This window comes from Mobula hypostoma, chromosome 2 (assembly GCF_963921235.1).
Source record: "Mobula hypostoma chromosome 2, sMobHyp1.1, whole genome shotgun sequence".
Classification (NCBI taxonomy): domain Eukaryota; kingdom Metazoa; phylum Chordata; class Chondrichthyes; order Myliobatiformes; family Myliobatidae; genus Mobula; species Mobula hypostoma.
In genome coordinates, this window is record NC_086098.1 from 175,225,509 (window position 1) to 175,369,687 (window position 144,179).

At 45.3% G+C, this 144,179-nt stretch overlaps 1 protein-coding gene across 4 annotated transcripts; it reads left to right on the top strand.

The window, feature by feature from the left end:
* Positions 1-4,198: 4,198 nt before the first annotated feature.
* On the top strand, positions 4,199-103,527 carry LOC134342689 (PHD finger protein 20-like). 4 transcript variants are annotated; one of them, XM_063041112.1, is made up of 21 exons: positions 4,200-4,456; positions 28,956-29,057; positions 33,879-34,050; positions 42,686-42,770; positions 47,597-47,685; positions 50,504-50,840; positions 50,933-51,070; positions 53,212-53,361; positions 57,263-57,457; positions 58,549-58,608; positions 60,985-61,266; positions 64,186-64,398; positions 69,805-69,897; positions 74,118-74,288; positions 77,478-77,662; positions 80,397-80,496; positions 82,538-82,733; positions 86,128-86,545; positions 87,054-87,074; positions 92,567-92,747; positions 98,507-102,323. In XM_063041112.1, the coding sequence occupies exons 2-21, from the start codon at positions 28,975-28,977 to the stop codon at positions 98,647-98,649; spliced, it is 3,312 nt and encodes a 1,103-aa protein (XP_062897182.1). In that variant the 5' UTR covers positions 4,200-4,456; positions 28,956-28,974; the 3' UTR covers positions 98,650-102,323. The 4 variants fall into 4 exon arrangements, with proteins under 4 accessions (XP_062897185.1, XP_062897182.1, XP_062897184.1 ...); XM_063041114.1 differs by lacking the exon at positions 69,805-69,897 and having other exon boundaries at positions 98,507-102,324; XM_063041113.1 differs by lacking the exon at positions 58,549-58,608.
* The last annotated feature ends 40,652 nt before the right edge of the window (positions 103,528-144,179 follow it).

A 144,179-nucleotide genomic window follows, 5' to 3' on the forward strand; every position in this document is an offset into this window, starting at 1 on the left:
GGTGCGCACGTATCACGTGAGGTAGCGTGATGATGTATATAATATATGCATTTATGCGTTATGAATTATTTAAATAATTACACAACGTTTCAGGAACAGTTTCTTCCCCTTGGCCATCAGATTTCTGAACGATCCACGAACATTAACTCACTATTCCTTTTTTGCGCTATTTATTCATCGTTAGTAAATTTATAGTATTTTTATGCCTTGTACTGTACTGCTGTCACAAAAGAACGCATTTCACGACGTATGACAGTGTTAGTAAACCTGATTGATCCTGGTTTAATCGCCAGGATCCCGGTTCCTGCATTCCCTAATCAATTGATAAAAAGTGGTCGATTTCCCGACCAATCCTGCATGTCTCATGGGAAATACGGAGGTTGGAACAGTTGGAGAAACGCGTAGTTGGAGGGAGCATGGTCCATACTCCACACACGGCGGTCCGGATTGAAGTCGGTTCTTTGGCAATGTACTGAATGCAGAATTCGGTCGTCTTTAGTTTATTCAGTGCTAAGGTCCAATATTTGGGGGAGAAGAGTGGGAAATTGCAGAGCTGAACCCAGAGAAACGCACGTAAATGCTGGAGGAACTTGACAGCTCAGGCAGATCGATCGAGAGGAATAAACAGCCGCCCGCTCGGGGCCGCTCTCTGGAACCTCACTGCACGCATCAATTTACTACTGGCATAACAGATCCACGGCAGCGACAGAACTTTTACGTAGAGGGACCTTCCTTCTTTTAATAACTTTAAACAAAAGTCCGTCGTGAAAATAGCCAGAAAAACTCGGAACAACTGGGTAGCGAGACAAAAGCACCTCCCACAGGATCTGGTCAACACACGTGGACAAAAGTCCAAAGACCACAAGATATAGGAGCAAAATTAGGCCATTTGGCCCATCGAATCTACTCTGCCATTTCATCATGGCTGATCCAATTTTCCTCTCAGCCCCAATCTCCTGCCTTCTCCCGTAATCCTTCATGCCCTGACCAGTCAAGAATCTATCAACCTCTGCCTTAAATATATATAAAGATTTGGCCTCCACAGCTGCCTGTGGCAAAGAATTCCATAGATTCACCACTCTCAGACTAAAGAAACTCCTCTTCATTTCTGTTCTAAAAGAACGCACCTCTATTCTGAGGCTGTGGCCTCTCGTCTTTGACTCCCCCATCATAGGAAACATCCTCTCTACACCTACTCTGTCAAGGCCTTTCACCATTTGACAGGTTTCAATAAGGTCACCCCTCATTCTTCTCAATTCCAGTGACTACGGGCCCAGAGTCATTAAACGCTCTTCATGACAAGCCATTCAATCCTGGATCATTTTTGTGAACCTCATTTGAACCCTCTCCAGTTTCAGTACACCCTTTCTAAGATAAGGGCTCAGACCTGCTGACAATACTCCAAGTGAGGCTTCACCAGTGCTTTATATTATTTCAACATTACATCCTTGCTTTTATATTTAAGTCCTCTTGAAATGAACGCTAACATTGCATTTGCGTCCCTCACCACAGACTCAACCTGCAAATAAACCTTTAGGGAATCCTGCACAAAGACTCCCAAATTCCTTTGTACCTCAGTTTTTTGTATTTTCTCTCCGTTTATAAAATAATCAACCCTTTCGTTTCTTCTACCAAAGTGCCAGATCATACACTTCCTGACATTGTATTCCATCTGCCATTTCTTTACCCATTCTCTTAATCTAAATCCTGTAGCCTCTCTACTCCCTCAAAATACTTACCCCTCCACCTATCTTCATATCGCCTGCAAAGTTTGCAACAAACAATCAATTCCATCATCCAAATCATTGACATATAACAGAAAAAGAATCTGTTCTAACACAGACCCCTGTGGAACATCACTGGTCACTATATGCCAAACAAAAGAGGCTCCCTTTATTTCCACTCATTGCCTCCCGCCAATCAGCCACTGCATTATCTTTTATGTAATACCACAAGCTCATAACCTGTTAAACAGCCTCTTGCGTGGCACCTTGTTAAAGGCTTTCTGAAGATCCAAATGCACAATATCAACCGATTCTCCTTTGTCTATCCTGCTTGTTATTTCTTCAAAGAATTCCAACAGGTATGTCAGGCAAGATTTTCCATTATTAGGCTTAGGTTAAATCAGGGGTTGCTGGGCGGCTCGAAGGGCCGGAAGGGACTATTCTGCGCTGTATCTCAATAAATAATAATAAAACAAAATAGATTTACTTTGACGTTAAAATCTCTCCCTTCATCTTGTTTTTTTTTACGCTGATACAATACATATGCTGTTATTTCCCTCTGGTCTCTTGCGAAAGTACTGGCACCCTGGTTGGAAAATTCGCTGTTACCTTGGGATTTGAACACGTGTCTGGGTCAGCAGGCCACGCCATTATATCGCACAACAGGTTACAAAATGACTTCGTAACATAACCTCGTGGTTAGTGGCGCCTTATTATACATAACAACACATACTAAATGCGGCAGGATCTCAGCATGTCAGGCAACATCTGTGGAAGATATACAGAGTCAACTTTTTGGGGTCGAGACCCTTCATTAATACTGGAAAGGAAGGGGGAAGAGCCAGAATAAGGAGGTGGAGGACAAGCTGGCAGGTGATGGGGAAGATGGGTTGGAGGGGTAATGAAGTAAGAAGCTGGGAGGACTGACGAGGAAGTAATCTGATAGAAAAGGATGGTGGACCATGGAAAAAAGGGGAAGTACGAGCGGTGCCAGATAGAGGTGATCCTGGTTTCTGCCCCTTTCCTTTCCTGTCCATTCCATAGATACTGCCTGATTTGCTGAGTTCCTCCAGTATTTCATGTGCTGTTGCTCTGGATTTCCAGCATCTGCAAAATCTCGTTTATAAATTTATTACACACAGAATTTGACAACGTTGCAAAAATATGTCTGTCACTATTGGTTTTAAGAGATCTCGGGACAATATCGCATAAGGCGTATTCAAATATCATGTTTATTTCAATCATCCAAATCGGCATTTTGCGTGCACGTGTTCAGCCTTGAACGTAGCCAATAAAACGCCTGCATTTATATGGCGCTTTTACACATCACAGTTGAAGCAATTTCCTGATGAAGGGTCTCCGGCTGAAACGTCGACGGTTTACTCCCTTCCGTAGATGTTGCCTGGCGCGTTAAACTCCCAGGACCTTCTGTAGAGCAGGGAATCCCAATCTGGGGTCCACGGACCCCTTGCTTAATGCTGTTGGTCCATGGCATACCAAAGGTTAGGAACCCTGCTTTACATTAATCCAAGTTCCTGCTGCCTCTCGATGTCGAAGGACTAAACCCCGTGCAAAAGCCTTTTGAACACTTGAAGTTTGTATGGGCCAGAGAGGCTACGTGACAGTCAAAGCTGCTAACACTATAAATTATATCGAACCGATGGGTGTATAGACTAAACAGCTTGCAACTTCTCTTTGTATTTCGTGTGTTTATAATACATTTCATAAACCTTTATTGTTGAAATAAAAAAAACAGTAAATAGTAAATAACTTTTCCTCAACCGCCTCTCCTGTTCCCACTTTGAAAGTACGACTAAAGTTTTTCAGGAGAACGCAACTACACGAATCAATAGTAAGTAATAAAGGGAATGAAACCCAGGCGGGACCATAAAGATGTGCAGCTATTATCACTATTCGTATGGAATAATATCTTCTACTCAGCCCTTCTCTCCCTTCCTTTCCAGTCGATACACGAGGTCTACATTTCCTTGTACCGACGTTCCATCCGCTGCGCGCATGCGCCCGGGAGTCAGGCGGGGGAGGGTTAGCAGACGCTGAAAGGGAGGAAGGGCACCGCTGGCCGGTGTAAATAACACTGGAAAGAGCGCGGAGTCCAAGGCGGCGGTTAGAGCGCCGATGGAGGTCAATCAGTCGGGGCGCGGAGTACGCCGGCAGTAGACGATTCACTGTTCGTTTCGCCCATTGTATCCACGTACCCTCCCTGCCCCGGGAACCCCGGCCGGCCGGCTGGCTGGCTCGCCGCTCCCCTCCCGCCTCCCTCCTCCGGCGCCGGGTCCGGCCTCTCCGACCCCGCCAGGCGTAGAGGGGGAGAAAAAAACCGGGGCGGTGGAAAAAAACGCGGCGCACTCCAACTTGCTTCTGATTGACGGCGGAATGCCAGCCAATGAGAGACGAATCCCGGGCCAGCGCGCCAATCAGGAAATGCGGTAGGCGGTCCCGCGGCAGCTCGGCCCCGCCCCTAGTGTGGATGCGGCGCGCAGCCGAATCCCACCCGGATTGTGTGTTTATTGCCTTTTCTCTTTTAAAAATCCCCCCTCTGCCGCTGATTTGCATATTTTGGGAAGTTTCCACTCTCACCCTCCCGAGAAAGGGAAGCAGGAAAGACAGCAGGATCTGTATTCCCCCCCCCCACCGCCGTGGAGTTTGTACATGAGGGAGGCGAGAGGGAAAAAGAAGAGTCGTCACAGCGAAGGCGGCATGGACGGAGCGAGGTACACCGAGCGGCGGCGGCCCCGGCGGCGGGGGTGGGGGGCAGGGTGCCGCGGGGAGAGAGCGAGCGAGCGAGGAACGGCTGCTGCGTGGGTGATCGGCCCGTCGCCGCTGCCGATCGCCCCGGGAGCGGGTCCGCCGGTGCCCGCGGGCTCGCTGCCCGTTTATTGGTTTATGAACGCGGCCGCTGGACGCACCGGCACTGTCACCGGTCGGGGGTACGGCTTCCCCTCCCCCCGTCCCCACCCACGGGCATGTCCCCTCCCCGCCACCACCGCTCATCTTCACCCCCTCCACCCTTCATCCCTGTCCCCGCCTGCTCACCCTCACCCGACCCCTTCCCCCACTGCTCACTAGTTTCACCCCAAACCGCTCTCCACCGCCACCTCCCCCTCCCCTCAACAGCTTTCTCCCCCCACACCACTCTACTGTCGCCAACACTCCACTACCCGCCCCACCACCCCATTACCCTCCCCCACCCCCACCCCCCACTCCACTACCCGCCCCACCCCCACTCCACTACCCCCACCCCTTTCCACTATCCGCCCCTCACCACCCCATTACCCCCCACCCCCCACTCCACTACCCCACCCCCTTTCCACTACCTGCCCCTCACCACCCCATTACCCTCCCCACCCCCACTCCACTACCCCACCCCCTTTCCACTACCCGCCCCCCACCACCCCATTACCCTCCCCACCCCCCACTCCACTACCCCCACCCCCACTCCCTTTCCACTACCAGCCCTCCACCCCCCCATTCTGCCCTCACCCCCACTCCACTATCCCCTACCCCCCACTCCCACTTCCCATTCCACTACCCCCACTCCCACCCCCACTCCCCTACCCCCCACTCCCTACTCCACTACCCCCACCCCCCACCCCACTACCCCTACCCCCACTCTGCACTCTATTACCCTCCACCCCCACTCCCTACTCCACTACCCCCACCCCCACCCCACTACCCCTACCCCCACTCCCCACTCTACTACCCTCCACCCCCACTCCCACTCCACTACCCCCCCACTGCACTACCCCCACCCCCCCACTCCACTACCCCCCCAACACCACTCCACTACCTCCTCCCCTCCTCATCACCCCCTCAGCACCCTCACTCACCTCCCCCACCATACCCACTCCCTTACCCCACACATCCCTTCCCTCTTGCCTCCTCCTTCTCCCCCTCCCATTGTCATCCCCTCACTCTAATCCTCTCACTCCCCTCACTCATTCTCATACCTTCACTCCAAACCCCTTCCCTCTTCACCCCTCCTGTGGGGCAGTATGGGACTTTCCTTCCATTGTTTCCCTCTCCCAACACCCTACCTCTGGGGGCTTTACGCCCTCGCAGGACTTCACTACTAATTGCTTCAAACCTCTCTCCCCACCCAACCCCTCCATGCCTCTCTCCGCTGGGTAGAGAATTCGAGAGGTTCCAACTGGCTGTGTCCCCAGGTTCAATGTGAGCCCATCATCCTTCCTCTGGTCTGTTTCAATAAAAATCCAACATTCCTGTCCACTGTTTGCAGCACCTGCCCAGTGCATGGAGAGCTGGCTTGCTAGAGCTGGCTTGCTGCTCTCTTTCCTCTCCCTCACCCTTGGATTTCACTCCCCCTCCACTGGGGCCGCCCCATCTTTTGGAGTTTATCCCACTCCTTTGAACCCTCCTTCATCCACTGCACCGAAACAATCCTCTCTCCTTTGGGCAACACACATAAAAGTTGCTGGTGAACACAGCAGGCCAGGCAGCATCTCTCGGAAGAGGTACAGCCAACGTTTCGGGTCGAGACCCTTCGTCAGACTAACTGAAAGAGCTAGTAAGAGATTTGAGAGGAGGAGGGGGAGATCCAAAATGATAGAAGACAGGAGGGGGAGGGATGGAGCCAAGAGCTGGACAGGTGATTGGCAAAGGGAATATGAGAGGATCATGGGACAGGAGGCCGAGGGAGAAAGAAAAGGGGGAGGGGGTAACCCAGAGGATGGGCAAGGGGTATAGTGAGAAGGACAGAGGGAGAAAAAGGAGAGAGAAAAGGAAAGTGTGTGTGTGTGTATATATGTGTGTATATTATATATATATATAAAAATAAATAACGGATAGGGTATGGGGGGAGGTGGGGCATAATGCTCTCATATCCCTTTTGCCAATTAACTGTCCAGCTCTTGGCTCCATCCCTCCCTCTCCTGTCTTCTCCTATCATTTCGGATCTCCCCCTCCCCCTCCCACTTTCAAATCTCTTACTAGCCTTTCCTTCAGTTAGTCCTGCCGAAGGGTCTCGGCCCGAAATGTCGACTGTACCTCTTCCTATAGATGCTGCCTGGCCTGCTGCGTTCACCAGCAACTTTTATGTGTGTTGCTTGAAATTCCAGCATCTGCAGATTTCCTTGTGTTTGCTCTCTCCTTTGGGGGTCCTTTTTCTGCCTTTCCTTGAAGATTTACTATAGTAGCCCCCTCCACCCCATCCAATCGCTGCCAGTGTCTTCTCTGGGCTTCTTCCTCACCCTTCTGTAATTCTCTCCTCTCCCCCACCTTTACTCCATCCCTGTCAGTTAACATCACTCTTCCCTCTGCTGGGGGTTCAACACCGCCCACTTGGGGCTGTTCCAACCCCTTAGGACGTGACTCCCTCAATGCAAGGGGTTGCTCCTTGCCCTTGGGATCGGCTGACCCCCACCTCTTGGGCTTTTCGCTCCCCTCTGCAATGGTTGCCCACTCTCCCTGGTTAAGATGGTTTAATTCCATCATGGCTACACCCAGATTTCTCCAGCCCTGGGGAGTTATCCAGTCTCCATTCTCTCACTCGGTCAGTCCTTTTCCTCCCTGCACGTCCTCCCCCTCCCCCCTCGGGATTAAATCTACCCCTCTTCCTCCCATCTCAGATGGGCTTCAGCTTCCTCCACTCACCCCCAGCTGACTTTAATCCTGCCCACATCACCCCTCCCCCATCCCACACCCCTCTACTTATTGATTTCCCTCCAGACCTCCAATTCACTCCCTTTGGACTCGTCTAGCAATTCACCCATCCATCCTGTACCAGCCCCCCCCCCCCGCTTCTTTCTGCCTGGTATTCAGACACTCACTGTATTTCCCTAATTGCTAGGGTTGTAAACTACCAACACAAACCCTCACTTCTTGGTTTTCAGCCCGAGGTTCAGAGGATCTGTTGATGTTCTCTGCGATTAAAGAAAGAATCCATTTTGCTCACGTGCCAGTGCTGGCTCTCTGGACAATTTCTCCAATGAGTCCCTCTGGCCCCGTAGACAAATGTTTTGTCTTCCTTTTCCCCTAATCTTCAGGGATGGGAAAAACATGATCAATGCCAGGGGAAGAGTGATTAGATTAATCAGCCATTGGTTTAAATAGTTCAGCACATTGTGGACTGAAAGGCTGGGGCTGGACTGTTTTGTGTTTACACATTTCTCTGTCGAGCGTTATGAATCAACCTATTAACCACTCTGACCTCCGTGCTAAGTATCTCTCTTGAGTTTTGAATGAAGTGTTTCATTTTTATCTTCTGTAAAAACCCATGCCTTCCAGCTGTAGGTGTTGCCCAGATTACATACACCCTATTTGTGGACACAGTATAACTGGGGGCCGAGTCTCACTCGGCCTTTGACTTGGGTCTCTCACTGGAGTCACTGAGGCCTGCTCTTCCCACATCTGCTCACACTCCCAGTCACAGCTGTTTCTGTGATCCTCACTCACAGTCTCTCATTTCCAAATACAGACAGTACAGGTTGTGGTGGGTGGCTGGGGTGGAGGTAAGTCTCTACCAAAGAAGGGGCTCCTTCCCTCTGCCAGCCTGCAGGTCACCCTTGGGTAAGGTGTAGCACCTGCTTAGCCTCCTGATCAGGGTCATGGGAGCAGGTGGTGGATGGTCGTATGAGCAGTTGGTGCATATCACAAGTCCTGGTTATGTGACCACTGACACCAGACAGACAGTCTCTGAAGAGTATGGATAATGGCTGGGGTCACCCGTCTTTAAATGACACTGCCCAGGAAAGGGCAATGGCAAACCACTTCTGCAGAAAAACTTGCCAAGAGCAATCAAAGACCATGATTGCCTATATCATACGATACAGCACATAATGAACAAACAGGTGACGGACAGTTCTGAGGAATAGAACCCTGGTAGTAACCCAGAGATTGACTTTGCTTATCCTGCAGGTGGAAGCAGTTTCTGTTTGTTTATTCCATCAGTATGGTTGAAATCTCCTTCCAACCTTCACTCTTCGGGATTAGCCTGGTTTTCTAGTCTCACCGTTACAGGAGCCCAGCATCCTGGTTGGATATCTGCCCCCTCGGAGGCCTGAATGTCCTTTCTTTACCATGGAAATTCCAAACTATTGCTCACTCTGGTGAAGGGGCTTGTCATGTCCATTACGGGACACCCCAATTATCTTTGGTCCCCACTGGACGCTCAGCTCTCATCTGTGGCTCCAAGGAGCCATTTGCATGTGAGAGTGGCTACACCCTGGTACACCGCTTCGACAGGCGGTCTGAACCAGGTGAGGGTAGCTGGCGGTGAGATAGGGATGTGTCTGTCCTAGCATGCTAAGTCAGGTTTGGTGGACTGGGCGGATGAGATCAACAGTGAGATCCAGCAGCCAGGAAGGTGGTTCTGCAACATTCTGTGGAGAACGAAGGGCATGACAAGGTACAGGAGACATCATGGTCATCCACTGCAACCAAGGAAGACCCCAGTCTGTGATGACTATTCGCACCCTGGACTCGGACTTCCGAGGTCAAGAGAGTGGAACTGCTCCCTGTGCAACGGCTTTTCCACTTTAAAAACGCTCCCGCACAGGCTTCCTGCTATCACCAGACAACCAACCATTGCTCACTTCGTTCGTAGTTTTTTCTGTAGAGGTAAATGCAGAAGTTTATGAACATTCAGTGGCCAGTTTATTAGGTGCAGGAGTAGAACCGGTGTGGTCATCTGCTGCTGTAACCCATCCACTTCAGGGTTTGACATGCTGTGCATTCAGAGATGCTCTTAGCACACCACTGTTGTAACACATGGTTATTTGAGTTATTGTCACCTTCCTGTCAGCTTGAGCCAGTCTGGCCATTTTCCTCTGACTTCTCTCATTTATAAGGCGTTTTTGCCCCTCACTGGATTTTTTTTTGTTTTTCACACCATTCTCTGTAAACTTTAGAGACTGTTATGCGTGAAAATCCCAGGAAATTAGCAGTTTCTGAGATACTCATACCACCCCATCAGGCACCAACAATTCTTCCATGGTCAAAGTCACTTTGATCACATTTCCTCCCCCATTCTAATGTTTGATCTGAACCGCTTGACCATGTCACATGCTTTTATGCATTGAGTTGCTGCCACATGATTGGCTGATTCAGTATTTGTAAAGTGGCCACTGAGTGTGATTATCAAAAGTTAAACATGTATGGGCAGAGATTTGGAAGGTTAATGAGGCAAAAAATAGGAAACTGGGGTAAATAGCTTTAGCAAAGCATCAGAGCATCCCCACTGGACTGATTGATAAAACATAGAACACTACAGCACATACTAACTGATATGTCTTTGGACTGTGGGAGGAAACCTGAGCACCCAGAGGAAACCCAGGTAGTCACGGGGAGAACGTACAAACTACAGGCAGTGGTGGGAATTGAACTTGGGTCACCTGCACTGTAAAATGTTGTGCTAACCAGTATAATACCATGCTGTATTGTGCTGAGCTTATAACCTACTCTTAACACCACCCTTCCCTCCTAAATAAACCTCCATTTTCTAGTATCCATATAACTATCTAAGAGTTCTTTAAAATGTCCCTAATGTATGCGCCTGTGCCACCTCCCCTGGCAGGGCATTGCATGCCCCCACCACTCTGTAATGATAAACATACCTCCTTAAAACTATGCTCATGTTAACCATTTCCACCCTGGGGAAAAAAGTCTGTCAGTGAAATACTTTTGTTTTGCATGCCGTCCATACAGATCATTTCACGGCATGAGTGTATTGAGACAGTACAAAGGGAAAAGACATAACAATGCAGAATGGAATGTTACACTTACAGAGAAAGTTCAGTGCAGACAGGCTGCAAGGTGCAAGGCCATGTGAGGTGGGTTATGAGGACAAATGTCCATCATCTTATCATACAGGAGGGCGATTTGATTCACTCTCAGTGCTTTTTCACTCTCCTGGTACGTATGGTAATGATGAACCTGTTTCATCATCGTCGTCGTCATTATATGCCGTGTCGTAAGCGATCAGGATCTTTGGCCATGATTGTACTTGGCAAATTTTTCTACAGAAGTGGTTGCCATTGCCTCCTTCTGGGCAGTGTCTTTACAATACAGGTGACCCCAGCCATTATCAATACTCTTCAGAGATTGCTTGGCGTCAGTGGTCACGTTAACAGGACTTGTGATACGCACTGGCTGCTCGTACGACCATCCACCATCTGCTCCCATGGCTTCATGTGATCCTGATCAGGGGGTTAAGTAGGTGCTACCCCTTGCCCAAGGGTGATCTGCAGGCTAGCGGAGGGAAGGAGTGCCTTACACCTCCTTTGGTAGAGACGTACAGTATCGCCACCCCACTACCCATATCAGCAGCAGTTTGCTATTTTATTTATTGACTTTTTTGCTCTGTGTGACTTGGCCCTTTGTCTCCTATGTGTCAGTTTGCTCTCAGTCCATGTCCGGCTTTCATTGCTGAAATACACTTGCATTCCCAGAGGAACAAACAGGCTCTGCTGGAGGTGCTCAGTGGGTGTAGCTGCATTTGTGAGGGGGCATGGGGGGGTGAGGAATCATCAATGTCTCAGGTCAAAGCCCTCCGGACAACGCAGGGTTTCCACCCCCAGAACCCTGAAGTTTCTTCCCCACTGCCCTCCACTCTCCCCATGCTGCCTGACTTGCTGAGTTCACACAGCAGCTTAACACATGCAAAATCCTGGAGGAACTCAACAGGTCAAGCAGCATCTATGAACGGAAAAGAACAGTTGATGTTTCAGGCTGAAACCCTTCATTAGGGCTTAGGCCAATGTAAATTGGCAAGTTTACAGAGCATTTTGCAAGTGTGTTAAGTGTTATATAACTGATTGTCAGCCTCTTTGAGTCATGAGAGGGGTCGATCATAAGATATGGGAGCAAAATTAGGTCATTTGGCTGATCTAGTCTGCTCCAGCATTTCATCATGGCTGATCCAATTCCTTCTCAGCTCCAGCCCGTATCGCTTCATGCCCTGACCAGCTATCATCCTATGCCTTAAATACACATAACGATTGAAGTTCCACAGCTGCCTGTGGCAAAGGATTCCACAGATTCACCACCCTCTGATTAAAGAAATTCCTTCTCATCTCCATTCTAAAAGGAGACCCATCTATTCTGAGACTGTGTCCTCTGGTGTTGGGTTCTCCCACCACAGAGAACATCCTCTTCACATTCACTCTGTCAAGGCCCTTCACCATTCGATAGGTTTCAGTGACGTCACCCCTCATTCTTCTGAATTCAGGACCAGAGCCATCAAACACTGTTCAGGTGACAAGCTGTATAATCCTGGAAAAAATTTCGTGAACCTCCTTTGAACCCTCTCAAGTATCAGCATGTCCTTTCTAAGATAGGTGGCCCAAAACTGCTCTCAATGCTCCAAGTGAGGCCTTACCAGGGCTTTATGAAGTTTCAACATTACATCCTTGTTTTTATATCCTAGTCCTCTTGAAATGAATGTTAACATTGCATTTGCCTTCCTCACCACAGACTCAACCTGTAAATTAATCCTTAGGGAATCCTGCACAAGGACTCCCAAGTCCCTTTGATTAGATTAGATTAGATTAGATTCAACTTTATTGTCATTGTGCCGAGTACAGATACAAAGCCAATGAAATGCAGTTAGCATCTGACCAGAAATGCAAAGAATAGTGTTATTTTCAAAATAACTGCGAATTGTTACATAACCGGCAACAATGAATATTAATCGAGACAGGTTTTATAAAAACAACTGAACATTTATTAAACACGTATAAACGATAAGGGGAAAAAAAACAGGCAAACTTTAACCGGAGGTTACAGGTACGCAATTGTTCATCGACTCGTCTCTGGTTCTTAAAGCGTTAAATGCGGAAACAGTTCTTAAAGCGATACAGTTATATACAGTTCTTAAAGCAATAACTTAAAGTCCAACAGTTTTACACATTCAATTGGGAGAGTCTTCTCTGGAGAACGATTTCTTCACTGACGCACTTTTACTGCCAGTTCTGTCCACAGGATTCCCGATGCCGAAAATAAACAGTTTAAATCAACTGACCTTAAATTCCTTTTAGAGAGAGCCTTTGCATGAACTCATTGCTCTATTGCAAGAGTTATCTCAATGCAGCTTCTCTTCAACCAAGACTCAATAAGGTCGATCCTTTATTAAACTGCCAATCGATGCCGACTCGATCCTTCACTTCGACGAATTCTTCACTCTCCCTTCAAAACTGTCGGAATTGAGTAAATTGGCACTTCCAGCCACATATTCCCAGTTCAAGTAATATGGAATCTTTCAACAGAACGTACAACCGTTTTAAAAATGAAACTGCGTCACAAAAACAAACACACAACAGAAACGAAGATACAACATATTCTACCTGGAAATCTACAAACTCAAAAATCCCCCTGCGTCACCTGAGTTGACCCTTATATAGTCACGGGGCACATGTCATCGTGACCTCAACGGCGGGAAAATCACATCAGGTGACCTCCAAAAGACCATTACATCATTCTCACAAAAAAAACAGATCTCCTTGAGCATGTAACAGAATAAAAAGTAAGTGCTACAGCACACAAATATAAAAGTACTGAGACAGTACAATATGGCAATACTACTTAGCGCTGTGATGAGAGGTTCAGCAGGGTCATAGCCTCAGGGAAGAAGCTCTTCCTGTGCCTGCTGGTGTGGGAGCGGAGGCTCCTGTAGCGTCTACCGGATGGGAGGAGAGTAAAAAGTCCATGGTTAGGATGAGATGCATCCTTGATAATGCTTTTCGCCCTGCCCAGGCAGCGTTTGTGGTAGGTATTCTCAATGGTGGGCAATTGGGTGCTGATAATCGGCTGGGCAGTTTTCACCACATGCTGGAGTGCTTTGTGGTCCAATACGGGACAATTGCCATACCACACTGAGATGCAGTGGGTGAGTATACTCTCAGTGGTACAGCGATAACAGTCCGTCAGTATCCTGGGACAGAGGTGAGCTTTCTTGATGCTCCGCAGGAAATAAAGGCGCTGTTATACCTTTTTGATCAGGATGGAAGAGTTCAGGGACCAGGTGAGATCCTCGGAAATGTGGATACCAAGGAATTTGAAGTTTGATACACGCTCCACTACAGCTCTGTTGATGTAGATGGGGACATGAGTGTGGCTCCTAGCATGCCTGAAGTCCACAATGATCTCCTTGGTCTTCTGGGTGTTAAGGGCCAGATTGTTGTTGGCACACCACACGGCCAGGTGCTGGACCTCGTCCCTGTAGGCTGTCTCGTCATCCCCTCTGATCAGACCAACCACTGTGCTGTTGTCTGCGAACTTGATTATGGAGTTAGAACCATGTACAGGAACGCAGTCATAGGTGAAAAGGGAGTACAGAAGAGGGCTCAGCACAGCTTTGAGGCACGCTGGTGTTTAGGGTGAGAGTGGAGGAGGAGAGGTTGTCTAACTTAACTGATTGGGGTCTGTTAGTCGGAAAGTCCAAGGTCCAATTGCAGAGGGATGAGCTGATACCAAGCTGGTGAAGTTTGGCGATCGGCTTGGAGGGGATCACAGTATTGAATGCCGAACTAAAGTTAATGAACAGCTTTCTGACGTAAGAGTTGGGGCTGTCCAGGTGGGTCAGGGCAGAGTGAAGTGCCGTGGAGATGGTGTCCTCTGTTGACCTGTTGGTGTGAAAGGCAAATTGATGCGTCTTAGTTTTTTATATTTTCTCTCCATTTAGAAAATAGTCAACCCTTTTATTTTTTCTACCAAAGTGCATGACCATACACTTCACAACATTGCCACTTCTTTGTCCATTCTCCTAATCTGTCTAAGTCATTCCGTAGCCTCTACTTTCCCAAAGCTACCTGCCCCTCTCCCTGTCCTCATACTGTCTGCAAACTTTGTAACAAAGCCATCAATTCCATCGTATAATGTAAAAAGAATCAGTCCCAACACAGACCCCTGTGGAACACCACTAGTCACTGGCAGCCAGCAACAAAAGGCTCTCTTTATTCCCACTGTTTGCCTCTTGCCAGTCAGCCTCTGCTTTATCCACGCTAGAATCCTTCCTGTAATCCCGTGGACTCATAGTTTCGAAAGCAGCCTCAAGTGTGGCACTTTGTCAAAGGCCTTCTGAAAATCGAAGTACACAACATCAACCAATTCTCCTTTGTCTATCCTGTTTGTTATTTCTTCAAAGAATTCCAACAGATTTGTCAGGCAAGATTTTCCCTTAAGGAAACCATGCTGACTATGACCTATTTTATCATGCACCTCCAAGTACCCTGAAACCACATCCTTAACGATCGACTCCAACATCTTGCCAACCATTCAGGATAGACTAATTGGCCTATAATTTCCTTTCTTGTGCCTCTCTCCCTTCTTGAAGAGTGGTGCAATTTTCCAGTTTTTCAATTTTTAATGTTTCTTGAAAGATCATTACTAATGCCGCCACAATCTCTTTGGCCACCTCTTTAAGAACTGTGGGGTGTACACCATCTTGTCCAGATGATATCTACCTTCAGACCTTTCAGATTCCCAAGAATCTTCTCCCAAGTAATGGTAACTTCACACACTTCATGCCCCCTGACACCTGGAGCTTCCACAATAATGCTGGTGTCTTCCACAGTGAAGACTGATGCAAAATACTTATTCAATTTGTCCGCCATTGTCTTGTCCCCCATTACTACATCTCCAGCATCGTTTTCTGGTGATCTGATATTCACTCATGTCACTCTTTTTTATGTATCTAAAGACACTTCTGGTTTCCTCTTTACTATTACTGGCTAGCTTATTTTCGTTTTCTATCTTTACCACCTTGATGACTTTTTTAGTTGTTTTCTGTTGGTATTTAAAGGTTTTCCAATCCTCAAATTTCTGACTAAATTTTGCTCTATTATATGCCTTTTCTTTGGCTTTTATATTGGCTTTGACTTCTCTTGTTAGCTGTGGTTCTGTCATCTTTCCTTTGGAATACTTCTTCCTCTTTGGGATGTATATATCCCGTGCTTTTTGAATTGCTTCCAGAAATTCCAGCCATTGCTGCTCTGCCATCATTCCTGCCAGTGTTCTTTCTCAATCATTTCTGGCTAGCTCCTCTCTCATGCCTCTGAAATTCCCTTTACTGTAATACCGATACAACTAACTTTATCTTTTCCTTCTCAAATTTCAGGCTGACTTCGATCATACTATCATTCATCCCTAAAGACTCCTTTACCTTAAGCTCTGTAATTAATTCTGGTTCATTGCACAGCATCCAATCCAGAATAGTTGATCCCCTAGTGGGCTCAACCATGAGTTGCTCTAAAAAATCATCTTGTAGGCATTCTAGAAATTTTCCCTCTTGGAATATAGCACTAACCTGATTTTTTGCAATCTACTTGCATATTGAAATTCCTCATGACTATTGTAATATTGCCCTTTTGGCATGCATTTCCTATCTCCCATTGTAACTTGTAGGCTACATTCTTATGACTGTTTGGGAGGGGTCTCCCATCAGGGTCTTTTTACCCTTACAGTTCATTGGTTCTATCCACAACAATTCAGTGCCTTCTGACCCTATCTCATCTCTTTCTAACGATGTAATTTCATTTTTTATCAACAGAGCCACGTCAACCCTGCTGCCTTCCTGCCTGTCCTTTCGATACAGTGTGTATCCTTGGTCGTTAAGCTTCCAGCTTTAATCTTCTTTCAGCCATGATACAGTGAGGCCAGTCTGTAACTGTGCTACAAGGTCATCTACCTTATGCCATATACTGCACACACACAAATATAACAACTTTAGTCCTGTATTTACACTCTTCAATTTTGTCCGCCTTTTATGTTGCAACTCATCCTTTTGACTGCAATTTTGGCCAATCATCAGCCTCTCCTTACTAGGAGTCTCATTATACATTGCCTCTGTTTGTAAACCAACTATCTCATCTTCTGCACTATCACTCTAATTCCCATCTCTGTGCCAAATTAGTTTCAACGCATCTAGCCAACCTGCCCGCAAGGATATTGGACCCCTCGGATTAGGTATAACCTGTCCCTTTTGTACAGATCATATCAATCCCAGAAGAGATCCCAATGATCCATAGATTTGAACCCCTGCCCCCTGCGCCAGTTCCTCAGCCATCCATTCATCTGCCAAATCATTCTTTTCTTATCCTCACTGGCAGGTGGCACAAGCAGTAATCCAGATATTACTACCCTGGAGGTCCTGTTTCTCAGCTTTCTACCTGGCTCCCTAAAATATCTCCTCAGGACCTCCTCACTTTGTCTCCCTGTGTCATTGGTTCCAATATGTCCCAAGACTTCTGGTTGCTTGCCGCCGCCCTTGAGAATAGACACATAGAACCATAGGAAACCTACAGCACAATCCAGGCCCTTCGGCCCACAGAGCTGTGCCGAACATGTCCCTACCGTAGAAATTACTAAGCTTACCCATAGCCTTTTATTTTACTAAGCTCCATGTACCTATCCAAAAGTCTCTTAAAAGACCCTATCGTATCCACCTCCACCGCCGTTGCCGGCAGCCCATTCCACGCACTCACCACTCTCTGCGTAAAAATACTTATCCTGATGTTTCCTCTGTACCTACTCCCAAGCACCTTAAACCTGTGCCTTCTTGTGGCAGCCATTTCAGCCCTGGGAAAAAGTCTCTGACTGTCCACACGATCAATGCCTCTCATCATCTTTTACACCTCTATCAGGTCACCTCTCATCCTCCATCACTTAAAGGAGAAAAAGGCCGAGTTCACTCAACCTGTTTTCATAAGGTGTGCTCCCCAATCCAGGCAACATCCTTGTAAATCTCCTCTGCACCCTTTCTATGGTTTCCACATCAATGCCAGAATGCCACGGACCCGCCCAAGACTTCACTGATCCTGGCACCAGGGAAGTAACAATGCATGTGGGTGTGTCTGTTGCGCCCACAGAACCTCATCTCTGTTCCTCTGAGTAAATCTCCTCTTCACCTCTCTGCCCTTCTGAGCCACAGCAGCAGACTCCGTGCCAGAGACCTGGTCGCTGTGGCTCCCCCCGGTACGTTGTCTCTTGTCTCCCTCAATAGTATCTGTAAGGTTGTATACTTAAGGGGAATGGCCATAGGTGTTCCTTGCAATGGCTGTGCATTTCCCCTCCTCCTGCCAGTCACCCATTTACCTGTCTTCTGCAACCCAGGGGTAACTACCTCCCTGCAGCTCTGGTCTATTACCCCCTCATTCTCCCATATGAGTTGAAGGTCGTCAAGCTGCAGCTCCAGTTCCTTATTACGTTCTCTCCGGAGCTGCAACTGGATATCTCCGAGACTTCCCACATCCCGCACAGAGTACCAAACACTGCCCCTGGAGCCATTCTCACTAAACTACTACACCCTAGCAGATGAGGAATGAAGAAATAAGGACAGAAAGAGAGTAACTTACAAGCTGCTTTACCTCACCCAAGCCACTCTAAAGACTGGCACGCTCACAAGATGGCCGCTCCACTTGCACTTGAACTATTCTTATTGGCCCTTTCTGATGAATCCCTCTTGCTGATTGGTTGCGGCTCAACTCATAGAAACTTACGTGAAACTCTGCCTTTAAAATCTCGATCACCTTCTTGAATAAAAAGTACCTCTTCTTACGCACCATGATTGTATCGATAGAGTAACTGTAAGGAGACCTTTTCCACTGAGGTTGGGTGGGACTACAACCAGAGGTCATGGGTTAAGGGTGAAAGGTGAAAAATTTAAGGGGAACATGAAGGAAGACTTCTCCACTCAGAGAGTCGTGAGACTGTGGAACAAGCTGCCAGCACAAGTGATGCTTACAAGCGTATTTTTAATGCTTAAGAGTAGTTCAGAAAGGTACATGGATGGTAGGGGTATGGAGGGCTATGGTTCAGGTGCAAGTCGATGTGACTAGGCAGTTTAAATGGTTTGGTATGGACTAGATGGGCCGAAGGACCTGTTTCTGTGCTGTACTTTTCTATGACTCTTTGAGTCCTGATGAAGGGTCTCGGCCCAAAATTACTGTTTATTCCAGTCTGTACAGAACAGCCTGACCTGCTGAGTTCCTCCAGTATCGTGAGTGTTTCTCAACCCAAAACATCAGCTGTTTATTCCAGCCCATTCAGAGCCACTGGACCTGCTGAGTTTCTCCCGCATTACATGTGTGTTTCTCGGCCCAAAACAAAAGCCGTTTATTCCTCTCCATGCAGAGCAGCCTGACCTGCTGAGTTTCTCCAGCATTTAGTGTGTGTTCCTGTCTTTTAAGAATGCTTGTAGTTCCCTCTTTGGTTGTGGTGTTGGGTCTGATGCGTCTGTGATTGTCAGAGTATTTTCTTACCTAGTCAATTCTGAGATGCGGAAATGCATTTACTGGAACTTGATACAGATCGGGTCACTTGCAGTTGATTCTGTTTGCCCTTGCTTGCTTTGGGCACTGTAATGTGTGATCAGACCTGAGTCTCCGTTCTTTAAGACATTGGTCAGAAGGCTGCAGCTCTGGATATGGTCATTATCATTTACCTGCTTACTGATTGTTTATTGAAGGTTTAAGATAGAGGATGTCCCTCCAGTAGTGAGTTTGTTTTCTTTTTTACTGGGTCTCATTTGTAGTAAATTCTGCAGGTGCTGGAACTGCAAAACAACACACACACAAAATGTTTATTCTATTCCCCACTCTGGCCCCTTAATCACTTCTCACCTGCCTATCATCCCCCCCCCGCCCTCGGGTTCCCTCCTCTTTCCTTTTCTCCTATGGTCCACTCAACCTGTCCTATTAGATTCCTTCCTTTTACCTTTCCCAATCACCAGGCTTCACCTATCACCTTCTAATTAGTCCTCCTTCCCCTTCCCACCCCCCCACCGCCTTTTTGTTCTGGTATCTTGCCCCCTTCCTTTCCAGTTCTGATGAACAGTCTCGTCCCGAAGCGTCGACTATTTATTCATTTCCATAGACGCTGCCTGATCTGCTGAGTTACTCCGGCATTTTGTATCTGGTTTATAGGATGCTGTGATTGATTTTATAAGATTCCTGACATCTACTGTCAGCTTACTATAAGGTAGCGGTTACTAGGCACTTTCTGATTCAGTCGGGCAAAGAAAGCCTTGGCTGGTTAGTGGCTGTGCTCAATTAGATTTCTTTGGTGATTTTGGTGACTAAGTCAAGATCTGGTTAAGGTCTAACTTTTTCACTCTTCTGACAGTATAATTTATTCTGCGGCATGTTAACAGAGTGGATAGCACAACACTTTACAAAATTCAAAGTAAACTTATTATCAAAGTACATAAATGTCACCATGTAAAACCCTGAGATTCATTTTCTTCAGGGCATTCACATGGAACATGGAACATAGAAGTCTTCAGCACAATACAAGCTCTTTGGCCCACAATGTTGTACTGGCTATGTAACCTATTCTAGAAACGGCCCAGAATTACCCTACCGCGTAGCCCTCTTTTTATCAGAGCTCCACGCGTCCACCACCGTCACTGGCCTTGCATTCCATGTACCCACACTCTCTTTGTGAAAAACTTACTCCTGACACCTCCCCCCCCCCACCTGTACCTGCCTTCGAGCACCTTAAAACTATGCCCCCTCATGTTAGCCATTTCAGCTCTGGGGAAAAAGCCTCTGGCTATCCACAGTAGAACAAAAAACAATAGAATCAATGAAAAGCTACACCCAAGGATTGGCAACCAATATGGAAAAGAAGACTTTTTGTGTCAATAGAAAAAAAGACTATTAATAAATAATACTGAACATGAGTTGTAGAATCTTTGAAAGTGAGTCCATAGGTTGTGGAATCAGTTCAGTGTTGAGGTGAGTGAAGTTATCCACTCAGGTTCAGGAGTGTCACTGATCGGGGTTCAATTTCCGCTGCTGGTTAAGGAGTTTTTGTTTTCTCCCCGTGACCACGTGGGTTTCCTCTGGGTGCTCTGGTTTCCTCCCATATTCAAATGACATACGGTTAGGGTTAGTAAGTTGTCGGCGTTCTACTGGTGCTGGGAGCGTGGTGACACTAGCCGGCTGTCCCCATCACGTCCAGGGACCGTGGTCATTGAAACAAATGATGCATTTCACTGGATGCTCAGTGGCCACTTTATTGGGTACACTCGCATACCTCATTAATGCAAATATCTAATCAGGTAGTCGTGTGGCAGCGACTCAATGCATAAAAGCATGCAGTCACAGTGAAGAGATGCAGTTGTTGTTAAGACCAAACATCAAAATGGGGAAGAAATGTGATCTAAGTGACTTTGACCATGGAATGATTGTTGGTGCCAGATGGGGTGGTTTGAGTATCTCGGAAACTGCTAATTGCTTGGGGCTTTCATTTACAACAGTCTCTATAACCATATAACCATATAACAATTACAGCATGGAAACAGGCCATCTCAGCCCTTCTAGTCCGTGCCAAACTCTTACTCTCACCTAGTCCCACTGACCTGCACTCAGCCCATAACCCTCCATTCCTTTCCTGTCCATATATCTATCCAATTTAACTTTAAACGACAACATCGAACCTGCCTCAACCACTTCTGCTGGAAGCTCGTTCCACACAGCTACCACTCTCTGAGTAAAGAAGTTCCCCCTCATGTTACCCCTAAACTTTTGCCCTTTAACTCTCAACTCATGTCCTCTTGTTTGAATCTCCCTCACTCTCAATGGAAAAAGCCTATCCACGTCAACTCTATCTATCCCCCTCATAATTTTAAATACCTCTATCAAGTCCCCCCTCAACCTTCTACGCTCCAGAGAATAAAGACCCAACTTGTTCAACCTTTCTCTGTAACTTAGGTGATGAAACCCAGGTAACATTCTAGTAAATCTTCTCTACTCTCTGCAATTTATTGACATCTTTCCTATAACTCGGTGACCAGAACTCTAGAGCAAGGGTTCCTAACGTGGGATCCACGCACCGCTTGGTTAATAGTACTGGTCTGTGGCGTGAAGGAAGTTGGCAGCCCCTGATCCAGTGTTTACAGAGGACGGACAAAGAACAGAAAGCAGCTAGTGAACAGCAGATCTGTGGGTAAAAAGTGCCTTGTTAATGAGAGAGGTCAGAGAGAATGGCCAGACCAGTTCAAGTTGACAGAAAGGCAACAGTAACTCAAGTAACCACACGTTACAACAGTGGTGGGCAGAAGAGCATTTCTGAATGCATAGCACGTTGAAGCTTGAAGTGGATGGGTTTGAACGTACGTTCGAATGCTGTTCACAGACTTCAGTTCAGCATTTAACACAACCATTCCTCAGCACTTAATTGGAAAGCTGAAACTGCTGGGCCTGAACACCTCCCTCTGCAACTGGATCCTAGACTTCCTGACTGGGAGATCTCAGTCAGTCTGGATCGGGGGCAGCATCTCCAACACCATCACGCTGAGCACGGGGGCCCCCCCAGGGCTGTGTGCTCAGTCCACTGCTGTTCACTCTGCTGACCCACGACTGCTATAACACACAGCTCGAACCACATCATCAAGTTCGCCGATGACACGACCGTGGTGGGTCTCATCAGCAAGAACGATGAGTCAGCATACAGAGAGGAGGTGCAGCGGCTGACGGACTGGTGCAGAGCCAACAACCTGTCTCTGAATGTGAACAAAAGAGATAGTTGTTGATTTCAGGAGAGCACGGAGGTACCACTCTCCGCTGAACATTGACGGCTCCTCTGTTAGATCGTTAAGAGCACCAAATTTCTTGGTGTTCACCTGGTGGAGAATCTCACCTGGTCCCTCAACACCAGCTCCATAGCAAAGAAAGCCCAGCAGCGTCTCTACTTTCTGCGAAGGCTGAGAAAAGTCCATCTCCCACCCCCCCATCCTCACCATGTTCTACAGAGGTTGTATTGAGAGCATCCTGAGCAGCAGCATCACTGCCTGGTTCAAAATTGCACCATCTCAGATTGCAAGACCTTGCAGTGGATAGTGAGGTCAGCTGAGAAGATCATTGGGGTCTCTGTTCCCGCCATTACAGACATTTACACTACACGCTGCACCTGTAAAGCCAACAGCATTGTGAAGGACCCCACGCACCCTTCATACAAACTCTTTTCCCTCCTGCCATTTGGCAAAAGGTACCGAAGCATTTGGGCTCTCACGACTAGACTGTGCAACAGTTTCTTCCCTCAGGCCATCAGACTCCTCAATACCCAGAGACCAGACTGACATCTACATCATTTATTATTATATTGTAATTTGTCCTCTACTGTGCCTATTATCTTGTTTATTATTTATTGTACTGCCCTGAACTGTTTTGTGCACTTTATGTAGTCCTGTGTAGGTCTGTAGTCTAGTGTAGTTTTTGTGTTGTCTCACTTAGTCCAGTGTAGTTTTGTGTTGTTTCATGTAGCACCATGGTCCTGGAGGAATGTTGTTTCATTTTTACTGTGTACTGTACCAGCAGTTTATGGTCGAAATGACAATAAAAAGCGACGTGACTTGACTTGACTTACGGCAGCAGACCACGAATGTACACTCGGTGGCCACTTTATTAGGTACAGGAGGTATCTAATGAAGTGGGCACTGGGTATATGTTCCAATGTGACAAAGAGCTCAAGTTGGTCTCTCTTATTTAACGTGTTGTTGGAGGAAATGCACGGTGAGTTCTTGCCCCTCGTGCTGGTGGATGGAGAGTGAAGCATGGCGGCATTGGTGTGTAGGTGCTGTTGAGTATTGGACCTCCGTCACAGGGGAAAAGGAGACTTTTAACTTCAGTGCAGCTGGCACCAGTGAACAACCCACGTGAGGATCTGCAGCTCCAATCTCACGCTGTTTATTGTTGGCTACAGCTGCAATGAAAAACTTGCTTGGAGCAGCATTATAGGCACAGACTCAAACCGCAGCACGCAGGGCATAAGTTATACACAAGTCATACGAAACAGTGAAGGGAAAAGACTGTTAAACAAGGCCCCAGTGCAAAAAAAGCCAGAATCAGAGACATCTCTATGGTAGTCTAAGTGGTGGTCCATTACTGAGACGTTACTGGAATTATGCAGGTCAGTTGAATTTTATCTGCTATCCATGATCAGTCCTGTGGGTATCACCTTTCTCTGCCTTGACCCATTTACTGTTGGGTGACACAGCACGGTAACATAGCAGTTAGGAATCTGCGCAGGCGATGAAAAACTAGGGTTCAATTCGAGCTGCTGTCTGTATGGACTCTGCACGCTCTCCCCGTGACCGCATGAGTTTGCTCCGGGTGCTCCGGTTTCCTCCCACATTTCCGAGACGTACGAGTTAGGGTCAGTAAGTTGTGGGCGCGCTGTGTTTGCCGTCAGGAGCCTGGCGACACTTGCAGGCTGCCCCCAGCGCAGCTTCTAGCCAAGTCAGTTTTCGACGCAAACATCACTTTCCACTGTATGTTTCGATGTACGTGTGACAAAGCAAATCTAATCTTTATCATTGTCATTGCTTGTCTCTGTGAATTTCAAACTGTGCTGCCTTCATGCCAACATCTCATCTGTCCATTGTCCATTATCCTTGTGCCCACGGACCGGCACTGACTGAGTTATGCATTGCCTGGATCTCCCACCTCCCCACAGTCAGAGCCACATGCAGACAGCACCTGGGGTTGGTCCGTGGAGCTGAGAGGCAGCAGCCCTACCTACTGAGCTGCCCAATCTCGTGAATCTTCACTGCACTCCCTGTATTGTAATCGTGCCTTTCCTTGGTTAGAGAGACCAGATACCTCCCTATCTGCATATCCTGGTGAGTTTCCTTCTTGGGGTATGTAGTCCAAGATGGTGCACAGTGCTGTGGTCTTGCCAGTAATTGCTCAGGTCACACCAGATTTACAACACTGCTCTATTTTGTCCTGCCCTCTGTACTACGCTCACAATCGACTCGATCTTCCCCACTGTGAGGCCGATATAACAGAGAGACATGGATGAAAGAAAAGTGGAGGGTTATGTTCTATGCAGGAGGGGACATAGGTTCACATGAGTGCTGGGAGACAGAATTGGATTTGAGGTACAGACTCGGTGGGTTTAAAGGCCTAATCCGTTGGCGTATGACATTTTGAAAGACGGGTATGTGGATAGGAAAGGTTTAAACAGATCCTGGCCGAACGCGGGCAAAACCAGGACTGACTAGTTGTGGCGGATATTTTGGTCAGTATGGACGAGTTGGGCAGAAGGGCCTGTCTCCGTGCTGTTTAACTCTTTTAGGATTTGCAGAAATTTCTGACAAGTGTCACACACGCTTCACAAGATTCAAGTTTACTCGTGTTTACATCTCAGTATACAGTGGAAAATGTGTTGTTTGCATTAACAACCAGCATACCCAAGGGCGTGCTGGGGTTGGGGTGGGGAAGGGGTGGGATAGCCTGCAGTGTCGTCAGACATTCTGCTGTATTTATCGTTCGTATTCCTCAATCTGTCACGGTTGTACGCCCTGAGACCAAGATAGGTATGATGGTGATCTTCCCCACCAGCTCCCTCAAACAGTATAAATCACAATTGGACCTCACTTGAGTGATGTTGATTGAGACTTGAATGTCGACTCAGTACACTCCCCCTGCACCGTAGAGTGTTGGAATTATTTTAAATACGCTCGGGAGTGCTGTTTCCTTCTCATCGGCATTTCCAACTGCAGCCGTCCCTCAGTTTCTCCTGCTCCAGGATTTGAACACTCAACCTTCTGACTAAGGATCAGGGGCACACGCTGACACCAGCATGTCTGTCTGTCACTCAGTGTACTTGCAGGTGAATCCTCCCGGCTTTAACCGTGAGGTGTTGCAGAGGTTTCAGTGGTGAGTTGTGTGGAAGAGAAGCTGCAAGGTGTCAGACCGTAGCACCCTACAGAGGAGAGTAGAATCCCCTGGGAGGACCACCAGCGTCTCCCTCTGCCCCCCCCCCATCTATGACAGTTACTGGGAGCGTTGTAGCCAAAGGGCTCAAGGCACCGTTGAGGATCCCTACCACCCATCCCACAAACTCTGACCCACTACTGTCCAGGAAGGAGGTACAGGAGCATCAGAACTAGGACTGCCAGACTGGTAACAGCTTTCTCCCTCAGGGTGTGAGACTAATGAATACCCTGCCACCACTGAGCTCTCATCACTAGTACAGCAGACAGTTTAGTGTTTACCTGTTCCATGCACAGGTACACTATTTGAATTCTAATTTATTAACTAGTATCTGGTAATATTTTTGTTTATGTGCTGTGTATGATATATACATAGAACAGTACAGCACAGAAACAGGCCCTTCGGCCCACAGTGTTGTGCCATTCCAGCTAAAAAGCCCCTGAGAACTACCTACTTACAAAATATCCATGTTCCCCCATCTTCCTCACGTTCCTGTGCCTATCTAAATATCTCTGAAAAGCTTCTGATGTACTTGCCTCTACCAGCATACCAGGCAGCGCATTCAAAGCATCTACCATTCTCTGAGTGAAAAAACTTACCCCTCACATCCCCTTTGAACCTTCACACTCTCACCTTTCGATGCATGTCCTCTGGTATTAGACATTTCAACCCTGGGTAACAGGGACTGCCTGTCCACTCTTATCTATGCCTCTCATAATCTTATAAATCTCTACCAGATCTCCCCTCGGCTTCCAGTGCTTCAGAAAAAACAACCCAAGTTTGTTTAACCTTGCATGCCCTCTAAACCAGGCAGCTTCCTGGTCAACCTCTTCTTCACTCTTTCCAAATCCTCGACATCCTTCTTGTAGTGGGGTGACCAGAACTGTATGTAATACTCCAAATGACTACAGTCTTGAACTCTGAGCTCATCGAGTCACAATGCTATTCTTGGATAAAACAAGCTTCCTGTTTTACAGAACAGTGAAACTGATAATTTGACATGCTCGGGCTTTTACAGATCGTACTGTTCAGCTTGTTGAATGGTATTCCGATGAATAACACCAGCATTTTTAATTCAGTGCAGGTGGTGGTTAGTTGTATAAGCCGCTGGTCACATCACAGGTTCTGGTTATGTGATCACTGACAACATGCAGACAATCTCTGAAGAGTATTGATAATGGCTGAGGTCTTGTAATGACACTGCTCAGAAGAAGGCAATGGCAAACCACTTCTGTAGGAAAAAAAAATTGCTAAGAACAATCATGGTCAAGACCATGTCATAGCGATGAGTGAAAGGGAAATAAACATGTTTATTTCTCTTGATAAACACTGGCCGACTTGCTGAGTTCTTCCAGCATTTTGTGTGTGTTGCTAAGATTTCCAACATCTACAGAATCTCTTGTGTAAAGGATTTTGCACTTTCCTCACGTATTTATATTTGACAACAAATTTCATGATATTTGTCAGGGCTAGTACACCTGAAGCCTTAATTCCCTGGTCTTCCAGACGTTACACAACAGAGCTGTACATTACGTGTTCCAGTGAGATTAAGGGGAGTGCAGGTGTGCTTTGAACCCTAACCCTGGAGAGTCTAGAGGGAGTGTTGGAATCAGCACTGGCGAGCCAGGAGTTGAACCACTGGGATTTCCAAAGAGTAGGTTACTGTATCATTGAAAGGTGGCACAGTGGAATAGCGGTTAGGCTAAGGCTTTACAGCAGCTGCGATCAGAAGGTAGTTGAATTCCCGCCGCCTGTTGTAACGTGAACAGAATTACTGGAGAGACACTGAAGATGGTGGATGTAGAAGTGTTTTATTCAACAAGAACGAGCAGCAGGCATCATATTGAGACACTTGGAGGATGAGGCCTCCCGACCCAATTTTATTTGTGCTAAAGATCAACGCAGCAGCAGGACAGTTCTCTGGTTACATTGTATCTACAATGCTTCTTTTGAATTACATATAGTTTTCACACACCTACTTCGCACCCACACTCTGGACACCCAAAATGAATATTAATCAGCATCATCTGGTTGTCAATCAACTCGAGAACACAGCTTCAGAATGACTGTTGTTTCAGGGCTGCATTTTAAATTCAATCCACGCTCATGTCTGAAGATTGGTTGCTGGTGCAAACAATATTTGCTATATACCCTAACTGCAGAATATGCCCTAACTGTGTTCTTCCATCGTCGACGTCGATAAGGACCTCGACACCATTATGATGGTGTCGAGACTAGCACGTGATTTGGATTTAAGTGAGGGAGAGTTGCGCAGCGTCAGCCTCACTCTGTCTTCCCAGTTCCCATCTGGATCCAGTGGCAAGACAGGGTCGAAACGGCTGGAGATGGGACTAGGCGCAGTGGATGACCAGGACGTCTTCTGTGTCTTGTCCTGCTCTACACGTTCCACAATGCTTGCAGAGACCTCCTTCTTGACTGTTGGATCTTCCATTGGTCTTGTCCGCTCAATCCACCGTAGTCTGTCTTCACATGCTGGGATAGACAACTCCCTGTCTCACCGAGGGTTTGAGACCCGTCGGCTACCCTCAGCTGGTTTAGCCGGCTTGTCGAAGCTGTTGCCTGGGGTGTGGTCGCTGTCGCATGCAAACAGCTACGAGGAGCCACAGGTGAGAGCTGAGTGCCAGGTGGGGACCAAAGGTGGACTAACCGCCTTGAAAAGGACGCGACATGTTCCCCCACCAGAGGTGCTACCGCTCCCTGACACCCCATACACCCCATTCCCTAACACCACTGTCTGTAAGGAGTTTGTACATTTTCACTCTGATCACGTGGTTTCCTTTGGGTGCTCTGGTTTCTTCCCACGTTCCTAGATGTACGTGTGAAGGTTAGTAAGTTGTGGCCAGAGGCATGATGACACTCGCAGGCTGCCCCCAGCACATCCTTGGACGGTGTTGGGACTTTGTTGCAAATGATGCATTTCACTGTTTTACCGTATGACAAATGAGGCTAATCTCTAATCCTTAAGAATTGCTGCCGCTTTGCGGGCACAAATTAGATGCCCTGCTCCTCTCCATGTTATTTCAGTGACAGCACACCACAAGATGGGCGGCACGGTAGCATATGACTAGCATAACGCTTTACAGCACCGGCAATCAGCGTGTCAAAGGTTACAGGGAGAAGGCAGGAGAATGGGGTTAAGAGGGATAATAAATGGTGGTGCAGATTGGATGGGCTGAATGGCTTAATTTGCTCCTGTGTCTTTATGGTGTTACTCAGCTATACATATTAGGGGCAATTTAATGCGGCCAATCACCCTGCTAGCCCACAGGTCCTTGGGATGTGGGGAAGAAACAGATCGCCTGGAAGAAGGCCACGTGGTTATGGGGAGTAGGTGCGGCTTGTTACGGGGAGAAGATTCAAGCAGTGCCAGAGGTCAGAGCTGAGCCCAGGTGCTGGAGCAGAGAGAAAGCAGCTGGAGCTGCCCATACTATAGCTTCTGGTTTGCAGGGACACTGTGTGGGGTCTGTTTTGGCACTGGCACATCATTAACTTACAAAGGTTTGTCTGTTCTGTACAGGGAATAAAGTGTGTTGAAGATGTCCAAGAAGCCTCCGAGTAGGCGGGGTATTACGTTTGAAGTGGGCGCTCGCCTCGAGGCACGAGATCGACTCAAGAAATGGTGAGTGTTGTGGGTTGTTCTGCTCAAAACCTAAGGCCTTGCACAAAAGTAAGATTGGCTCCTGTCAGAAAGTAAAGTACTCACTGCGATATATATTTTTTCCCAATCTGCACAGTCAGTTCATCTACCCTGTCTTGACGTTCGAAGTTAAAATTTATTTGAATCCTGCTTTGTATACAGCTGTTTTTCACAAGTGAGAGCTGCATTCAGCATCAGAATTATCACTGCACGCACAAAATGCTGGACAAACTCAGCAGGTCAGGCAGTATCTATGGAGAGGAATGAACAGTCAATGTTTCGGGCCGAGACCCTTCATCAGCAGAATTTGCTGAGTTCCTCCAGCATTTTGTGTGTGTTATTCTGGATGTTCCTGTGTTGATACACCGAGTAAAAGGTATGTCCTGGGTGGTAGGGGTCCTTAATCCTTCAACTCTTTCAGGTTTTAAAGGTTCGATAAATTTTTCTAAGAAACTAGGGCAAGTTGCAGGAGGAGGGGTAAGTAGAAACTGTTTTTGTAGTTTGTAGAGTGTAGGTCAGTGGAATGTGGGTGCAGAATATTAGAGTCAGATCTTTCAATGGTAAAATCAGGAAACACTTGAGAGCACATACATATACGCACTGTGGACAGTTGTAAGGTTTCCACAAATAGCATGTCAGTCAATATGAGGTAAACTGAATATTGAAAGGCCAAGATAGAGTGGATATGGAGAGGATGTTTTCTGTACTGGGGGAGTCCAGGACCAGAGGGCACAGCCTCAGAATACAGGGATCTCCCTTTAGATGAGGAGGAACTTCTTCAGTCAGAGGGGGTTGAATCTGTGGAATTCATTGCCATAGTCAGCTGTAGAGGCCAAGTCATTGGGAATATTTAAAGCAGAGGTTGATAGTAGGGGTGTCGAAGGTTACGGGGAGAAGGCAGGAGAATGGGGTTGAGAGGGATAATGAATCAGCCATGATGGAATGGCGGAACAGACTCAATGGGCAGAATGGCCTAATTTTGCTCCTGTGTATTATATGCGTTTCTGTTTGTGTTTAGTATACACAATGCAGTGTGTCAGTGAGGTCCTTGTTACATCGAGACTGCTGATTGAGTCATGCATTTCCCCTGGGCAGAAGTTCTCTGAACCTGTTTTTTTTTTCAGATTTCTCCTGTCCTTTTCTCTTGATTAGTAAGGGCGCCAGAGGTTGGGGGGGGGAGGTGGGGAGGCAGAAGAAAGGGCTTGAGAGGGATAATAAATCAGCCATGACTGACTGGTGGAGCAGACTAATTAGGCCGAATGGCCTAATTCTGCTCCTGTATCTTATGGTCCTATTAACCAAGTCTGCTGCTCAGCTGCACGTTCACAATGGTGTGTGACAGGAACAGTGATCCCTTGTCCCCATCTCTGTGTTAACACGCAAGGGTGTCCTGGGATTGTGAAATAGTAACGTTATTCAACCAGACGTTTTTACTTTTGAGTCACTGTCTGTAGTTCTGAACACCAGTGGGACATTGTAAATCAAATTAGTAACTGAATGAGAAGTGGGTGATACTGAAACATTTATCTATGACATTTTATTTCAAAGTTCAAAGTACCCTTATTATCGAAGTATGTATACCTTTTACAATCTTTTGAGATTCGTCTCCTAACAGGCAGCCACAAAACAAAGGCACACAAAAAATATATAAATATATATATAAAAAATAAAACAACCCATAAAAAAAAGAACATCGAACACCTGATGTATAATGAAAAAAGAAACCTCATGCAGACAGTAACCACAACCAAATAGTGTTTCTGAGCTGAAGTCTGTAAAGGGAGTCCTATAGTTCAGCACAGAGCTGAGTAAATGGCGTGGAGCACTGACCTGAACTGTCCCCCACCTCGCCTTGGGGCCCCTCCACCCTGACCTTTTCAATCTGACCACCATTGGGTTCTGTTGCTTAGAGCATGGATCTGAACCGGCCCGTTTCTCGCCTCGGACTGCGACACCCTGACTTTTTCAATCTGGTCCCTTGCCTCGGACCTCGAAACCCTGACCTTTTCAATCTGGCTGATCATTAGGTTCTGCAGCTTAGAGCAGGGATCTGAACCAGCCCATTCCTCACCTCAGACCTCGACACCCTGATCTTTTCAAACTGGCCTGGCGCTTAAATTTCTGTCCATACAGCAAGTTTTGCCGCTTGGAAATGCCAGATTTCACTGCCTTGATTCGGTCTGTAAATCTCTGTCCAAACATTGTGTCCAGTAGCATTGACACACTCTGGGGCCTGGACCCCAGGGCTTCGATTTGGCCTGTGCCTGACCTTTCCCATGCTCTTGTCGACAGGCCCTCTGCCTCACCTTGACTTGGTTCTGTCACATCAAATTGCCTGCAGGCCCAAAGGGAAGTTACTGACTATTACTTGCAATGATCGTTTGCATGAAAAAGTGTGGTTAACAAAGTATTAAGTTGCTTTCCCTGTTTTATTAGCTACCAGTCAGATGTTGCTGAGATTCACCAGCGCCACCTTAAACCAGCAGATTTTGTCTACATTAAAGATGATTTATAAGTAGAAGGGAAGCGAGAAGGACTGAGTGCAGGCAGGTTATACTGGATGACAAATTTTTTCAAAAATGTTGCTTCCTCAGACAGTTTTCCTGATTATGATTGAAACATATAAGATTATTAAGGAATTGGACATGCTAGAGGCAGGAAACATGTTCCCGATGTTGGGGGAGTCCAGAACCAGAGGCCACAATTTGAGAATAAGGGGTAGGCCATTTAGAATGCAGTTGAGGAAAAACTTTTTCCACCCAGAGAGTTGTGGATCTGTGGAATGCTCTGCCTCAGAAGGCAGTGGAGGCCAATTCTCTGGATGCTTTCAAGAAAGAGTTAGATAGAGCTCTTAATGATAGCAGAGTCAAGGGATATGGGGAGAAGGCAGGAATGGGGTACTGATTGTGAATGATCAGCCACGATCACTGTGAATGGCGGTGCTGGCTTGAAGGGCCGAATGGTCTACTCCTGCATCTATTGTCTGTTGATAGACCTCTAAAGAAGACAAATTTGAGAGTTGTACACTTTGATAATAGGTGAACCTTTGAGCCTCTTTAAGCTGAACACAAATATAATTTCAGAGTACTTGTATCACGTAGGAATTTGGAGAAACAAAAAAATTAACTTTTATTGAATGTAATATGTTTAATTGTATAACAGTGCTGATGCTTTGCAATAGTTCAACTAAGCTAAAAATTTTTGTTGATGATTTTTCTTTGTACTCAGTGTCTGAGGCTTCTCGCTTAAGTGTCCAACAATAATCAGCCAGCACTGATGGATTCCAGTTGCCCTGATATTGTTTCTCCATGACCACAATGTCCTTGTGAAACCTTTCACCGTGCTCATCACTGACAGTGTCAAGATTTGTGGGGAATAAGTCTAAATGGGAATGCAGAAAATACATCTTCAGTAACATTTTGCACTTCATGGTTTTGAAGTTTGTTGTCAACCAGCTGCATGTAGTTTGGTGCTCTGTAGTTGTGAAGGAAACTTACAGCAACTTCCTTGAATACCTTCCGTGTGATTTTCTCCAGTCCCACTCGAAGTTCTTTGAATTGCCTGTCATTGATGACCTGTTTGATTTGTGGACCAACAAAAATGCCTTCCTTAACCCTGGCATCAGTTATTCTGATTTGAGTTATGAATTGAAATAACAAATACAGGCAATTTCAAAAAAAATGGTGTGTGGTAGGGAAATTTCATAGTGATTTCCATAATCCCCAGCCGAAAATCCCTAAGATACACCCAAAAGTATTCGGGAAACACAGTTTTTGTTGTCCATTATTATTCACATCAGGTCCAGTGAAATGTGGTGAAATAGATTGTTTGCTTTAACAACGAGCATATCCAAGGACAAGTGTCATCATATGTTGTGGCGCTGGCACAGTGCGCTCAAAATATTCTACAGAACAACACGACAGCAACAATAACCAGAAAACATGTTAACAACAGCAAAACAAGCCCATTTCCCACCCACCCACCCACCCACTCACGTACGCCTGATCCATTCCTGGGAACTGCTAATTTCTTCATAAGTCAGCAATGTCTGTTTTCTACAGCAACATGTCATATCATTGAACATAGGCTTTCTATCTTCCTTTGGTTTTATAGAACATTCACTCTAGCCCTACCCACACACAGAGAGCTGCTGCTCACTGGATGTTTTGTTTGCTGCACCATTCTCTGTAAACTAGAGACAGCTGTGTGTGGAGTTCAGCAGTTTCTGAGATACTCAAACCACGCCGTCTTGCACCAACAATCATTCCACGGTCAAAGTCACTTAGATCACATTTCTTCCCCATTCCGATGTTTGGTCTGCACAACAACTAAACCTCTTGACCACGTCTGTATGCTTTTATGCATTGAGATGCTGCCACATGATTGGCTGATTAGATATTTGCATTAATGAGCAGGTGACAGGTGTACCTAATAAAGTGGCCATTGAGTGTACATCAGAATACACGTCATTTGAGCTAACAGCCAACACACCTAAGGATGTGCTGGGGGCAGCCTGCATGTATCACCATACATTACGTGCCCACAATCCTCGGCAGAGCAGCGCAGAACACAATAGCAGCAGAACAGCCGCAGCAACCCACCCATTCATACATCCAGGCCATCAACTCCAGGACAGGGCTCAGGCCTCCAAAATCCAGTCTCGGCCTTCGGCCTTCAACTTATGGACTTCCAATTAACCTTTGGGCTCTGATTTTCCAGTATTGACCCCTGGACTAGCCAGTGACATCCCGAGAATAGGCTGGCACTGACCATGAACTTTGCTTTCCATGTGTTTCCCCACAGGTATACGGCACACATAGAGAAGATTGATTATGAGGAGGGAAAGGTATTGATTCACTTCAAGCGTTGGAACCATCGGTACGATGAGTGGTTCAGCTGGGATAGCGTGTATCTGCGACCCCTGGAAAGACCCCTCCTGCGGAAGGAGGGGGCTAAACTGGATGAACCAACTGTGGTGAGTTGCTAGTCACTTTCCACTCTGTTCCCCACTGGGGAAAGTCTTACAGCTTTAGTCAAATGTAGGAGGGATTCTCCACAGGAAACACAGAAACATCTCAGAGAATCACTAATGGTAATCGCCAATCAATAAAAAATGGAGAAAATGGTGATGGGTTGCACATTGATTTAAAAATCCTTTATTTGCCTTTAGCTCCCATTTATTTCTCCTAGACCAGGAGTTCGCATTGTTTTTCTGCTGTGGACCAGTACCGTTAAGCAAGGGGTTTGTGGACCCCAGGTTAGGAACTCCTGCTCTAGACTGATTAGTTGCAATGAACAAGCTTTCTCCAGTCATCTTTGGCTAGCCGCCGTCTCTTTTGTGCAGTGCTCATTGTCTCTACTGTATCGCAGACATTTTACTTGTTTTTCCAGATAGTGATAAGGAACTTAATTCTGATTATTTTATTGACGTACAGCGTGGAATAAGCCCTTCGAGCCATGCCGTCCAGCAAACCCCCAATTTAATCCTAGCCTAATCACAGGACAATTTACAGTGACCAATTAACCTACCAACTGGTACATCTTTGTACTGTGGAGGAAAGCGGGGCATTTGGAGGAAACCCACATGGTCACGGGGAGAACGTACAAACTACTTACAGGTGGTGGCAGGAATTGAACCCATGTCACTGGTACAGTAAACCGTTGTGCCAACCGCTATGATACCGTGCCGCTCCAGCTGGAACCCCCCCACTAATTCACCAGTACTCTCCCAGCTCTGTCTATAGCCTTGGAGCCCTCGGAACCTGCCATTCTTCCCAATTATGCTCCATCTCCTACTCCTCTCTCAAGGTCCCCATTGGGACCTATGCCTTTCAGCAATCATTTCGTCACTGTTGCTACCTTTAGCACGGTTCTCCTCTTTTTGATTTCCCTGAAATGCTTTGGGATCTTTTACCACCTTAAATTACAGAACAAGAGCATTCCGTCCATAAACACGAGATTCTACGGATGAAGGAAATCTAGAGTGACGTGCACGAGGTGCTGAAGAAACTCAGCAGGTCAGGCAGTGTCAGGGGAGGGGTATAAACAGTCGACGTTTTGGGCTGAGACCTTGATCAGGACTGGAAAGGAAAGGGGAAGAAACCAGCATAAGAAGGTGGAGGAGGGGAAGGAAGGTAATAGCAACTTCCTGCCTCTTCGAATGATTCCAGAATCCTCATGCAGTCCATCAAGGTGGGGCCATTTTTAACTTCTGGTAGTTTCTCCCCACTCCCCCTTCCCTCGTTTTCCATTTCAAGTCATAATATGGGTGCACAATTTTAAGTTGATTGGTGGAAAGTATAGAGGGAGATGTTGGAGGTAAGTTTATTTTTATTACAGAGTGTGTTGAGTATGTGGAGTGTACTGCCAGGGCAGTGGTACAGGCAGATACATTACGGACGTTTAAGAAACTGTTTGATAGGCTCATGGGTGAATGAAAACTGGTGGTGTCATATTGGATGGAAGGGTTAGGTTGCTCTTGGAGTAGATGAAGGGGTCAGCATGATATTGTTGTCCAGAAGGCCTGTACTGTGCTGCTTTATTCTGTTTTCCCTCCTCACCCTTTCTCTACTCCTCACCTGATAATGAACCCCTTTGAAGGTTCTTGGCTTGTAATGTTGACTCTTTATTCCTTCTCATAGATGCTGCCTGATCTGCCGAGTTTCTCCGGTATTTTGTGTGTTACTCTTTTCCTTACCTGCTCATTGCCTCCCTCTGGTGCCTCTCCTCCTTTCCTTTCTACCACTCCCCTCTTCTAACATATTCTTTCATCTCCAATCCTTTACCTCTTTCATCTATTCCCTTTCAGTTTCTTACTTCATCCCCTCTTCCCCACCCACCCACTTTCCCCCTCACCTCGACTCACCTATCAGCTGCCAGCTTGTACTCCTTCCTCTCTCTCACCTAATTATTCTGGCTTCTTTCCTCCTTCCTTTCCAGGCCTGATGAAGGGTCTCAACCTAAAATGTGACTGTTTATTCCCCTCCAGAGATGCTGCTGGCTTGCTGAGTTCCTCCAGCACTGTGTGTGTGTTTCTGTGTTGCTCAAGATAATCCAACATCTTCAGCATGTTGTTGCTTTTCCTGCTGTACAGCAGTTTGTCCAAGAGGTGGCGATGTTGTCTATGGGAAAATAAACAGCAACAAGTTGTTAGAGCTGACATTATGTATAAAACAACAGCAGCAAGTTTATCAGTCAGTGCCTTGGAAGCCAAGGACTCGCAGCAAAAGATGTATTTTTCTGTAAAGTCTATGCTTAGTAAGCAGGGTCTAATTAAACAGCCAAGAAAATCTGCTGATGCTGGAAATCTAAGTAAAACACACGAAATGCTGGAGGAGCTCAGCAGGTCTGGCAGCATCTGTGGAAAAGCATAAGCAGTCATTGTTTTGGGTTGAGAAATGCCGACTGTGTACTGTTTTCCATAGATGCTGCATGGCCTGCTGAATTCCTCCAGCATTTCGTGTGTATTAGTCTAGTCTAATTAAACAGTGCATTTTCGTATGGGTAAACAGATGGCAGTGTGGAATCTGGAGCGACAGACAATCTGCTAGAGTAACTCAGTAGTTCGAGCAATATCATTGGGGAAAATATTGTTACTGTTTTTGGTCCCGATCCTCCTGACTCCACCCCGTCACAGCCATTCCCTTTGTTCAGAATCAGAATCAGGTTTATTATCACCAGCATGTGACATGAAATTTGTTAGCTTAGTAGCAGCAGTTCAATGCAATACATAATATAGAAAAAAAAACACAAAGTAAGTCAATTACAGTATACGTGTATTGAATCGATTAAAGATTGTGCAAAAATCAGAAGTAATGTATATTTTTAAAAAAGTGAGGTGATGTCCAAAGATTCAATGTCCATTTAGGAATCGGATGGCAGAGGGGAAGAAACTGTTCCTGAATCGCTAAGTGTGTGCCTTCAGGCTCCTGTACCTCCTACCTGATGGTAACAGTGAGATATTTGGATTTTCAAAAGGCTTTTGACAAGGTCCCACACAGGAAATTAGTGAGCACACGGTATTGGGGGTAAGGTATTGATGTGGATAGAGAATTGGTTGGCAGACAGGAAGCAAAGAGTGGGAATAAACGGGACCTTTTCAGAATGGCAGGCAGTAACTAGTGGGGTACCGCAAGGCTCAGTGCTGGGACCCAGTTGTTTACAATATATATTAATGACTTAGACGAGGGAATTAAATGCAGCATCTCCAAGTTTGCGGATGGCACGAAGCTGGGCGGCAGTGTTAGCTGTGAGGAGGATACTAAGAGGATGCAGGGTGACTTGGATAAACAGCAGGAATTCTGCAGATGCTGGAAATTCAAGCAACATACATCAAAGTTGCTGGTGAACGCAGCAGGCCAAGCAGCATCTATAGGAAGAGGCGCAGTCGACGTTTCAGGCCGAGACCCTTCGTCAGGACTAACTGAAGGAAGAGTGAGTAAGGGATTTGAAAGCTGGAGGGGGAGGGGGAGATGCAAAATGATAGGAGAAGACAGGAGGGGGAGGGATAGAGCCGAGAGCTGGACAGGTGATAGGCAAAAGGGGATACGAGAGGATCATGGGACAGGAGGTCCGGGAAGAAAGACGGGGGGTGGGGTGACACAGAGGATGGGCAAGAGGTATATTCAGAGGGACAGAGGGAGAAAAAGGAGAGTGAGAGAAAGAATGTGTGCATAAAAATGAGTAACAGATGGGGTACGAGGGGGAGGTGGGGCCTTAGCGGAAGTTAGAGAAGTCAATGTTCATGCCATCAGGTTGGAGGCTACCCAGACGGAATATAAGGTGTTGTTCCTCCAACCTGAGTGTGGCTTCATCTTTACAGTAGAGGAGGCTGTGGATAGACATGTCAGAATGGGAATGGGATGTGGAATTAAAATGTGTGGCCACTGGGAGATCCTGCTTTCTCTGGCGGACAGAGCGTAGATGTTCAGCAAAGCGGTCTCCCAGTCTGCGTCGGGTCTCACCAATATATAAAAGGCCACATCGGGAGCACCGGACGCAGTATATCACCCCAGTCGACTCACAGGTGAAGTGATGCCTCACCTGGAAGGACTGTTTGGGACCCTGAATGGTGGTAAGGGAGGAAGTGTAAGGGCATGTGTAGCACTTGTTCCGCTTACACGGATAAGTGCCAGGAGGGAGATCAGTGGGAAGGGATGGGGGGGACGAATGGACAAGGGAGTTGTGTAGGGAGCGATCCCTGCGGAATGCAGAGAGAGGGGGGGAGGGAAAGATGTGCTTAGTGGTGGGATCCCGTTGGAGGTGGCGGAAGTTACGGAGAATAATATGTTGGACCCGGAGGCTGGTGGGGTGGTAGGTGAGGACCAGGGGAACCCTATTCCTAGTGGGGTGGTGGGAGGATGGAGTGAGAGCAGATGTACGTGAAATGGGGGAGATGCGTTTAAGAGCAGAATTGATAGTGGAGGAAGGGAAGCCCCTTTCTTTAAAAAAATGAAGACATCTCCCTCGTCCTAGAATGAAAAGCCTCATCCTGAGAGCAGATGCGGCGGAGACGGAGGAATTGCGAGAAGGGGATGGCGTTTTTGCAAGAGACAGGGTGAGAAGAGCTGTGCTATCTGGACTATTCCTCTTCTCACCCTGTCTCTTGCAAAAACGCCATCCCCTTCTCGCAATTCCTCCGTCTCCGCCGCATCTGCTCTCAGGATGAGGCTTTTCATTCTAGGACGAGGGAGATGTCTTCATTTTTTTAAAGAAAGGGGCTTCCCTTCCTCCACTATCAATTCTGCTCTTAAACGCATCTCCCCCATTTCACGTACATCTGCTCTCACTCCATCCTCCCACCACCCCACTAGGAATAGGGTTCCCCTGGTCCTCACCTACCACCCCACCAGCCTCCGGGTCCAACATATTATTCTCCGTAACTTCCGCCACCTCCAACGGGATCCCACCACTAAGCACATCTTTCCCTCCCCCCCTCTCTCTGCATTCCGCAGGGATCGCTCCCTACACAACTCCCTTGTCCATTCGTCCCCCCCATCCCTTCCCACTGATCTCCCTCCTGGCACTTATCCGTGTAAGCGGAACAAGTGCTACACATGCCCTTACACTTCCTCCCTTACCACCATTCAGGGTCCCAAACAGTCCTTCCAGGTGAGGCATCACTTCACCTGTGAGTCGACTGGGGTGATATACTGCGTCCGGTGCTCCCGATGTGGCCTTTTATATATTGGTGAGACCCGACGCAGACTGGGAGACCGCTTTGCTGAACATCTACGCTCTGTCCGCCAGAGAAAGCAGGATCTCCCAGTGGCCACACATTTTAATTCCACATCCCATTCCCATTCTGACATGTCTATCCACGGCCTCCTCTACTGTAAAGATGAAGCCACACTCAGGTTGGAGGAACAACACCTTATATTCCGTCTGGGTAGCCTCCAACCTGATGGCATGAACATTGACTTCTCTAACTTCCGCTAAGGCCCCACCTCCCCCTCGTACCCCATCTGTTACTCATTTTTATGCACACATTCTTTCTCTCACTCTCCTTTTTCTCCCTCTGTCCCTCTGAATATACCTCTTGCCCATCCTCTGTGTCACCCCACCCCCCGTCTTTCTTCCCGGACCTCCTGTCCCATGATCCTCTCGTATCCCCTTTTGCCTATCACCTGTCCAGCTCTCGGCTCTATCCCTCCCCCTCCTGTCTTCTCCTATCATTTTGCATCTCCCCCTCCCCCTCCAGCTTTCAAATCCCTTACTCACTCTTCCTTCAGTTAGTCCTGACGAAGGGTCTCGGCCTGAAACGTCGACTGCGCCTCTTCCTAGATGCTGCTTGGCCTGCTGCGTTCACCAGCAACTTTGATGTATGTGACTTGGATAAGTTAGGTGAGTGGGCAAATTCATGGCAGATGCAATTTAATGTGGATAAATGTGAGGTTATCCACTTTGGTGGCAAGAACAGGAAAACAGATTATTATCTGAACGGTGGCCGATTAGGAAAAGGGGAGGTGCAACGAGACCTGGGTGTCATTATACACCAGTCATTGAAAGTGGGCATGCAGGTACAGCAGGCGGTGAAAAAGGCAAATGGTATGCTGGCATTCATAGCAAGAGGATTTGAGCAGGAGCAGGGAGGTAATACTGCAGTTGTACAAGGCCTTGGTGAGACCACACCTGGAGTACTATGTGCAGTTTTGGTCCCCTAATCTGAGGAAAGACATCCTTACCATAGAGGAAATACAAAGAAGGTTCACCAGATTGATTCCTGGGATGGCAGGACTTTCATATGATGAAAGACTGGATGGACTAGGCTTATACTCTCTGGAACTTAGAAGATTGAGGGGGGATCTTATTGAAACGTATAAAATCCTAAAGGGATTGGACAGGCTAGATGCAGGAAGATTGTTCCCAATGTTGGGGAAGTCCAGAACAAGGGGTCACAGATTGAGGATAAAGGGGAAGCCTTTTAAGACTGAGATGAGGAAAAACTTCTTCACACAGAGAGTGGTGAATCTGTGGAATTCTCTGCCACAGGAAACAGTTGAGGCTAGTTCATTGGCTATATTTAAGAGGGAGTTAGATATGACCCTTCTGGCTAAAGGTATGGAGAGAAGGCAGGTACGGGGTTCTGAGTTGGATGATCAGCCATGATCATACTGAATGGCGGTGCAGGCTCGAAGGGCCAAATGGCCTACTCCTGCACCTATTTTCTATGTTTCTATGTAAAAGGGCATGCCCTGGGTGCTGGAGGTCCTTAATAATGGACGCTGCCTTTCTGAGACACCGCTCCTTGAAGATGTCCTGGGTACTTTGTAGGCTAGTACCCAAGATGGAGCCGACTAAATTTACAACCCTCTGCAGCTTCTTTCGGTCCTGTGCAGTAGCCCCCCCCCCCCCCATATCAGACAGTGATGCAGCCTGTCAGAATGCTCTCCAAGGTACAACTGTAAGTTTTTGAGTGCTTTTGTTGACGTACCAAATCTCTTCAAACTCCTAATGAAGTATAGCTGCTGTCTTGCCTTCTTTATAATTACATCGATATGTTGGGACCAGGTTAGAACCTCAGAGAGCTTGACACCCAGGAACTTGAAACTGCTTCCCTCCCCTGGTGCTCACTCCCCTTTAATGCATATTAAAACATTCCTCGTTTTGATGAAAAGTCATGGGCCTGAAAATTCACTCTGATTCTCTGTCCGTGGATGCTACCTGACCCATAGACCTTCAGGCGTAGGAGCAGAATTAGGCCATTCGCCCCTTGAACCTGCTTTGCTATTCCATCATGGCTGGCTGATTTATTTATTTATTGAGATAGATTGCGGAGTAGGCCTTTCCAGCCCTTCGAGCCACGCCGCCCAGCAATTCCCTGATGTAACCCTAGCCTAATGACGAGCCAATTTACATCTTTGGATTGTGGGAGGAGCCCGGAGCACCCGTAGGAAACCCACTTGGTCACAGGGAGCACGTACAAACGCCTTACAGGCAGCAGCAGGAATTGAACCCGGGTCACCTGTACTGTAAAGCATTGTGTTAACACTACGCTGCCCTCTCAACCCTATTCTCCTGCCATTTCCCCTAACCCTTTAATGCCCTGTCTAATCAAAAACCTATCACCCTCCACTTTAAATATACCCAATGACTTGGCCTCCATAGCCATCTGCAGCAATGAATTCCACAGATTTGCCTTCTCTGGCAAAATAAGTTCTCCCCTGATCTGTGTTCTAAAATGGCATCCTTCTATTCTGTGGCTGAGTCCTCTGGCCCTAGCCTCACCAAGTCACTTTCTGCCCTCAGAGTATGGGATAAATATCTCCTATTAAAAGTATCTTTGCCAGGAGATGCTGCTACCTGAGTAACCACTTTTCAAACTAAAAATAGAACCTGCCAGTTTGCAGCTAGCTGTACCATTATCCATTACTGTCACACTGAGGACAAAGATTACAAACAAACAAGAAATTGATGGATCTAACAAAAGCCATAGATAGCTGCCCCCAATTTCTAAAGTGGAAAGATAATGGGCCGTGGTGAACATCTGTGGTTGGTTTTTGCTAAGATATGAAAAGGGAGTTTTTGAAATAGCTAGACGCCATGGGTTAAGTGGGCGGGGGGGAAGAGCTGAAATGTTTAAGGAGAACATGAGGGGGAACAACTTCACTCAGAGAGTGGTGAGTGTGTGGAATGAGCTGACAGTGGATGTGGGTTCGATTTCAACATTTAAGAGAAATTTGAATGGGTGGATGGGAGGGGTATGAAAGACTATGGGACTAGAAAGGTTAATATGGACTAGATGGGCCGAAGGGCCTGTCTCTGTTCTATAGTGTTCTATGGCTATCTGGAATAGGTATCAAAAGGATATATCTTAGGGAAAACCACCCACAAACAAAATGCAGATGTTGATTGTTAAAAGAGGAGCATATAGTTATAACATATTAAATGTAATATTCTTACCAAAACTTTGTTGAAATTCTCAATAACAAGATAGAGTGCAACTGCAGTCACAACATCCATCACCATCGAGTGTCTCCTGCAACTTGTTTTTATTGCAGTATTGTTTTCTTTAAACTTTTGTATACGCTGTACAAGAGAGTGCAGCTCTCTGTGTTTTTCTTGGCATCAGTGGCAGCACATTTAATCTTGATTGTTTCTCCTGTGTTTAGGAGTTCCGGCCCAGTGAGCAGGTGCTGGCGTGTTGGTCAGATTGCAGGTTTTATCCAGCCAAAGTCATTTCAGTCAACAAGGATGGTAAGTGGGCGAGGTGACGCAGGCCCGTTCCGAGATTCTGCAGCTGCTGGAAATCCAGAGACAGACACACACACACACACACACACACACACACACACACACACACACACACACACACCCCTCCCCCCAGTCAGGCAGCATCTATGTAGGGGAATAGCCATCAGTGTTTTGGGCTGAGACTCTGTGTCAGCACTGAAAAGGAACAGGGAAGAAACCATAAAATAAAGCTGAGATCTTGAGTTTAAAGAGTCCTTGAAAGTCTGGCTTCTTTCGCCCTTCCTTTACAGTCTTGATGAAGGTTCCTGGCTTGCAAAGCTGACTGTTTATTTCTCTCCGTAGATATAGCCTGACCTGCTGAGTTCCTTCAGCATTTTGCGTGCGTTACTCTGGAACTGAGGGTTTTTTGTTGCTGAAAGCAGGGTGACTTTAAGATGGGAATAGAAGAGAGGGGAAGACAAGAGAGGGAGAATTGCGGGTAATGCAAGAGGAGGACCGAAAGGAAAGGAATTCAGAAGGGTGAGGCAGTTCTTAAAGGGGAGAGGCGGAGATTCTAAGGAAGGAGATTTGGGGTCTTTGCTTCTGAATGTGCCAGGGAGAGGGGAGCAAAGAAAATTAGGCATTTGCTAGAGCCTGGAACGTGCAGATATATGTTGGTTGGATACATGTGAAAAGATAACTAAGTTTATTAGTTCAGTAAGAGTTAAATAAATAAATAAGTTAAATAAGTAAACTAATTAAATAATAAGTTATATAAGAATAACAAGAACCAAATCTTTGTATTGAATGGCATACAGAAACAATTAATGGAACAAACACGCTTATCACCAGCAGAAGATATCTGCTGTCTCTGCATGGTGACATCTTTCTCAAAGTTCAAAGTAAATTTATTATCAAGAGGTATATATCTGTTAACATATTCTACCATGGGATTCATTTTCTTGCTGGCATTTACAGGAAATTTAAAAAAAAAAAGAAATTTATGAAAAACTATACACAAACGATGACTGATAAACAGCCAATGTGTAAAAGGAGACAATTGTGCAAAAACAATACTGAGATCTTGAGATGAGAGTCTTGGAAAATGAGTCTGCAGGTAGTGGATTCAGCTGAGAGTTGTGATGTGTGAAGTTATCCAAGCTGATTCAGAGACTGTTGGTTGTCGGGTAATAACAGTTCCTGAACCCACCCAGTAGTGTGGCACCTTTTGTACCAACATAAGACATAGAACGTACAGCACTAGACAGGTTATTGGGTCCACAGTGTTGGTGTCCTCTGTGCTCCATAGACCTCCATTCCCTTTGAATTCATGTGTTTATCTATAAACAACGTTCTCTCTGATTTTTATTTTACCCCCGCACAGACCAACCATTGCTCTGAGCAGGAAATTTTTCCATAGCTTGAAAACTTCATATGTTTGTGTTTTTTTGTAATATGCACACTATGAATATTTAGAATGAAGATTGAAAAATCACATACTTTTGACTTTATTAATTGAAGTGTATGATGAAATACACTACAACAAAGAAAATCTTTCACTTTTTTGTAAACTTTTTTCTCGTTTGCCTTCACTTCAGCTGCAGGGCAACAAAGGCTATACGCGGGGGAGCATTGCCGCACGTGCACGCAGCTTAGAGGCAACAAAGTCTACAACCCTTTTATACTCCACCAGACTGCCTGCTTTTCATTACTACCTCTGATAACCTATGCCAAGTACCTACCACCCTGATGATTTTTTTAAACCTACCCCTAACGTTACATATAAATTTCCCCACCCCAGCTGTAAAAGCGTGTCCTCATGTGTTTGACATTTCTACCATGGAGAAAGAATTCTGACCGTCCTATCTATGCCTCTCTAATTAAAAAAAAACACCTCTGTTAGGTCTCCCCTCAGCCTCTGATGCTCTAGAGAAAACAACCCAAGTTTGTACTATCTTCAAATACCTTCAACTCATTGGGAAGCAGGTGCAGAATCCTGAAGGCACACACTCAGCGATTTAGGAACAGCTTCTTCCCCTCTGCCATCCGATTTCTGAATGGTCATTGAGCCCATGATCACTACCTCAATGCATTTTTATTTCTGTTGTTTTGCACTAATTTTAATTATTTAATAGACAAAGGTATATACTGAATGTAATTGAGTTTTTTTCTCTATATTTATTTTTCATGTACAATTTCATTGTACTGCTGCCATAACGTGAACAAATTTCATGACATATGCTGGTGATATTAAATCTGATTCTGATTCTAATCCAGCCAGGCTGGATTAGGGGTTCCTTTAGTGGGGGGGGGTGGCTTTCAGGGCAGGGAGGGATTAGGATGATAGGGGATGGAGATGGGGAAGCAGTTCTAGGGGAGGGAGGGGCGTGGAGGTTAGGGTTGGGGTAGATTTAGGGGATGGGAGTGAGTGCCTGGTGGGCAGAGAGGGGCCTGGCGGAGAAGTCCTTCTGCACTCTCTCTGCATCCTCTCCATACCTGGGTGAGCAGGACTACACGCAATACCTAAAGTTCTTGTGGAGTGAGTCATTGTAGATCTGACTCCAGGTTGTGAGAACCTTTGTTGCTCGCAATGCAACATCGCCATTTCAAGCAGAGTTTGAATCTTACAGCAGGGGCTGGGGAATTTATACTGTTAATTGCAACACTGAAGAAACTGCTAAGTTGTCATACAACACCTTTTCTGTTCAGTGATCTAATTGTCGATAGTGTGGATTTTTTTATTTGTTAATTTTTTTGTGGTAATGTTACTTTTTATGTTGTGGGTGAGTTACAGTACTATGCACAATTCTTAGGCACGTATATATTGCTTGGGAGCCTAAGACATTTGCACAGTACTATAGTAATTAGAAATTTTATGTGTTGCACTGCCACAAAAAAACCCTAAATTTCATGACGTATGTGAGTGATGATAAGCATGATATGAGCCATCATTTCTGTGCGAGCTGAAGAGCAACCAGAGGCAAGAGTAAAGCCACCCACGGGGATTCTGGCACCTGCTCACGACTGACCAGCAGAAACAACTGAAGTTCCCACAGACCACCTTGACACCAGATGTCCTCCTGGTCTCGGACGCAGCAAAACACATCATCCTGCTGGAACTGAGACTAGACGTCCTCCTGGTCTCAGAGGCAGCAAAACACATCACCCTGCTGGAACTGAGACCAGACTTCCTCCTGGTCTCGGAGGCAGCAAAACACATCGCCCTGCTGGAACTGAGACCAGATGTCCTGCTGGTCTCGGACGCAGCAAAACACATCATCCTGCTGGAACTGAGACCAGACGTCCTGCTGGTCTCGGACGCAGCAAAACACATCATCCTGCTGGAACTGAGACCAGACATCCTGCTGGTCTCGGACGCAGCAAAACTCATCACCCTGCTGGAACTAAGACCAGACGTCCTGCTGGTCTCGGAGGCAGCAAAACACATCACCCTGCTGGAGCCGACAGTACCGTGGGAGGAGGTCCACGAGAGGAAGCTTGCCAGATACGAGGAATTGGCCAGCGACTGTCCATGGTAGGGATAGAAGGCAAAGCGCATGGCCGTTGAAGTGGGCAGCCGGGGCTTCACAGAGCCCTCAGTGATTGGGCATCACTGGTACAAGGAGGCAGGGAGCCAATGGCAGCATCACTGAGGCATCAGAGAAATCCTCAAGATGGTTCTGGATGAAGAGAGCCAGTCCATGGGGATCTGCAGCACATGCTACCTGCACACACGTGGTCACTTGATCAACCACAGGTGGTTGCCTGGATGGGGGTCATTTTCCCTCTAAGGTGTTTGCCATGTACACATCTTTTGCTACTAGCACACAAGGAATTGCACTAAGAACTTGTATTGTGAGGAAGGACTTTAGGACCCGGAGGAGCCAGGGAGCTCAGGAACTGCCACCCAAGGCTGCTGCTGAACCCACCATATCTCTGTTCCGTGATGGAGGCAGTTAACATATTAAAATTAATGGATCGATAATTCTCAAATCGTGATTATTTCACTCACTGCAAGTTTACATTTACGTTAACTTACTCCTGACTCAGGACTCAGCAGCAGCTGCGGGCCGCGGCTCCTGAGCTCGTCCACTCCCCCGGGTCCAAAAGTCCATCACGATGTAAATTCTTTGTGTGCTAGTAGCGAAAGATGTGTGGACACCTTAGAGGGAGCATTGGTGAGGGTGTCTGATGTTGAAAGACCTAAAACACCCGATGACCTCTGGATACATCACTGATGATATGTTCAGAGCATCGTGAGATGTATTCTTCAAAAGAATTCTGATATGGGTCTTTATTGTGAACTGAGAGTGGGAAGGGGACAGGGAGAGGGGAAGCACTAGAAAGACAATCTATAATGATCAATAAACCATTTGTTTGGAATCAAATGACCATTCCTGGTGTCAGGGCTGGGACTGTCTGTTTACTTGTGTCATAAAGGCACCTAATGTCAGACTTCTGGAATATATTTTATAAATTTTAAAATTTATTTGTAGTAATATTACTTAGTGTTAAGTGAGTTATATGTACTATATTTTGCACATTGGTCTGGAGGAACGTTTCATTTGGTGGTTTATGGTTGAATGACGATAAATTTCAACTTGAACTTGATGTTAAAGGAATTGGTTGTCTTCGTCGATCCTGTTCTCTATGTCCGTGAAGTGGTGTTTTTGGAAGCGACCATCAAGCCAGGAGATTTCCAGGACATTGGGTCGGCTCATCCTGTGAATGACTATAAAACAATGGAATCAGTTAGCATGTAGGAGACAGATGGTGTCTTGCTCTTCTTCAATGTTCTGGTGTTTGGGACATGAACTGGTCTCTGATCGATTGTAAATTTTGTGTTTCAGCTTCTTACACGGTTGAGTTCTACGATGGAGTTGTTCAGACTGTGAAGAAAATCCACGTCAAGTCCATTCCTAAATCCTCCAGGGAGAAGGTATGTCTCCGGTCCTTGTAAGCCCAACCTCTGCACGCTGAAAATCATTCACGTGTAAATGTTAACCTTTCTCGAAATGAATGTTAGCATAACAAAACTGGAATATAGTAAAAGCAAGGATGTACGCTGAGGCTTTACATAAACCGCATTTGGCGTACTTTGCAAACACGAGGAAATCTGCAGATGCTGGAATTTCAAGCAACACGTACTTTGAGCAGTTTTGGGCTCCTTATCTAAGAAAGGATGTTGTAGCATTGATGAGGTTCAAGAGAATGATCCCAGGTATAAAAGAGTTGATGTATGTGGAGAGTTTGGCTCTGTGCCTGTACTCACTGGAGTTTATAAGAATGGGGGGGAGGGGGTCTTATTGAAATCTATCGAATATTGAAAAGCCATAAGACGTAGGAGCAGAATTAGGCCATTCAGCCCATTGGATCTGCTCTGCCATTCTATCATGGCTGATTTATTACCCCTCTCAAACCCATTCCCCTGCCTTTTCCCAGTAACTTTTTGATGCCGTTACTAATCAAGAACCTATCAACCTCCACTAAATATACCAAGTGACTTGGCCTCCACAGATTCATCAACATCTGGCTAAAGGAATTCCTCCTCACCTCTGTTTTAAATGGACATCCCTCTATTTTGAGGCTGTGGCCTCTCGTCCTAGATCTCCCTACTATAGGGAACATCCTCTCCACGTCCACTATCTAGCCCTTTCAGCTTTCATTGAGATCCCTCTCATTCTTCTAAACTCCAGTGAGCACAGCCCAGAGCCATCAGACACTCCTCGAACATTGACCCTCTCATTCCCAGCATCATTCTTGTGAACCTCCTCGGGATCCTCTCCAATGCCAGGACATCTTCTTTTAGATAAGGGTCCCAAAACTGCTCACAATACTTCCAAGTGTGGCCTTGGAATGAATTTTGAGAGGATGTTTCCAATAGTGGGGAAGCCTAGAATCAGAGGCCACAACCTCAGAAAAGAGGGTTGTCCTTTTAGAAAAGAGATGAGGGATTTCTTCAGACAGAGGGTGGTGAATCTGTGGAATTCATTGCCATAGACAGCTGGAGACACTAAGCTATATTTAAAGTGGAGTTTAGTTCTTGATTAGTTCTTGGTGTTGAAGGTAGAATGGCTTTGAAAAGAATAATAGATGAACCATGACGAAATGTCGGAGCAGACTCAATGGGCTGAATGGCCTAATTCTGTTCTATTATTTTATGGTGTAAAGCAGGGGTTTCCCAGCCTGGGGGCTCACAAACCTGTTTGCTTAATGGTATTGGTCCATGGGATAAAAAAGCTTGGGGGCCCTTGGTCTAAAGTATTTTGCAGAAGAGTTTAAACATTTTGCTTGTTCCTGCTGGCTGTAGAGCAGGGGAACTATCTAGAAAAAGGCTGGATTGGATGATGCTTCAAATGACCAAGTCATTTCCATGTACTGTTCGTACAGATAAAATTATTGCACAGTGCATTGAGGCAATGGTAGTGCTATCACTCGAATCGAGTATGATGTTCTCCTAAGGAGTTGTCTGTTGGTGGGTCCTCAGGAGTCTGTAGAGGCCGATCCGGGATCCACATATTCTGGTGCAGTGTGGGTACGAGTAAGTGGTGGCTGTGGTCAGTGGTTGGGTCTTTGGGCTGTTCATTCTCTCCTTTCGCAGCTGCTGCTTGTTCTCTGTTGCACAGCAGAGGTTGTTCTCATGTAGCACAGCTCTCTCTCGACCAGATTTCCTCTAGGTGTGTCTGTTTGTGCAGTGTCCTCCCAGTTTTTAGGTGTCATGTTGAATTTGTTCAGGCTGAGTTTGATGTTAACTTTGAAGCGTTTCCTTTGCCCATCAGGTTACTTCAACTGGGAGGAAAAGATTTGTTGAGGAAACAGTTAGGCATCCAAATCACATCCCTGTTCATCGGATTTGATATTGCTTTATTGTGGTGGAGATGCTGTGCATGTTGGCCTCCTCCAGTACACTGGTGTTAGTGTGTCTGTCCTTCCAGATGATCCTTAAAATCTTTCCTAAGGATCTTTGGTGGTATTGTCCAGGGATTTCAGATGTCTACTGAGGGTGGTTCATGATGCAGTTCCATACAGTAATGTAGAAAGCACTACTGCTCAGTAGCCGAAATGTTTTGTTTTGACCTATAGGTTGCAATCTTCAAAGTTGAGATAGTATAATGTGATGTAATATTTTAATTCCGATTCCCACTCCCGTTCTGACATGTTGATCCTGGCCTCCTCTTACACCAAGATGAGGACACCCTCGGGGTGGAGGAGCAAAACCTTATATTTTGTCTGGGCATGAATATCGATTTCTCTTAATGACAAAAAAAAGTTTCCCCTGCCTCTTCCTCTGTTCCCTACTCTGACCATTTACTTCTTCTCAGCTGCCTTTCCCCTCCTCCTTCCCTTTCTCCTATAGTCCAGTCTCCTCTCCTATCGGATTCCTTCCTCTCCAGCCCTTGACCTTTCCCACCCACCTGGCTTCACCTGTCACCTTCCAGCTAGCCTCCTTGCCCTCCCCGCACTTCCTTATTCTGGCATCTTCCCCCTTCCTTCCCAGTCCTCATGAGAATGCCGTCTGTATATTCCTCTCCATAGATGCTGCCTGACCTCCTGAGTTCCTCGTGCATTTTGTGTGTGTTGCTTAGTATAATGCGATGACCTCTTGTTCTTCTGAGCAATTCTGTGTAGTCTGAATCTATATTTGTCTGTGATTCTGCTGCAAGCAAGATTTGCTTTGTAGCTTTGCCTCACTGTATTCGTGAACTGCACATTAAACTCGGCTTGAATGTGCGCCTCACACCTGCTGTTATTTTCAGAATGCAGCGAGTGGGCGGAACAAGGAGAACGGTTCCGGGAGCGGCCGGCGAAGGGAGAGGTTCAGAGAGAAGAGTTTGCAGTCTGTCATTGGTCAGCAGGCCAGTGAAAGCAAGCTGGCTGAGAAGGAGGGAGGGGAGGAAGAGGCCAAGCCTGTCCAGAAGGAGATGGAGCAGGGGCAACGCAAGCCGCCCCAGGAACCGGCTGCGGAGCCAAAGGCCGCGGAGCCGAAGACAGCGGCGAGTTCTCCGCCGCCGGGGACCCCGCCCCCTGCCCCGCAGCCCCACAAGCCAGAGGAGAAACGGAAACGCGGGAGACCCCCTTCCTCTGGGCACGCAGGTGAGACGCAGCATCGGCCGGGCTTCCGGGCGTTGGGGTGGGCTGGGTGTAACTCGCAGCTAACCTCCCTCCCCGTGTCTTCGCCCCGCCAGGTAGCCATTCTAAAGGGGCAGCATCCCAGGATCGCCGGTTACTGCCATCGCGTCAAGGAGGCTCTGGAACTGGGAAGAGGAAATGTGCCTCGGCTGCCTCAATGCTGCCCAAGCAAATGAAGTTCAGCAAAGCCTCGGGTCAGTGTCCCGTCTGAAGGTCCAGAGGGAAAATGCAGCCAAACTTCAGATTTGCAATGAGTGGGAGTGGGAGTAGGCCATTCAGCCTGTCCTCTGGCTGCTCAGTATCACTCTCCTGTTACCCAGAACATAGAACAGTATAACGCCCTTCAGCCCCCGATGTTGTGTCGACCCTTTAATTTATCCAAGATTAATCTAACTCTTCCCTCCTACATAGCCCTCCATTTACCCTTCATTCAAGTACCATCGAACCATCTAACCGTCTGTTAAATGTTCTGAATGTATCTGCCTCTGTCACCTCTCCTGGCAGTGCATTCCACAAACTCACCACTCTGTGCATATAAAAGAAAGCTCCCCCTTGCACTTTCTTCCAATCAAAATTATGCCCTCCCCTATTAGTCATTTGTGTCTTGTGGAAAAAGTCTGTGGCTATCCACTCGATCTGTGCCTCTTATCATCTGATACACCTCTGTCAAATTACATCTTCTCCTCCTTTGCTCCAAAGAGAAAAGCCTTAGCTTGCTCAACCTATCCTCATAAAATATGTTCTGCAATCCGGCAACGTCCTGGTAAATCACCTCTTTACCCTCTTTAAAGCTTCCACATCCTTCCTATAACGAGGTGACCAGAACTCAACACAATATTCCACGTGGGGTTGAACCAGGGTTTTACAGAGCTGCAATATTTTCTCACAGCTCTTGAAATCAATGCCCTGACTAATGAAGGCCATCACACTATACACCTTCTGAACCACTCTATCAACTTGCACGGCAACTTTGACGAATTTTTGGACGTGGACCGCAAAGTCTCTCTGTTCCTCTACACTACTAAGGACTCTGCCGTTAATCTTGTACTCTGCCTTCAAGTTCGACCTTCCAAAGTGAATCACTTCATACTTTTCCAGATTGAACTCCATTTGCTACTTCTGAGCCCAGCTCTGCATCCTTTCAGTGCTCTGTTCAAACACCATAATCCCTAGATTCACTTAACACACAAAAATTTTAAACAGTGTCCATCCTGAATATGTTCAGAAACTGTGCCACCACAGCCCGTTATGCTACCCCCAAAGAAGGTTAGTGTCACTGCCCTGAATGGCCAATCCTTCCTTTATCCCTATGATGTCGCGGTCCAGCTGCTCTAGTCACTGTACGCTCAAAAGAATGGTTTACTTCTTCTCTGTGCCAATTCCAATGCTAGGAATTGCCCTGGCCAGCCTTAGCTGCTTATTGTCCCTTGCACATCTCTGATTATTTATCTCATCTTCTGTCGTCACAGCCATGTCCAGGCCTTGTGTGTGAAATTCCCTCCATCTCCACTCTCTTCTCCTTTACATTTATTTCTCAGGTCATTATTTTATGGTTAATGATCTGCTAAGAATCACATTCTGCAGACAGCCTTTGTGCATAAGACATAGGATCAGAATTAGGCAACTCGGAGTCTGCTCGGCCATTCCATCATGGCTGATTTATTATCCCCCTCAATCCTGTTTTCCTCTCCATAACCTCTGATGCCCTTACAAATGAAGAACCTATCAACCTCTGCCTTACATATACCCACTGACTTGACTTCTGCAGACGTCTGTGCTAATGAATTCAGAATCAGGTTTATTATCACCTACATACTGTATGTCATGAAATTTGTTGTTTTGTGGCAGCAGTACAATGAGATACTATATGCGCACACCTGTGTACATAAATATAAGAGTGTGTGTGTGTGTGTGTATGTATATACATATATCTGAAGAAGTAATGCAAAAAGAGCAAAAATAGGTACTGTTTATGGGTTGGTTCATAGTCCACACGTTCACCACCCTCTGGCTAAAGAAATTCCTCTCCATCTCCGATCTAACACTGTTTGAAGTTTTTAATGCTGGAAATCCAGAGTAACACATGCCAAAGGCTGGAGGAACTCAGCAAGTCGGACAGCATCTGTGGAGAGGAATAAAGAGTTAACAGTTTGGGCTGAGATCCTTCATCAGTCCTGATGGAGGGTCTAGGCCCGAAAACGACTGTTTACTTCCACAGATGCTGACTGACCTGCTGAGTTCCTCCAGCATTTTGCATGTGTAAATGGATTTCCAGCATCTGCAGAACCTCTTGAGTTTTGTCACTAACGCATGTACTTTTGTGTTGCTTGGACAGACCAGGGCCCGCCCGCGGGCAGCCAGGGGCAGAATAGGAGGCGGTCCTTGCGTCTTGCTTCTGGTGACAGCAACCCTTCAACCACCAACACACCGAGTGACGGAGTGGAGCCCCGAAGCAAAGCAAAGGAGCTGGAGAAAGCAGAGGAAGGTGAAGTATTCGATGCTGCCCGTACTGCTCTGCTTCCACCAAGTGTTCACTCATTTAATGTTGAGGAAACAGAGTCTACAGAGAGGAGGGGAGGGAACGTCGACTCAGACGGTGAGAGGCCTGCGTCGGGCATTTTCATGCCTTACAAGGCACAGATTGGAAGTCTCTATGGGGCACCACTCCTCGCACAGACACTAGAGCAATGTGTGGTTAAGTGCCTTGCTCAAGGACACAGACATGCTGCTGCAGCTGAGGCTCGAACTGGCGACCTTCAGATCACTAGACGAACGCCTTAACCACTTGGCCACTGCAGAAAGACTTAGATAGTTTAGGGCAGCGGTCCCCAACCACCGGGCCGCAGAGCATGCACTACCGGGTCACGAGGAAACGATGTGATTTGGCGATATGAGTCAGCTGCACCTTTCCTCATTCCCTCTCACACCAATTGTTGAGCCATTACGCGCGCGTTGTCCATGTCAGCGCGGGAAGGAGATCAACTCCTCGAGCTTGCAAATGACGGCGGGCTGAAAAGTATGTTTGACATAACATCTCTGCCGGCATTCTGGATCAAAGTCAAGGCTGAATATCCTGAGATAGCCACGAAAGCACTGAAAACGTTGCTTCCATTTCCAACATATCTCTGCGATGAATGTAACAAAAACTAAATTGCGGAATAGACTGGACATAAGGAACCCTGTTCGAGTATCGCTGTCTCCCATCACCCCTCGATAGGACCATCTTGTTGCAGGAAAACAAGCCCAGGGCTCCCACTGATTCAGCGATATTGGTGCGTTGCAATGATTTTATATGTTCATACGGGGAAAATATGTGCTGTGCGTTTAATATCCAAACGTTACTTAAAATGTTATGATGCTATTGATTTATATAACCATATAACAATTACAGCACGGAAACAGGCCATCTCTGCCCTTCTAGTCCATGCCGAACGCTACTCTCACCTAGTCCCACCGACCTGCACTCAGCCCATAATCCTCCATTCCTTTCCTGTCCATATAGCTGTCCAGTTTAACTTTACATGATAATATCGAACCTGCTTCTGCCACTTCTACTGGAAGTTCGTTCAATACTTACTTCAAGCTCCCCTGTCCTCCCCTGATAATTGACTTATCACTATATTCATGCGAGGAAAATATGCGTTGTGTGTTTAATATTAAATTCGTTAGATAAACCCTTTTAGAAACGAAATTGAGTGTATTAGCCACTTATCACCTATATTCCGGTCATGATTAACACCCCCTGAACAGAATCACCAAAAACGATTTGTAGAAAAATAATCGGCACGTGCACGCATGCGCAAGTCACACATGCACACTGGTGCCCGCGCAAGGCTTCATGGTCATTGTGGTCTTTTCTCTGGGTAAACACAACGTACTTGACTCTTGTCTGTTGGCAACCATCCCCCCCACCGGTTGGCCGGTCCGCAAGAATATTGTCAATATGAAACCGGCCCGCAGTTCCAAAAAGGTTGGAGACCCCTGGTTTAGGGGAATGGGCAAAGAGGTGGCAAATTAAATACAATGTTGGAAAGTGTATAGTCATGCACTTTGTTGGAAGAAGTAAATGGGCAGACTATTATTTAGATGGGGAGAGAATTCAAAATGCAGAGATGCAAAGGAACTTGGGAGTCCTTATGCAAAATACCCTAAAGGTTAACCTCCAAGTTAATTCGGTTGTGAAGAAGGCAAATGCAATGTTGGCATTCATTTCTAGAGGTATAGAAAATAAGAGCAGGGACATGATGTCGAAGCTCTATAAGGGATGTGATGTTGAGGCTCTATAAGGCCACACTTGGCATGTTGCATGCAGTTTGGGGCTCCTTATTTCAGAAAGGATGTACTGACATTGGAAAGGGTTCAGAGAAGATTCACGAGAATGATTCCAGGAAAGAAAGGATTACCGTATGAGGAACGTCTGGCAGCTCTTGGACTGTATTCCTGGAGTTCATGAGATTGAGGGGGGATCTCATAGAAACATTCCGAATGTTAAAAGGCCTGAACAGATTAGATATAGCAAAGTTATTTCCCATGGTAGGGGATTCTAGGACAAGAGGGCACAACTTCAGGATTGAAGGATGTCCATTTAGAATAGAGATGCGGAGAAATTACTTTAGTCAGAGGTTGGTAAATCTCATGAATTTGTTGCCACGAGCGGCTGTGGAGGCCAAGCCACTGGGTTCATTTAAGGCAGAGATAGGCAAGTTCTTGATTAGCTAGGGCATCTAAGGGTATGGGGTGAAAGCAGGGGAGTGGGGATGACTGGAAGAATTGGATCAGCCCATGATTGAATGGCAGAGAAGACTTGGTGGGCCGAATGGCCTACACTGCTCCTTTCTCTCATGGTTTTATGGTCTTAATATGTCCATGTCTGCATATGTGCCAACCCCACCCCGGCACTCCTTCTCTGCCACCACTCCCGCAGCGCTCCACCTCGCCGTTCCCAACATCCAAACTTCTCTTAAAACATTGAAATCGAGCTCTCATGCACCACTTGTGCTGGCAGCTCAGTCCACACTCTCATGACCTCTGAGTGAAGAAGTTTCCCCTTGTGTTCCCCTTGAACTTCTCACCTTTCACCATTAACCCCTGACCTCTGGTTATAGTTCTTCCCATCCTCAGTGGAAAAAGCCTGCTTGCATTTACCCTATCTATACCCCTAATAATTTGTATACTTCTATCAAATCTCCTCTCAATCTTCTACACTCTAAAGAATGAAGTCCTCACCTATTCAATCTATCCCTGTTACTGGGGTCCTCCAGACCCAGCAACATCCTTATAAATTTCCTCTGGAGGTAGGTGACCAAAACTGCACCCAATACTCCAGATGAGGCCTCACCAATGTCTTGTGCAACTTCATCATAACATCCCATCTCCTGTACTCAGTATATTGAGAGGGGAGCAGAGAGAATCACCCATATGGGTGGGGTCTTTGATTATGCTGGCTACTTTACTGAGGCGATGGGAAGCGTAGACAAGAGTCCACAGAGCAGGGATTTCCAACCTTTTTTATGCCCAGGACCCCCACCATTAACTGAGGGGCCCATGGCATGGAGTGATGTCCACAACTCTGCGGTTTCTTGTAGTCACATGCAGAACGGTGGTCACACCGAACTGCTGTACATCCAGACAGAATGGTACACTGATTTAAAAATGAGTAAAGTTGCCAGGAACGTGCTGAATTTCTGCGTGAGGGGAACAAAACGAGAGCGGTTAAGATTAGGATGATCAGCATACCCGCAGTCTCGTGAAGTTCCAGTTTCACTGCAGCATTTTATACTTTATTGTCGCCAAACAATTGATACTTGAACGTACAATCATCATAGCGATATTTGATTCTGCGCTTCCCGCTCCCTGGATTACAAATCGATTGTAAGTACTAGAATTTTAATTATAAATCATAAATAGAAAATATAAAAATGTAATCATTTTGAAAACTCAATAAAAATTATATTAAAAAAAAAAGAAAATATAAAAATGGAAAGTAAGGTAGTGCAAAAAAAAACCGAGATGCAGGTCCGGATATTTGGAGGGTACGGCCCAGATCCTGATCAGGATCCGTTCAGCAGTCTTATCACAGTTGGAAAGAAGCTGTTCCCAAATCTGGCTGTATGAGTCTTCAAGCTCCTGAGCCTTCTCCCGGAGGGAAGAGGGACTCCATGACTCCATGACTCTGTGATTTGCTCTCTCTCAGCAAAGGATGCAGTGCCTTGAATAAAGATCTCAGCCTGAAACGCTGACTGTTTATTCTTTTGCATGGATGCTGCCGGACCTGCTGAGTTCCTCCAGCATTTTGTGTGTGTGTGTGTTGCCGAGATTTTGTGAGCTGCATCGTGGTGGTGTGCTGCACTGCTTACAAGCTCTGTGACTGTGTTTGCTTCTCACAGCCGCAGCAGCGTCCGAACCCCCAGCCGAGGCCCAGCAAGCCCCCACTGTCCAAGCCCGGTGTTCCTCCGAAGCTCCGGCCACCCCTTTGGCGCCCGAAGTCGCTGCTGCCGCTCCGGAGCCCCAGGCCAAAGAGACAGCCAAAGCCGACTCCCCCGAGCCAAGCTCTGAGCCAAGAGAGGCTCCACCCGAAGCTGGTAAGATGGAAATGGGTGGTGGTATTGCACAGATAGCATGTGCTGAGGACGGTGCGCCGACTGCGTTGGTGTGGTTTATGAGAAAGGATGGGAAAAGTATGAGCTGGTAAAGGTTACCTGGATCTCCTGATCAGCTGAATTTGGTCTTCAATACATTTGAAGGTGCTTGGTGTGCATTAGTCATGTGTTCCACAAGGAGGTCCATTATAATCGGGGCGCTATGGAAGCACAGTGGGTAGCGTGACACTGTTACAGCACCAGCAACCAGGGTTCAATTCTCGCCGCTATCTGTAAGGAGTTTGTTCATTCTCCCTGTAACCTTGTCGGTTTCCTCCCACGTTCCAAAGACGTACGGGTTAATTGAGCTGTTACTGTGCTAAATGGTTATTTGGGATGGAACTAGAAAGGTGTCTCATGCGTGCTGTTCCTCCGTCACTTTTCTCGCCTCACTTGGAGAGAGAACCTCTCCTCTGGCTCCCTAGGCGACTGCTAAACGCATTAGTATCTAGTGATGTGATGCTTCACTGTGGGGCTGTCAGGTAACACCATGGGCAGAGGTCAGTCATCCTCTGCCCTTCTGTTGTCTCCCCACTCTCCCTCCCCCAGGAACAATGCCAAGGCTCCTGCTCCGAACTGGGTTCATTCAAATAGTTAATACCAGGAGCGTAATGCGCCTCGGTTTCTACAAAATTGGTTCGGGATGGCACAGTAGCCTGACGCTATTACAGTATTAGCGATCTGGGTTCAATTCCCGCTGTTGCCTGTACTGAGTTTGTACGTTCCTCCTGTTTCCTCCCACGTTCGAAAGATGGTTAGTAGATTAATTGGTCATATGGGTGTAAGCGGGCAGCAAGAGCCTTGCTCTATCTTTAAAATAAAATTGTGACTTCATCACTGTTTTCAGCAATAACGTTGCTCTTTAAAGGCAATTTTTTTTTGGAACGTGGAAGAGAGGGCACCTTCTCACACTCCCCCCCCCCTCCCCCCGCCTCCCTTCAGAAGCATCACCCCTCTCTCGCACATTTAGGAAAGACACTTTCTGACAGTGCACAAGATCCACAAGTAATTCTCTTCTGTTTTCCTCTTCTCAGCTCCTGTTGTGAAGCGTGTGCCTCGATCCCAGAACCCAAACAGATACAGTAGGGAACCCTGTATGTTTCTGATATAGCGAGCCCAGGAAGAGCTTGCTGCTGCAACGTCCCTATCCGTCCGCCTGCTGCCTCTGTGGGTGCGCGCGCGTGTGTGCGTGTGCGTGCACATGTGTGAGAGTGTGTGTGTGTGTGGGGGGGGGGCAGGTGTGACCGTGGGTGGGAGTGCGAGCGCGCATCTATGTGTCCTTCTGCTTATCCATGCTAACAACGCTTGTGTACGGGCTGTGTGAAGCACGAGCAGGAGAACTTTATCGCGGGTTAGCTTCCAGAATAATGGGACGTGCCTAAATTACAGACTAACAGGGCTTTTTTAAGTTCCAGATTCTTGTAAGTAATGACAGAGAAACAGTGCTTGTCTCAGTTCCAGTTTCTTGTCAGTACTGGGGCAGACCCGAGTGGCAGAGCAGAGGGGGATGGGCCAAGTGGCGGGGCAGACGGGGGCGGGCCCGAGTGGCGGAGGAGATAGAGACAGGCCTCGTTTGTTCACCAGAAGGCTCTAGTTGCGGCCTACGCAGGCAGTGGAAATGAAATGGAAACAATACCTCACAAGCCGGGTGGCATCTGTAGAGAGAAATGCTTGAGTTAACAGTGTGATTCAATGGACTTTCAACAGAACCCTCGTGGGTTACTATTGGGTCACTATGAGAAATGTTTCTGGACTCGAGATTTGGACATGGAAATCTTAACCAATGTGCACAAGATGCTATAGGAGCTCAGCAGGTCAGGCAGCATCTACGGAGGGGAATGGACAGTTGACATTTTGGGTCCAAGCCGCTTCATCGGGACTGGATGAAGGCCCAAACCATTGACTGTTCATTCCTCTTCACAGATGCTGCCGTTCAGGCCACCTGCTCAAGAAATGCTCATGCTGTGAGGAATTCAATCCTGTCCATTCAGTCCCTCCTGTGCAGGCGATTTTCCTGTTGACATCCGTGGATGATGCGTGTTGAGTCACTTTCTTCCCACGTATCCTTGCCCTTGACAGGCAGGTGAATGAAGAGCCAAGTCAGTGGCCCCGGTCAGAAGCTGGGGGTGACATCTTCCTACATTGTATATAACCAACCTTGTTCAAGGCCACATTGAACGCCAGTGGTTCATACCCCTTCTTCCTGGAGCCTGCCCTACCGTACTCCTGAAGAACAAACCCACTTGTGTGACTGAAGCCATTCATTGTCCAGCAGTCAGTCACGTTGAGTGTAATTCTGTGCCAGTGACCCAGGCTCAGCTCTGCCTCTGTTTATAATGAGTTTGTACATTCTCCCCGTCACTATGTGGATTTTTGCCCCTAGGTGGGCTGGTTGAGCCCATGGGCAAGTTTCCACGGTGAATTGCTCTATGTCACACACCGAGACCCCGGCCTTCCCAACGAAGCCCATCCCACCCTTCATCTCCAGCAGTCACTAGAGATTACAGATGCTGGAATCTGCTGGAGGAACTTGGGCTGAGCAGCGTCTGCGGGAGGGAAATTAATTAGAACGTAGAACACAATGACACAGTACAGACCCTTCGGCCCACAATGTTGTGTCGACTTTGTAACCTCCTCTCTTTCAATCTAACCATTTCCTCCTACTTAGACCTTTTGTCTATGATCTCGTTACCCTGCCTGGACAAGTCTTAATGCAGGGATTTTTGACCCAAAGTGTTGGTAGTTCTTTCCCACCTCACCCCACACAGACACCATTTGACCCACTGAGTTCCTCCAGTAGATTGCAGCTTTCTTAGAGAGAGAGAGAGGGCACTACAGCACAGAAACAGCCCCTTCAGCCCACCTAGGCCATGCCAGATGTATTCTGCCTTCGGCCCACACCCAGACGGTAGCCTTCTGAACCTCCCCCATCCATGTATTTATCCAAACTTCTCTCAAGTGGTGAAATTAAATCCGTATCGACCACTTCCACTGGCAGCTCCTTCCACACTCTCACTACCCTCTGAGTGAAGAAGTGCACCCTAAACTCTTCATCTTTCACCCTTAACCCATGATCTTTGTTTCTAGTCTCACACCAACCTCTGTGGAAAAAGCCTGCTTGCATTTACCCTATCTATGCCCCTCATAATTCCTTGCAGTTTGTTTGGAAACTTAAAGGCACGGTTGTGGCTAGGATTGCTGATCCCCGCTGTTGTAACACTCCTTGATGGTATTATTGACATAACCAGCAGGGTGCTTTGCCTTGCTTCACACTCAGAGCATAACAGCCAAGCGGATCTTGCTGGCACTGCACTAGCTTAACATAACGGTAACTCCGCTCTGAACTGCTGATGTATGGGGGGGGTGGGCGGTGGAGGGTAGTGTAGGGCAAGAGCTTTGTCAAATAATTTTAGAAATGTTTTTTTCTTACTTCTCTCCTCTTACCCTCTCCTACCCCGATACTCCCTCAGTAACCAATGCTGCCCAGAGCCCTGAGGAACAGCTCCCACCCAAGGCATTGATCATTGACCTGGACCACAACAAGTTCAAGTGCAAGATTGCCGAGTGCTCGAAGGCGTTCCGCAAGGCCAAGATGCTGCACTACCACATGAAGTACTACCACGGCATTGAGAAGTCAGAGTCGGAGCAGGGGTCCCCCAAGCGGAGCATGCAGACCCGCGGCTCCTGCCCTTCGGAAACAGAATCGCTCCTGGACAGTCCCAAGAGACGCCGCACCACCTCGGGATCCTTGCGTGAGTGTCTAGCCGTGGGGTTGAGTGCGTGTCGCAGGAGCGGTCAGTTCGGTCTGTCGAAACTGTGCTGGCCCTTCACCAACTACTTTGCTACAGATTGTAGTTTTGTGATTAGGTCTTGCTTCAAATTGCAGAAATGTTTAATGTATTTAAATTGCCTAGTTGTCGTGGGATTGGAACACACGTGTCCAGCTGACTAGCCCTGAACTCTGGCTTCTGCTGGAGACAGGCAGTCAATTTGCTATCATGTCATACAACCATAAGATATAGGAACAAGTTAGGCCATTTGGCACATCAAGCCTGCTCTGCCATTCGGTCATGGGCTGATTTATTAACCCTTGCAACCCCATTCTCCTGCCTTCTCCCTTTGACAGCATTACTAATAATGTACCTATAAAGTCCTGAAGAAGGTTCTTGGCCTGAAGCGCCCCGAGATGCTGCCTGGCCTACTGAGTTTCTCCGGCATTTAGTATGTGTTGCTTTGGATTTCCAACATAGAAAACCTACAGCACAATACAGGCCCTTTGGCCCACAAAGTTGTGCCGAACATGACCCTACTTTAGAAATTTTAGGCTTACCCATAACCCTCTATTTTTCTAAGCTCCATATACTTATCCGAAAGTCTCTTAAAAGACCCTGTTGTATCTGCCTCCACCACCATTGCTGGCAGCCCATTCCACACACTCACCGCTCTCTGAGTAAAGAAACTTACCCTTGACATCTCCTCTGTACCTACTTCCAAGCAGGTGTGTGTGCATGCGTGACATGCGAATGTGTGATGTGCACATGAGTGTACGTGCGGATTTTTTTTCAACAAATCGATTTTGGCTCAAACTTCCCAATTTTGATAAGTGAAACTACTCTGTACATACATTATTTCTACTTTATATTGGCTGTGTATTTATCATATCATTCCTGATTTTACTATATGTTAGTGTTATTTTAGGTTTTATGTGTTATTTGGTATGATTTGGTAGCAACACACATCAAAGTTGCTGGTGAACGCAGCAGGCCAGGCAGCATCTCTAGGAAGAGGTACAGTCGACGTTTCAGGCCGAGACCCTTCGTTAGGACTAACTCTTACTAACTCTTCCTTCAGTTAGTCCTGACGAAGGGTCGCGGCCTGAAATGTCGACTGTACCTCTTCCTAGAGATGCTGCCTGGCCTGCTGCGTTCACCAGCAACTTTGATGTGTCTTGCTTGACTTTCCAGCATCTGCAGAATTCCTGTTGTTTATGATTTGGTAGGTTATTTTTTAGGTCTGGGAACGCTCAATAAGTTTTCCCATATAAATTAATGCTAATTGCTTCTTCGCTTTACACCATTTCGGCCTATGAATGGTTTCCTAGGAACTCTCTACATTTGGATAGCGGGGGAAACCTGTAGCTGCAACATTACCCCTTGGCTCCTAAATTCAATTCCACGATTGATGAAGGCCAATACACTGTATGCCTTCTTAACCACAGAGTCAACCTGTGCAGTTGCTTTGAGTGTCCTATGGACTCGGATCCCAAGATCCCTCTGATTCTCCACACTGCCAAGAGTCATTAATACTATATTCTGCCATCATATTTGACCTACCAAAATGAACCACTTCACACTTATCTGGGTTGAACTCCATCTGCCACTTCTCAGCCCAGTTTTGCATCCTATCAATGTCCCGCTGTAATCTCTGACAGCCCTCCACACTATCCACAACACCTCCAACCTTTGTCATCAGCAGACTTACAAACCCATCCCTCCACTTCCTCATCCAGGTCATTTGTAAAAATCACAAAGAGTAAGGGTCCCAGAACAGATCCTTGAGGCACACCACTGGTCACTGACCTCCATGCAGAATATGACCCGTCTACAACCACTCTTTGCCTTCTGTGGGCAAGCCAGTTCTGGATCCACAAAGCGATATCCCCCTGGATCCCATGCCTCCTTACTTTCTCAATAAGCCTTGAATGGGGTACCTTATCAAATGCCTTGCTGAAATCCATATACACTACATCTACTGCTCTACATTCATCAATGTGTTTAGTCACATCCTCAAAAAAAATTCAATCAGGCTCATAAGGCACGACCTGCCTTTGACAAAGCCATGCTGACTATTCCTAATCATATTATACCTCTCCAAATGTCCATAAATCCTGCCTCTCAGGATCTTCTCCATCAACTTACCAACCACTGAAGTAAGACTCTGCAGACTTTCTCATGTTTTAATGTACCTATCAACCTGTGGCAATGAATTCCACAGATTCAATCCCCTCTAGCTAAGGAAATTCTTCCTCATCTCTATTCTGCGGCTGTGCCCTCTGGGCCTAGACTCCATCACTATTGGAAACATCTTCTCCACGTTCACTCTTCCAGGCCTTTCAATATTTGATAGGTTTCACTCTCACCCCACCCATTCTCTTAGATTGCAGCAAGTACAGGTCCAGAACGATCAAATGCTCCTCATAGTTTCATACCTGTGATCATTCTCGTGAATGGCCTTTGGATCCTCTCCAATTCCAGCACACCCTTTCTTCGATAAGGGCCCAGAACTGCTCACAAGTGCAGTCTATAGATGCCTTATAGAACCTCAGCATTACATCCTTTTATATTCTTGTCCTCTTGAAATGAATGCTAGCATTGCGTTTGCCTTCCTCACCACTGACTCAACCTGCAAGTTAATGTTTAGGGAATCCTGCACTAGGACTCCCAAGTCCCTTTGCACCCCCAAGTTCTGAATTTTCTCCTCGTTTAGAACATAGTCCTTTATTCCTTCTACCAAAGTGCATGGGCATGCACTTCCTGACATTGTATTCCATCTGCCACGTCTTTGCCTATTAATGTACGTCCAATGTGAACACTGAAGGTGCTGCCTGTCATTTGGTCAATCACCCCAGTAGGAATGTAGGTCTCAAAGGCGATGTTTGTGTTCCCTTTCAGATGGATCCCAGAGCACGTCCCAGCGGGACACCCCATCTTCCAGCGTTGACCTGAAAGCCGCGAAGCTGAACGAGAAGAGGCGCATTTCAGCCCCGTCCTCCCTTGACTTGGCTGCTCAGACCAGGCTGTCCCTGCGGGACAAGAGCAAGGACAACCAGCTGGAGAGGTCCCACAGGAAGCTGCAGGATCGGGAAAGGGGCTTCATGGACAGTGGTGAGGAAGAGGGGATGAGTTTGTACCCGGAGAATTTCCCACCTTGGAGAAGCTGCCTCTAGTTCTGCATATTCGTGAGAATTATCCCCAGAATGAAATGGTTAACATACGAGAAGTGTTTGAAGGCTCTGGGCCTGCTGGAGTGTAAAAGAATGAGGGAGGATCTCACTGAAACCTATTGTATATTGAAAGGATCTGGAGAGGATGGTTCCTATAGTGGGGGCTCATGGACCAGAGGACACTGCCTCAGAATAGAGGAACGTCCCTTTAGAACAGGCATGAGGAGGAATTTCTTTAGTCAAAAGGTGGTGAGTCTGTGTAATTCATTGGCTCAGATGACCGTGGAGGCCAAGTCACTTGGTATGTTTAAAGTGGAGGTTGATAGTTTCTTGATTAGTAAGGGCATCCAAGGTTATAGGAAGAGGGCAAAAAAAAAAGGTAATTATTTATAGGCCTCAATAGTAGCCAGGATATGGTGTTGAGATTGCAAAGGGAGAAGGAAAAGCCATGTAGTAAGGGTAATGACACAATTGTAATGGGGGACTTCAGTATGCAAGGGGATTGGGAAAATCAGGTTGGTGTCGGATCACAAGCGAGGGAATTTGTTGAATGCCACAAGGTGGCTTTATAAAGCAACTTGTGCTTGAGCCTGCTGGGGGAAAGGCTATCTTAGATTGGGTGTTATGTAGTAATCCAGATCTTATTAGTCAGCTTAACATAAAGGAACCCTTAGGAAGTAATCATAATAGAATTGAATTCGTACTGCAGTTTGAGAGGGAGAAGCATAACTCACATGTATCAGTGTCACAGTGGAATAAAGGGAATTACAGAGGCATGAGAGAGGAGCTTGCCCAGGTGGATTGGAGGAGGATACAGTGGAGATGATGGCAGAGCAGAGTTGGCTGAAGTCTCTGGGAATAGTTCACAAGGCGCAGGATAGATATGTCCCTCAGAAGAAGTAGTTCTCAAATGGCAGGGTTAGGCAACCGTGGCTGATAAAGGAAGTTAAGGACTGCATAAAAGCCAAGGAAAAGACCATATAGGGTAGCAAAAGTGAGTGGGCAGTTGGATGATTGGGAAGCTTTTAAAATCCAACAAAAGGCAACTAAAAAAGCTATAAGAAGGGAAAAGATGAAATATAAGGGCAAACTAGCCAATAATATAAAGCAGGATACTGAAAGTTTTTTTCTGTTATATAAAGAGTAAAAGGATGGTGAGATACTGGACCACTGGAAAATGATAAGGTAGTAATAGGGGACAAAGAAATAGCAGATGAACTTAACAAGTACTTTGTTTCAGTCTTTACTGTGGAAGACACTAGCTATAAGCTATATACCAGAGGTCTGTGAGAGTCAGGGAGCAGAAGTGAGTGCCATTGTTATTACAAAGGTAAAAATGCTAGGCAATCTCAAAGGTCTTAAAGTGGATAAGTCACCTGTCCAGATGGGCTACATCCCAGAGTCCTGAGAGAGGTTGCTGAAGAGATATGGATGCATTGGTCATGATCTTTCAAGAATCACCTGACTCTGGCATGGTCCTGGAGGACTGGAAAATTGCAAATGTCACTCCATTCTTTAAGAAGGGAGGAAGGCAAGAGAGGAAATTATGGTCCAGATAGCCTAACCTCAGTGGTTGGAAAAGTGTTGGAGTCCAGTATTAAGGACAAAGTTTCGGGGTACTTGGAGACTGATGATAAATATGTCAAAGTCAGCCTGGTTTCTGTAAAGGGAAATTTTGCCTGAAAAATCTGCTAGAGTTCTTCAAGAAGTAACAAGCAGGGTGGACTAAGAAGAGGCAGTGGATGTCATTTACTTAGATTTTTAGAAGGCATTTGATGAAGTGCCACACATGAGGCTGCTTAATAAGATAAAATCCTGGTGTGTTACGGGAAAGATACTTTCATGGATAGAGGAATGGCTGACAGGCAGGAGGCAGAGAGCAGGAATAAAAAGGACCTTTCTGGTTGGCTGCCAGTGACTAGTGGTGTTCCTCAGGGGTCAGTATTGGGACCGTTGCTTTTCACATTGTTTGTCGATGATTTAGATAATGGAATTGATGACTTTGTGGCAAAATTTGCGGATGATACGAAAATAGGTGGAGGGTTAGGTAGTGCTGAGGAAGCAATGCGGTTACAGCAGGGCTGAGACATATTAGAAGAATGGGCAAAAAGTGACAGATGGAATTCAGTGTTGGGAAATGTATGAGAATGCATTTTAGTAAAAGGAACAATTCTGCAGACTATCTAAATGGGGAGAAAATTCAAACATCAGATGTGTAGAGGGACTTGGGAGTCCTCGTGCAAGACTCCCTGAAGGTTAATTCACAGGTTGAGTCTGTGGTAAAAGAAGGCAAATGCAATATTGGCATTTATTTGAAGGGGAATAGAATATAACTGCAAGGACATAATGCTGAGGCTTTATAGGACACTGATCAGGCCACACTTGGAGTATCATCAACAGTTTTGGGCTCCATATCTCAGAAAAGATGTGTTGTCATTGGAGAAGAGGTTCACGAGGATGATTCTGGGAAAGAAAGTGTAACATACGTAGAGTGTTTGGCAGTTTGGGGCCTGTACTCACTGGAATTGAGAAGAATGCACAGGTACCTCATTGAAACCTACTGAATGTTGAAAGGACTAAATAGGGTGGATGTGGAGAGGATGTTTCCTATGGTGGGGGTCTCCAGAACTGATGGGCACAGCCTCAAAATTCAGGGGTGACCTTTTAGAACAGAAGTAAGGAGGATTTTTTTTTTAGCCAGAGTGGTGAATCTGTGGAATGCTCTGCCACAGACTGAGGTGGAGGCCAAGTCTGTGGGTGCATTTAAAATGGAAGTTGATACATTCCTGATTGTGGAGCAGAGAGTGAATTTGTAAATCTGGCAGGGGCAAAAGATGTTGGGAATGATGAAGGTGAAGCAACACTGGAGAGGTGGGGGACACGTGGCGAAAGAGTGCCAGGGACGGGAGGTGGCGCAAATGCAGGCACACCCAGCCCTGAGACACCGGGCAAAGTCATTTGATTCCAAACAATTAGTTTATTGATTATTACGGAATGTCTCTCTGGTGCTTCTCGCTCCCTCCCCTCTCCCTGCCCCCTTCCCACTCTCAGTCCACGAAAGGGACCCATCTCAGAACCGCTTTATCATCACCTGCATGTGTCATGAAATCTGTTTTTATTTTGCAGCAGCAGTACAGTGTAATACATAAAAATGCTACAGTACTGTGTAAAAGGCCTAGGTACCCTGGTGCCTAAGACTTTTGCACCATACTGTATTTCTTATGGTCTCATGGTTAGAGAAGGGCCTAAGATGTTTCCCTTGGGCTGCTGGGTCTCATTTCTGATGACCATCAGCAACTCATCATTATCCTTTTGGTAGATAACGGGATTGTTTCCAGTTACTGTGGTCTTGTCCTGACACATCAGGAATCTATGGCCGCTGTGCCCCTCAGAGATCAAGATTCAGATTGATTTATCACATGAACATTGAAACAAACAGTGAAATGCATAGTTTATGTTAAGGAACAACACATCCGAGGATGTGCTGGGGACAGCCCGAACGCAGGACTTGCCACAAGTTCCAGTGCCAACATAGTACACCCACAATGCTTGGCAGAACAACACAGAACACAACAAGCAACAGAACAAAAACAGAACAAGCCCCGTTTCCCCCCTCCCACCCACACACGTACACAGTCCTCTAACCTCAGGAAGGTCAAGGCCTCGACATTGTACTGCCAATTCAACCCTCGATCCTCATAATCAACCCCTATCACCAAGCACTAAGCCTCAAACTCTGGTCTCACTGATTTGTGAACCTGGGGGGGAGAGTGGTTGGTGGTGTTTGACACTTATTCCCCTTGTCCATTCCTGTCCACGTACCTCTCAAAGTGCCTTCGAAGTGTTGTGAATGTAATTGTAATCTTGTGTCCAGTTTTGGTCACTCTGCCAGCGAAAAGATATTATTAAGCTGGAAAGATAGCTGAGAAGATTAAGAGGACGTTGGCTGGACTAGAGACTGAGCTTTGGAGAGAGCTTAAGTAGCTTGGGACTTGCTTCATTGGAGTGTAAGAAAGTGTGGGGTGATCTTATAGGAGTATGTAATATCATCGGCCGGTGGGTGGTGTAGTGGCATCGGCACTGGACTTCGAAGCGGATGGTCCTGAGTTCGAATCTGGCCGGGTCCCAACCTGGGCAACAGCAGTATCTGCATGAAGAAAGGCCTGATAATATACTTCTGCATCTTGCCACGAAAACTACACAATCCATCGGGTCACCATGAGTCGACAACAATAACAACAATATAATCATGAGGGGCAGAGAAAGGAAGAATGCCTTTTTCCCAGGGCTGGGAAATCACAAAGTAGAGGGCCAGGGATTATGGTGAGAGGGGAGAGATTTAATAGGAACCTGAGAGGTAACCTTTTTACTGAGAGGGTGGCCAGTATGTAGAATGCATTGCCAAAGGAGGTGGTTGAGGCAAGTAGAGTTACAACATTTAAAAGGGACTTGGACTAGTACCCGTGTTTGGCCCATATTCTAGGTTAGAGGGATTTAGGAGAGGTTGAGAAAGATAGTGGGCCAAATACAGGTGTGGGACCAGCTTAAGATGGGAATCATGGCTAGCATTGACCATTTGGGCCAAAGGGCCCATTTCTGTGCTGTATGACTCTACCTGCCCAGTTTTTCCAAGAGAGAATGCATGAAGCATGGAGACTGGGTGCACCGCCATCTGGCGTGGAAGCTCCACTGCACAGGATCGGCAAAAGCTACAGAGGGTTGTAGACTCAACCAGCGCCATCATGGGCACAAACCTGCCCACCATCGAGGACATCCTCAAAAGGCGATGCCTCACGAAGGTGGCCTTCATCATTAAGGACCCTCACTATCTGGGTCAAACCCTCTTCTCATTACTACCATCAGGGAGGAGGTACAGGAGCCTGAAGACACACTCTCAATGCTTTAGGAACAGCTTCTTCCCTTCCACCATCAGATTTATGAATGGACTATGAACACCACCACACTCACTTGCTCTCTTTTTGAACTATTCACTTACTTATTTGTTTAATATTTCTTACTATTACTTGTATACAGGTTACCAAAAAACATCAAATTTCTTGGTGTAGGTCAGTGGTAATAAACCAAATTCTGAACTCTGTGCCAGTTTCCTATACACAAGCTCCATATATGTATGCAGTTCAGTTTATGTTCTTGAACACTGAGTGTGTGCATGTAGCCTTGTACCTTGTACCAGGTCTGTGGGCAGACTGCAACTCACCGCACACACCATCCCTTGTGCTCTTCCATTAACACGCCAGCATTGAGAAGTTGAATAATTAACCAGTGTCCTTGTCAGTTTTCTAAAATGACATATATTGTCTCATTTCTCTGCTGTGGCTGCACGCAGGAACGAAAGAGAGGACCAAGGAGAAAAAGCTACGAGATTTCCTCAAGGTTAAACTGAAGAAAAAGAAAAAAAAGAAAAAGAAAGTGAAGTCTGGTGAGAGGATTTTACTGCATGGGAAATGTTTGGAATTGGCGACACAGGTAGCTAGTCACGGAGCTGATGACTTCCCTAACTTTCACAAGCAACTAAGAATCTGCTAGAAGAATTCAATGGATGGAGCAGCCTCTCTGAGAGGAATAGAATTGTTGGCATCCAGTTTTCAACCTGAATTGGCGACAATTCCTTTCCTCCCACAGATGCTGCTCGAGCCGCTGAGTTCTTCCAGCGGATCTTTGTTGCTCCAGATCCCAGCATCTTTCACGGTGCTTGCCTGGGCTACCAGCTGAGGCACCACACAGAGCGCTGGAGGGGCTCACTGGGCCAGGCAGCATCTGTGAAGGTAAAACAACAGCTGAAGTTTCGTTTCGGTACTGCAGCATTTTGAGTGTTGCACAGTCTCGCGTCTACCGGTTGACCTTGTTGACCCTGCCCTCACGCAAGCAAAGATCAAGGTCTCCCACCTGCTGTGAACACACTACCACTCCTCATCCACACCCAGTTCTGGAGGGGAGGGGAAGGGGGAGGTCTCTCCCTAATACTGGGTAGGTATTAGTATGAGGTAAAGACTGCCCGAAGTAGGTGAGTGAGGTGTAGTTGAAGTGAGACAAAGGGTTAAAAAACAGCAAATGGAATCTAGCGTGATCCAGTTGGGTGGAGTGTTGTGGCGATTGTGTTACAGGACTAAACTGTGATCAGGACGTGCAGATTTAATCCTCACCCTGTGAACTAGAGAATTTAAGTTCAATGAATAAAGTTAACTTCAGATTTAATAGTGAATCTCAGTAGTGCGGCTGTTACTGCTGTAAGGACAAACACTGTAAGGAGCTTGTATGTCCTCCCCATGGAATGTGTGGGTTTTCTTCAGATGCTCCAGTTTCTTCCCACGGTCCAAAGACATCCTGATAGTAGGTTAATTAACCATTGTATATTGTCCCATGATTAGGTTAGGGTTAAATTGGGGTTGCTGGGCAGAGGCAACTCAAAGGGCTGGAAGGGCGTATTCCCAATTGATTGTCGTAAAGCCCATCTGGTCCTTTAGAGAAAGTAATCTCTCTTCTTGCCTGGCCTGTATAGAACTCCAAATTCATGACTCTTCACCATCTCCCAAAGTGGATCATCTTGCTGCCTGCTTCAAGGCATCACTGAGGAAGGAAGGGAGGTGGATGTTGGAGTTGTCAGAAGTTTTGGGAGTGTAAAGTAATTCAGTGTAGATTCAGGCCCACAAGATGTTACTAGAGGCAGCACCTTTACGTTGACCAAGGTGTAAAGCAAACTTCAGCTTTCATCATGAGAGATATAGGACTTGAAAATGAAGAGTCTGCATAAGCCCTGAAAGCCCGGGAGCGTAGCAATTAGTGTGGTGCGATTACAGTCTGGAGTGTTCTGGAGCTCAGAGTTCAGATCTGGCACTGTAAGTATGGACATTCTCCTTGTGGAGTGCGTGGGTTTTCTCTGGGATCGCCAGTTTCCGTCCACAGTCCAAGTACATACCGGGTAGGTTAATTGGTCATTGTAAATTGTCCTGTGGTTAGGTTAGGGCTAATCGGGCTTGTTGGGAGTTGGTGAGGTGGCGTAGATGGAAGTGCCAGAAGGGCCTACCCCACAATATGTCACTAAATAGTTAAATTTAAGAGTAAAACTTCAAAGTACAGTGGCTCATTGATTTGTCAAAGCTATAGTGAGGTTACAGTGCAGAGTCACAGCGTTGCTCAACAGACATGAAAAAGAACAATTACACGAAACATACACGTACAGTAACAATTATTTCTGTGCTATGAGAGCAGGAATTAAAACACTGTTTAGCTTGGGTCAAATTAGATGGAAGGTGAGCGATTCCAGTTATTGGGTGCCCATTGAATCTTGGAGCTGGATAAACATAGACATAGGAAAGTACAGCACAGAAACAGGCCCTTTGGCCCATCTAGTCTGTGCTGATCCATTTAAACTGCCTCTTCCCTCTGATCTGCCCTCTATACCCCAACCATCCATGTATCTATCCAAACTTCTTTAAAGTGTTGAAATCAGCTTGTATGCACCACCTTGTGCTAGCAGCTCGTTCCTCTCTCTCACCACCCTCTGAGAGAGGCCTGGATGCCACTCCCAGCTGAGGCCGATGCAAGGAGTAGTGTGGCCAGGTGGATGAAAGAAAGAGAAGAAAGGATGAAGGAAGAAGATAATCAAATGCTATTAATGGTCTGCACGGACAGTTGCTTGCAGACCAGACTGGATATTGTAACTCAGTACGTTTCTATGTCTGAGCTGGTCTGCACGTCTTTGAGCCCAAGAACAGAGGGAAAATAAGAAATGGATTTAATTATGAAGTTCCAGTACTCTGACAGCAGATGGCAATTGTGTAGCATGGGCATGAGTGTGAGTGTGTGTATACAAACATGCGAGTCTCTGTGTGCATGGCTGAGTGAGTGTTTGCATTAAACAAGTTTGGCATCAGGTCCTAACCGAGCCCCCGAATTATGTTCCCTTCTGTCCGTAAGATTGCCTCTGAATTTTGCAGTTCGTCTCTGGAGCACCAGTGATTTGTTTCCAGGCAGGTGGTTGATTGCTTAACATAATGGACAGCACATTGTTCCCTTGGATCCTCCTCCCCGCTCCCCATCCACACCCCGGATAGAAGGGGCAGATAAACTACCCTGTCTGCTGCCAGCAAGGATTGCCTTCCCAAGGCTCTGGGCCTGGACTCACTGGAGTTTAGAAGAATGAGGAGGGAATCTCATTAAAACCTATCAAATACTTAAAGGCCAAGACAAAGTGGATGTGGAGAGGGTGTTTCTTACAGTGGGGGAGGTCTAGGACCAGAGGACGCAGCCTTAGAATAGAAGGATGTCCCTTTAAAACAGGGATGAGGAGGAATTTCTTTAGCCAGGGGGTCAGGGGGTGGTGAGTCTGTGGAACTCATTGCCACAGACAGCTGTGAGGCCGGGTTGTTTGGTATATTTAAAGTGGAGGTTGATAGCTTCTTCATTATTAAGGATGTCGAAGGTTATGGGGAGAAGGTAAGAGAATGAGGTTGAGTGGGATAATAAATCAGCCACGATGAAATGATAGAGCAGACTCGATGTGCTAAATGGCCTAATTCTGCTCCTACATCTTAAGGCCTTATGGACTAAGGCTACAGTTGAAGCGTTATGTGTACATATGTTTCATATGAAGTTCTTCATATGTTTCATGCTGATTGTGGATGAGGAAATTGAAGTTCTACTCAGTCTGCTGAGCAAAAATATCAGACTGACAATTTCTGAAATGCTTGTCACATTAATACTTCAAATCAAGGTGGTGCCACTAAGTTTCTGATCTCATTACAGAACTGTGAAGACATGCAGGGTTAAGTCAAAGTAAATTTATTTTGAAAGTACATATATATCGTCAAGTACTACCCTGAGGTCAGTTTTCTTGCAGTCTTTTATAGAAAAATACAGAAATACAGTAAAATTTATGAAAATCTGTACATAAAGACTGACAAACGATATGCAGAAGAAGAGGAAGTTTGCAAATATAAAATTGATGCTGAGAACATGAGTTGTCGAGTCTTTGAAAGTCATTCTGCAGCTTGTTGAAGTTCTGGGCTGAGACCTTCACTAGTTCCGAGTTGTGGATTCATCTCTGAGTGGTGCAGATGAGCGCAGTCTTGGGGAGTGAGGGTACAGAAAGAGGGAGGAAGGCGATCACTCTCCCAAGGAGTGAGCAGAGCCAAACCCAATCTAAAATAGAGGGTCTGTTCTTACGCTGGTGAAAGGATTGCACGTTAGCCAGGGACTTTGTTAGGTAACTGTTTCCCACTAATTGAATGTGCAACAGGCACCTGCAGCTTCTTATCTTTCAGCAGCTGGCATACCCGACGCGGATGGGCTCCTTCATGTTCTCCCTCAAATCCTAGCTATGTCCCAAAGTGACTCAATGTACCACCCTGTTCAGGAAGGGGTGGGAATTGTGGAGCGGTGATCTAAAATAAGACACATTGGTATCCCTCAGAGATGTGGACATCCCAGGAACAAGCAGAACAGCCTCTGCTCAGAGGGAGGTGTCTCTCCCTCAGCCCTCCTTTTCCACAAGATACCTCAACCCTCTCATGATCTGCCAACTCAACGCTGGTTTATCTCTCGCTCGTCTTGGTGTCTGTTTAATAATCTTGCTTCAGCCCGGTTTGTGCAATGTCGTTGAGCGTGTTGTGCTGACGTCTTTGAATTCTTTGATCACAGAGTTTTCTGACAGTGAAGAGAACATAGATGTCTCCAGAGATTACCCACCCAAAAAATCCACATTCCTTTCAACCAGATCTTCCTCCTCTTACAAATTTCCCTTCTCCCATAAATACACATCCTTATGCAGTTCTGACTCGGGATACCACATGGATGGACTGAAATTTGACGGTTGGTGACCTTTTATTTTTCCATTCCCCCCCTCCCCCTCCCCAACCTTCTCTCCAAAATGCACTAATGCAGTGTCCTCTGATGTATTTAACATATTCTGGGACAGGAAAGAAAGCCTTGGAAAAAGTGTCAGGCCGGCCTACAGACAGTAAGATCTCTTCGAGGTGCAGTCACTGCAGGGAGAGAAGGCTGAGACACGTTGACAGAATGGATCGTAGCGAAGATGTTTCAATTTGTGTTGGGGAGATGAAGCTGGCAGGACACACGTTTAAGTTGGTGCTGACAAGCCCATCTAAGGGAACATCTCCATTACCCAGAGAAGGTGGAACTTGTCAACGACCAGAACCAGTTGAGATGAATAGCGCAGGTGGATTTAAGGTGAGAGAGAAAGGGTTGGGTAAGGCAAGGGCAATTTGGACCACAAACACCAGCTTGGACTGTTGAGGTTGGCATTACATAAGGTTGTCAGAATACTTAAGCGACTATGAATTATGGTTCTGGACATATCGATTTAGATCAGGGGCTAGATTATACTTAATAACAATCCTGAAAGTGCACCAAGGAGGTTTTGTGTATTAAGGTAAAGGAACTGGCGCGAAGTGACTAATGTGTTTATAGCCTCAGTGACAGCAGAGTATTTTTAGTGCAGGATTGGTCAACAGTTCAGACTTGGCTGCTTAATGTGATCAAGTCGAAGGTTTTGTGGAGATGCAGAACAATACTGCACAAATACATGCTCTCTTTGGCCTGACCAGGCCAAGGTGACCACCTAGCCAGTCCCAATTTCCTCTTGATAGTTGATCTGCACATGAGCTTTGTGTCTGTTGGGGTAACAAGATGAGGTCAGTAGAAAGTATTTGCAGAAGCAGAGTTGCAGGTGATTGCAAATGATTGGCAGTTGACTTCAAAGTAAAGTTGAGAGATTTGGGGAAAGTGGCTCGTGAATATAGGTTAGTACAGTCAAGTGGAGTGTGTTGGCTGAAAGTACAATTTACTGCATGTGGGATTTCCTTGCTGTGTTATGCAGAGGCAGCAGACAGCAAGAGCAACACTAGCCTGTCCATCCTTGGAGTTCCAGAGCTTTGGATAGCAAGTTTACAATTTGACAGAGCAACATGCACACAAATAATCAGAGGTCTTGTTACATTCATCTGTTTTCCTTTCATTTATTTTTCTGCCCTGCATGTATGAAAACAATTAATTTAATGTAATACTTGAACCCAGTTCACCCCAAGACTATTGGAGTGAAATATTCTCTAACGTTGTCACAGTTACAATGCGATGTTGTACCAGAATGTTCATTGAAAACTATTTTGCTTTGAAAAAGTTTGCCAATAGCTTTTACGGAGATAATGCACAAAGTGGGAAGATTAAATAACTGGGACGGATTTCGAGGGGGTGAAAGGTGGTAGGGGAAGACGGGGGATATTCTCCCCTCAGTTTAAAACAAAGTCAGTACTCACATACAAGGTCCATCAATTAAAATTCTGATTTTTTTAATCAAAAATAATCAAATGGCTGTTAATGCGGAAAACAAAAACTAAGGTTGAAACAGTACTGGGGAGAGAAGCAGGAGGAATTCTTCAATGAGATAATTTTATTAAAGGTCGTTGAGTATTTGAGATCTTTGTACAGTCAGTTTAAAACAGGTGATAGAAAACTTGCTGAGGAGAGATCATCTAGATAGCTAAAAACATGGTTAAAATGTGAGTTGAGGACTTGCACAGTGATATTTTTGATTAAAAAAATCAGAATTTTAATTGATGGACCTTGTATGTGAGTACTGACTTTGTTTTAAACTGAGGGGAGAATATCCCCCGTCTTCCCCTACCACCTTTCACCCCCTCGAAATCCGTCCCAGTAGGGCTCTGACATGTGTGGTAGAACAAAGGGATCTGGGAATACAGATCCATAACTTCTTGAAAGTGGCGTCACAGGTAGATTGGATCGTAAAGAGAGCTTTTGGCACATTGGCCTTCATAAATCAGGGTGTTGAGTACAGGAATTGGGATTGGGATGTTATGTTGAAGTTGTATAAGATATTGGCAAGCTCAAATTTGGAATATTGTGTGAGTTCTGGTCTACTTCCTACAGGAATGATATCAATAAGTTTGAAAGAGTACAGAGAAAATTTACAGGGATGTTGCTGGGATTTGAGGACCTGAGTTATAGGGAAAGGTTGAATAGGTTAGGACTTTATTCATGGCATGTAGGAGACTGAGGAGAAATTTAATAAAGATGTATGAAATTATGAGGTATAGATGGGATAAATGCAAGCAGGTTTTTTTTTTAACTGAGGCTGGATTAGATTAGACCTAGAGGTCATGAGTTAAGGATTGAAGGTAAAATATTTAAGGGGCACCTGAGGGGCCATAGCTGCCAGTGGAAGTGGTTTGATTTCAACATTTAAGAAAAGTTGGGATAGGTACGTGTATAGAAAGGGCATGGAGGGCTATGGTCCAGGTAGATGGGACTAGGCAGAATAACTGTTCAGCACAGAGTAGATGGGCTGAAGAGCCTGTTTCTGTGGTGGCGCTGTATGGAAGTGTGGAGTAGAATTACAGAGAAGGAAACCTCCAGTGTAGGTTCAGGAGATGAGCTGGGCTGAGAGATTAATGTAGGAAAAGTCATGGACATTGGGAGATTTCAGTGGCTCTGCAGTAGGTAAATGAAATGAACCTTTTGCAGTGCATGGATTAGAAGACAATTAAAACCCACGTGAGCACTGCACTGATGCACCTGAATAAACTCATCCTATGAATGCTATTTATTGTATATGCCCAAGTGTGGTGCTGAGAGAAGTGCCTTCAGTGCATTGACCTCATTTTGTGTACTTCTCAAGAAAGAATGAAGACAGTCCTCTGTATTGACACCAACCTTCACTTTAGTGTGCTCTCTGGTTTTTCACACTCCTGTTCTTACTGTCACACTGTATCAGTAGTGTATTGTCTTTCACTATCTCTCCTTATTCACCCTGCCCCATGTCAGACACTGGCATGCTTTAATTTGCCCTTTCTTGATCTTGCTCTTGTTCACTCTCACCTGGGGGACATTCAATCTCCCCTTGTAGTTTTCCAAGTGAGTTCAGCTCACTTTTCACTCAAGGGGACAAGTGAGTGGGTGTCTTTTTGATTTTCTTTGCTTGGTCCCTAACACTGGCCGAGTCTGACAGCAGTGCTGATGTGTCAGATGTTTCAGATGACGACCCCACGAGCGACTCATCCACAGACAGTCTCCTCTGGAGCGACGACGATTACAGTCAGGACGTAGATGTGACCACGAATCCTGACGACACCGGGGACGGCGAAGACAGCCAGATGGAGATCGTGCGCTGCGTCTGTGAAGTAGAGGAGGAGAATGAATTCATGATTCAGGTATTACATGTTGTGTAACGAGTGCAATTTGTAATCCGTACCCTGCATCCCCATATTATAAATGGATTGTGTTCCCAGAAAACCATCTGTATTACAATATTTCTATAATGACGATCATTGGCACAATTAGTAAATTGGTTTATTATTGAGAGATTTTGCTCTGCCAACATTCTAGATCAGGAGTTTCCAACCTGGGGTTCACAGACCCCTCAGTTAATGGTAGGGTTCAATACAGACAGTCTATGAGGGGGGGATCTCATTGAAACCTTTCAAATGTTGAAAGGCCCAGTCAGTGTAGATGTGGAAAGGATGTTTCCCATGATAGGGGAGTCTAGACAGAGGGCACACTATCAAAACAGAGATGCGGAGAAATTTCTTTAACCAAAGGGTAGTGAGTTTGTTGCCACAGGCAGCTGTGGAGGCCAGGTCGTTGGGTGTATTTAAGGCAGAGATTGATAGGTTTTTGATCGGACATGGCATCAAAGGTTACGGGGCGAAGGCTGGAACTGGGGTTGAGGAGGAGATAGAAAAAAGGATCAGCCATGATTGAATGGTGGAACAGACTCGATGGGCCAGATGACCTAATTCTACTCCTATGTCTTATGGTCTGTGGGTCCATGGCATAAAAGAGGTTGATTCTAGACGATTTCATCATATCCATGTATTGAGGTAGTACAAGAAAACAATAAAGGAATGCAGAATGGAATGTTACAGAGAAAGTGCAGTCTAGGCAGATAACGATGAACTCAACGCCTTCTAGGCACGCTTTGAAAAGGAGAACACAATTACGCTGTGAAGATCCCTGCTGCACCCGATGACCCTGTGATCTCTGTCTCAGAGGCCGATGTTAGGCTGTCTTTAAGAGAGTGAACCCTCGCAAGGCGAAAGGTCCCGATGGAGTACCTGGTAAGGCTCTGAAAACCTGTGCCAAGCAACTAGCGGGAGTATTCAAGGACATTTTTAACTTCTCACTGCTACAAGTGGAAGTTTCCACTTGCTTCAAAAAGGCAACAATTATACCAGTGCCTAAGGAGAATAATGTGGGCTGCCTTAATGACTATCGCCTGGTAGCACTCACATCGACTTTGAGGAAATGCTTTGAGAGGTTGGTCATGACTAGACTGAACTCCTGCCTCAGCAAGGGCCTGGACCCATTGCAATTTGCCTGTCGCCACAATAGGTCAACGGCAGACACAATCTCAATGGCTCTTCACATGGCTTTAGACCACCTGGACAACGCAAACACCTATGTCAGGATGCTGTTCATTGACTATAACTCAGCATTTAATACCATCATTCCAACAATCCTGATTGAGAAATTGCAGAACCTGGGCCTCTGTACCTCCCTCTGCAATTGGATCCTCGACTTCCTAACCAGAAGACCACAATCTGTGCAGATTGGTGATAACCTATCCTTGCTGACGACCAACACTGCCACACCTCAGGGCTGTGTGCTTAGCCCACTGCCCTACTCTCTATGTATACGTGACTGTGTGTCTAGGCATAGCTCAAATACCATATATAAATTTGCTGACGATACAACCATTGTTGGTAGAATCTCAGATGGTGATGAGAGGGCCTACAGGAGTGAGATATGCCAACTAGTGGAGTGGTGTCGCAGCAACAACCTGGCACTCAATGTCAGTGAGACGAAAGAGCTGATTGTGGACTTCAGGAAGGGTAAGATGAAGAAACTCATAGAAGGATCAGAAGTGGAGAGAGTGAGCAGCTTCACGTTCCTGGGTGTCAAGATCTCTGAGGATCTAAGCTGGTCCCAGCATATGGAGGTAGTTATAAAGAAAGCAAGACAGCGGCTATACTTTAGGAGTTTGAAGAGATTTGGCATGTCAACAAATACACTCAAAAACTTCTATAGTTGTACTATGGAGAGCATTCTGACAGGCTGCATCACTGTCTGGTATGGAGGGGCTACTGCACAGGACCGAAAGAAGCTGCAGACAGTTGTAAATCTAGTCAGCTCCATCTTGGGCACTAGCCAACAAAGTACCCAGTACATCTTTAAGGGGTGGTGTCTCAGAAAGGCAGCGTCCATCATTAAGGACCTCTAGCACCCAGGGCATGCCCTTTTCTCACTGTTACCATCAGGTAGGAGGTACGGGAGCCTGAAGGCACACACTCAGCGATTCAGGAACAGTTTCTTCCTCTCTGCCATCCGATTCCTAAATAGACGTTAAATCTTTGGACACTACCTCACTTTTTTTTTAATATACAGTATTTCTGTTTTTGCACATTTAAAAAAATCTATTCAATATATGTAATTGATTTACTTATTATTTTTATTTTTTTTTTCTCTGCTGGATTATGTATTGCATTGAACTGCTGCTGTTAAGTTAACAAATTTCACGTCACATGCCGGTGATAATAAACCTGATTCTGAGGTGCAAGGCCATAACGAGGCAGATTCTGAGGTCCAGAGTCCAATTTATCATAGCAGGGAACTGTTCAGTAGTCTTATAACAAACAATGTGATAGAGACTGTCATTGTGACTGGTGGTATGTGCTTTCGAGCTCTTGTACCTTCTCCCTAATGGGAGAAGGGAGAATCCAAACGGTGATCGCTGGCACTGACCATTAAAGCGATTACGCCAACTGTTACACTACCATATCGCCCTATCCTATATGGGGGTCGTTTGCAATAAATCTCCAGGCTAATTGGTGAGGGAGAGCGGATGAGTGGTGTATCTCATTTCCACGTTGTTCTGCTGTTTGACAGTGTGAGGAGTGTCTGTGCTGGCAGCACGGTGTCTGCATGGGTTTGCTGGAAGATAGCGTTCCCGAGATCTACACCTGTTACATGTGCCGTGAACCGCCAGGTGAGTGTTTGCTGCCAAGTGGCTTGTTTCGCATAAACCTCTTAAATGCACAGGAATGGAGGATGGCGTTGTTGGATCTGGAGAGTTTATAATCCAGGGGTTCTTCAGAAGTCAAGAATGGGACATAAAACTTGTGGTTACAGTCATTGTATTTGGTCTTCGTAATAAAGAAATAATAGCCAATTCATTCCACTGTGTCGGGAGGGAGAGTGAAGTGTGAGAGTAGAGAAAGAACAAGCAAGTGAGCAAACACGAGAAGTCCTGGTCATCTAATACAAACTAGACCAGGAGTTCCCAATCTGGGGTCCACCCCTCAGTTAATGGTAAAGCTCCATGGCATAAAAAAAGTTGGAACCCTTGAGCTAGACAAATAAGGAACTTTCCATTGATAAGGAACAATCTATGAGACAGATTAAGGTGACTCAGGCTGCACGTGGCCAAGTGGTTAAGATGTTCGTCTAGTGATCTGAAGGTTGCTAGTCTGAGCCTCAGCTGTGGCAGCGTGTTTGTGTCCTTGAGCAAGGCACTTAACCACACATTGCTCTAGTCTCTGTGCGAGGAGTGGCGCCCCACGTAGACTTCCAATCTGCGCCTTGTAGGGCATGAAAATGCCTGATGCGGGCCTCTCATGGTCTGAGTCGACGTTCCTTCCCCCCTCCCTCCCTCCCCTCCTCAGGCTGCAGAGAAATGGCTAGAAAAATACAGAACTAACCACTACAATTACTGAAAATTCTTTAAACAATTACAGACAAACAGGTGACTATATAAAAATGCAAACAAGCATAAAGTAAGCTAAATGCAATAAAAGTAACAGTTTAGTTTCTTGGTCCAACAGAGTGGACAGTAAGCAACCCTTTGGCTGAGCCCTAACTAGTCTGGCATCAAGTTCACCTGTGGTAGATGTATTAGTTGAGGGAAGATTATTAGACAGGAAGACTTGCTGTGCTTTGGATGGTGTAAATGGATCTTGAATCATCAATAGGTTTGTTTAGAGTGATACATGCTTTCAGGCTTTTGTATTTTCTACCAAGTGAAAAGGATGGGAGGTATCTACTTCCTTCTCAAAGTCAATGGTTTACTCTCCTGAACCCTTATGCCTATCGGATTCTTCCTTTATCAGCCACTTACCTCTTCCACCTATCCCCTCCTTCATTTGATACTTCACCCTTCCCTCACCTAGTTTCACCTATCACCTGTCATCTTGTACACCTTGCCCTTCCCCACTTTCTTATTCTAGCTTCTCCCCTGTTTCTGTCCAGTCCTGATGAAGAGTCTCGGCCCAAAGCATCAAATGTGCATTCCTCTCCATAGACGCTGCCTGACTTGCTGAGTCCTCCAACATTTGTGTGTTGCTCTGGATTTCCAGCATCTCTGTGTTTATGACCTCGATAGCTACCCTGTTAGGCCCTCAAGATCTTTTTATGTTGCGTTAAAATTTCTCCTCGTTCTTATAAGCTATAGAATATAGCTTTAATTTCTTCAGCTGCCTGCGATGGGACAACCTAGTGAGCCTTCAATACCAGTAGATCTTGGATAAGGTGACCAGAACTAGGAACAGTACTCCTAGTTTGATATCGTCTGTACAATTGTTACAACACTTGCTCATTTCTAAGATGAGCTGTATTTGTCCCATGTTCATAGAAACAAACAGTGAAATGTGTCGTTTGCATCAATGACCGACACACTGTGCAGATGTGCTGGAGGAAGCGCGCAAGTGTTGCCAAGCTTCCAGTGCCAATGTAGCGTGCCAACAACTTACTAACCCTAACTTGCACTCTTTGCAAAGTGTGATGGAACCATGCCGTCTCATGGAGAGTGTACAAACTCCAAATGGCAGGAATTGAACGCAAATCGATGGGGCTGCAAAGTTTTGTACTAACCAGCGAGCTACTGGGGCACCTTCTTTCAACAGAGGTCAGTGTGCTGTTTGTAAAGGACTTAACCATGAATCTGACCTTTCGCATGCCCATTTGACTGCGGAATATGTTCCGTTCTTGACTTACCCCTGTTGTGGTTAATAGTTCTGTTCTTTCTGCCCTAGAGCACCGCTTGAGTTCTCGCTACTGGTACGACAAGGAGTGGCTGACCAGTGGCCACATGCATGGCCTGGCCTTTCTCAAAGAGAATTATTCCCACCAGAACAGCGGCAAGATAGTGGCAACACACCAGCTGCTGGGAGACGTTCACAAGGTCATCGAGCTGCTGCATGGGCTGCAGCTGAAGATATACATCCTACAGTGAGTAGGGGCGTAGGTCCGTGTTAAACCCAGCAAAGCCTCCCGTCATGTGGGTGGATCATTATGCGAAGGAAAGGTCAGGATCTATTGTCCAAAATGCCTGACCACTGCATTTTCTAATAAACACACGATATTCTGCAGGTTCTGGAAATTTTAACAATTAACCTGGTTAGGCCACACTTGGAATGTTGTGTTCAGTTCTGGTCACCTCATTATTAAAAACATAGAAAACATACAGCACAATACAGGCTCTTCGGCCCACAAAGCTGTGCCGAACATGTCCCTACCTTAGAACAACCTAGGCTTACTCATAGCCCTCTATTTTTCTAAGCTCCATGTAGCCATCCAGGAGTCTCTTAAAAGACTCTATCGTTTCCGCCTCCATGCACTCACCACTCTCTGCGTTAAAAAAGCTTACCCCTGACATCTCCTCTGTACCTACTTCCAAGCATCTTAAAACTGTGCCCTCTCGTGCTAGCCAATTCAGCCCTGGTAAAGCCTCTGACTATCCACACGATCAATGCCCCTCATCACCTTGTACACCCCTATCAGGTCACCTCTCATCCTCTGTCGCTCCAAGGAAAAAAGGCTGAGTTCATTCAACCTATTCTCATAAGGCATGCTCCCCAATCCAAGCAACATCCTTGTAAATCTCCTGTGCACTCCTTCTATAGTTTCTACATCCTTCCTGTAGTGAGGTGACCAGAACTGAGCACAGTACTCCAAGTGGGGTCTGACCAGGGTCCTATATACCTGTAACATTACCTCTCTGCTCTTGAACTCAATCCCACGATTGATGAAGGCCAATGCACTGTATGCCTTCTTAACCACAGAGTCAACCTGCGCAACAGCTTTGAGTGTCCGATGGACTCAGACCCCAAGATCCCTCTGATCTTCCACATTGCCAAGAGTCTTACTATTAATACCATATTTGACCTACCAAAATGAACCACCTCTCACTTATCTGGGTTGAACTCCATCTGCCACTTCTCAGCCCAGTTTTGCATCCTGTCAATGTCCTGTTGTAACTTCTGACAGCCCTCCACACTATTCACAACACCCCCAACCTTTGTGTCATCAGCAAACTTACTAACCGATCCCTCCACTTCCTCATCCAGGTCATTTATAAAAATCACGAAGAGAAGGGGTCCCAGAACAGATCCCTGAGGCATGCCACTGGTCACCGGCCTCCATGCAGAATATGACCCGTCTACAACCACTCTTTGCCTCGGTGGGCAAGCCAGTTCTGGATCCACGAAGATCCCATGTCTCCTTACTTTCTCAATAAGCCTTGCATGGGGTACCTTATCAAATGCCTTGCTGAAATCCATATACACTACATCTACTGCTCTACACTCATCAGTGTATTTAGTCACATCCGCAAAAAATTCAATCAGGCTCCTAAGCCATGACCTGCCTTTGACAAAGCGATTCTGACTATTCCTAATCATATTATGCTTCTCCAAATGTTCATAAATCCTGCCTCTCAGGATCTTCTCCATCAGCTTACCAACCACTGAAGTAAGACTCACTGGTCTATAAATTCCTGGGCTATCTCTACTCCCTTTCTTGAGTAAAGGAACAACATCTGCAACCCTCCAGTCTTCTGGAACCTCTTCTGTCCCCATTGATGATGCAAAGATCATTGCCAGAGGCTCAGCAATCTCCTCCCTCGCCTCCCACCGTAGCCTGGGGTATATCTTGTCCAGTCCTGGAGACTTAGCTAACTTGATGCTTTCTAAAAGCTCCAGCACATCCTGTTTCTTAATGTCTATATGCTCAAGCTTTTCAGTCTGTTGTAAGTTATCCGTACAATCGCCAAGATCCTTTTTCATAGTGAATACTGAAGCAAAGTACTCATTAAGTACCTCTGCTATCTCCTCCGGTTCCGTACACACTTTTCCACTGTTACACTTGATTGGTCCTGTCGAATGCCTTGGGGTTTTCCTTAATCCTGCTTGCCAAGACTTTCTCATGGCCCCTTCTGGCTTTCCTAATTTCATTCTTAAGCTCCTTCCTGCTTACCTTATAATCTTATAGATCTTTATCATTACCTAGTTTTTGAACCTTTTGTAAGCTTTTCTTCTTGACTAGATTTTCAACTGCTGTTGTACACCATGGTTCCTGTACCCTACCATCCTTTCCCTGTCTCATTGGAACGTACCTATGCAGAAGTCCTCGCAAATATCCCCTGAACATTTGCTACATTTCTGCCATACGTTTACCTGAGAACATTTGTTCCCAATTTATACTTCCAAATTCCTGCCTGATAGTTTCAGATTTCCCCTAACTCCAATTTCCCCTTTTCTAACTTGTCTGTTCCAATCCCTCTCCAATACTATGGTAAAAGAGATAGAATTATGATCACTATCTCCAAAATGCTTTCCCACCGAGAGACTCGCACCTGACCAAGTTCATTTCCCAATAGCAGATCAAGTATAGACTTTCCTCTTGTTTTATAGGCATCTGTTAGTCTCGTGAGACCATGGATTTGCACCTTGGAAAGTTTCCAGGATGCAGGCCTGGGCAAAGTTGTATGGAAGACCAGCAGTTGCCCATGCTGCAAGTCTCCCCTCTCCACGCCACCGATGTTGTCCAAGGGAAGGGCATTAGGACCCCTACAGCTTGGCACCGGTGTCATTGCAGAGCAATGTGTGATTAAGTGCCTTGCTCAAGGACACACATGCTGCCTCAGCCAAGGCTCGAACTAGCGACCTTCAGAGCACTAGACGAATGCTTTAACCACTTGACCTCTTGTAGGGTTATCACATACTGTGTCAGGAAACCTTCCTGAACATACCTAACAAACTCTACCCCATCTAAACCCCTTGCTCTAGGGAGATGCCAGTCAATATTTGGGAAATTAAAATCTCCCACCATGACAACTCTGTTATTACTACACGGTTCCAGAATCTGTCTCCCTATCTGCTTCTTGATGTCACTGTTACTGTAAAAAAACACCCAGTGGAGTTATTGACCCCTTCCTGTTTCTAACTTCCACCCACAGAGACTCAGCTGTGATAAGTGGTGTTCAACTTGTAATTAAAAAAATATATATATATACATACATAAATTAGTTTATATACATTGATTGTATATCCATAAGGTGTTGCTAGGCAGAAGAGTGTCTGTACATAAGATGACTGACAGGAAGTGATAAAGTAGTGGTGGGGGGGTCTTGGATGTGTGGGTTAGTGGGTGGAGGTGTTGATCAGCCTTACTGCTTGGGGAAAGTAACTGTTTTTGAGTGTGATGGTCCTGGTGTAGATGCTACGCGGCCAGGTCCTTGTTAGAAGTCCTGCTCACTTCACTCCCAACTCATTGGGGAAATGCAGAGGTAGGCTTTGTTATACAGAGAGTTGTAAATGGCCCTGTTCTCTGAATCATTCCCCAGGAATAAAGATCAACCAGACCTGAAACTCTGGTGCAAGCCTTGGCACGTTTCTCCCTCCACCATCGAAAAGCTGTGGGAGAGGCATCTCACTCCCAGCGAGGACAGCAACAGCGGCCTCAGCACCAGCATGAGCACGCAGGGAAGGACCCCTAACGGCACGGCTGAGCGGCAGAGTCAAATGCCCGTTATCGAGGAGTCCTATATCACCAGTGAGCATTGCTACCAGAAACCCCGAGCCTACTACCCTGCCGCGGAGCAGAGGCTGGTGGTGGAGACCAGGAATTCCTCCTTGGATGAGGGCTTCGGCCGGATGCGGGAAAATGGTGACGAGGCGCTGGCAGAGAGGTTTGGGAGGAACGTCGATGAAGATTCAGGGCGGACTGACTTCGATCTTCGAGAGCAAGACAGCCTCTGTAAGGTCAGTGACCCCTGGGGGGATCTTTATTGCATGTTCTATTGAAAGATTCAGGGTTGTTAAATGTCATTTCCTGTACACAAGTGTAAAGGAGAAGGAAATGATTGTTACTCTGAATCTGATGCAGCACAAAAAAACATAATGAACATAAAGAATACAATAATAAAAAAAACACAATAAGATAGCTTGTGTAGATAGATATGTCCTTAAAGTAACACTAGGCACAGGAGTTTATGTACATAAGGTGACTGACAAGAAATGATAAAGTGATGGTGATGGGGAGGTGGAGGGCTGGGTTAGTGGGCAGAGGTATTGATCACCCTTACTGTTTGGGGACAGTATCTGTTTTTGAGTCTAGTGGTCCAGGCGTGGATGCTCTGTAGCCCCCCCCCCCCGATGGCTTTGGTCTAAACCGTCCAATGCATGCTAGGTGGGATCCTTCATGATGTTACTGGGCCTTTTTCTCCCATCTATTGAAGCAGATGCTGATGTGCTCTTTATCTGTTTACAGGGTGAGAGCGGCACTGGCAAGGTAAGAGTCCATCGGCCAACCTTATCTGCCCCTGAAACCCAGAGCGTAACGGCTGTAGAGCTGGAGACATGTGGTCACATTGAGTACAAAAAGCTTATTCCTTGGGGACATCAATAAATCGGGTGACTTTCTATAGCAGAAGTCATAGCTTCATGATATTGGTATGACCTCTGAAATTCCAAATTTTAACACCTTGAATGTAACTTTCTTGGCTGCCCTGAAAGGATTTGAATGTGTCTCCAGGTCACTAGTCCAACCTTTAGATTCGAGTGATCATCACTAATACTGTCTTGTGTCAGTCGGTAATAATAATCATCTTACCTCTCCTGTGCACTGTCTTGCGGACACTCTGTGATGTTGAGTAGGGAGTGCGGTCTTGAGAGCCCTTGAAGGTAGAGAAACTTCACTAAATGCACCAACAAGAGGTGTGTGGGGAGGAGGGGGTCTTACCATTCCATATAAAGTTTCAAGTTTCACAGTGCATTTATTGTTGAAGAATATACAAATTATACAACCTTCAGATTTGTTTGCTTACAGGCAGTCGCACTTGTTTGAGTTTTGACTTTGTAATCCTCTGTAAAGTCACACCTCAACTTCCTCCGGAGAAATACACCCGGGCCTCTAACTCATACTTCTAGTGCTGGTAACGTCCCCCTGAATCTTTTGTGCTTCCTTTCCAGTCCTGGTAACACCTCTGTGAATCTTTTGTACTTCCTTTCCTGTCCCGGTAACATACTTGTGAATCTTTTAGTGAGGTGGTGTTCATGGGTTCAATGTCCATTCAGAAATTGGATGGCAGAGGGGAAGAAGCTGTTCCTGAATCATTGAGTGTCTGCCTTCAGGCTCCCGTACCTCCTTCCTGATGGTAGCAATGGGAAGAGGGCATGACCTAGTCCTTAATGATGGACTCCACCCTTTTGAGCCATCGCTCCTTGAAGATGTCCTAGATACCACAGAGGCTAGTGCCCATGATTGATAGCAAAGACATATTTTTCTTGTGGGAGACCCCAATCCAGGGATAATACAGTCTGTGGAGTCTTCTCCACCATTCGATTTTGGCTGATTGACTAAACTTTTGATCCTAAATGTGGCTTAGAGTCATGAAGTTGTAGAGCCAAGGTGGGTGGGGGGGGGGGAAACAGACCCTCAGCCCAGTAGTTCATGCTATCCCATTTGCCCATCAGTACTAACCACATAGGACCATAGTTATACTCTTCTTGTGTCATTTAAAAAAAAATCTGTGGATCCCCTTCTTATCACAATAAAGCTCCATTTTATTCCCTGAGATTAGCATGTTCTGTTTTCCAGCCACTTTCTCTTTAATTCCTTTTGTTAGATTACCTTCAAGTTATCACCCCTGGGGAAATTGTTTAGTAATTGCCCTTTCTTATCAGTGGTATGATGCTGTTCTATAACAAGACAGTGGAGCTATGGTTACCATATCGACCGTTTTTTGTGTATTTATGATTGTGAGTGTCTGTAAAAATGGAACCCCTCATTACCTCGTGATGGCATGTGTCTAAGCCACAGTGCAGTCACAGATACACTTCAGCTCACTGCAACAAAAGGAGGAGATGATTGCGCTGAGAGCGTGTTTCACCGGATTATCACCCGGGATAGTAAGCTCCAGCTAAGAGGGGGGATTGGATTTGTTTTCTTGTTTTACCATGACCCGACTTGAGGTGTACAGAATTATGGTGTGAGCAGGTTATGAGAAACTGTTCCCCATAACAAAGGTGTCCATAAACAGAGCGGATGGGTAAGTAGACTTAGGGAGGATTTGAAGAAATTTTTCACCCAGAGGTTGGTTGAAATCTCGAACACAGTGCTGGAGGTGGTGATAAAGGTGTGTAGACTCACAGTGTTTACGAACGGTGTTAGGGCGGCATGCAAGTGTGGATGGTTAGAATAACACTGCAACACCAGTGACCTGGGTTCAATTCCGATGCTGCAAGAAGTTTATTTATTTATTGAGATACAGCATGGAATAGGCCCTTTGAGCTGCGTCGCCCAGAAATCACCTGATTTAATCTTAGCCTGATCACGGGACGGTTTACAGTGATCAATTAACCAACTAGCCGGTAGGTCTTTGGGCTGTGGGAAGAAACTGGAATGGCCGGAGGAAATCCATGTAAGGGCAAATGTACAAACTCCTTACAGGCAGCGGTGGGATTTGAACCGGTGACCCCATAGGTTTCCTCCGGATGCTCCTGTTTCATAGATAAAGATTAGCATTACTTAGAAACAGAGAAAACCTACAGCAGAATACAGGCTCTTCGGCCCACAAAGCTCTGCCGAACATGTCCCTACCTTTAGATATTACCCAGGTTTACCCCTAGCCCTCTATTTTTCTGAGCTCTATGTACCTGTCCAGGAGTCTCTTAAAAGACCCTATCGTACCCGCCTCCACCACTGTCGCAGGCAGCCCATGCCACGCACTTACCACTCTCTGCATAAAAAACTTACCCCTGACATCTCTGTACCTACTACCAAGCATCTTAAAACTGTGCCCTCTCATGCTAGTCATTTCAGCCCTGGGAAAAAGCCCCTGACTACCCACACAATCAATGCCTCTCATCATCTTATACTTGTCACATGTACATGGAATATAGTAAAATGCATCGTTTGCATTACCAACCAACACAGTATGAGGATGTGCCCTTACAAACAGTGGCAGGAATTGAACCCCGATCACAATTGCTAGCATTGTAAAGCATTACGCTAACCGCTCCGCTGCATGCTGGCCGCGTACGGGTTAGTAGGTTAATTGGTCACCTAGGTGTAATTGAGCAGCACCGGCTCATTGGGCCAGAGCGAGTTGTTACCGTGCTGTATTTCAAACAAGAACAATTGATTTGAAATAGTAAGGCGTATAAGGACAAGTGCTGAGTGCCCGGAAATGGAATTGGGCATTTAGCTATGGACACAGTGACCGAAAAGGCACAGTAGTGTAACAGCACGATCACTTTACAATGTCAGCTGTAAGATTGGGGTTCTGTGAGGAGCTTTGTACATTCTTCCTGTGCAAATGTGTGGGTTTCCTCTGGGTGCTGTGGTTTCCTCCTATATTCCAAAGGCTTGCAGGTTGTTGATGCCGGATGTGTGGCGACACTTGGACAATCCTCGCTGATTTGATTTGGTTTGATGCAAAAATTTTAGTTTTTCGATGTGCATGGGACAAATAAAACTAATCTTTATCTTTGCTTTATGACATTTGAAAGGTGTTTCGGCAGGTAAACGAAAGTTGAAAGGCTGAGGGGATATAAGGCCAATGCAGTCAAACGAGATTTGCTTAGATGGTCATCTTGTTCAACGGTCTTGGGTCAGCATGGACATGTTGGGCAGAAGGGCCTTTTGCCAAGTTGGATGGCTGTGACTTGTGAATCTGCATGGGAAGGTACAGAATGAGGTCAGGAGTAGCAATGGAGGGATTGAAAAACAAAATTTAATAAATTAAAGCGTTTCTGGAGCAGGAGCTAGTGTGGGTCAGTGAGCACACAGGCGGTGATCAAATCAGACAGGATGCAAATGTGTTTACATCAAGTAAGAGATTTGCCAATAGATTTGAGGCAACAAATCTTGAGATTTGTTCTACATGAGTAGCTCCTGCCGCCTGTCGCTTCAGGAGATTAACAAGAGATGCAGATTCTAATAACCGAGCATCTGTTGTAAACAAAACAACGGCCACAGTTCAGCGACTCAGTTGGCTGCAGGCAAACAGAATCGGGCTTTGCTTTTCATTAACAAATATTTAAAGGCCGGATTCTTAATTACATCAAGAGATTGAGCAGCTAAAGAAACAATGGTATTAGCTTTGCTTTGGTGCTCCCACATCCCAAAACCGTGCAGGCTGCGAGGTTAATCGGCTGCTGTACGCTACCTTTCATACGCAGCTGAGTGGGAGAATCTTGGAGGGGAGCTTTACTATGTATTTATTGATTGAGAAACAGTGTGGAATAGGACCTTCTGGCCCTTCAAGCTGCCCTGCCCAGCAATTCCCCTGATAGAACCCTAGCCTGATCACAGTCAATTTACAGTGACCAATTAACCTATCGACCTGTACATCTTTGGACTGTGGGAGGAAACCAGAGCACCCGGAGGAAACCCTCGTAGTCACAGGGAGAACGTACTCATTATAGACAGCAGCGGGAAATGAACCCAGGTCGCTGGTACTGTAAAGCATTGTGCTAACCACTACACTACTATACAGCCCCAACGTGAGGTACAGAGAGATTTTAAGATGGCGCTCATGATACACGTCATCTCACTAAACTTCTGGATATACTGTTCTGACCTACTATCGCTGCAATATGCAGCCTGTAATTTCCCTTTAGGTGATGTTCTTTTAAATCATGGGGTGGTCGGGTGGAGATATGTCTCTACCAAAGAAGGTGTAAGGTGCTCCTTCCCTCTGTTAGCCTGCAGGTCACCCTTGGGCAAGGGGTAACATCTGCTTACCCCCCTCTCCCCCTCTCCCCCCCCCCGATGAGGGTCATGTGAAGCCACGGGAGCAGGTGGTGGATGGTCGTATGAGCAGCGGGTGCATATCACAAGTCCTGGTTATCCCACCACTGACACCAGGCAGACAATCTCTGAAGGGCATTGACAATGATTGGGATCACCCAACTTGTAAAGACACTGTTCAGAGAAAAAGGCAATGGCAAACCACTTCTGCAGAAAAATTTTCCAAGAACAATCATGGTCATGGAAAGATATATGATCACCTACGTCATACGACACAGAACATAATGAATGAATGAACTTTTAAACTGGCCAAACGTACAGTGTGTTGTCTTTTGCACTTTGGTCCTTTGTCCATCTTCATTGTGATTGTCCTCAAGTTAATGAATGTCAGGGTAGTATACGGTAACATATATGTTCCTTGATAATAAGTTTACTTTAAACTTTGAGAAGACGACCAGTATTCTTTGCCCAGGGCCAAAATGCCTAGAGGGCATGCATTAAAAGTGAAGAGGGTGAGAGATTCAAAGGAGATGAGTGGGGAAGTTTTTTTTCACAGAGTGGGTGCATGGAATGTTCTACCAGAGGGGATAGACACACTAGAGGTGTTTAAAAGGCTCATAGAGTGTGCTGAAAAGACCCTATAGTAGGCAGAAGGGAAAGAAGATTCAAGATGAGCTTTATTTGTAACATATGGTGAAATGCATCAGTGACCAACACAGTCCGAGGATCTGCTGGTGATAGCCCTCAAGTATCACCATCTTTCTGGCACCAGCTTGACACACCCACAACTTACTAACCCTAACCTGTATGTCTTTGTAATACGAAAGGAAACCAGAGGAGAACATACATACTCCTTGCAGATAGTGCCAGGAATTGAACCCAGATCGCTGGCACTATAGATCATTACACTAACCATTACGCCCTAACTAGCACTTAATTACTAGTTTTACTAAGTTCTGAACAATGTTGTGGTCCTGTTATGATTCCACTCTGTTGCCACTCTAACTCATCTCTCTGTCTCCTCTCAGGTCCAGGGTACTGAGTCAACGGCCGAAGTGCAGAGTGAGGAGAGCCGGGGGCCGAAGGAGTCCGAGGACGGGGGAGACAGTGACCCCCAGCTTCAGTGGCAGGTCAACCTGCTGGCACACATCGAGTCCTTGCAGGACGAAGTATGCCACCGGATGGACTTCATCGAGAGGGAGCTGGATGGTGAGCAGAGGTGTTTGTCTGTCGTAGCTTGTACAGTGTGGATAGGAGGGCAGTCAGCAGCTCCCCCGACCAACAGGGAATGAAGCACACAGAACAGTTGAAACAGTTCCCCCTGATCTGATCCTTCCCTGTGCTTACTGGAGTTTAGAGGAATGAGTCGGGAATGGAGGGATAGAGGCCATATTCTGGCAGATACATTGGCAAAATGACCAGCACAGATACTGTGGGCTGTACTGTTCTATGTTGAGAATGATCCCAGAAATGAAAGGGTTAATATATGAGAAGAGCTTGATGTCTCTGGGCCTGTACTCGCTGGAGTTTAGAAGAATGAGAGGAGATCTAATTGGAACCAACCAGATATTGAAAGACCTAGATAGAGTAGAGATGGAGAGGTTGATCCCTATAGTGGGGGGGTCTCAGACCAGAGAGTACAGCCTCACAATAGAATGATATCCCTTCAGAACAGAGATGAGAAGCAATTTCTTTAGCCAGGGGTTGATGAATTTGTAGAATTCATTGGATATATTTAAACCAGGACCCTTTGCTTAATGATGTTTGTCCATGGCATAAAAACGATTGGAGGCCCCTGATTTAAATGAACGTTGATAGGTTCCTGATTAGTAAGAGTGTCAAAGGTTACAGTGTGGAGGCAGGGGAATAGGGTTGACAGGAAATTTAATCAGCCAGGATCGAATGGCAGAGGCTAATTCCGCTTCTATGTCTGATGGACTTTTCAAGTATCAGTGAATGAGATGGGACAGGTTCCTGAGAGGACTCAATGGGGTAGAAGTCACCTAAGACACAAAGTTGTGTAACCTTTGGATTACATCCAGAGGGAATCTTAACACAGGTCAGTCAGATGAGCTCGAGGCTACGAGATTGAAATGCAACATTTGAATTGATAGGGAAGAGTAGAAGAATTAGGGGCTTCAAACACAAAACGGCGAGAACTCTGGAGACTAAATGTCACAAAGAGTAGCCCCAGGCCGGAGTCTGGGAGAAGAATTGATCATCTGGCTAATGGGAGCTCTCTATTTTGGTGTTATAAACTGGAAAAGTGGTCTGAGGGAACAGTAGAATTCGTGTCTTAGGCTATTGGCCTGGGGTCAACATAGTTATGTTGTCTTTTATGCAGAGACAATGAAGTGCAAGATTTGATTAATTAAGAGTTATGTAGAGAGCTGACTAACTCAGATCAGTTGATGAATAGTCAACAAAGGTGAGAGAAGAGAGATATAATGAGAACCCGATGGCAACTTTTTCTTTTATGCAGAAGGTGGTTAGAATGTGGAATGAGGAAGTTGTTGAGGCAGGTACAGATTGATGGGGAAAGTTTAGAAGTTTATGGGCCAAATGTTGGCAGATGGGACTGGCTTGGACAGGGTCTTTTGGTCAACGTGAACCTTTTGGGCCAAAGGGCCCGTTTCTATGCTGTTTGACTCTAGTGTGAAGTATTTAAAGTGAAGGTGGAAAACGTTTAAATGTTTGGGGAACTAAGGATGATGAGGAACTGGCACAGTAGAGGGGAAGGTCAGCCACGTTCATATTGAACAATATGGCTGACTCAGGAGTTCCCAGGACTTGAGGATTTGAGTTGTAGGGAATGTTTGAACAGGTTAGGGCTTTATTCCTCAGAGTGTAGAAGAATGAGGGGAGATTTGACAGAGGTACAGTATACAAAATTATGAGGGGTATAGATAGGGTGAATGCAAGCAGGGTTTCGCCACTGAGGTTGGGTGAGACTAGAACTAGAGGTCATGGGTTAAGGATGAAAGGTGAAATATTTAAGGGGAACATGAGGGAGAACCACTTCACTGAGAGTGTGGAATGAGCTACCAGCGGAAATTGTGGATGCAAGTTTGATTTCAAAACTTAAGATAGGTATGTGAATAGGAGGGGTGTGGAGGGCAATGGTTAGGTGCAGGTTAATGGGATGGGCAAGTTAATAGTTTGGGCCAGACTAGATGGGCCGAAGGGCCTGATTCGGCGCTGTAGTTTTCTGTGACTCTTAAGAGGCCAAGTGGCCTACTTTTCCTTCTATTGTGCTCCAGTGAGTGACTGGTTTAAAGAAAATCTGTTCAAGATCCTTGGCCTTTTAAATGAAAGTATTAATGACCTGTTGCCAACTGATCTAGGTTAGTCAATTCACTACACGACTCTTAATTAATCAAAGTTTGAACTTAGTTGCCTCTGCACAAATATCAACGTAACTATGTTGACCCCAGGCCATTAACTTAAGTCATGAATTTTGTTGTTACCTTTGTACCAACATTCATTTAACTTATAATACTGAGATAGGGGATCTCCCGTTGACCAAACAATTGATCCTCCTCCTCCCTGCCCCTCACATGGGGACCTTTTTTGCGAGTTGGTCTCCAGTGATCTCATTGGCTCTTGTCCAAGTCAGCATCATTTTATTGCCCTTCTTGCAAGTAACAGCTTGTTATTAATGTCTCTTCCTTTGTTCTCCCTGACTGACAGCAGTTCGGCCAGTTGTTAGGCTCAGGTTACCCAGGTCACAGATATGGACTGTCCCATTCATAAATCTTCAGTTTCTTTCTTACCAAAGAATATCTCAAAAATGACATCTTACTTCAAAATGATCTCCAGTTCAGCAGATCATCAGTAGGGCCCTCATTGTGTCCTCTTTTAAGTTGTTTTATCCAGTTATTCCTGAGCAAAACCAGTTCACAAGATAGTTTACAAAATGGTGGCTGCAGAGCAGCTGCCAGCTTTCATGGCAAGAGCAAAGACATTTGGTTTATCTACTTCCGCTGAACTTGACTCATTCCAGTTAAATGTTTTGTTCCATATTTTAATTCCTTCATGACCAACAGTATCGAGTGAGAAATGAGGTGTCTTCAAGGCCCAGTGTCAGCTTGGAGGACAGGGAAGAGGAAGTTCAACTGGGGCATCTGCTGTTGTTTTCCTCAGAACTGGCTCTGGGAGACTTTTTGGACATGTTCAGAGGAACTGTGCTGTAGGAGATCCCTCTCCATGCCTCTCCCCATCTCAAAAGGCTTCCATCGATGTACACATTCTGAATGTTTCCAGATTAAATCATTCATCTAAAATTAGGTTTTTTTAATTTTTTGTTTCAATGTCATTAGTATTAATTTCACTTTCCTCTCCCTTCTCTTGCTCAGAGATGGCATCCCTTTATGGGAATCTGGCTTAATTGTGCCTGTAGGTGAAATTAAAGGCCAAGTTTTGGTATTTGCTGAGGAATATAAATATTGGCCCTTCCGGTTCTGGCCAGCATTCAGCTGCGCAGTTACAGACTCCTATCAGTTGGATTAGCGTATCAGTCAAGAATAATCCCCAAACTGATACTCTTCCTCCTACTCCACCTGCACTTAAGTTACAGGGAAAAGTTGAATATGTCAGGTCTATTCCCTAGAACATAGAAGAATGTGAGCAGATTTGATAGAGATATAGAAAATTATGAGGGGTATAGACAGGGTGAATGCAGGCAGGCTATTTCCACTGAGATTGGGTGGAACTAGAACCTCACTAAGTGTGGGACAATCTGCCACAGAAAACAGTGGATGCAGGTTCGATTGCAAATCTTGACAGAAGCTTGGACAATTATATGGATGGGGTTATGGAGGGCTATGGTCCAGGCGATGGTCAATGGGACTGGGAAGAATAACATCTCAGCATGGACTAGATGGGCTGAAGGGCCTGTTTCTGTGTTGTAATGCTTGAAGACTCCAGTTTACTGCAGGAAATTGTAGTTACATTGCAGAAGCAGGATTAGACTGATCCCTCGTGTCTGCTCTTCTATTCAAGTCCGTCATTAGGCACAGGGACACTTTCCTGCACCAGCTTCACATCCATTGTTCCCTTAACGTCGGAGAAGTCAGTCTGTCCAGCTTTCTGTTCAGCAGTCATGATGCACTTGTGGACTCAGTGGTCAGGATATGGCAGGAATAAGGGAACTATGGAATCATTGCTAGAATCTGAACCATGTTGAAATCACTGCCATGTGTCGTGAAATTTATTGTTTTGTGGCTGCAGTACAGTGCAATATGTAAACAAAAGCTAAATTACAATAAGTATATATTTAAAAAGTGCAAAAAGAGAGGAAATAGAGGGTCATTCTAGCTTTGTAAAGGGTGGGATGCATTTCTGACATTGCTGTTTTTCCAGAGGCCAGGTTACACTCTAAGTTTAAAGTAACTTTATTATCAAAGTACATCTATGGCACCACATACAACTCTGAGATTCATTTTCCTGTGGGCATACTCAGCAAATCTATAGAACAGTAAATATAACGGTCAGTGAACGACTGCCAAACTAGGGCTTTCCAGCAGAGTGCAGGAGACAACAAGCTGTGCAAATGCAAAAAGAAGAAGCAATAATATAAATAAATGAGCAACAGGAGGGCCACTCCTATCCCCCGCTACTACTGTGCAAAAGTCTAAGGCGCATACAGCTAGGATGCCGAAGACTTCTGCACTACTGTATTTGTCAATCTGGAGCGGAGAGCGAGTTTGTTAATGTGGTGTGAGCAAAGGATGTTTTGAAAGACGAGGGTGGAGTGCTGCAGGAGGGGTGTGGGGCAGGTGTCAGAGAAAGACTGCCCCGGTGGGGGGGGATGGTGGCATGGGTGCAGACACACCCAGCCTTGAGACACCAGATAAAATAATTTGATTCCAAACAATTGCTTTGTTGATCATTACAGAATGTCTCTCTGGTGCTCCCCACTCTCTACCCTTTCCCTTCCCCTTTTCCCGACCATGATTCCCCTCTCCCTGCCCCCTTCCCATTCTTAGACCACAATAGAGACCCATATCAGAATCAGGTTTATCATCACTCGCATACGTCATGAAATTTGCTTTTTTTGCAGCAGCAGTACAGTGCAATACATAAAATTACTACAGTACTGTGCTGGGAATTGTTTGACAGTGCAGCAAGGAATTGCCCACAGTTTAGTGTGGGAAGCCTGTGAAGGGCATGTTACAATGCTGCATCTCTAAGTAAAATAAATAAACGGACAAGATGGACTCTTGACCTTGTGAGATCTTGCATCTTATTATCTACCTGCATTGCACTTTCTGTGTAACTGTTGCACTTCTCTTTTCTACTTTCTGTATGCCACAAGGTGTAGGAGCAGAATTAAGCCTTTCAGTCCATCAAATTACCTTGTTCTACCTTCAGAAGGAATTCAGAAGAATGAGGGGTGACCTCATCGAAACCTATTGAATGTTGAAAGGCCTCAACAGAGTGGATGTAGAGAGGATTATTCCTGTTGGTGGTGAGTCTAGGATCAGAGGGCACAGCCTCAGAATATAGAGACGTCCATATAGAAAGGGGATGAGAAGGAATTTCTTTAGCCAGAAGGTGATGAATCTGTGGAACTTATTGCCACAGACATCTGTGGAGGCCAGCTCATTGGGTATATTTAAGGCTGAGGTTGATACATTCTTGATTAGTGAGGACATGAAGGGTTGTGGAGAAGGCGGGAGATTGGGGCTGAGAGGGAAAATAGATCAACCATGATGAAATGGCAGAGCAGCCTCGAAGGGCCAGATGGCCTGATTCTGCTCCTATGTCTTATGGTCTACCTCAGTGTGATGCTTAGTGACTGGATCTGTATGAACAGTATACACTGCAGCTTGGTACATGTGACAATAGTAAACCAATCCTGTTGAAGAGATCTTTTGTGAGAGTGTAGATGAAACCGGGGAATAGATTGTAGGCAGGAGCAAGCACTTCCTTTTGAGTGATTCCTTCTCCTCTGTTTGACCCCCTAGTATTGGAAAGCTGGCTGGACTACTCTGGAGAGCTGGAACCTCCTGATCCTTTGGCACGACTGCCTCAGCTCAAGAACCGGATGAAGCAGCTCCTCGCAGACTTGGGCAAGGTGCAGCAGATTGCTTCCTACTGTCCTGTGTGAGCGATGCTTCGAACACTCGTGAACGGCTTCCCCACTCTCTCCCCATCCACAGGTCACTCTCCCCATGCAAGCCAGGACCAGCGCCAGACGGAAGCGATTTGGCTTTGGTGCCGATGTTGAATCCGGACACCAGTTTGCACTTTTATTCGTATTGCTTCATGTTTTTCATCAGTTCTCGGAGCTTTTTGAACCTTTCTTTGTTTTCCTGGATATTGACGGAAGGAAGCGGGGAGCTTCGGCCTCGGTGGAAGGAGTGGTCTGTGAGCCACTCATCAGCCAGCATACGTCTCCCGCATGCCGCGTGTTGCTTGGGTCCAGCTGTGTCTGAACTTGCAATTGTGTCAGGCCGTCCAGGAGTGATGAAAGGGAGGGAGGCTGGAAAAATCACTGTAAAGAATTTAGTACTTTCTTCAATCCCTGTGTCAACCTCTCTTAGTGTTGTGTGTTGTTCTTGTGTGTGGACGAGGCAGGATGGGTGTGAAAGTGCCAGACGCCGCAGTCTGCAGGCACCGAGTGGAGGGAGGGTCGGAGTAGACACAGTGGGGGAATGAGGGAATCTGTGCGTGGGGATGGTAATTTCAGATCTGCCAGTGCACTTGGGGTTAAGTGCTGCAGTCCCTAAATGGTTAATTCCACATGGCTCATGTCACAGTCTCTTGGCCATGCCTTGAGCTGGTCTCTTGCCTCACCCACGTCGAAGGCAGGCAGGTGGCACGCGGCACGCGGCTGGAATCTCTGCTCCCACCTGCTGCTTTTTGCCACTGCCATTGGGCCTGACTGCTGTGTGCATAACTGGGCATCTGAGATGGAATTCCCGACGCAGCTGCAGTGAATGTCGCTTGCAAAATACCAGGGGAGTGCTCAGGCCACTCCACATCTGGGCTACAGCTGTTGGCACATCAGCCTTTGGCTCATAGCCAACTGAGCACTTTGTGCCCCACCCCCCCGCCATCCACCCACTGTACAACTCGGACTCTGTCCAATGACCAAGGGAAAAAATGGCCGGAGTCGCTCAGCACTTCAGTGCAAGGGTGTTTATTAGGTGTATCAAAAATCAAACTTCCAAATTACCAAAAATAGTGAAAAGAAAACTGCCAAAGTTACAAAAAGATATTTACAAGAAAACAATAAATAGCTCCATACTATTTTTGTCCAGTGTGAACTCCCAGCAGCCCTGATCTCTCTCTCTCTGTCTCTCTCCTGCTGAGGGCGATGAGCCCCATTTATTAGGCACCAGGATGTACCATCTTTAATTACCTACAAAGTTAACGTAAGAATGCACATGAATCAGAATACGATGCACCCTACAATGTAGTTACAATCATATTACAACATAAAGAGAAATGTCTACCTTAAGTACAGTATTCAAACAACATAAATGCATTTCAGCAATGGCAATGTGTATGATACGGAATATTTCGCTATGTATGGTGGGAAAAATTCCACAAAGCTAAACCCTTTAGGACTCATTATGAGAACGTACCGGGGAAGACATTAAAGTGTGTACATTCACTGCAACAACAGCAGAATAACAATGTAATGAGGAGTGTGTTTACCGTGCGCTCCCTGTCACACCCACCGTCCGCTGCCCTACTACCCACCCAGCCGCGCGCCTTAAGACCCCTCCCTGGAGACAGTCAAAAATCAGTCCGTCTCCGGGCATTGCAGATGTCCACAGACGTGAACAGATTGTCAGTAATCTATTAGAAGCCCTGCTCCAGCTGTGCTTTCTGACAGTTCAGGCTTGGCTGGTCAGTGAACGCAGTTTACCAGCCTGTGGTTCAGGGAGGAGAGCAGGAGCAGCCAGAGTCCTGGCCTCATCCCTCCAGATCACCCTGCAATTCTCCCCCATGCTCCCTCAACTGCTCAGAGGTGCCTCCCAGTCATCCCTCATCGAGAAGACCAGAACAGGTTGTGATCAAGTGAAAAGGAGGTCAACACAGAAAATCAAACAGCTTTTTAAAAAAAAATGCAATAAAAAATAAATGATCATCCCCTGATCATTCGCCTAAATTTGATAGTTTTCAGTCACTTGTATGTTTACACCGGGAAGTTAAACGGAGGCACAAGAGTGTAGGTGCCAGAATCTGTAGCAACAAACTGCTGGAGGACTCAGAGCAATATAAAAGGGATTGATCTAGATTAAAGGTTTCTCTGTTCCTGGATGATGCTTCTCAAAATTTTTTAAAGAAAGTTAAATGTTGGAATTACTAATACAGGGAGAGCACCAACAGAAAACGAATTGTATCAGAGGTAAGGAGCACAGTTCTGTTTGATGTCTGTATAGAGATGGTGAGGCTCCTTGCCTGCTGTTGGCTTGAGAATCCTTTGGTCTTGAGCTACCGTGCAGCTGAACACAAATACTATTTGAGTCTACTTGTATCACGTAGGAATTTGGAGAAAGAAAACAATTCTTTATTGAATATAATGCATTTAATTGAGTAAGCGAGCTGACACTTTGCAGTAGTTCAACTAAGCTAAAGATGTTTTGTTGATGATTTTCATTTGTACTTGGTGTTTGAGTCTTCTCTGTTAAGTGTCCAACAATAATCAGCTAACATTGATGGATTCCAGCTGCCCTGATACCATTTTTTCATAACCTCAATGTCCTGGTGAAACCTTTCACCATGCTCATCACTTATGCTGCCAAGATTTACAGGGAAAAAGTCTAAATGGGAATGGAGAAAATGAATCTTTAGTGACATGCCGCACTTCATGGTTTTGTATGTTTGAAGCATGTTGTCAACCAGCTGCATGTAGTTTGGTGCTCTGCAGTTGCCAAGAAATTTTTCAGCAAAATTCTTGAATGCCTTCCATGCAATTTTCTTTGGTCCCACTAGTAGTTCTTTGAATTGCCTGTCATTGATGGCCTGTTTGATTTGTGGACCAACAAAAATACCTTCCTTAACCCTGGCATTAGTTATTCTGACTTGAATTATGAATTGAAATAGCAAATGTATGTAGGTGATTTCAAAAGATAGTGCATGATATGGAAATTTCATGGTGATTTTCCTGATCAGCAGCCTGAAGTCTATAAGATACACCCAGAAGTATTCAGGAAGCAAGATTTTTGTTGTCCAGTGTAATCAGTCGCTCTCTGCTGCCTTTGGTGAAGTCTGCCCCCTGTACTTGCACTGTCATATTGTCCTCACACCACAGCACTTGCACTTCATCTTCACAGGATATCGAGGCTTCCCAAGTTCTCCAGAGACCTCTGCTGCATGAATCTTGTCGATGGAAAGGCGAGGAAGGGAATTGAGGATCCTGGAGGAAGTGCCAATTTCCTCATGGTATTCCCATTCCAGTACATCAGTCCATGGCCTCTACTGCCACAATGAGACCACTCTCAGGTTGGAGGAGCAACACTTCATATTCCACCTGGATGGCCTCCAACCTGACAGCAATTACTTCAGCTTCCAATTTCTACCCTCCCACTTCTCTCTTTGTCCATTCCCTATTCTGGCTCCCCTCTTCTTCAACTTAGTCTGCTGTTTTCAAAGAGCCACTTTTCATTGCAAAGCCCCTGTTCTTCCACCTGGATTTAGTAGTGTTCAGTCACTTGTATACTTGCACTCCAAGAAGTTTAAGTGGAGACGCGAGAGCTGCAGATGGCAGAATCTGGAACAACGAATAATCTGGTGAAACTCATTGGTCCAGCATCTGTGGGAAGAAAGGAATCATTGAGGTTTTGGTGCGCCTTGATGTAGGGTTTTAATCCAAAATGCCAACAGTTCCCCTCCTCACACAGATGGTGCTTGGCCCGCTGAGTTCCGCTAGTAGATTGGTGCTGAAGGGAGTTAATTGTACGTTGTATATTGTGATGTGTAGGAATGTGGTTCTTGGTGAATTCTTCTGTGGGGTGATGGCATCACTGGGAAAGCTAACATTTAATACAATTTACAACTGCCCTCCTAAAGGTTATAATTAGAGCTCCCTTGAACCACTGGAGCCCCTGTGATGAATGTTCTCTTGTGGTGCTCAAGGAAAGGGGTTCCAAGATTTCAGTGGAACTGTGAGAACATATTATGTTTTCAAATCGGCTGCCTTTGTGATTCACAGGGAAAAACTGCAAGGTTGCCTCATTTCTGCCTTTGTCTGCTGCACCTTCCCTCCAGAGTGTGGTACAAGGTAAAGTTTCTTGAAATTTACCACAGTCTTCCACTTCACTGCCTAACAATTTGCCCTGAAACTTGGTTTATTGACTATGAAATTCTCGACCATGTTGTTTTAGTGGCACAACCTTACTTTCTTATTCTGGCTTCTTCCCCCTTCCTTTCCAGTTCTGATGAAGAGTCTCGGCCCAAAACATTGAGTGGTTATTCCCCTCCATAGATGCTGCCTGACCTGCTGAGTTCATCCAGCATTTTGTGTGTATTATCCATGACTTTGGAGTTCTCCATGATGATGAAACCTAAGACTAGATGGTGGCAACATCTAAATTGTCCTTGTCGATTGGTTCCAGATGACAATATTTACAGGGTTTATTGTAAGGGAATTGAAACGTGTACATCTCTGGTAATCTCTTCCATCTTTGACAAAAACGATGTCAAGTATCCTGGTGTGTCCTGCTTGATCTAAAAATCTCTGTTCTTTACAAACAGTAATACCTGCTGCGGAACCTCTTGAGCTTATGTCTAAAACTTTATGTTGATGTACGGTATCCATGGCAGTTGAACAGCTAGAGACATTTCAGAAATATGGCTCTCAGTCTCCCTAGCCACCCACATTGATAAATTCCATTCAGACTAGGTTTGACCAAGACAGGGATACAAGATTGACTCCCTGTCTAGCCTGCCCTGCAGTCAAATTCAATATCCTAGTTTTCTAATTACACTGAGTTTGATCCTGTTGGCTTTGTCCCTACCATCGTCTTCTAAAGAGCTGATGATGAATCCACTCCCATGTTATTGGTGAGTGCTGAGTTTCTGGATTTGGAGCCCGTGATAACATAAAAGCGGCTACACTCATATGTACAATGTACAGCTGTCATGTTTTATGTGTCTGGGTGGTAGAATAGAAATAATCAGTTTGTGTGGTCCTTTCACAGGAACCTTGGCCAATAACTACAGGACATCCTGTAGATGATACACACTGAACCTGATTGGGGTGAGGTTTATTGCCACTGGCATATGCATTACAATTTGTTGGGTTGCAGCAGCACAGTGCAAGACAAGAATGCGATACATTTCCAAAAAATTGTGAAAAAGCAGAATAGTATGGTGGTGCCCATGGGGTTGACCCATGTGACATAGCAGAATTCAGCTGATCAAGTCTGCTCCACCATTGGATTATGGCTGATCCATTTCCCTCTCAACCCCATTCTTCTGCGGCTTTGCTGTAACCTTTCAAGCCCTGACTAATCAAGAACCTATCAAACCTTCACCTAGAATATAGCTAGTGACTTGTCCTCCACAGCCACCAGTGGCAATGGATTCCACAGATTCACTGCCATCCTGTTAAAGAAATTCTCCTCATCTCCATTCTAAACGGACATCCCTCTATTCTGAGGTTGTGCCCAATGATCCTAGATTCCAGCACTATAGGAAACATACTCTCCACATCCATATTACCTAGGCCTTTGAACATTTGATGTGTTTCAATGAGATCTCTGTCATTCTATTAAATTCCAACGAGTACAGGTACAGAGCCATCAAACGCTCCTCATATGCCTTTCATTCTTGAAATTGTGAACGTACTTTGAACCCACTCCACAGTCAGCACATCCTTTCTTAGATAAGGGGCCCAAAGCTCACAATACTCCAAGTGAGGCCTCAGCAGTGTCTTATTAAGTCTCAGCAGTACTTCCTTGCTTTTATATTCTAGTCCTCTCGAGTGCAAATGTTGCAATTGCCTTCCTTACCACCAACTCAACCTATAAGTTAACCACTCCTGCACGAGAATTCCCGTCCCTCTGCGCCTTAGATTTTTGATTTTTTTTCCCCATTTAGAAAATAGTCAATGCTTTTATTCCTTCTACCAAAGTGCATGACCATGCATTTCCCAACGCTGTATTCCATCTGCCACTTCTTTGCCCATTCTCCCATTCTGTCTAACTACTTCTGCAGCCTCCCTGTTTCCTCAACACTACCTGCCCCTCCACCTACATATTGTCTGGAAACTTGGCCACAAGGCCATCAATTCCATCGTCCAAATCATTGGCATACAGCGTAAAAAGAAGTGGTCCCAAACGACCCCCCACGGAACACCACTAGTCACCTGCAGCCAATCAGATAAGGCTACCTTTAATTATCATTCAACCATATGTCAATATTCTCACTCTCTGCCTCCTGCCAATCAGCCAATGCTCTATCAATGCTAGTATCTTTCCTGTAATCTCAAGGGGCCCTTATCTTGCTAAACAGCTTCATGTGGCACATTGTCAAGTGCCCTCTGAAAATCCAAGTACACAACAACCACGTTTGTCTATCCTGCTTGTTATTTCTTCAAAGAATTCCAACAGATTTGTCAGGTAAAAATTTCCCTTACGAAAACCATGCCGATTTTGGCCCATTTTATTATGAGTCTTCAAGTACCCTGAAACTTAATCCTTAACGATTGACTCCAACATCTCAACCACTGAGGTCAGGGTAGCTGGCCTATAATTTCCTTTCTTCTGCCTCCATCCATTCTTGAAATGCAGAATGACATTTGCAAATTTCCAGTCTTCTGGAACCATGCCAAAATCTGTTGGTTCTTGAAAGGTCATTACTAGTGCCTCCACAATCTCTTCAACTTCTCTTTCAGATCCCTGGGGTGTAGTCCATTTGGTCAATGTGACTTATCTACCTTCAGACCTTTCAGTTTCCCAAGCAGCTTCTCCCTAATAATCGCAACTGCACTTATTTCTGCCCCTTAACACTCTTGAACTTCCACCTCTAGTGTCTTCCATGGTGAAGACTGATGCAAAATATTTAGTTTATCCACCATTTCCTTGTCCTTATTACTACCTCACCAGCATCATTTTCCAGTGGTCCAGTATCTACTGTCGCCTCTCTTTTACTTTTTATATATCAGAAAAATCTTTCGGTGGCCTCTTTGATATTATTGGTGAGCTTACCTTCATATTTCACCCTTTTCTTAATGGCTCTTTTTAGTTGACTTCTGTTGGTTTCTAAAAGCTTCCCAATCCTCTAACTTACCACTAATCTTTGCTCTATTATATCCCCTCTCTTTTGCTTCTCTTGTCAGCCACGGTTACATCATCCTGCTTCAGAATACTACTACTACTTTGGCATGTGCCTTGCGAATTGCTTTCAGAAACTCCAGCCACTGGTGCTCTGCCATCATCCCTGCTTCTGACCCTATGTCACCTCTTTCTAAGGACTTGATTTCATTTTTTTACCAGCAGAGCGATGCCAACTCCTCTGCCTACCTGCCTGCCCTTTGGATACAATGTGTATCCTTGAAGTTAAGCTCCCAACTATAATCTTCCTTCAGCCATGACTGAGTGATGCCCACATGATACCTGCCATTCTGTAACTGTGCCTCAGGATCATCTACCTTACTCTCTATACTGCATGCATTCAAATGAAACACTTTCTGTTCTCTATTTGTCCCCATTTTCGATTTTGTCCCCCTTGCAACTCATCCCACTAACTGCAAATTTACCCTATCTCTGCTTATCCTAGCTGATATCTCATTGGACACGGCCGCTTGTACTATATACCAACTGCGCCATCCTCAGCCCTACCTCTCCTCCCCCAGCCAAATTAGTATAAACTCTCCTCACCAGATCTTGCAAACCTGCCCACAAGGATATTAGTTCCCCTCTTGTTCAGGTATAACTCATCCCTTTTGTACAGGTCATGCCTTCCCCGGAAGAAATCCCAACGATCCAGAAATCTGAAACACTGTTCCCTGCTCCAGTTCCTCAGCTGTGCATTCGTCTGCTAAATCATAGGTGACACAGGCGGTACTCCAGAGATTACTACCCTGGAGTCTTGCTTTTCCACTTTCTATCTAGCTCCCTAAGTTCTCTCTTCATGACCTCCTCTTTTTTCCTACCTGTGTCATTCATGCCCAAGACTTCTGGCTGCTCACCCTCCCCTTTTAGAATTCCGTGGACCCAATCCGAAACGTCCTTGACCTTGGCACCTAGGAGGCAACACACCATCGGGGTGTTTGTGTCACGTCCATAGAATCTCGTGTCTACTCCTCTGGTTATGGAATCCCTTATCACTACTGCAGTCCTTTTCTTCCCCAGCCCCCCTTTCCATCAGAGCCATCACCCCAGACTCTGTCACAGACCCGGTCACCGTGGCTGCACCCTGGTAGTTGTCCTCATTACTTACCCTCTCCTGACAGTCACCCAGCTATATACATCCTGCAGCTTAGCCTAGATGCGTAGCAGTTAGCACAATGCTGTTACAGTTTGGGCGTCAGATTTTGGAGTTCAATTTTCACGTCATTTGTAAAAAGCCTGTACCTCCTCCCTGTGGAATGTGTGGGTTTTCTCTGGGTGCTCGGGTTTCCTCCCACAATCCAAAAATTGCACTGCTCAGAAGGTTAATTGGTCATTGTAATTTGTCCTGTGATTAGACTAGGGGGTGCTGGGCAGCGCTGCCCGAAGGGGCAGAGGTGCCTGTTCCAAGCCGTATCTCAATACATAAACCATGCAGAAATCTGGTGGCAGAGAAGCTCAGAAGCTCAGAAGCGATGGCAGGAGATCCCCTAGAGTATTCGCCTCTGTTCAATCAGCTTTGTCCCTTACAACTTTGGCTTCATTGTCCTTGAGGGGAACAGTAAACAACATCAGGACAAATACCCTCCTGCTTTGGCTACTATTTGGGCTCTTGAACACTGGACTTCTGAGATCAGAAGGCAAAGGAACAGAATTAGGCCATTTGGCCCATTGAGCCTACACTGACATCCCATCATGGCTGATTTCCTTCTCAACACCATTCTCCTTTCTTCTTCCATGCCCTCACTAATCAAACACCTATCAACCTTCGCTTTAAGTTAATCCAATGACTTGACCTCCACATCTGTCTATGGTAATGAATTCCACAGATTCACCACCCTCTGGCTAAAGAAATTCCTCCATGTCTCTGTTCTAAATCTCTGCGGTGCTTGATAGGAGGCTAACGCAAGTACTATCAGTTGTTCTGATGAAGTCTTTTTGACCTGAAATTATAAACATTTCTCTCCATGGATGCTATTTGACCTGCTGAACTTTTCAGTATTTTGTATAGTTTCAGAATTCTAGAATCTGCAGTTTTATTTTCATTTTTTGTTAAACTAACTGTTTCTCAACCACTAGAGGGCTATAAATTCTCAGTTACCAAGCACATCAGGCCAAGACCAATAGACCATTTGTACCTTGGTGAATGAAGGGATGTGGAGATAGGATGAGAGCTGAGGTGCAGGATTGACCAAACTATTGAATGATATTAGAGGGTTGGATCCAGTCTTAACTCTTGTGTTCTTGGAGGTTAATGAAACAGGGGTAATTGGTTTAGAGGATTGGATTGAGTATTTCCTCTTGTGTTAGAGGATAATGAAATAGGGATAATGAGATGTCATTTTATTGGTCTTTTCTCATCCCTCTTGTCCCCCTTATGGAGAAATGTGCAGGCTATCTTTCCAATTCTTGAACCCTGACCTAATGTCATAGAGAAGGACAAGTAGGGCTTCAGTTCGGAATTTGTCTCACTGTCCTGAATTGGAAATGTACTGTCTGACCCTCTGGCAATCCGGGCTGGGCTGTAAGGGTTCAGCTCCCGATAATTGTCTGTAACTAAGAAATGTCTATTTTCTACAGTATGTGGATCATTCTACGAACACTTGCTATAATTCTTTCATTCAATAGTCACTGTAACAGTACTGGTAGAGTGAAACAGGCACAGAAGCAGGCCCTTTGCCCCAACTGCTCCATGCTGGTTAAGATTCCCATTTGCCCATCTTTGGCCCATATCATGTAGGGCAGCATGGTAGAGTAGCAGCATATTCACTTTACAGTGCCAACAATCAATGATTCTTGCCAGTAAGGAGTTTGTAACTACATGGGTTTCCTCCCACATTCCAAAAATGCATGGGTTAGTGCGTGTACGTTGTACACATTTTATGTTGGTACCAGTGCGTGACGACACTTGTGGGCTGCCTCACTGATTTGATTATTCGCAAACAATGCATTTCACGGTATGTTTCGATGTACATGTGACCAATAGTTTATCTCTCTCTCTAATTTCTTTCATCCCCTAGAGCCTTTCCTATCCATGTACCTGTCCAAATACCTTTGAAATATTGTTAATGTCCCTGCCTTCAAACAGTTCCGCTGGCAGCTCATTCCATAAACTGATCTTGATTCTATAACCCTGAGATAAAGGCTGAGTGCATTTCCCCCTTTCTACACCCCTCATGATTTTATAAACCATATTGTTAGGGGTCTAGATGAGCTAGAGTCTGTAAAATGTGTTCAGGAAAGTTTTCTAAATCAATATACAGAGGTACCAACTAGAGGGGATGCAATATTAGATCTCCTATGAGGAAACAAGTTAGGACAAGTATTGGAAGTGTGTGTAGGGGAGCACTTTGGTTCCAGTGATCATAACACCATTAGTTTCAACTCGATCATGGATAAAGTTAGATCTGGTCCTCAGGTTGAGGTTCTAAACTGGAAGAAGGCCAAATTTGAAGAAATGAGAAAGGATCTAAAAAACATGGATTGGGACGGGATGTGATCGGTAAGTGGGAAGCCTTCAAAGGAGAAATTTTGAGAGTGCAGAGCTTGTATGTTCCTGTCAGGATTAAAGGCAAAGTGAATAGGAACAAGGAACCTTGGTTCTCAAGGGATATTGCAACTCTGATAAAGAAGAAGAGAGAGTTGTATGACATGTATAGGAAACAGGGAGTAAATAAAGTGCTTGAGGAGTATAAAAGGTGCAAGAAAATACTTAAGAAGGAAATCAGGAGGGCTAAAAGAAGACATGAGGTTGCCTTGGCAGTCAAAGTGAAAGATAATCCAAAGAGCTTTTACAGGTATATTAAGAGTAAAAGGATTGTAAGGGATAAAATTGGTCCTCTTGAAGATCAGAGTTGTCGGCTATGTGCGGAACCAAAGAAATGGGGGAGATCTGAAATGGGTTTTTTGCGTCTGTGTTTACTAAGGAAATTGGCATGAAGTCTATGGAATTAAGGGAAACAAGTAGTGAGATCATGGAAACTACAGATTGAAAAGGAGGAGGTGCTTGCTCTCTTGAGGCAAATTAAAGTGGATAATTCCCCAGGATCTGACAGGGTATTCCCTCGGAACTTGAAGGAGACTAGTGTTGAAATTGCAGGGGCCCTGGCAGATATGTTTAAAATGTCGGTGTCTACGGGTGAGGTGCCGGAGGATTGGAGAATGGCTCATGTTGTTCCGTTGTTTAAAACAGGATCGAAAAGTAATCTGGGAAATTATAGGCCAGTAAGTTTGACGTTGGTAGTGGGTAAGTTATTGGAGGGAGTACTAAGAGACAGAATCTACAAGCATTTGGGTAGACGGACTTATTAGGGAGAGTCAACATGGCTTTGTGCGTGGTAGGTCATGTTTGACCAGTCTACTGGAGTTTTTTGAGGAGGTTACCAGGAAAGTGGATGAAGGGAAGTCAGTGGATGTTGTCTACATGGACTGCAGTAAGGCCTTTGACAAGGTCCCGCATGGGAGGTTAGTTAGGAAAATTCAGTCGCTAGTATACATGGAGAGGTGGTAAATTGGATTAGACATTGGCTCAATGGAAGAAGCCAAAGAGTGGTAGTAGAGGATTGCTTCTCTGAGTGGAGGCCTGTGACTAGTGGTGTGCCACAAGAATCGGTGCTGGGTCCATTGTTATTTATCATCTATGTCAATGATCTGGATGATAATGTGGTAAATTGGATCAGCAAATTTGCTGATGATACAAAGATTGGAGGTGTAGTGGACAGTGAGGAAGGTTTTCAAAGCTTGCAGAGGGATTTGGACCAGCTGGAAAAATGGGCTGAAAAATGGCAGATGGAGTTTAATACAGACAAGTGTAAGGTATTGCACTTTGGAAGGACAAACCAACGTAGAACATACAGGGTTAATGGTAAGGCACTGAGGAGTGCAGTAGAACAGAGGGATCTGGGAATACAGATACAAAATTCCCTAAAAGTGGCGTCACAGGTAGAAAGGGTTGTAAAGAGAGCTTTTGGTACATTGGCCTTTATTAATCAAAGTATTGAGTATAAGAGCTGGAATGTTATGATGAGGTTGTATAAGGCATTAGTGAGGCCAAATCTGGAGTATTGTGTTCAATTTTGGTCACCAAATTACAGGAAGGATATTAATAAGGTTGAAAGAGTGCAGAGAAGGTTTACAAGGATGTTGCCGAGACTTGAGAAACTCAGTTACAGAGAAAGGTTGAACAGGTTAGGACATTATTCCCTAGAGCGTAAAAGAATGAGGGGAGATTTGATAGAGGTATATAAAATTATGATGGATATAGATAGAGTGAATACAAGCAGGCTTTTTCCGCTGAGGCAAGGGGAGAAAAAAACCAGAGGACATGGGTTAAGGGTGAGGGGGGAAAAGTTTAAAGGGAACATTAGGGGGGGCCTTCTTCACACAGAGAGTGGTGGGAGTGTGGAATGAGCTGCCAGATGAGGTGGTAAATGCGGGTTCTTTTTTAACATTTAAGAATAAATTGGACAGATACATGGATGGGAGGTGTATGGAGGGATATGGTCCGTGTGCAGGTCAGTGGGACTAGGCAGAAAATGGTTTGACACAGCCAAGAAGGGCCAAAAGGCCTCGTTCTGTGCTGTAGTTTTCTATGGTTCTATGGTTCTATAAGGTCACCCCTCATTCTCCAGCACTCCACTGATCAGAGTACCAACCTGTTCAACCTCTCTGCATACCTCATTCCCATGAGAGGACAACATCCTTGCAAATCCCCTCTGTGCTCTTTCCAGCTTAATGGCATCTTTTCGAGCATCAGCATCAGGTTTAGTATCGCTGACATATGTCGTGAAATTTGTTGTTATGCGGCAACAGTGCATTGCAACACATTAAGAAAACTATATTCAAAAGATATATACGTATATTTAAAAATAAAATAAAATTAAATAATGCAAAAAGAGAGCCAAAAAAGAAAAAAATAATAGTAAGGTAGTGTACATGGGTTCATTGCCCACTCAGAAATCTGATGGCAGAGGGGAAGAAGATACTCCTGTAATGTTGAGTGCATGTCTTCAGACTCCTGTACCTCCTCCAGGGGGACCAAAGCTGAACACAATATTCCAAATGTGGCCTCACCAACATGTTGTACAACTGCAACAGAACATCCTGATTTCTACATTCAGTGACCTGACTAAAGAAGGCCAAACAGTTTCATCACCACCCTGTCTACCTGCAAATGTTACTGCCATTAAACTAACAGAATTAATGAATACTATGACTAGCTTGGAAAATGCTGTAAAAATGTACAGAAGAATATGCATAGAGTTGGATTCCTGTAAGTCAGATCATTGGTAATTCAGACAGCCCCCTGAATCCTAGAACGCCCTGCCCAGTAACTCTGGTAGTTTTCACCAGACACAATGCACTATGCCTTACTCTGAGACCATCACCAATGTCCTGGTAATGTTTCTTCCAAAGTAGAAGGCAGATACACTTACTGGCTATGTGACATCTTTTTAAAAACTCTGGAGGGGAAACTAAACCTGCCACTGAATATGATGGTTTGGTTACCAGGCCCATCTTAGTTTTACCGAAATTATGTAACTTTTCTGCTGTAGACTGTGGATCAAATGGTTTACACTGAGGTTTTACTGTTTTTCCATTGTTGCTCGTAAGTAGGGCACAGATGGCAGGTGTTAGTGAATAAACAGTTCTGACCTGAGGGTAGATGTCTGTCTGTTTTCAAGTTCAAGGTGAGAGTGGCTATGAGTTATTGGCGATCCAGCAAAAAGGATCCTCATCCACCACTGCCAAATACAGCCATCCAAATGGTGAAGCCCAGCTTGAAAGTTGGTAATTCTGGCACTTAGACAGTCGTGTGGTGTTTGTTTCCTTTGTATTCTGAGAAACACCTAATAAATACTGAAGTATTTCCTGGTGTAACTAGCACCTTGTAACACGTGCTACTCGTGAAATGATCTAAGATAACTTGACAGGCGGGATTACAGCTTCATCTGGTAAACCACATAAGAATAAGATTGTAAGGTTGCAATATGTAAATGCACCCAGTGGCCACTTGTTAATACTAAGTATCTTATCAGCCAATCATGTGGCAGCAACTCAATGCATAAAAGCATGCAGACATGGTCAAGAGGTTCAGTTGTTCAAACCAAACAACAGAATGGGGAAGAAATGTGATCTAAATGACTTTGACCATGGAATGATTGTTGGGGCCAGACAGAGTGGTCTGAGTATTTCATAAACTCTTTATCTCCTGGGATTTTCACATACAACAGTCTCTAGAGCTGGGGTTCCCAGCCTGGGGTCTATTGTCCTCTCGGTTAACAGTAGGAGTCCACAGCATAAAAAGGTTGGGAACCCTTGCTGTAGAGTTTACAGAGAAAAGTGAGAAAAAGGAAAAAAATAATTGAGTGGAGCTGTGTAGGTGAAAACACTTCGTTAATGAGAGAGGTGAGAAGAGAATGGCCTGACTCGTTTGAGCTGACGGGAAGGCAACAGTAACTCAAATAACCACACATTACAACAGAGGTGTGCAGAAGAGCATCTCAAAACGCACAACATGTCGAGCCTTGAAGTGGATGAGCTACAACACGTATATAGTCAGTGGTCGATTAATTAGGTACAGGAGGTACGTAATAAAGTAGCCACTCAGTTAACTGGAAACAAGATAGACAAATGACTGTCAACACCCTTACGATGAAGGACTAACTGTGGCTCTCTTTGGAGAAAAATGGGGAGATCCTATTGTTGTAAGAAATCTCACACCAAACCCCAGTGGTGGACAGCCACCACTTTAGTCATTTTTCAGGATGTGGCGCCACTAGCAAGCTGGTAACTGAGTCATCTTCAGAAGATGTTGGCAAGCCATTACAGTCCTAGTGAAGGTTCTCCACAGGAGAGGGGAGTGACGTGCCACAGGCTGGCCCAGTGTCCAGGAAGGAGTGGGGATATATGGTACAGGATTCCCTAAAGATTTACTTATCGAGATACAGCGTGGGTTAGGCCCTTCTGGCTCTTTGAGATGCCAGCAACCTTCCTATCTAATCTGAGCCTAATTACGGAAGAGCTACTATCCAATAATCCATCTGTTTTTAAACAGACCTGCCAGTACCCTAACACTGCTGAAGGGTCTTGGCCCGAAACATCGACTGTACTCTTTTCCATAGATGCTGCCTGGCCTGCTGAGTTCCTCCGGCATTTTGTGTGTGTTGCTTGGATTTCCAACATCTGCAGATTTTCTCTTATTTGTGATTGGACTACCCTAACCCTACCTGAGTAACAGAACACTTTCGACCACCTCTTGCACTACCATGGTCTTGTCTCTGATTGTGATTTTATTGCTCAAATGTCTTGTTTCTTGGCTCTTCACCAAGTCCCCTTGCCGAGGTGCAAAGTGATTTGAGAGTCCTTGTCCAGGATTCCCTAAAGGTTAACTTGCAGGTTGAGTCAGTGGTAAAGAAGGTAAATGCCATGTTAGCATTCATTTCCAAAGGTCTAGAATATAAAAGCAAGGTTATAATGTTGAGGCTTTGAAATGAGGACTGACCAACACAGTCATCCTCCACCACCCCAGACCCACCCGACTTCACCTATTATCTTCTAGCTTGTCCCCTTCCCCTTCCCCGCATCCTATTATTCTGGCATCTTTCTCCTTCCTTTTCAGTCCTGATGAAGGATCTTGGCCCAAACCATTGATTGTTTATCCATTTCCATAGATGTTGTCTGACCTGTTGAGTTACTCCTGCATTTTGTGTGTGTTGCTCTGGATTTCCAGAATTTGTAGGATATCCTGCATTCTTACAGGTTTGTGACCCCATATCTGAGGAGTATGTGCTAGCAATGAAGAGTGTCAGGAAGAGGTTTGCAGGAATGAAACGGTTAATATATGAAGAGTGTTTGATGACTCTGGGCCTGTACTTGCTGGAGTTTAGAAGAATGAGGGGAGATCTCATGGAAACCTATCAAATATTGAAAAGTCTCGATAGAGTAGATGTTTTCTATAGTGGGGGAGTCCAGGACCAGGGGCACAGCATCAGAACAGAAGCACGTCCCTTCAGAACAGAGATGAGGGTGAATTTCTTTAGCCGGAGGGTGGTGATTCTGTGCAAATCATTGCCACAGATGGCTGTGGAGGCCAAATCATTGGGTACAGGATGCTGATAAATTCTTGTTTAGTAAGGGTGTCAAAGGTTATGGGGAGAAGGCTGGAGAGGGGCTTTGAGAGGGAAAATAAATCAGCGACTCGATGGGGTAAATGGCCTGATTTTGCTTCTGTGTTTTATGATGTTATGGTATATCCAGTCCAAGATGGGTGGGTATTGGAGATGGCATTCGTGCATCTGAGAGCTTAAACAAAGAGTTAGTAACTGTTAATTGATGAGTGGTTATAAAATTTGATGTACAGGTGAGTGATTGTTGCTTATCTATAAAGATTAGCTTTATTTGTCACGTGTACATTGAAACATCGAAACATACAGTGAAATGTGTCCTTTGTATCAATATCCAACACGGCCCATGGGTGACGCCACGCCAACATCGCATGCCTGCTGCTTACTAACACATGCATCTTTGGAACGTGGGAGGAAACCCACGTGGTCACGGGGGAGAATGTACTGTCTTCTTACAGACCGGTGAAAATAGGACCCCAAACTTCTGATCTCTGTCGCTGTAAAACTGCTACACTGCTATGCTGTCCGGTATTTATGTCCATGCCTAAATGTTGCTCGGATCTTGCCATATGCAGGTATAGATTTTTTTTTTAACCTGTTTTTCTGTTGTAAATGGACTTGAGTAATGCATATTCGAAAGGTGATGCCTCAGGAGGCAGCATCCCTCAATAAAGACCCTCACCATCCAGGACGTGCCCTCTTCTCATTGCTACCATCAAGGAGGAGGCTCCGGAGCCTGAAGACCCACACTGAATGCTTTAGGAACTGCTTCTTCCCCTCCACCATTAGAGACCTGAACAGAGCATGGACTATTTTGCTATCTTTTTACTCTACCTATTTATTATTTTCAATTTCTTATTTTAACATTCCGTTCACTTTAATGTATTGCACTTTATTGCTGCCACAAAGCAGCGAACTTCAGGACGCATGTCAGTGATAAGCCTAATACTGATTCTGATATTTGAAATCAGATGTTCTGACTTACAGAGAGAAAATCAATGCTGACACAACTGTAAATCTTTGCACCTGAAGATCTCCTGAAGTGACGGGACACTTGATCTCCAGGGACGATGATCATTTCCCAATCATTCCATCCATTCTCCGCGAATCCACTGATTTCAGTTCCTTGATACCATTCCCTGTCAAATGCTGCTTGATGCATTTTTCTCCATGCCTCTGGTATTCATCTCCTTGTTCTACATCTGCAGTGGTCCTGGGGAAACCCAAAGGCAATGTTGTCAGGACTTTGAGATCCAAAGCAAACTTGAACATTTTGATTCGTTTGTTATCTTACAACTTTTAAGGTGGTTGAGTTTACAGTCAGTGAAATGCAGGTGAAGAGAAGTAAAATTGTGCACTTGCTGAAAACCTGAAAGAAACACAAACAAAAAATGATGGTTACACTCATCAGGTCAGAAGCAGATTCATTTATTTATCACATGATCATTGAAACATACAGTGAAATGCATCGTTTGCATTAACAGCCAACACAATGTAAAGATGTTCTGGGGACAGACTGCAGGTGTCACCACATGTTTCAGTGCCAACATGACATACCCACCATGATCAGCAGAACAACACAAACAAAAACAACAACAGCAAAACAAGCTTCTTTCCCACCCTCCTACACACACCCACTCACTCGCTCCAATGGGACAGGACACTTCTGGACCTCCATCACCAGTTCTTGATCCCAGACACTCAAGCTCACAGACATTGGAACTCTGACCACCAGACCTTGGCTCTAGCCTCTCAAACTTTGAGCTCTGACCTCCTGTCCCTGGCTCAGACTGACAAACTCTTAGTCCTCTGAGCTCTTCATATGCCCTCTCAGGGGCTTTGACCTTCCAGCCATGACCTCCTTACTTGTCTCTGCAGAAGTAGTTACAGCTAACCATAAGATAGGAGCAGAATTATACCATTTGGCCCATAGAGTCTGCTCTGACATTTCATCATGGCTGATCTGTTTTCCCTCTCAGCCCCAATCTCCTGCCTTCTCCCAATCTCCCTTCATGCCCTAACTAATCAAGAATCTATCAACTTCTACCTTAAATATATCCAGTGACTTGGCCTCCACAGCTGCCATGGGAACGAATTCCACAGATTCATCACTCTATGGCTAAAGAAATTCCTCCTCATCTCCATTCTATAAGGATGCCCCTCTATTCAGAAACTGTGTCCTTTGGTCTTAGACTCTCCCACGTAGGAAACATCCTCTCCACATCCATTCTATCAAGGCCTTTCTACATTCGATAGATTTCAATGAGGTCACCGCCTCAGTCTTCTGAATTCCAATGAATACAGGCCCAGAACCACCAAATGCTCTTCATATGACAAGCTGTTCAAACCTGGAATCATTTTCGTGAACCTTCTTTGAATCCTCTCCAGTTTCAGCACATCCTTTCTAAGACAAGGGGCACAAAACTGCTCTCAATAATCTAAGTAAGGCCTGACCCGTGCTTTATGAAGTTTCAACATTACATCCTTGCTTTTATACTCCAGTCCTCTTGAAATGATTGCTACCTTCACATTTGCCTTCCTCACCACAGACTCAACCTGCAAATTAATCTTTAGGGAATCCCTACACAAGGACTCCCAAGTCCCTTTTCGTCTCCGTTATTTCATATTTTCTCTCCATTTGGAGAACAGTCAACTCTTTCATTTCTTCTGTCAAAATGCATGACTATACATTTCCTGAGACTGTATTCCATTTGTAAATTCTTTGCCAATTCTCCCAATCTAAGTCCTACTGTAGCCTCTCTATTTCCTCAAAACTCCATGCCCTTTCAACTATCTTCATATCATTTGCAAACTTTACAACAAAGCCAATTCCATCATCTCAATCATTGACATATAATGTAAAAAGAATTGGTCCAAACACAGACCCCTGTGGAACACCACTAGTCACTGGCAGCTAACCATAAAAGGTTCCCTTTATTCCCACTCTTTGCTTCCTGCTAGTCAGCCACTGCTTTATCCATGCTGGAATCTTTCCTGTAATATCATGGGCTCATAGCTTGTTAAGCAGCCTTGTCAAATGCCTTCTGAAAATCCAAGTACACAATATCCAGTGATTCTCCTTTGTCTATCCCGCATGTATTGTCTTCAAAGAATTCCAACAGATTTTTCAGGAAAGATTCCCTTGAGGAAACTATGCTGACCATGACCTATTTTATCATATGCCTCCAAGTGCCCCAAAACAACATCCTTAGAAATCAACTTCAACTTCTTCCCATCCACTGAGGTCAGACTAACTGGCCTATAGTTTCCTTTCTTCTGGCTCCCTCCCTTCTTGAAGAATGGAGTGACATCTGCAATTTTTCAGTCTTCTGGAACCATTCCAGAATCTGGTGATTCTTAAAAGATCATTATTAATGCCTCTACAATCTCTTTAGCCATGACTTTTAGAATCATGGGGTGTACACAATCTGGTCCAGGTGACTTATCTACCTTCTGATTTTTCAGTTTTTTAAAGAACCTTCTCCCTAATAATGGTAACTTCACACACTTCATGACCCCTGACACCTGGAACTTCCACTATGCAGCTCGTGTCTTCCATAATGAAGACTGATGCAAAATACTTATTCTGTTCATCTGCCATTTCCTTATCCCTCATTACTACCTCTCCAGCATAATTTTCCAGTGGTCTGATATCCACTCACCTCCCTTTAACACTTTATATATCTGAAGAAACTTTTGGTGTCCCCTTTAATATTTTTGGATTACTTACTTTTGTATCCCAGCTTTACATTCTGAGTAACTTCTTTTAGTTGTCTTATGTTGGTTTTTAAAAGCTTCCCAATCCTCCAACTTCCCACTAATTTTTGCTCTATTATATGCCCTCTCTTTGGCTTTTATGTTGGCTTTGATTTCTCTTGTTAGTCATGGTTGTGTCATCTTTCCTTTAGAATACTTCTTCCTCTTTGGGATGAAAATATCCTGTGCTTTCCAAATTGCTTCCAGAAATTCTAGCCATTGCTGCTCTGCCCTCATCCCTGTCAGTGTTCTTTTCCAATCAATTCTAGTCAACTCTCCTCTCATGCCTCTTTACTCCATTTAATACTGATACATCTGTCTTTAGCTTCTCCTTCTCAAAATTTAGGGTGAATTTGATCATATTATGATCACTTTTCCCTAAAGGTTCTTTTGCCTTTGGCTCTCTAATCAATTCCAGATCATTGTACAACACCCAATTCAGAATAGCTGATCCCCTAGTGGGCTCAATCATGCCATCTTGCAGGCATTCTAGAAATTCCCCCTCTTCGAATCCAGCACCAACCTGATTTTCCCAATCTACCTGCATATTGAAGACCCCATTACAATTGTAACATTGCCCTTTTGGCATGCAATTTCTATCTCTCATTGTAGGTTGTAGACCACATCCTTATTACTGTTTGGGGCCTGTATACAACTCCCATCAGGGTCTTTTTACCCTTGCAGTTCCTTAGCTCTATCCATAATGATTCAATACCTTCTGAACCTATGTTACCTCCTTCTAATGATTTAAATTTTTTTTTTTTACCAACAGAACAACATTGCCCCCTTTGCCTTCCTGCCTGTCCTTTTGATACAATGAGTATCCTTGGACATTAAGCTCCCAGCTATAATCTTCTTTCAATCCTAATCTTGCAGTCAATTAAATTTACATCATCATACTTGCCAATCTATAACTGCTACAAATTCATCTGCCTTATTCTATATACTGCGCACATTCAAATATAACGTCTTTAGCTCTGTATTTGTCCTTTTTGATTTTATCCACTTTTTATGTTGCAACTCATCCTGTTGACTGAAATTTTACCCTATCATCAGCCTCTCCTTGCTAGGAGTCTCACTACACACTGCCTCTGTTTGTAAACCAACTACCTCATCTTCAGCACTATCACTCCAGTTCCCCCTGCCAAATTAGTGTAAACCCATCCAGACAACTTTAGCCAACCTGCCTGCAAGGATATTGGACCCCCTCAGGTTCAGGTGTAACCTGTCCTTTTGAACAGGTCATATCTTCCCCAGAAGAGATCCCAATTATTCATAAATCTTCACTCTGCCCCCTGCATCTGATCTTCAGCCAGGCATTCACCTGCCAAATCATTCTATTCTTACCCTCACGGGCAGCAATCCAGGAGGTCCTGTTTCTTAGCTTTCCACCTAGCTCCTTAAAATCTCTCTTCAGGACCTCCTCACCTTGTCTACCTAAGTCATTGGTGCCAATGTGCACCAAGACTTCTGGCTGCTCACCCTAACCCCTGAGAATGCCATGGACGTGATCCAAAACATCCCTGATCCTGGCACCAGGGAGGCAACATATCATCCGGGTGTCTCTGTCATGCCCACAGAACCTCGCCTCGATTCATCTGACTCGAGAATCTTCTATCACCACTTCAGACCTCTTCACCTCTCTGCTCTTCTGAGCCACAGTGCCAGAGATCTGGTCACTGTGGTTCCCCCCAGTAGATCATCTCCCTCAATAGTATTTAAAGTTATATGCTAATTATTGAGGGGAATGGCCACAGGTGTATTCTGCAATGGCTGTGCATTTCTGCTCCTTCTCCTGACAGTCACCTGTCTCCTGCAACCTCAGGGTGACTACCTCCCTGTAGGTCTGGTCTGTCACCTCCTCATTCTCCCATATGAGTTGAAGATAGTTGAGCTGCAGCTCCAGTTCCTTAATTCATTCTCTCAGGATCTGCAGTTCGGTGCACCTGGTGCAGATGTGTTTAACTAGGAGGCTGGAGGTCTCCCAGACTTCCCACATCCCACACTCGCTACAAAACACAGCTCCTGGAGCCATTCTCACTAATCTACTATGCCCAAACAAATAAGGAGGGAACAGATAAGAACAAAGGGAGAGAAACTTACAAGACAATGTATCTCACCCAAGCCTGATAACCCAAAGCCACTCTAAACACTGGCACTCTCCAAATGAATGGCCACTCTAAAAATGGCCGCTCGGCTTGTGCTTGAATTATTCTCATTGGCCCTTTCTCAGAAATCCCTCTTGCTGATCGGTCACTCCTCAACTCAGGAAAAACTGCCATGAAACTCTTCCTTTGAGATCTTGATCGCTGTCCTGATTAAAAAGTAGCTCTTTTCATGCGGCACTGGTTTAGATTGTCCAAGTAACTTTTCAGGTTCTGATGGAAAATCGGCACCACTAAAGCAGATTGCTTGGTCATTGTGACTTTTCAGTTTGTGGGGCTTGTGTGCAAGTTAGCTGCCACATTTCCTAACATTACAAGTGACCACACTACTAATGTGTTAAATAATTGAGAATTTTATTTTGATCTTCTGGTCTTTGGCCACTACAATTGGCTTTGGATTTACACATAAAACAAGTTGTGTAATGAAATATCGAAACCAGTAATTATTAAAGGAAGAGGTAGGCCAGGCTAGTGCTTTATTCCTTCAAACATGGGAGAATGAGTGGCAATTTTGTACAAGTGTTTAAAATTATGCCAGACATAGATAAGGTGGGTGCGAATGGTTTTTTTCTCCAGGGTAGGGAGCTCCAAAATTAGAAGGCATAGGTCTGGGTGAGATGGGAAAGATTTAAAAGAGATCTGAGGGGCAACATTTTCACAGAGAGGATGATGAGCTGCCAGAGAAAATATTTGAGGCAGGTACAATTGTATTATTCAAGTTCAATGCAATACATAACACAGAAGAAGGAAAAAAATAAAATAATAATAATAAATAAGTAAATCAATTACAGTATATGTATATTGAATAGATTAAAAATTGTGCAAAAAATAATATACATTTAAAAAAAGTGATGTAGTGTTCATGGGTTCAATGTCCATTTAGGAATAGGATAGCAGAGGGGAAGAAGCTGTTCCTGAATCGCTGAGTGCATGCCTTCAGGCTTCTGCACCTCGTACCTGATGGTAACAGTGAGAAAAGGGCATGTCCTGGGTGCTGGAGGTCCTTAATAATGGACGCTGCCTTTCTGAGACACCGCTTCCTGAAGATATCCTGGGTACTTTGTAGGCTAGTACCCAAGATGGAGCTGACTAAATTTACTACCCTCTGAAGCTTCTTTCGGTCCTGTGCAGTAGCCTACACTCCCCCCGGCCCCCATACCAGACAGTGATACAGCCTGTCAGAATGCTCTCCACTGTACATCTATAGAAGTTTTTGAGTGTATTTGTTGACGTACCAAATCTCTTCAAACTCCTAATAAAGTACAGTCACTGCCTTGCCTTCACCTGCATCGATATGTTAGGACCAAGCTAGGTCCTCAGAGATCTTGACACCCGGGAACTTGAAACTGCTCACTCTCTCCACTTCTGATCCCTCTATGCTGGGCACTAGCCTCCATAGCATCCAGGGTATCTTCAAAGAGCAATGCCTCAAAAAGGTGGCATCAATGACTCAGGACGTGCCCTCTTCTCATTGTTCATCAGGAAGGAGGTACAAAGCCTGAAGGCGCACACTCAATGATTCAGGAACAGCTTCTTCCCCTCTGCCACCCAATTTCTGAATGGACATTGAACCCATGAACACTACCTCACTACTTTTATTTTGTACTATTCATTTCATTAACTTTTTAATGTATACGGTATGTACATCATGTTTTTTTTCTATTCTTATATATTACATTATGCTGCTGTTGCAAAGATAACAAACTTCTGGAGATGTTCAAGTGATATTCTGGTTCTCTGGTTTCCTCCCGCATCCTTAAGTTAACTGTTAATTGTACCCATGTAGGTGGATGGAAAATTAATTGGGGTCATGATCATGAGTGAGATGAGAGAAGATGTTACAGGGAAGGAGTGTAGTGGGGCTGGTGAGAATGCTCTGAGAGCTAGCATGGACTCAATAGGCAGAATGGCCTCCTAATGTATGGGAATGCAAAACTGACCATGCAGGAGTCGTATGCTATTGTACTGATAAGTAGACACAACAGACTGTAGTCTGGTATGTGGATCAACACAAAAAACCTTTGAACAATTGTTGGTGTTGGTGGCAGGACATGGATATCTGCAGTGTTAGTTGGAAAAAAAAAACTCAGCTAAATTTAGGAACATCAGATTAGTGCAGGCACTTCAGTACGGTAACACATGAAATGCTGGAGGAAGTCAGTGGTTCAGGCAGCAACTGTGGAGGAAATTGGACAGTCAATGTTTCAGCTTGGGGCACTTTGTCGAGACACCTAGAATGCCAGCTGTCCATTTCTTTTATAGATTGAACATGGAGCAGATATTTCCTATAGCCAGGGAGTCGAGGACCACAGAACACAGCCTCAGAATACAAAGACATCTCTTTAGAACAGAGATGAGGAGGAGTTCCTTTAGCCAGGGGGTGGTGAATCTGTGGAATTCATTGCCACAGACGGCTGTGAAGGCCAAGTCATCGACCAGCGTAGTGGTTGGTGTAATGCTTTTACAGCAGCAGTGACCCAGTTTCAAATCCCGCCTCAGTCTGTCAGGAGATGGTACGTTCTTCCCATGACCATTTGGGTTTCCTTTGGGTGCTCTGGTTTCCTCCCACATTCCAAAGATGTAAGCGTTATTAGGCTATTTAGTCATGTGGGTGTGACTGGGCAGCATAGACTTGTTGGGCCGGAAGGGCCTTTTGCAGAGCTGTCTCTTCAAATAACTAATGTGAAGATGAGAGATAATAAATCTGCCATTCTGGAATGGCAGGGTAGCCTTAATAGTCCTAATGGCCTATTTGTATGTCTTATGGTCTTTAAAATGCTGCTTGACCCACTGGGTTTGCATGTTACTGTACTGAAGTGTCTGCCCAAATCTGATGCTCCTGAATTTAGCTGAGAATCCTTCCAATTTACACTCCAAATATCCATTTTCTACCGCCACCTACACAATTAAAGATTCGATAAAACCACAAAACAAAACAGGAAAAAATATTTACCTAGCCTGGGTTGTCAGTACTGGTCCCTTCCTGTGGCGGTCATCTCTCTTAGCCATCATGCTTTTAATAGCTCTGTGGTTTGTGAATGGTGAGGTGCATCTTGTATCAACTGACAATTTTGGTTTTAGTTTTCAAACAACTTGACACATAAAGTCAAATACAATTTTCCACTTAGTCATAATGTTTCAGGTCAGCAAATTCTAAGTACTGCTGGGTTGGAAGCAAAGCTCAATAGTTTGACGATGCTAACTTTCCAGGGATTAATACCAAGATCCTAGACTCTGCTACCAGCAACTCCTGTGAGTAAACTCAGATGTGTTGGCAAATAGGGCTTTTCTTTCTATGAAGTTTACCAAATCTGGAGGAAAAATGTCCCTTTTTGGCTGACTGCGGCAACAGCATGACAGGTCAGACGTTAGCACTACTGCCTCATGGCTCTTGTGACTTCAAAGCTCCAGGTACATTTTTTATCATTGTATAATGCATTGTCTAATTTCGGGCAGCCACAAAACAAAGAAATGAAATCCAAAAGAACCCATTGAGAAAAGGCTGTCAGACACCCAATATGCAAAGAGAACAAAAATAACCAGATCATGCAAATAATCAAAGGAAGCAAATACCATTCAGAACTGAAGTGAATCCATAGACATGAAGCCTGGAGCAGCCAAAGCAGGTTCAGTGCAGAGCCGAGTAAATGTCCCCAGACATGGAGCCCGGAGCAGGTCCCAATCTCAGCCTCAGTTCAATGAGCAGATCTAGACCGACCCTCACATCTTGGCCTGACACCCTGCCTTTTCAATCCACCTGGCCCAGCATTTAAATTGACCAAACATCAGGTTGTTCCTCGCACGAGAACCTGGGCCCTGTCGCGTCGATACACTCTGGGCCTGGACCCCGCCCCCACGTTTTGGAGTGCACCCACCCTTTCCAAATCGGCCTGGCGCTTTGCTCGATCGAACCTCACTCTCGGTTTAGGTGGGCGCGCCTCGAATATGGCTCGACTTCACTTTGCATCCACACGCTTTGACCTTCAACTCAGCCTCACCTACCCTCACCTCCCCATTGTTTGCGGGAATCGTTTACCATGAGTTTTATAAGAAAAAGTCTTTTTAATAAAGTATTTCGTTGTATTTTTTGTTTTGTTTGCCACCAGTAAGTAGTCACTGGGCTTCACCAGTGCCATCTTAAGCCAGGAAGGGATTAATAACTGTATTGGGTACGGTGCTGTCTGAGTGGAGTTGGCATGTTCTTGCATGTGCGTTCCCTCTGCAGGCTTGTTTCCTTCTCTTTCCAACATTGGTTGTGGGTAAACATAGAACACCACAGCACAGGACAGGCCCTTGGCCCTTGGGCCCATGATGTTGTGTCAACCTCTTAATGTATTCCAATCTAACCCTTCCCTCCCCATGTGCCTCTTAAATGTCCTGAATGTACCTGCCTCTACCACAACTCCTGACGGCACATTCTGCACACCCACCACTCTCGGTGCAAAAAAAAACTAACAACCTCACCGCCCCCCCCCCCCCACAATGCTTCCTTCAATCACCTTAAAATTATAGCCTCTTGTATTAGCTGTTTCTGTTCTGAGAAAAAAAAGTCCCCGACTATCCCAGCTTTTTATTATCTTACACACGTCTATCATGTCAGCTCTCACCTTCCTTCACTCCAAAGAGAAACGCCCCAGCTCGCTCAAGATTTCCTCATAAGACTTGCTCTCTAATCCAGGCAGCATCCTGGTAAACTCCTCTGCATCCTATCTAAAGCTTTCACATCCTTCTGATTACGAGGAGAACAGAACAGAGCTAATGGGCAACTTGGGCACAGTAAGGGCCTCAGAGGTTACGGGCAGAAAGCAATAATAAGGCAAGTAAGTCAGCCATGAGTAAAGGTCGGAGCAGGCTCGTGAGACTGACTGGCCCAATCCTGCTCCTACAGTACTGTACAAAAGTCTGAGGCACAGGGTGTCTAAGTCTTTGCACAGCACTGTAGTAGTTTTATGTATTGCACTGTACTGCTGTCACAAAAGAAAAACAAATTTCATAACATATGTGAGTGATGATAAACCTGATTCTGATCAGATCATAAGACCACAAAATATAGGAGCAGATTAGGCCATTTGGCCGATTGCTACTGCTCTGCCATTTCATCATGGGGAAACCAATTTCCTGCTCAACCCCAGTTTCCTACCTCCTCCCCGTATCCCTTCATGCCCTGACCAATCAGGAATCTATCAACCTCTGCCTGAAATATACATAAAGACTTGGCCCCCACAGCTGCCTGTGGCAAAGAATTCCACAGATTCACCATTCTCTAGCTAGAGAAATTCCTCCTCACCTCTGTTCTAAATGGACACCCTCTGTTTTGAGGCTGTATTCTCTGGTCATAGACTCGCTCACCATAGGAAGCATCCTCTCCACATTCACTTTATCAAGGCCTTTCATCATTCGATAGGTTTCAATGATGTCACCCCTCATTCTTCTGAATTCTAGTGAATACAGGCCCAGAGCCATCAAACGCTCTTTATATAACAAGCCATTCAATCCTTGAACCCTCTCCAGTTTCAGCACATCCTTTCCAGGATAAGGGGCCCAAACCTGCTCACAATACTCTAAGTGAGGCCTCACCAGTGCTTTATAAAGATTCAACATTACATCCTTGCTTTGATATTCTAGTCCTCTTGAAATGAATGCTAACATCGCATTGTCCATTGTCCTTTGTGAACTTGCGAATTAACCTTTAGGGAATCCTGCACAACGACTTCTAAATCTCTTTGCACCTCAGTTTTTTGAATCTCCTTTCCATTTAGAAAATAGTCAATCTTTTCATTTCTTCTACTGAAGTGCATGACCATATACTCACCAACCTGTATTCCATCTGCCATTTTTTGCCAATTCTCTTAATCTGTCTAAGTCCTACCGTAGCCTCTCTACTTCCTCAAAACTCCCTGCCCCTCCAGCTTTCTTCATATTATCTGCAAACTTTACAACAAAGCCATCAATTCCATCATCTCAATCATTGACATATAATGTAAAAAGAACTGGTCCCACCACAGACCCCTGTGGAACACCACTAGTCACTGGCAGCCAGCCAAAAAAGGCTCCTTTCATTCCCACTCTTTGCTTCCTGCCAATCAGCCACGCGTTATCCATGCTAGTATCTTTCCTGTATTACCATGGGCTCATAGCTCGTTCAGCAGCCTCATTGTGGCACCTTGTCAAAGGCCTTCTGAAAATTTAAGTACACAATATCAACCAATTCTCCTTTGTCTATCCTGTTGGTTATTTCTTCAAAGAATTCCAACAAATTTATCAAGCAAGACTTACCCTTGAGGAAATCTTTTATCATGTGCCTCCAAGTACCCTAAGACCTCATCCTCAATAATCGACTCCAACATCTTCACAACCACTGAGATCAGACTAACTAGCCTATAGTTTCCTTTCTTCTGTCTCTCTCCCTTCTTGAAGAAAAGAGTGACATTTGCATTTTACAGTCTTCCGGAATCATTCCAGGATCTAGTGATTCTTGAAAGATCATTACTAATGTCTCCACGATCTTTTCAGTCACCTCTTTCAGAACTCTGGGGTGTACACCATCTGGTCCAGGTGACATCTACCTTCAGATCTTTCCTAGTTTCCTAAGGATCTTCTCCCTAGTTATGGTAACTTCACATTCTTCGGGGCCCCATGATACCTGTGTTACGTAACCGGCAACAATGAACATCAATCGAGTCAGGTTATATAAAAACAACCAAACATTTATTAAACACGGATACACAATAAAAAACAAACGAAAACCTTAACTGGAAGTTAACCACTATGCGGCTGTTCAACAAATCGTCACTCGGTACTGGTTCTTAAAGTGATAAATGTGAAAACAGTTCTTAAAGCGGTAAAGTCAAACACAGTTCTTAAAATGGTAAATTTGAAAGTCCAACAGATTTATACATTCAATTGGGAGAGACTTCTCTGGAGAAGGATTTCTACATAGACGTGACTTTCCTGCTGGTTCTGTCCAAAGGATTCATGATGAAGGAGATAAATGGCTTAAAACAACTGACCTTAATTTCTAGAGAGTAAATCCTGCATGAACTACCTTGCTGTTTTGGCAGGAGTTATCCTTAATGCAGGTTGCTACTTCTTCAATGAAGACTCAATAAGATCGATCCTTTGTTAAACTGCCGAACGTTACAGACTTCTCTTAGTCCTTCAGGTCTTGTACTTTGATAAAGTCTTCACTCTCCAATACTACAGAAAAGGTACATCAACAAATCTGGCAGAAATTGCCAGTCCAGCACTACTGTACCCTTGCAACAGAACGTAAAGCTCCATTGTAAAAATGAAACTGCGTTGTAAAACAAATACACAACGGAACGGAGACACTGACGAATGTTCTAGCTGGAAAACTAACTGCGTCACCAGAGGTCTTCCCTTTTATACCCGTGGTGAACATGCCGTCACGTGACCTCACATCGGTGGGAAAATTATATCAGGTGACCTCCAAAAGATCATTACATCATTCTCACAAGAAAGGCACAAGATCTCCTTGAGGTATGTAACACCTGGAACTTCCACTATGCTGCTAGTGTCTTCCACAGTGAAGACTGATGCAAAATATACTTATTCAGTTCATCTGCTGTTTCCTTGTCCCCCATTACTACCTCTCCAGCATCATTTTCCAGTGGTCCGATATCCACTCTTGCCTCTCTTTTACTCTTAATGCATCTTTAATGTCTCTATTTTTCCCTTTCAGGGTTTATTTGAAGTTCCTGACCTGAGTTACACGCTGACTATGGTCTTTTGCAGGAATGGGACCTGCTGTCAGGGATTAATGAATTGCCATTATTTGGTATGCTAAGGGTTTGGCTAAGTGCTTCACTTGCCTTTGGAAGACCAAGATTTCATAGCTCTAGAGATGGGGGAATTGGAGGTCAGTGCCCAGGCAGAAGACCAGTGTGTTGCTGGAGGTGGAAGATCTAAGACTGTGTGCCTAGAGATCCGAGATCTTTGGGCACAGAGCTTGGAAAAAGTGACGCAACGGACCTTTTAACATCGTAAAGCAGCAAGTTGTTTGTTATGTCTCCCCTCTCGCTGTGAAATGGAGACATCCCTTTCTCCCTTATTACAGAGAGAGATATGGTATGTCAAATACCGGGTCAACAAGTAGTCTTTGGAGTACTTTGTTGTCACTTTGCTCATGCTTGAGTGCTCGGTGGTGGGTGCCGATTTTGCTAGTGGGGGGAGGGGGTAATATTGCTTGCTGCTGCTTTCGTGGAGGAGAGAGGGGCGCTGAGGGGGACTTTGGGGTTCTAACATTTAACTGTCATTCATTCTTGGGGAGCACTCCGTTTTCATGGATGGTTACAAAGAAAAAGCATTTCAAGAGGTATATTGTATATATTTCTCTGAAATTAAATGTACCTTTGAAACCTTTGAGCTGAAGAAGCTTTTCGTATCCTCTTTAACATTATTAACTAACTTACTTTCGAATTTTATCTTTACCTTCTTAATGACTTTTTAGTTACATTCTGTTGGTTTTTAAAAGCTTCCCAAACCTCTAGCTTCCCATTAATTTTTCCTCTGTTATATGCTCTCTCTTTGGCTTTTATTTTGGCTGTGACTTCTCCTGTTAGCTACGGTTGTGTCATCTTTCCTTTAGAATACTTCTTTCTCTTTGGGATGTATATATCCTGAGCCTTCCGAATGGCTTCCCGAAATTCCAGTCATTGCTGCTCTGCTGTCATCCCTGCCAGTGTTCTTTTCCAATCAATTCTGGCCAACTCCTCTCTCATGCCTCTAATTCACTTTATTCCACTGTAATACTGATACATCTGACTTTAGCTGCTCCTTCACAAATTTCAGGGTGAATTCGATCATATTATGATCATTTTCCCATAAGGACTCTTACCTTAAGCTCTCTAGTCCATTCTAGTTCATTGCACAACACCCAATCCAGATTAACTGATCCCGCAGTGGGCTCAACTATGAGTTGCTTTAAAAAGCCATCTTGTGGGCACTCTAGAAATTCTCCCTCTTGGAATCCAGTACCAACTTGATCTTCCCAATCTACCTGCATATTGAAGTCCCTCATGCCTAATGTAACATTGCCTTTTTGGCATGCATTTTCTATTTCCCGTTGTAATTTTTGGGCCATATCCTTACTACTGTTAGAGAGTCTGTATACAACCCCCATCAGGATCTTTTTACCCTTGCAGTTCCTTAGCTCTATACACAATGATTGACCACCTTCTGACCCTATATCACCTCTTTCTAATGATTTGATTTCATTTTTTACCAACTGAGCAACACCACCCCCTCTGCCTTCCTGCTTATCCCTCTGATAGACCGTATACCCTTGGACATTAAGCTCCCAGCTATAACCTTTCATCCATGCTTCAGTGATGCTTACAACATCATACCTGCCAACCTGCAACTGTGCTGCAAGTTCATCTACCTCATTCTATATACTGCACACATTCAGATCTAACACCTTCATTCCTGTATTCACCCTTTTCCATTTTGTCACACCATGCTCAACCTTTTGATTCCTAACTTTGTCTGAGGTTTTACCAATATCTGTCTCCACACACTCTCCACTAACTGTTCTGACACTCTGGTTCCCATCCCGCTGCAACCCTAGTTTAAACCCCACTGTGCAGCATTAACAAACCTTCCCACTAGGATATCAGTCCCCCTTCAGTTCAGATGCAAACTGTTCCTTCTGTACAGGTCCCACCTTTCCTGGAAGAGATCACAATGGTCCAAAAATCTTATGCCTTCCCTCCTGATCAACTCTTTAGCCACGTATTGAACTGTATAATCTGTACTGGGGCACCATAGGGGACTGTATTGGCTCCCTTCCTGTTTACCTGGTATACAACATTGAATCATGCCATCTGTAGAAATTCTCTGATGACTCAGCAATAGTTGGGTGGATAAAGGGAGGACAAGGTGATGAATACTGGTCCCTGGTGGAGGACTTTGTCAAATGGTGCCAGTTGAATCATCTGCAGCTCAATATCAGTAAGACAAAGGAGATGGTGATGGACTTTAGGAAGACGAAGCCTGCACTGCTCCCTGTTACTATTAATGGTGAGGTCGTGGATGTGGTGAGGACCTACAAGTACCTGGGTGGTGCACCTGGATGATAGACTTGAGTGGAGCACCAACACAGAGGCTGTGTACAAGAAGGGCCAGAGTCTCATCTACTTCCTGAGGAAACTGAGGTCCTTTGAAGCATGCAGGCCTCTCCCTCACATGTTACCAGTCTGTTGTTGCCAGTAAAATCTTCTATGTGGTGGTGTGCTGGGGCAATGGCATCAACACAGGTGATGCCAAGAGGCTCAATAAACTGATTAGAAAGGCTGGCTCTGTTATAGGAGTCATACTGGACACACCGGAGGCTGTGGTAGAACAAAGGACCCTATGGAAAATCCTGGCAATTCTGGACAATGTTTCTCACCCTCTGCATACATCCTTTGCTGAACAGAGGAGCACTTTTAGTAATAGACCAAGACAACTGCGCTGTTTCAAAGAGCGCTATATGAGGTCATTCTTACCCTCAGCCATTAGGGTCTATAATGAGTCAAACTATAGCTGGGGAAGGCATGACCTGTTATCAGTTAGACTGTTTGAGGTCAGTTAATTTTTATTCTTTCTTACTTCTCTTCTAATATTTGTATATCTGTACACTTGTAATGCCACTGTGACACTATAATTTCCTTTGAGATCAATGAAGTATCTATCTTTCTATAATCATCCTTGCTCTAGCCTCACTAGCTCATGGCACGGGTAGCAATCCTGACACTACAACTCTGGATGCCCTGCCCTTTAACTTAGCACCTAACTCTCTGAACTCCCTATGCAGAACCTCATCACTCGTCCTAACCATGTCATTGGTACCTCCATGGGCCATGACTTCTGGTTGTTCACCCTCCCCCTTAAGAATGTTGAGGACTCGATTCAAGATATCCTGGACCCTGGTACCCGGGAGGCAACACACCATCCAGGAATCTTGTTCTCGCCCACAGAGCCTCCTGTCTATTTCACTCACTAACGAATCCCCAATCACCACAGCATGCCTCTCCTTCCCACTTCTGTCTGAGTCACAGAGGCAGACTCAGTGCCAGAGACACGACCACTGTGACTTTCCTGTTAGATCATCCCCAAACCCACCCCCCCAACAGTCGAGGGGGATGTCCACAGGGGTACTCTGCACTGGCTCCTTAACCCCTTTCCCCTTCCAGACTGTCACCCAGTTTCCCATGTCCTGCACCTTGAGTGTAACTACCTCTCTATATGTCCTTTCTATCATCCCCTCAGCCTCCCAAATGATCCAGAGTTCATCCAGTTCCAGCTCCAACTCCTTAACGTGATTTCTTAGAAGCTGCAGCTGGATGCCCTTCTCACTGAGCAGATATAAAGAAGAGAAGGGAAAAAAACTTGACTGGCCTCTCTTCGTTGAAGCCTTGAAGATCTATAGCCTTAAGACCACTATGTCCACCCAGACGATGGCCGCCGCGCTTGCCCCTGCCTTCCTTTAACTTGCTCTTACTAATCAATCATGAACGCCAGTTGGACACTGGTCAAAGCTCTTAAGGGTCTCTATTGTGGACTGAGAGTGGGAAGGGGGCAGGGAGAGGGGAATTATGGTTGGGAAAAGGGGAAGGGGGAGGGGAGGGAGTGGGAAGCACCAGAGAGACATTCTGTAATGATCAATAAACCAATTGTTTGGAATCAAGTGACCTTGCCTGTTGTCTCAGGGCTGGGGGTGTCTCCACCCGCGTCAACGCGTCTCCCCCTCCCCTGGCCCCCAGTGCTCCTTCTCTGCCACCTGTCCCACACCCCTCCCGTGGCGCTCCACCCTCGCCATTCCCAACATCCTTTGTTCCCGCCAGATTTACAAATTCACTCTGCTCCATGTTGACAAATGCAGAACTGTGTATCCATGGCACCCGTTCCCATATTGCTCGCTGCTTTGAGTTTGGAGACACAACTAAGGGTCAAGAATAGCTCCTATCTCACTGTTACAGTACCATGCAAAAGTCGGTGACAACTTCCTTAACTTTTTAGAAAAGTAGATACCCTGTAGATACTCATGATTGCATCAACAGTACTGTGCAGAAGTCTTAGGCACAGATCTATACCGAGGGTGCCGGATACTTTTGCATGGTATTGTATTTGTCAACGTAGAGCAGAGAGAGAGAATCGAACCCCGATGACTGGCACTGTAAAGCGCTGCACTAACCTCAATGCTACTGAGCCACTTTGCCAAACATAATTACATTGAAACACACGCAAAATGCTGGAGAAACTCAGCACGTCAGACAGCATCCAGAATTAACAGTATACACTTCAGGCCGACCTTTCTTCAGGGCTGAGGAAGAAGGGGAAAGACAGAATAAAAAGGTGGGTAGGGTGGGGAACGGGAAGGCGTCTGGCTGGAAGGTGAACCTGAAGGGTGAAGTAATTGGTGGAAATGTACAGAATTCACAACCAGCGACATTAGGCTGGGATTCACTTTAAGAGGCTTGTCTGACATGATCAGTTAATTACATAAAGAACTTCTACAGTACTTTGTGTTCAGTTATTGAGTTGCTACAGTTTTTCTTAAACATAAAATACCTTCATCGTTTTATTTGTGAAAACCTAAAATCCTCCCCACCTTTTTGTTCTGGTGTCTTTCCCCCTTCCTTCTCAGTCCTGAAGAAGAGTCTTGGCCTGAAACAGCGACCCGTTTTCTCTTTTCCAGAGATGCTGCCTGACCCGCTGGGTTCCTCCAGCATGTTGCTCTGGATTTGTGGAATCTGCAGGATCTCTGGTGTTTTTAATTACATTCAGGAAGTTAAAAGAAAACAGATTGCAGAGTATGGTTAGAGTTACCGAGAAAGCACAGTGCAGTGACAGGTAGATTGGGAGATCAATAGCTGAAAAGTTTATACTTTACTGTACAGGAAATCTACTGAAGAGTCTGACAGAAGCTGTCCCTGAGCCTGGTGATTTACAGAACTCTGCAAGTGTCTTAGGCATGCAGTATACAGTATGTAGCTGGGGTGCCTAAGACTTTTGCACAGTTCTGTAAGCTGTTTTCTGTATCATTTCCTGCGTGGGTTAATTTTGATTTGATTTGAAGCACATGGTGGAAAGACATCTATTTCCATCCTCTCTTTGTTTGCCTGTGATACAGCAATATCTGTGAGTCTTAAGTCTTTGTTAATGTTGGTAAACATTTAGTAGATACAGAACTGTGCAAAAGTCTCAGGCACCCCAGCTATATATGTGTGTTGTTAAGATTACCAAATGGTCCTCCAGCACAATAGGATGATCTCTTAACGTCACAATTTGTTTTGTTGTGGTCTTGCACCTTGTTGTATGTCTGCATTGCATTTTCTCTGAAGTCTGTTTCACTTAATTCTGCAGTCTGTTTTTTTTCCCCAAAAATTTCCCTTTGTAAAAAGTTTACCTGTTGTAAAGAAACGATCTGTATGGATGGCATGTGAAATGAAGCCCCTCCATAGATGTTATACTTTATACTTTATTGTTGCCAAACAATTGATACTAGAGCATACAATCATCACAGTGATATTTGATTCTGCGCTTTGTGCTCCCTGGAGTACAAATCGATAGTAAATATTAAAAATTTAAATTATATATCATAAATAGAAAATAGAAAAGGGGAAGTAAGGTAGTGCAAAAAAACCGAGAGGCAGGTCCGGATATTTGGAGGGTACAGCCCAGATAGAACATAGAATAGTACAACACATTACAGGCCCTGTGGCCCACAACATTGTGCCAACCCTCAAACCCTGCCTCCCATATAACTCCCCACCTTAAATTCCTCCATATACCTGTCAGATCCGGGTCAGGATCTGTTGCCTGACTGACTGAGTTCCTCAGCACTTTGTGTGTTGCTGCAGATTCCAGCATCTGTACTCTCTTGTGTCTCTCTTAGGAGCAGTAGATGCAGTGCATTGGGTTGCCTCTTTACTGCATTACCTGCAGTACACCAGCAGGGGGAGTTTGGAGAGGGTACTAAGAGTTTTTTTAACAAAAACTATAGAAGTTTATTTACATCACAAATACACAAGGTACGGACATTCAGTATTCACAAGACAGTGAGTATACTCAGATTAAAATATGGTTACTACCGTCTATTAGACAATCAATGCCCTGGGGAGTCCACCACTCCTGGAAGACCCCAAAGTGTCCATTACGACCTCTAAGGGTGTTGCAATGAGATGAACAGCTCATTGGTATTGGTATTGATTTATTATTTAAAGTTCAGAGTACTAAAACATCGACCGTTTATTCTTTGCACGGATGCTGCCTGACCTGCTGAGTTTCTCCAGTATTTTGTGTGTGTCGCTTTGGATTTCCAGCATCTGCAGATTTTCTCATGTTTATAAAGTAAATTTATTATCAAAGTACATATAAGTCACCACATACAACCCCAAGATTTGTTTACTTGTGGGCATATTCAGTAAGTCCAAAAAACACAATAGAATCAATGAAAGGCTTCACCCAACAAGATGGACAAAAAACCAATATTCAAAAGACAACTAACTGTGCAAATACAACAGATAAAATAATAATAAATAAGTAATAAATATTGAGATCATGAGATGAAGAGTCCTTGAAAGTGAGTCCATAGGTTGTGGGAACATTTCAATGATGGGGGCAAGTGAAGTTGAGTGAACACTTTGGTTCAAGAGCCTGATGGTTGAGAGGTAATAACTGTTCCTGAACCTGATGGTGTAAGTCCTGAGGTTCCTGTACTTTCTTTCTGTACCTTTCAGCAATGAGAACAGAGCATGACTCGGGTGGTAGTGGTCTCCGATGACGGATTCTGCTTCCCTGCACTGGTGCTCCTTTAGATCTGCTCAGCGGTGGGCTGGGCTTTTCCTGTGATGGACTGGGCCATCTCCGCTACTTATTGTAGGATTTTCCATTTAAGGGGACTGGTGTTTCCATACTAGGCTGTGATGTAGCCAGTCAACATACTCTCCACCACACATCCACAGAAGTTTGTCGAAGTTTTAAGTGTCATGCCAAATCTTTGCACAAACTTCAAAGGAAGTGCTTTCTTTGTAAAGAAGGTAGCCATGCTAAATTCTGCCTGGTGGAAGAGGGGAGAAGAGAGAATGCCCATAAACGATGAAAACAGGAATAATGAGATCTTGTTCATGCGCTTATGGACCATTCAGAAATCTGATGGTGGAGGGGAAGAAGCTGTTCCTGAAACAATGAGTGTGGGACTTCAGTCTCCCGTACCTCCTCCCTGATGGTAGTAATGAGAAGATGGTTCATCCCTGAATGTGGTCTGTCCACTGATTCAAAACATTCCAGTAAACTATGAATCGGTCTTTTGAGCACTTACTGGGCTGAACAGCCGGCACTGTTGTAAAATTCCACGATCCTGTTTTTGTTAAAATTCAGCATTTACAAATATAGGTCAGTGAATGGGCAGTGGGATTCGTAATATCCAGCAAATAGGCAGTTGGCCAGCAGTATAAATAGGTAGGCCCACATCCTCTCTCCTGTTGAAAGGCTTACTATTTTCAACATCAGTAAACACAGCCGACCATTCAATAAACCCACAGACTTTATATGGGTTTCTACACTGTAAATTTCCATGATTACATATGTAAACAAAAACGTTAAAACCTCTTCAGAATTTGACCTGAGGAAACAACCAACCACATTGCTAAGTAATCAGAAAAGAGATTTCCCGGTGACCAACTAGTTTAAATCCAATCCCAATTCCTATTCTGACGTGTTTGTCCACGATCTCCTCTTCTGAAACGATGAGGCCACTCTATAGTTGGAGGAGTGACACCTCATATTCTGTCATAGCCTCCAACCTGACAGCATGAACATTGATACCTGTAACTTATGGTATTTTCTCCCCCTCTCTCTTCTCTCTTCTTCCATTCCCCATTCTGGCTCCCATCTCACCTCTTCTCTTCTCCTTACCTGCCCATCACCTCCCCCTGGTGCCCCTCCTCCTTCCCTTTCTCCCATGGTCCACTCTCCTCTCTTATCAGATTCCTTCCTCTCCAGCCCTTCACTCATCACAGCCCAGATTCTTGCTTCATCCCCCTTCTCTCACCCACCCATCGTTCCCCTCGACTATCACCTTCTAGTTTGTACTCATTCCCCTCCCTACTCCTTCTTATTCTGGCATCTCCCCCTTTCTTTCCAGTCCTGATGAAGGGTCTCAGGCCAAAACATTGTCTCTTTACTCCTCTCCATAGATGCTGCCTGACCTGCTGAGTTTCTCCAACAATTTGTGCAGGTTACTCTGGACTTCCAGCATCTGCAGAATCTCTTCTGTTTGAGATTTCCTTAACAGAGTGCAATGGGTCAGGAAAGTCCCAGGACTGGAAGGCTTGAGTTATAAGGGAAAAAGGGATAGGCCTGGGCTTTTATTTACTGAAAGATTTTTTAGGTATTTAGAGGGTAAAAGAGAGTCAAGGGCAGATGTAGGACCAATAGAAAGTGACACTGGAGATACTATAATAAGAGATACAGAGATGGCAGAGGAACTGAATGCGTATTTTGCATCAGTCTTCACAGTGGAAAACATCTGCAGTATACCGGACATTCAAGAGTGTCAGGGAAGTGAAGTAGGTGCAGTAAAAATTACGACTGAGAAAGTGCTCAGGAAGCTTAATGGTCTGAGGGTGGATAAGTCTCCTGGACCTGATGGAATGCACCCTCGGGTTCTGAAGGAAGTAACTGGAGAGATTGCAGAGACGTTAACGATGATCTCGCAAGAATCGATAGATTCGGGCATTGTACTGAATGACTGGAAAATTGCAAATTTTACTCTGCTATTTAAGAAGGGTGGGAGACAGCAGAAAGGAAACTATAGCCTGACATCAGTGGTTGAGAAGTTGTTGGAATCGATTGTTAGGGATGAGTTTACGGAATACTGGAGGCACATGACAAGATAGGCCGAAGCCAGCATGGTTTCCTGAAAGGAAAATCCTGCCTGACAAACCTACTGTAATTTTTTGAGGAAATTACAACCAGAGTAGACAAAGGAGATGCAGTAGATGTGGTATACAGTACTTGGATTTTCAGAAGACCTTTGACAAGGTGCCGCACATGAGGCTGCTTTGCAAGATAAGAGCCCATGGAATGACAGGGAAGTTACTAGCATGGGTGGAGCATTGGCTGATCGGCAGAAAACAGAGAGTGGGAATAAAGGGATCCTATTCTGACTGGCTGCCGGTTACCAGTGGAGTTCCACAGGGGTCGGTGTTGGGACCACTGCTTTTTACGATGTATGTCAATGATTTGGACTATGGGATTAATGGATTTGTGGCTAAATTGACAATGATACAAAGATAAGTGAAGGAGCGGGTAATGTTGAACAAACAGCTTGCAGAAAGACTGAGATAAGGAGATCGGGCAAAGAAGTGGCAAATGAAACACTATGTTGGAAAGTGTATGGTCATGCACTTTGGTGGCAGAAATAAACAGGCAGACTATTATTTAGATGGGGAGAGAATTCAAAATGCCCAGAAGGTACTTGGGAGTCCTTGTGCAAGATACACGAAAGGTTAATCTCCAGGTTGAGTTGGTTGTGAAGAAGGCGAATGCAATGTTGGCACTCATTTCTAGAGGTATTTTAGAAAGGGTATGCTGACATTGGAAAGGGTTCAGAGAAGATTCACGAGAATGATTCCAGGAATGAAAGGGTTACCGTATGTGGAACGTCTGGCAGCTCTTAGGCTGTATGCCCTGGAGTTCAGGAGAATGAGGGGGGATCTCATAGAAACATTCAAATGTTAAAAGGCCTGAACAGATTAGATATGACAAAGTTATTTCCCATGGTAGGGGAGTCTAGGACAAGAGGGCACGACTTCAGGGTTGAAGGACGTCCATTTAGAACAGAGATATGGAGAAATCACTTTAGTCAGAGGGTGGTAAACCTGTGGAATTTTTTTGCCATGAGCGGCTGTGGAGGCCAAGTGATTGGGTGCATTTGAGGCAGAGATAGATAGGTTTTTGATTAGCCAGGGCATCAAAGGGTATGGGGTGAAAGCAGGGGAGTGGGGATGACTGGAAGAATTGGATCAGCCCATGATTGAATGGTGGAGTAGACTTGATGGGCTGAATGGCCTACTTCTTCTCCAATATCTCATTGTCTTATTTCCTTGAGGCTGTAGGTTGAATTAAAGAGGTATATAAAATCAAGATTCAAGTTTTTATTAAATTTTTTATTTAGCGATATAGCACGGAGTAGACCCTCCCGGTCATTCGAACCACATCTCCCCAGTGACACTACAACCCCAATTAACCCTAACCTAATCATGGGACAATTTATAAAGATCAATTTACCTGCCCGGAACGTCTTTGGACTGAGGGAAGAAATTGGAGCTCCTGGGGAAAACTTGGACTCGGACTCGGACATGGACTCCATTTTGGACTTGGGCTCGGACTTGGACGGACTCGGATTCAGTCTCGAACTTGGACTCGTAGACATTGGGCTTGGACTCAGACTCGGATTCAGTCTCGGACTCGGATTCGTAGATATTGGGCTCGGACTCAAACTCACAGACATTGGGCATGGACTTGGACTGGGACTCGGACTCAGTCTTGGACTCGGACTCTTAGGCATTGGGTTCGGACTTGGACTCTTAGGCATTGGGCTCAGACTCGGACTTGGACTTGGGCTCACAGATATTGGGCTCGGACTCGGATTCGTAGACATTGGGCTCGGACTCAGACTCACAGACATTGGGCTCGGACTTGGACTGGGACTCGGACTCGGACTCTTAGGCATTGGGCTTGGACTTGGACTGGGGCTCGGACTCAGACTCACAGACATTGGGCACGGACTTGGACTGGGATTCAGACTCAGTCTTGGACTCGGACTCTTAGGCATTGGGTTCGGACTTGGACTCGGACTCGGGCTCACAGATATTGGGCTCGGACTCGGATTCGTAGACATTGGGCTTGGACCCAGACTCACAGACATTGGGCTCAGACTCGGACTCGGATTCGTAGACATTGGGCTCGGACTTGGACTCGGACTTGCAGACATTAGGCTTGGACTTGGACTCGGACTCAGACTCGCAGACATTGGGCTTCAAGTTCCCCAGCGGATTTTCAGTGATTCACAGATTCAGGGCTCCAGCCATTGAGCCTCGACTACCAGACTTCCGATTCGACACTTGGGCCTCGATTCTCGGCATCGACTCTGAGACCTGCTAGGCCTCGGCCTCCATGCTCACTGATTTGCAAACCCAGTGGGTCATCAGACCTTAATGGAACTTGGACTCCAGAACCTGCTGACAACTCACTGGACATGGGGGTGGAAGGGTCATCATCTCGTCCGCGCTGCTCAGCCATTGAATGGTCAGATGTTTCTCCTCCAGAGCAGGGGAGTCTAAAACTCGAGGGCATAGGTTTGAAGTGAGAAAATAAAGATATAAAGGGGATCTGAGGGGCAACTTTTCACCCAGAGGGTATATGGAACGAATTGCCAGATGAAGTGATAGAGGATTTAAAAGACATTTGGAGAGGTACATGGTTGGAAAGGTGATCTGACAGAGGTTTATGAAATCATGAGGGTTGTAGCTAACCTCAATGGTCACAGTCTTTTTTCCAGAGGAGGGGAGACTAAAACTAGAGGAAAAGAGTCATAGAAAAGTACAGCACAGAAACAGGACATTCAGCCCACTTAGTCCGTGCTGAACCATTTAACCTGCCTACTCCCATCAACCCGTACCGGGACCAGAACCCTCCATACCTCTCCCTTCCATGGAGTTATCCAAATTTCTCTTAAATGTTGTAATCGAGCTCACATGCACCACTTGTGCTGGCAGTTCATTCCACACTCTCACAACCCCCTGAGTGAAGAAGTTTCCCCTTGTGTTTCCCTGAAGCTTTTCACCTTTCACCCTTAATCCATGACCTCTAGTTGTAGTCCCACTCAACCTCAGTGGAAAAAGCCTGCTTGCATTTACCCTATCTATATCCTTCATAATCTTGTATGCCTCTATCAAATGTCCTCTCAATTTTCTACATTCCAAGAAATAAAGTCCTAACCTATTCAATCTTTCCTTATAAGTCAGGTCCTCCAGTCCTGGCATCATGCTTGTAAATTCTCTTTGTACTCTTTCAACCTTATTTACATCTTTCCTGTAGGTAGGGTGACCTAAACTGCACACAGTACTCCAAACAGGGCCTCATCAATGTCTTGTACAACTTCTACGTAACATCCTATCTTCTGTAATCAATAGGTTTAAAGGTTCAAGGATTCTGCAGATGCAAACCTTGAGCTACAAAGTGCTGGAGGAACTCAGCTAGTCAGTCAGCATTAATGGAGAGGAATAAATAGACAACTTTTCGGGCCAAGACCTTCATCATGAGTATGCATCAAATCTGATGAAGGATCTTGGCCTGAAACATCCCTCCATAGATGCTGCCTGACCTGTTGAGTTCCTCCAGAAACTGCTTTGTGTGACATATGTGTAAAGTGCAAGTGATTAATTCTTTCTCATTTAAAATCTATGTCACCCATAAAAAGAGATCTCTACACAAGAACAAGTTGCTAAAGGAAGTGGTAGAGTTGCGTACAGATATAATATTTAAAAGATATTTGGAGAAGCATGTGGATAGAAAAAGTTAAAAGAGACGTGGGCCAAATAGGAATAGTTGAGGTTGGCAACTTGGTCAGCATAGATAAATGGGCCGAAGGGCCTGTTTCTGTGTTGTATGAATCTATTTCCAATATTGATGTTATTGCCCCACTTATATACAGAAAACTAAGTAAAGAAAGTGGTAGAATAATCAGAGGGATTTGAGCTGGTAAGAGCATACTTTTAATAACGTTTAATTGTAATTAAAGAAACTAAACAATGAAATTTGCAAAAGTTAATTTTCAGACACAAGATGCTGGAAATCTGGAGCAATACACACAATGTGCTGGAGAAGCTCAGCAGGACAAGCAGCCTCTATGGAAAAGAGTAAACAGTCGACATTTTGGGCCGAGACATTTCATCAGGACTGGAAGGGAAGGGGGAAGAAGTCAGAATAAGAAGGTGGGGGGAGGGAGGAAGAAGTGCAAGGCAATAAGTGAAACTGGGAGAGGGGGATGGGGTGAAGTAAAGAGCTGGGAAGTCGGTTGGTGAAAGAAATAAAGGGCTGGTGAAGGGGGAATCTGATAGGAGAGGACAGAAGGCCATGGAAAATAGGAAATGGGGAAGAGCACCAAAGGGAGGTGATGGGTAGGTGAGAAGAGAAGGTCTGAGATGGAAATAAGAATGAGGAATAGTGACGGAGAGGAGGGGGAGGCAATTACCAAGAGTTGGAGAAATGGGTGTTCATGCCATCAGGTTGGTGGCTTCCCAGATGGAATACGAAGTGTTGATCCTCCAACCTGAGTGTGGTCTCATCCTAGCAGTAGAGGAGGCCGTGGACTGACATGTCAGAATGGCAATGGGAAGTAGAATTGAAATGTGTGGCCCCATTTCAATTTTAATTTGTGTTGAGTTGGTTTGGCAATGATTAAACCTACAGCAGGGTCGGTGGAGGGGGGTCCAGGACCAGAGTGCACAGCCTCAGAATACAAGGCTGACCCTTTAGAACAGGGATGGGGAAGAATTTCTTAAGCAGAGGCTGGTAAGTCTGTGGAATTCATTGCCACAAACAGCACTGCGTGTATTTGAAAGGGAGGTTGATGGGTAAGGGTGTCAAAGGTTATGAGAGGAGGCAGGAAAATAGGGTTCAGAGGGATATAAAATCAGCCACGATGTAACGGCAGAGCAGACTCAATGGGCCAAATGGCCTAATTCTGGTTTTATGATCTTATGGCACTTAAAAATCCTCAAAATGTATTAACTAACTTCCATTTTCCAGTGCAGTTACTGATTAGGTACTGCATTCTCTGTGTTTTGGTTACAAGTCGCTGGGCGAGGTTCTATTGTCCCACATTTCCAGGGAACTCTGATATCAGTCGCAAGCTTGCAGGTTTAATGCTGAAGGAGTGTGACCAGTGGCTACTGGCCCATCTGCTTCTTGATCAGCCTGACCTCCGTCAGTCTTTGCTGCCGCTCTTGAGAGAGTCTCAGCACTGTGCAAAGTCAACAGGAAAGGTGACATGTTTCCTCTGGTGGGGTTTGCCTTTGCTATTGCCACATGAAACAAACACAAGATGTTCAAGACAAGCCACTTGGAAATTCTCTGAATTTGTAGGCGGCACATCACAGCTGAAGGGTTAGCTGGTGGCTTTGGCATGGGGAGTGCTTGTGTGCGCAAAGATGTTTCTAGAAACAGAGAAGGAGAACATTCAGCCCCCTTGATCATTCTCTGACATTCAGCGAGCTCATGTTTAACTCTTTTGCCTTAGAGTCATAATGTCATAGAGCACTACAGAACACAACCAGACCCTTCGGCCCATCTAGTCCATGCTGAACTGCTACTCTGCCAACTCCCACTGGCCCGCACCAGGACCTTAGCCCTCCATATCCCTCCCCGCCATGCAATTAAATGTTGCAATTGAACCTGCACCCATCACTTCCACCGGCAGCTCATTCCACATTTGCACCACTCTCTGAATGAAGAAGTTACCCCACAGGTTCTCCTTAAATATCTCACCTTTTACCATTAGCACATGTCTCTAGAACCTCTAGTTGTAATCTCACCCAACCTCAGTGGAAAAAGTTTGCTTGCATTTCATCATCATCATTATGTGCTGTGTTGTATGACTGGCCCTTCTTCTGGGCAGTGTCTTTGAAAGATCTGTGACCCCAGCCATTATCAATACCCTGCAGAGATTGTCTGCCTGGCATCAGTGGTTGCATAACCAGGACTTGTGATATGCACAGGCTGCTTATATGACCATCCACCACCTGCTCGCATGACTTCACGTGACCCTGATCAGGGAGAAAAGCACCCCTAACTCTGGTCCTTAAATCCTGCCAACGTCCTTGTAAATTTGTGCTGGATTTGTCCTCCTATTTCTTAAGGTCTTATGCTCTTATAAGCACATGGTCGACTGAAAGTGGTTTCACAGGCAGACATAGTGGTGAAGAAGATGTTTGACTTGTGTATGAATGCGGCCTAGAGTCAGTGGGGCTTAATGTTCATTTTGGGTGTCTGGAGTGTGGGTGCGAAGAAGGAAATGTGAAAACTATATGTAATTCAAAGGAAGCATTGTAGACACATTGTAACCATAAAATTGTCCTGCTGTTACCTTTGATCTTTAGCAGATAGCAGGCCTCTTCTTCCAAAAACATCTCGAATATGATGCCTGTACACTCGTTTTGCTAGAATAAAGGCTACTATCTCCACTAGCTTTTGTGTCTCTCTGGTGACTTTATTTATAGTTACGCCATTAAG

Coding starts and splice junctions, on each gene's coding strand:
- LOC134342689 (XM_063041112.1), top strand. CDS start 28,975: ATGTCCAAGAAGCCTCCGAGTAGGCGGGGTATTACGTTTGAAGTGGGC. Junction 86,546..87,053: donor AGCAAGACAGCCTCTGTAAG/GTCAGTGACCCC, acceptor ATCTGTTTACAG/GGTGAGAGCGGCACTGGCAA. Junction 87,075..92,566: donor GTGAGAGCGGCACTGGCAAG/GTAAGAGTCCAT, acceptor GTCTCCTCTCAG/GTCCAGGGTACTGAGTCAAC.